This window comes from Cervus elaphus, chromosome 6 (assembly GCF_910594005.1).
Source record: "Cervus elaphus chromosome 6, mCerEla1.1, whole genome shotgun sequence".
Taxonomy (NCBI): Eukaryota; Metazoa; Chordata; class Mammalia; order Artiodactyla; family Cervidae; genus Cervus; species Cervus elaphus.
Window position 1 is genome coordinate 14,239,487 of NC_057820.1, and position 144,179 is coordinate 14,383,665.

At 45.2% G+C, this 144,179-nt stretch overlaps 4 protein-coding genes and 1 pseudogene across 4 annotated transcripts; 2 read left to right on the forward strand and 3 right to left on the reverse strand.

The window, feature by feature from the left end:
• The first annotated feature begins 20,466 nt into the window (after positions 1-20,466).
• Positions 20,467-58,954, forward strand: LOC122696151 (epididymis-specific alpha-mannosidase-like). Its single transcript, XM_043905835.1, has 19 exons — positions 20,467-20,622; positions 22,553-22,699; positions 24,822-24,927; positions 28,818-28,990; positions 30,672-30,760; positions 31,961-32,120; positions 36,941-37,139; positions 41,065-41,252; positions 42,320-42,458; positions 43,777-43,910; positions 45,739-46,013; positions 49,965-50,156; positions 50,500-50,752; positions 51,883-51,993; positions 52,070-52,262; positions 53,745-53,882; positions 55,472-55,584; positions 57,361-57,481; positions 58,857-58,954. Exons 1-19 carry the CDS (start codon positions 20,485-20,487, stop codon positions 58,952-58,954), a joined length of 2,967 nt encoding a protein of 988 aa, XP_043761770.1. The 5' UTR covers positions 20,467-20,484.
• Positions 58,955-65,744: 6,790 nt separating this feature from the next.
• On the reverse strand, positions 65,745-69,208 carry LOC122696152 (annotated as a pseudogene).
• A 13,733-nt stretch (positions 69,209-82,941) lies between these two features.
• Positions 82,942-98,946, reverse strand: DMP1 (dentin matrix acidic phosphoprotein 1). The gene is made up of 6 exons (XM_043906229.1): positions 98,844-98,946; positions 92,049-92,123; positions 91,521-91,568; positions 87,992-88,024; positions 87,493-87,540; positions 82,942-85,665 (listed from the first exon to the last, which is right to left on the reverse strand). Exons 2-6 carry the CDS (start codon positions 92,106-92,108, stop codon positions 84,325-84,327), a joined length of 1,530 nt encoding a protein of 509 aa, XP_043762164.1. The 5' UTR covers positions 92,109-92,123; positions 98,844-98,946; the 3' UTR covers positions 82,942-84,324.
• A 30,426-nt stretch (positions 98,947-129,372) lies between these two features.
• Positions 129,373-135,059, reverse strand: LOC122696214 (dentin sialophosphoprotein). The gene is made up of 4 exons (XM_043905885.1): positions 135,009-135,059; positions 133,579-133,665; positions 132,455-133,447; positions 129,373-131,613 (listed from the first exon to the last, which is right to left on the reverse strand). Exons 1-4 carry the CDS (start codon positions 135,057-135,059, stop codon positions 129,373-129,375), a joined length of 3,372 nt encoding a protein of 1,123 aa, XP_043761820.1.
• Positions 135,060-138,392: 3,333 nt separating this feature from the next.
• On the forward strand, positions 138,393-138,916 carry LOC122696356 (60S ribosomal protein L27a). Its single transcript, XM_043906230.1, has one exon. It carries the CDS (start codon positions 138,414-138,416, stop codon positions 138,858-138,860), a length of 447 nt encoding a protein of 148 aa, XP_043762165.1. The 5' UTR covers positions 138,393-138,413; the 3' UTR covers positions 138,861-138,916.
• The last annotated feature ends 5,263 nt before the right edge of the window (positions 138,917-144,179 follow it).

Here is a 144,179-nt window from a genome sequence, read left to right on the forward strand (position 1 = left end):
CTCATCAGAACAGATTTATCATCAGATAAATAAGTGAGATTTATTTATCTCATAAATACCTTGAGCCCCTGACTTCAGGAAAGTGGATTAGAGATTGACTTTCTATCTCTTCCCTTGGCTTCCTCATGAATAAACCCTCTTTCTGCTCCAAACCTCAATGACTTAAAATTGGCTTCTCTGTGTTGGGCAAACTAACCTATTTCTGTAACACTCCCAATTCTTTCCCCTCATACTGGCCCTCCAGGGGCAGAGAGCAGTGCTGTTGCCACTCTGAAGCAGAGAGAAGCCAATCAACTGATACCAGACAGGAAATTGCTTAGTGCAGGACGTCAAGCAAGGAAAAGAGGCAAGTCATGCCAAGAAGACCCTAAGCCCCTGGCGGCTTTCAGGAAAGAGATTTTAAGGTAGCATTCGGGGGAGGATTGAAGGGTGTGTGATCAGCTCATACATAGTTCTCTGGTTTATGTTATTGGAATCTCAGTCATCAGCCTTCTGGGGTCTACAGGCTAGAGGTCAGCAGTTTTCACCCAGTTGGAGGGTGTCTAGTTTCCATATAAACAACTCAAAGTATGAATCAAGTAATTACCTACAGCCCTTGAGGGGGAACTGAAGGTCTGACATTGTTTTATGGCTAAACTGTTATTATTTTCTCTTCCTCTATTGCTTCTCCTTGTTTCTGCATTTTGTTACTTCTCTGATTAAATTTTCCCTTTGGAACTCAGAGAAGGCCTAGGAGGCTAAAGCTTTTCATGAAATAAGAGGCTGGGGACTCAGGGGAGTGGAGTGTTAGCCCACGGAAAGACTCAGTAGTTTCACGATCACTTTCAATCCCCTTATTTCTTGGACACTCCTTAGTCCTGAGAGGAACAGGAGTGACGACCCCCCTGAATATGTCCTGCAGAAGGTGGGTGAAGTCAATTGTTCAAGATTAAAAGTGAGAAAGCCATTGATTATCACATTAAAGAATTCTGGAGCCCCAGGTTTAGTGTGAATAGTCTGTGTTATGAGAACTTTATCTCTCTTAGATAGCTTTTCCTGGGGCCTGGAAAAGCACTTAAAAATTAGTAGACATATTATAAGAAGAATACTGATAAAATGCACCCTTGTAGTACTCCTTAAAAGAGTCCTTTTATACCAGATACAGTCAGAAGAGTAAGTTCTTTACTCTTTGGGTCCTCTTTAGGTACATTCTTTAGCCAAGCAGCCTTTTTTAATTACACTATTTACTTCAATTTCAACTTCTGTACTAATCTTAATACATACATAACCGGAGCTGTGGGCTTCCCAGGTGGTTCAGTGGTAAAGAATCTGCCTGCCAATGTAGGAGGCGTAAGAGATGCTGGTTCAATCCCTGGGTTGGGAAGATTCCCCCTGGAGGAGGAAATGTCAGCCTACTCCAGTATTCTTGCCTGGAAAATCCCATGACAGAGTAGCAGGGTGGGCTACAGTCCACAGGGTCGTAAAGAATTGTACACAATAGAGCAGGCACACAGGACAGGAGCTATGAATCAGTACACATATGTATCTATTTTTTAGGCAAAAATATCATTTAAAGCAATTGGTTGTCTAGTACTATTCTGGCTAAACAATCTAGTGCCTTTTACTGGGAGGCTATGACTCTAGTTGTCTTATCTGTCGCTACTATTCCTAAAGTGAGAGAAAGTTTGCAAGAGGAGATCTTGGGGCCATAAGTTTAAAGATGGCAGCTTGGAGAAGATGTTTTGAGAGTGGCTGGTGATGTCCTTGAGCCTGATACAGTTCAGAAAATTCACGTTCTCAGTAATACAGGAACATATCTGAATCTGCATGCATAATGGGCGCTGAGCTCCCATTCGGATGCCTGAACCACAGTCACTCCAATTTGATTTTTTAAAATGCATTCTTTTCTTTCATGGTTAATACAGATGTACAATGCATGTTTCCTAGGCCTTCAAGAGACTTTTTTGGTTCATTTAAAATTGAAGTTAAACCATGGATAAAACCCCATGCTTTCCTCAGACCACGATATGCGAACATTTCCTCCATCATTTTCTCCTGCTGTTTGCAAAGCTATCGAGAGTAAGCATTGATGATCAGAGTATTTCTCACTCGATGCTCCGGTGGTTGCCACCTGCCCTGGGTCCTTCGTGTCTCTCAGTGCTAGGCCTCCTTTTTGCTTATATACACAACTTCCTGCTATTCACATTGTGGGGGGAAAAAATCAGACATGGTAATAGAGACTGTTTCTCTTTCACGTGGCCAGGATCACCAGAAACAGACACACAGGCAGAACCAGGAAAATCAGTGCACTGGGCTCTCTCAAGTCCACAGTGCCCTTAGTGTGAAAATGGAAGACTTCCCACATGCTGTTCCAGATGCGAGGACTGATGAGCCTTAATCTAACAGGGGGTCTCCCGATTACTGTTCAGTTGGTGCTGTATGGCAGAGGCATGCCTTGACCCAGAAGCAGCCAGGATTCAGGCCCCGCCCTGCAAAGTGAAAAGGAGGAGATGGCTGGGTAGAAGCAGGAGACCCACTTGGGTGAGGGGCTGCATTTCAGATGGGAGAGTCTGGGGTGATCCAGGGTGGGGGAAAGAGCTGGTAGAGTGGGTGAGGACTCGAGGGGCGGGGGCTGCAGGGAAGGTGGCCTGAGCCAGGGCTGGGATGGCTGCCTGGCCCACTGCTCGGATGGAGACTGATCTGGTGAGAGGTGGACATGAGCCCAGGGTGGTTCCTATCAGAGCAGGCCTTGGGATGAGTTGGGGAACCAGGGCCTGGGACCCTGACTTACCCAGGGCCAGAGGACGTGTGGTGTCTGGAACCAGATGGCATGCTCTTTCACATTCTTTAACACACTGTTGGCACAGAATTTGATGTTTGTCTGGGTAACAGGTGCGTCCATGTTGGAATACATGCCATCACTGGGTAGATCTGGGAAGACGGGCTCTCCATCCCAGTAAAACCCGTCGCTGAGACAGAGAGGAGTGTTAGGGGGCCCCACCCTGGGAAGGGAGGCAGCCTGTGCTCCAGGAGAACAGTGGGGCTCAATGAGCCTGCAGACCTTGCTCGGGGCCTCTGTCTCCCATCAGTTGGAAGGACAAGCTAGTGGTGAGCAACGAGAGCCTTGTGGCCAGAAGGCACCACCTCTCAGCCCTGTGGGATGTCGGGCACGTCACCCTGCAGGGCGCCCAGAGCATGATAGTGAGTCCCCGCCCGGTCTCTTCTCCCAGCTGCCCCTTCATCCTGCTGACAGTCTCCCCTCTTCAAAGAGGGGCTCACCCCTGCCTGTGGCCTCACAGGAATAAAGGGACAGAAGGGGACTGAACCCAAGTCTTCCAACCAGACAGCCTGCGGGAGGGCTGTTCCCTCCTTGGAGGCCTTGGAGCCGCCTCCTGAGCCAAATGTTGCTGCCCCCACGGCTGCTACCGCAGGACCTTGGCTGGGTGTCTAGACCTCAGTTATTCTTTCTGTAAGATGGGTGCTCCTTGAGTCCCCTCAGGGGTGGCCATGAGGGTGGGGGCTGAGGGTGCAGGGACAGGGCTGGAAACAGGGTCTGGTCCAAGGCAAGGGCTCACGAGCAGTAGCCGTTCTCATCTAGGACATGTGTGAAGATTTCCTGCTGCGCCAACAGGGATCTGGATCCTCTCCACATGAACTGCAGGCCCTGCAAACCCAGAGGGAACAGAGTGAGGGCCCAGGGGCAACAGGGCTGCCAGGCTCCCCTCTCTGAATCTCATGGCTGCCTGCACCCCACTCCTGTCTGTGTTTCATGGTCAACATCTCCCTCTGCTTCCTCCTGACCTCCCAAAGCCACAGGGGGTGGAGGAATTTGCCCTTCAGAAGGCACCTGCCTGCATGTTCACCCCACCCCTCCTCAGGGCAAGAGTTGCTACCAGGGCCTTCCAGCCATATTCTAACTCTGCTTGAATGCCCCAAGACATGGAGAGCTCATCACCTCTCACTACGGGTACAGTCCATTTTGAAGTTTTAATAGTTAGAAAGTGCTCAGGGCTACAAAGCAGAAATAAAATCCTAGCTCTGGCTCCAGACAGTGTTCCTGACTCCTCTGTGATTTAGTTTCTGCACATGAATCTCTGGGAGTCACACCCAGCTCCCAGACTCACCTGCAGGAGAATCGAGCTACCATAGGAAGCGTGTGCAGTGCTCAGTGAGGTACTTAGCGGGGTCATTATAAAGCTTACTTCTCTTGCCCACCAAGAACCCAAAATCTTTCTTATAAATCCTGCTGGCCATGTTACCACTGCTCTCCAGAACTTAATCAGAGTCATCCTGCACAGAATCGTTACATTTGTGGCTTTATTACATCTGTAAAAGTGGGTAATTTTAGTACTACTTGTTATGGGTTGAATGGCTTCCCCCAGAAAATATATGCTGAATTCCTAACATCATTAGCTCATGAGGCCTTATTTGGAAATAAAGCCTTTACAGAAGTGATTGAAGAAAAAAGAGATCTTGAGGGTGGGTCCTGATCCCAATATGACTAGGGTCTTAAAAGGGGGGGGCAACTGGATACAGACATGCTCAGAGGGAAATGACGTGAAGACACAGGGGCAAGTCAGCCGTCTCCAGGCCAAGGATGCCTGAGGCCACCAGAAGCAGAGAGAGGCCTGGAACTGACCCACCCGAGCACGCTCAGAAGGCACATGGCTGTGTCCAAGGTTGACATCAGCTTGCTGACCTCCAGGCCTGTTAACAACACATTTGTTGTTAGAAGTTCCCCGGTTTTCAGTACTTTTTCAGACAGCCCCAGGAAATACAGAAACTACATCATAAGGCTGTTGTTTTAAAGGAAACCAAGAGGGTTGTGGCTCCCACCAGGCCTGGCACTTTGTAGATGGCAAAGGCAGTGTCTGTGTGGTTGTTGAGTGTTACATTCATTCATGCTCGCTGCCCACCCATCAGAAGAGTTATTACGTCCCAGGTACCCTGAACCCCCCACCACCTCCCCTCTGCATTGATCACTGTTTACTGAGTGCAGGTCTGTGCCAATCCCTTTGGAGATTCAAAGAAGAAGGCAGCGCCAGCCCAGCTGAAGGGGGTGGGGGGGCGGACTCAGAGTCGCAGGCATCCGAGCTGGGCCTGAATCTCAGCCAGGAGCTAGACCTGCGGGAGGAGAGAACCCCTCATGCCAGAGGGCACAGCAGGGCAAAGATGGGCCTGGGACATCCCATGGCCTATGTAGCTGCCAGCATCCCAAATGCTTGGGACAATAGCAGGGTCTCTGAGATGCAGGAAGGAAGAGAGGAAGAGGAAGCCCTGGTGAGTTGGCAGCCGCGGATGTGGTTCACGGCTCACCTGGTCCTTCTGCATGGCCTCTTTCAGGTCATAGTCTATCCAGGAGGTGATGTGGGCGTTGAAGCCCGCCAGGGCAAACAGGGTGGAAGTCATGGCGGATGCACCAAATGAGTCCACCTGCCAGGAGAACTGCGACCGGATCCCAAACGTTTCATAGAGAAACCCGTGTCCTTCTGCAAAGAGATCAGCCTCCTCAGTGACTGAAGGGTGGCCGCTCACCCCCTAACTCCTTCAGGGTCCCCTGCCCTTCTCCAGGACTGGAGTGTCATCTACCAGGCCAGGCAGGGTCTTGCTGCTGTAGACACTAGTACAAAGGGCTCCATCCCAGAATCATCTAAATAGTCTTGCCTTTATTCATGATTTACAAGCTGCCACAATGACCTGAGGTCAGGGTGACTGAAGAAATCTCCAGATTTGATAAACAATTCACTTAAACGCCCTGAGGGCTTCCATCAAATATAGTCTTCTGAACACCAAGAGAGCTGGAGGCTAATGTCTGCATTTTAAGATGAGAGAACTAAGACTCAGAGAACTCCAATCATTGGTGTTAAGTCAAACCATCCCTTCATTGATGAGTTGCCCAGGCTGGGACACTGCCTGTGGCCCAGAGGATTCCAGGGTTATGGGACAGAGCTGTGATCAGACCCTTATACAAGCCCGTCCAGGAGGAAGGTGACCACTGGGAGGCTAGGGTGGACCAGAGGAAGATTCGGGGTCTGGTACACAAAAGAGGTGATGCGGGTCAGCCAGGATGTTGGACTTGGGGTGGGGCTCTGAGCCTTCAGGGACCACTGGGATCAGCAGAGGGGGAACAGGAAACAGAGGAGATCAAGAAGGGGGCTGCTGGAGAGGAAGGGGAAGACTGGGGGACGGTAGGTCCTGGTTCAGGGAGGGTGGGTCAATATCACCACACTGGGGGGGCAGTAAGCTGTGGAGGGCACACCCTCTCCCCAGAGAGGCAGCCTGAGGAGGGCAGGCTTGATGACTGCTGACTCTGTGGCCCAGAATTCATCACTCACAAAATTCTCTCTTTGCTCACTGGACACCAACTCAGTCCCAAGGGGTGACTTTTCACTGGTCTAATCAGTCATGACAAGATCATTCTGCTCTGCCAGATAATGTTTTCCCAGCCTGTGTAGAAGCTAGAGGTGGGCTTGTACTATGTACTATAGTTTCAAAGATATGTGGGTTAAGCCTGTTTGGGTTTCAGAGTAAGGTTTCTCACTTTTTCTTAAAAATGAGAGCTAAGAAGTTAACACCCCTTGCACATCTTTCCTTCCTTGAATGTCGATGTATGGCAACAAGATGACTGGAGCTGTAGCAGCCGTTCTGTGATCATGTGGGAGAGGATGTGAGAATACGAGAAACCTTAATGGGCTGCAGAATCCGACCCTAAATCATCCCCCTTCTTTGTAAGTAAATAGTAGATATCCTAAAGATTCGAGTCAGTGTTATTCAGTTTCTCTGGACTCAAGGAGAAAGAATTCCTGAGACCTAAATGAACAGGTGATTCATGAATAAAATAGCTAATCGTCCCCCATGACACATTCTTCCCCTTCCTTTTAGTAACAAAACCACAGAGTCCCTGTTAGGACAGGATAATAGACTCTTGGCTGGAGACTGTGTTTCCAAGCCTCATGTAGAAAATAGACCATGTGACTTAAGTGATGGCCAATGAGACATGAATATATATATATATATATATATATATATATATATATATATATATATATGAATAACGCATCCCCCAGCCTCCCATGGAAGATAGACCACGTGACTAGGCTCTGAACAGTGGATATGAGCAGAAATGATGAAAGTTCTGGGTCACCTGAACAAAGTTGCACCTGCCCTGTCCCCACCATTTTCTTTCCCTCTTCCCTGCTGAGATGACGTTTCAGTGGGGTGAGCCGCCCGCAGCCATATAAGGCAGGCAGAGACACCCTGGGGATGCAGAGCAAAAGAGACAGTTTATGCTTGGATTATCTATGATGCTGTGTTGTGTGCTGTGCTTAGCCGTTCAGTCATGTCCGACTCTTTGTGACCCCGTGGACTACAGCCCACCAGGCTCCTCTGTCCATGGAGATTCTCCAGATGAGAATACTGGAGTGGGTTGCCACACCCTCCACCAGGGGATCTTCCCGACCCAGGAATCAAACCGGGGTCTCCTGCTTTGCAGGAGGGTTCTTTACCAGCTGAGCCACCAGGGAAGCCGGTGATACAGCGCCCTGCAGTGGCCCGGAGCAGCCTGCCGTTGTAGACTTCTCCCCACCAGAGACGTGACCTTCCCTCTTGCTTGAGCCACTGTCACTCAGTCATGTTATGCAGCTGAACATGCGTCCTACATGAGCACAGTGACCAGGCCAAGACCTACCTGGCCAGTGCATGGTGGACGGATCCAGAGCGTGGGGACCAAGGTGACAGAGAGGACAAGCAGAAATAGGAAATGAGACTGCTGCCTCAGCTGGAGAGCTGCTTCCTTCCTTTCCAGGAGGCGGTTAAACATGCTTTAGTCCTGCTGTGGAGGAGTCAGAGAGAAGGAGGGAGGTGGAACAGAGGAAGAAATCCAGGAGACAGGGGATTACTGGTATTGGGAGAGGGAGGGTGGTTGGGGGCAGGCCCAGAGCTGGGGTTGGGGAGCCCAGGACAGCAGGGCCCTCGCAGGGCTGTCCGAGGACTGTTCCAAGAGTGTCTTTCCTTCTCCAGGACCTTTCACTTCTGTCGCTGCAGCTAGAGGAGCCCCAGCACCTCTGAGGCCTGATGGGGTGGGTGGGGAGCCCTTTCTCTGTGTCTGGCTGCTCTCCCAGGCCTCCACTGAGAATTCCAGCTTGGGGAGCTGTCACTTCCAGGAGGGGATGAGCCTGCATTCCCAGGGGCTGCTGTCCACACTCAGCTTTTCCTATTCACTGAGTTGCTGGGAAAAACCATGTTCCAGGGCTTTTCTAGTAGCTGAGTAGTAAAGAATCTGCCTACAAATGCAGAAGACATGGGTTTGATCCCTGATCCTGGAATTATTCCATGTGCCAATGAGCTACTAAGCTTGTGCGCTGCAACAATTGAGCCCGTGCTTTAGAGTCCAGGAGCCACGACTACTGAGACCATGTACTGCAGCTACCGAAGCTTGCATGTGCTAGAGCCTATGCTCCACAACAAGAGAGACCACAGCAACGAGAAGCTCTTGCACCATAACTAGAGGGTAGGCCCCACTTGCCGCAGCTAGAGAAAAGCCAGCATAGCAGCAAAGACCTAGCACAACCAGAAATTAGTTAATTAAAAAAAGAAAGACCATGTTCCCCCATAGAAGTGTCTTATCTACCACTAAGGTGAGTGGATGTTGGCCTGATGCAAAGAGAAGGACATGGAGGATGGAGAGGTGAGAAAGCAAGCTCCCTGGCAGGCAGCCAGAGTGGTCTTGGCTAACGAGATGCCTCAGAAGCCCAGCTATAGCAGCAGAAGGTCAGAGGCCTTGACATGGTTGGCCCATAAGAACTCATCCATCCTGAGGTCTACCTGGGAAAACATTTTGACCTGAGTCCTGAGCCCACAGGGACCTTCCAGCTTCTTGCTTCCTATCCAGGGCCTGACTCTCAGCAGGGGTCTACAAAGGTGAGGAGGACAGGGATCTGGGAGCAAGGAGGGTTGGTCCAGCACGTCCCACCCAACACATCTGAGGAATACCACCACAGTGGGCACAACTCACAGTCCCCAGGACTTTCAGGGACGAGTGGTCTGAAGAGGGAGCCCTGAGAGTCTGATGCACACCTTACCTCCCCTTACATACCCTCCTGCACCTGGGCTGCAAGTTAGATGCAGAACAGGGCCATGATGGACCTGGGTGGAGTCCAACTCGGCTACTGGCTGCAGGCAAATCCTTGAGCTCTCTGTGCCTCAGTTTCCTCATCTGGAAAATGAGACTGTGAACAATACCACCTGCCACCAAGCTGTCCTGAGGCCACCAGGAGAGGACAGATGGGAAAGCACTTGGTTCAGGCACTAGGGAGAGGGGCTGAGCTAATAAGCCCCTCATTGACTGGGCCGGGCTCGGGTCAGATCTGTGACCCTCACCTGCTGGCAGTGTGACTTGGGTAAGTTTCAGCAGCATTTGTGTCTCAAATTCAAGCTCAGTGAGTGATATTTTGTAAGACTCCCCGTCTCCTAGACTATCCCCAGATCTGAAGGAAATAAGTTGTACATCTTGTTCTTAGAACCGGGAGGTTATTATGGGAGTGTCCTTACTCTGGCTGTCCTGGGAGCTTGGCTGGCCTTGAAAATGGAGCCTCATGGAGTCCCCTGTGGAGGAATCACACTGTAGGGTTCCACAGCCCTTCCTGGCACAGCGGTGAGAACCCACCTTTGCCAAGATTCTGGATGCTGTGCCCTAGGGCAGTCCTACAGGGTCAGCTCTGGGGCGTTCAGCATGGTGGGCAAGGTGAGACCAGAAGTGAGGGATGTCCCCATGTGGTCACCCCCAAGGAGGGCAGGCCAGCACCCACCCCTCCCTCTGGGCCCACCAGTGCTTGTCAGACCAGACCCTGGACTGAGCCCTGGGGACCCAGAGGAAAATCAGATTGTCGGGGGAATGTGTAATTTCCTCGGTTCTGTCTCGTTGCCACAAAAATTTGAAGTGACGGACAGACCAGCATTATAGCCCTCAGATGGACCAGTGAGCGTTACAGCTCTTGGATGGCCCAGTGTTGCAGCTCCGTGTTACAGCTCAGTTTTATTTAGAAAGTGAAGGAAAATACATCCTCGAGGTGTGAAGGAATGAAGACCCAAAAGACGTGAAGAGAAGAGAGGCCCCCCAGCCCAATTTTGGCTCCTCTTTTTGTATGTTTTTCTCCTCCCCCTGGGCCTGCTCCATGTAAATCAGGCTAGCCAGGAGTGCTGTTTGTTCTACCTGAGGTCTTCACTCCGGTTCTTGGACCTTCCTCTGTTCTATTTTCATGGGATTTTTCCCTTCCTTATCTTTTAGCCACCACCATTCTGGACTCCTTTTTCCTATCCTAACTACCTAACAAGATGACAGTCCCTGCCAGAAGCCACTTGTAGTCTCAGGATGAAGAGGGGAGGTGATAAGGTGCTGTGGCCCCAGTGGAGACTCCTGGACCATGAGACCCTTCAGTTGAGTCTGAGATGAGCTATTCCAATGGAAACAACAGGAAACCTTGGGCTGAAAGCACAGGAGGCCCTATGGTGGGAATAGGTCGAGGACAGCAGGAAGTAGAGAGAAGAGGATGAGGCCAGGAGGTGAGGCCTGAGGCTGCATTAAGGAGACTCAGAAGTTTGTACGAAGGTAACTATGAGATGGCCACCACATTCCCACTTCCTTGCTATGGCTTCAAAGTGAAAGGCCTCGCTCAAATTTTAACAGGAGAAATGAAAAATTTTCAGGTTTTTGGAGTCAGGGAACCAGGTTCAATAATGGCCCTGCAGACCTGCCTGGTGGGAGAGGCTCACTGTCTCAGCTTCAGCACCTTCACAGGCACAGGGGGTGTCAGCCCTCCTCCTAGGTGTGAGCATGCACGGGGGCACAGGAGCAGCTCCTGGCACGCAGGAGGACTCTGTGGCAGGCATCGTGATCAAACATAAAGACAGTAGCATGCAGATATACACTATCATATGTAAAATAGATAGCTAGTGGGAATTTGTTACATGAAAGGGAGGTTCAAGAGGGAGGGGAGGTATGTATGCCTGTGACTGATTCATGTTGATGTGCGGCAGAAACCAACACAATATTGTAATTATCCTTCAATTAGATATAAATAAATTTTTTTTAAAAAAGAAAGAGATGTGAGGGTCTAATAAAAAAGGGTTCTTTCAGCAGTACCACCTTCTGAATGGAAGTGGCAAATCTCAGAACTGAATCAGGTCTAGAAATCAGGACAGTAGTAATAAGAAATTAATAAGTACAGTAGAAACTCAGATGAGGGAGGGATGCCAGATTAACAAGACCTAATTAATCTCAAAAACTTTTGCCCAACAAAATAAACCATAAGCAAAATGAAGAGACAGCCCACAGAATAAGAGAAAATATTTATAAATTATGCGGCCAACAAGGAATTACCTCCAAAATGTACAAACAGCTCATGCAACTCAATATCAAATAACAAAAACCAAATCAAAAAGTGGGTAGAAGATCTAAATAGACATTTCTCCAAAGAAGACATACAAATGGCAAAGAGGGCTCATGAAAAGAAGTTCAGTGTCACTAATATTAGAGAAATGCAAATCAAAACTACAATGAGCAATCACTTTACAGTGGCCAAAATCATCATCAAAATATCTACACACAGTAAATGCTGGAGAGAGTGTGGAGAAAAGGGTATTCTCCTACACTGTTGATGGACTGCATTGTTGATGTATGTATTTGTACAACTGATTCACTTTGCTGCATAGTAGAAACCAATACAACATTGTAAATCAACTACATTCCAATAAAATTTTTTTAAAAGATCAACAAGAATCAATTACAGGATACTAAATAAACTAGCAATACCTACCACTTTTATGACTTTTTATGCTGGTTCTCTAATGTTTTCTTTTCTGATGGAAGTAAACTTTTCCTACTAAGCTAATTGTGACTTAAAGCAATTTGATAACTTACAAGTTTGCAGGCAGAATTGAAAGATGCATCTGATTTTCCCTACTTCATTCCTCCAGAATTTGGAAGTTCTTAGTAAATACTCTCATTTTCATTGCAGTATAGGTATTTGTATAAGTTCAATAAGATTCTGTTCTCTTTATAACAGAACACAATTTGAAACATTGGTTGCTGTTCCAAGACTTTGGCTGGAATACCAAATTTGAGAATGTTTATAGACTCAGATATGACCAGACAGCTTGAAGGAAGTAAGACTGACATTATGGTGCTATAAATCCCCTTGAAAAAACAGACTGGTACTTTGCTTAAAGTTTCTTCAGTGGCTTTATTGGGTGAGTAAGGAAGTTCATTTACTGGTGTATTCAGGAACCTCAGCACATTTAGGTGAGCTGAAGAAGAAAGGAATTCACACAAATCTATAGTTAGTGGAGGTGAGTCTGATGGTAAACTTTAACTTGGCCACTGGGCCTTAAGAGGCTTTTAAAAGTTCAATCTGAGACTCCTGATAGAAGAGTTTCAGCAAAGTGGATTTAAAAGAGCCTATGTGATCTTTCACTATTCTTACTGCACTTACATAAACAATGAGGACAAGTTTATTGAATCTACACTTATTTTGCCAACAAATCAGTCTTAATTTGGCTGTCTTTGGTTAAAAGGGAATGATTTTAGAGAGAAAATTTATCTTTCAGTAATCAGTCTTTGTAGATATTATGTTCTGGTCTTGTCCATGGTCCTTTAAGGTTTTGTTTTCCTCCCCTAAATTCAACTGAATCCTGAATTCTAGTTAACCTCCATATTTGGTTACAACTCTCCAAACTAACATTTTGAATTTTTCTCCCACCTTTCTGACTTGCAATCATTGGGACGTAAATCTTCTTGTTCGCAAGAGCTATGCAAGCTGAAGTTGGACAAAGTGATATAAACTTCATAGAAATCACAGCAGCTTATGTGTGAACAGTCTTTGTACCTGTTGCCACATGGCCAATCAGAAATATCATCAGAGACATTCAAACTGCAAATAAGCAAAACCTATTGAAAGGTTGCTGCCGTGAGCGGTGAGCTATGCCAGGATTTGTGACCTCCGGAGGAGAGGATTTCAATCTGGGGCCATAGTAGAGGCTTGATCACTCAGAGCTTTTGTGTAGCAAAGTTTTATTAAAGAATAAAAGAGATAGTGAAAGCTTCTAACATAGACTTCGGAAGTGGGCAGAATGTTATCCCTTTGCTAGTTTTTAGCAAGGAGTTATATATCTGTTTGCTAATCAGATGAAGGATCACCTCAAAACCGAGAGAGTTGCACCAGGCCCTTCTAACAAAATATGCATTTTGAGACAGCACTGGCACAAGCTGAGTCATCCCCGGCCATAAAACAAGGGACGTGAATCTTGAAGAAAGGCAGATTTCCAAGCAAATACATAGCTTCATTAACATAGCTTAAGAAAAACATTTCCATAAGAAAAACTCATTGGTTAGCTCAAGGTTTGAGAAATGTTAAGTTCAGGCCAGGCGGAACCAGGTGTTGTCATGGCAACACAGAATTTAAAAGAAGCCTCCTTGAATTTTGTATAGGGAAGGAAAAAAAAAAAAGTCTGCCACTTGCAGTTTATTTCCTCCTGCCACCTGGGACCCCTAGCCTTCCTACCTGTTACCCTCTCACCATCAATATGTCCCTGCCTGCCTCATTCCATCTGAAGATGCTTTGAACTGGACATCTAGAAATCTCTACTGTCTGCCTTCGGAACTCAGAAACTGAGACTACAAGTAGCTCCAATCATTATTGTTTTCCTTTTTTTCCACTGAAATGCCTCTTGTTAAATACCTGATTGCTTGCACCATAGTCCTAATTTGGGGAACCCACCTGCATCACCACCTCTTGAAATGAGACACAACTGTTTGACTAAACTGAACTATTCTCAAGACTAAGAGACTCATTCAATGAGATGGAGAAATCTCCCTCAACTTCTGGACTGTGGACTTCTTGGAGAATTTTCAAAGACAGAACTGAAGGTGTTCGGAACAAGCCTCCTCAAGGTGTGCTACTTAGGCCTGCGGACTATTTTGAGCCAAAGGCAATCAAGACTCTGCACACTAGACTTATGTACATGGTGTGCGACATGGAAAGAGTGGGGCAAATGGAAAGAGTAGCATGGGAACATACACACTACCATATGTAAAATAGATATCCAGTGGGAATTTACCGTGTGACTCAGGGAATGCAAACCAGGGCTCTGTCACAGTGTAGAGGGGTGGGATGGGGTGGGAGGGAGGGGACGTATGTATACCTATGGCTGACTCATGCTGATGTATGGCAAAAACCAACACAATATTTAAAGCAATTATCCTTCAATTAAAAATAAATAAATTAAAAAAAGAAGAAAAACACCCTGCAGACTCAAGAGATATTTCTGGCCCTCCCTCAACTACCTAGAGGGAGAAGGCAATGACACCCCACTCCAGTACTCTCGTCTGGAAAATCTCATGGACGGAGGAGCCTGGTAGGCTGCAGTCCATGGGGTGGCTAAGAGTCGGACACAACTGAGTGACTTCACTTTCACTTTTCACTATCATGGATTGGAGAAGGAAATGGCAACCCACTCCAGTGTTCTTGCCTGGAGAATCCCAGGGACGGGGGAGCCTGGTGGGCTGCCGTCTATGGGGTCACACAGAGTCGGACACGACTGAAGCGACTTAGCAGCTTAGCAACTACCTAGAAGAATTGAAATTTGGGAGTCTTTTCTCAGAGTGAGAATCACTACCAGAGTGAACTTTTATCTAAGTGACCCATCTGTATGGCACTCAACTCATCAAACTACCAAACACTTGCTCTTCTTCCAATTGTCCTGAAAAGTCCCCTCCTCCTCTTTGAAGTCCCAGGCCTCTTCCCAATCCCCTAGCTCAGGATGGCATATATGCCTTACTTTATCTATTGCCATTGAACTTCTTAAGTATGTGGGGTTCCTGTGTGCTTAAAATTATTTTTCTCCTGTTAATCTGTTTTATGTCTTTGATGTTAGACCTGCCCAAAGAAACTTTGAAGGACTGAGAAAGCTCTTTCTTGCCAACATATTCCTCCATCTCCTCCCCAAACCTCATGCCAAGCCCTCTCCCACTGCCTCCTTCTCCAACTCCTCTCTGTAACTCTCCTCCAGAGAAGGATCAGGGACCAAGGGGCATGCCTCGGAGGGCCTTCCAGGGCTTGGTCCAAGGCGATGGACAGGAGGATGAGGTGTGAAGGATAGAGCCTTGGGTCCCAGAAACCACCTGCTGTGCCAAGCAGTCACCATGGTCACCTTGCCAACACTCAGTTGCTGGACCACCTGCCTATTTATGATGTCCATTTCCTGGAGGAGAGACTGAGGCTGGGAGAGAGAAAGGCAGAGTAGCTGGCCAAGGTAGGACTCAAAGTCCGACTCTTCTGACCCCAGTCCAAGACACTTCCCAACCTGAACCCAGCTGGGGGCAGGGGTTGCAGCTTTCTCACGCCCCAAAGTTGGCACTTCTTATAAACTGGGCCAGGACTTGTGAGGGCAACTAAAAAGAGGGAAAATAGAGGGACCCCAAGACATGATCCTAAAGGACAGGGGATCAACTGAAGCCCTCCTAGTCCCAGTTACCTTACCCAATCCAACAACAGAAACCTCTCACTCGGGACACTAATATTCCCACAGTGCAGGGGTGGATGGACGTGAATTCCCTGCCTGCCACACCCCTTAGCCCCAGGATGCAGCAGAGGAAAGATGGACAGGGAGAGGGGCCAACGTGAGCTTTGAAAGGAAGAGAAGGAGGAGCAGAGACACAGAAAGAGCCTGCAGGCTCCCAGCCTCCCCGTGGCTCTCCATCACAACATAGCCCCAAACTAGAGGCCGACAGCCAACTCCCTAGTACCCTGTCACCACCCCCACCCCTCTTCCAGGAAGGCCTCCTGGATCCTCCAGGAGCCCCCAAACCACCACGGCAGCTTCTCCTGCGGGCACAGCCCGCCATGGCCAAGGCCTTTCTCCCCAGCAAGGACATCCTGAAAGCAGCAGATTTCCTGCTGCCTCACCTCCCAGCACAGAGCCTGGGACAGAGCGGGGTTGAGGGGTTGTATATTGATGAAAATGTGGGAAGATGACCCAGGGCAGCCTTGCAGCCTGCAGGGTGAGTGTGTGTGTGGGGGGGGCAGACCTGCTGTGTATAAGCAGTTGTTCTCTGTGGCCAGGCATTGGCTGATCACTTTACATCCCCAACAGCTTAACGTCCAAATCACCCTAAGGGCAGACCTACATATCCCCAATGTACAGGTCAGAAGCCTGAGGCTCTGAGTTAGGCTGCCAGGAGTTGTGTGTCACCCTGCTCCAGGCTTAAGCAATCTGCCCACGAATCAGGATGAAGTAGAATTGGAGTGAGTGGCTGAGTTGAGCTTTATACACCGCACACTGGGAATCACCCATGTCAACCCGGGTAGAAGCAAACAGGAATGTTCATAACGATTACATCCATGTGTCCACATAAAAGATAAAGTGCTTCTGCTTTGTCCCAGGTGCTGATACCGCAGAGAAGAGAATGAAGCCTCATGAAGCCTGTCTAGTGAGTGAGGAGGGTGTTTCTGAAACACACAGATTAATGTAGAGTTATATTCATCAGTAAATGCTATGGAGGAGCAGGTGGGAGGTCCATGGAAGATCTCTCAGAGAGGGAAAACATGTACAGGAGAAATAACAACCTGCCCAACGAAAGTGGAGGTAGATGCTTCCCAGTGGAGGCAACAGCACCTGCAAAGAGCCTGAGGTCACAAAGGGCTCAACCTTGTAGAGAGGATTTGGTCATGCAGAGGTGGTGCTGGGAGGAAGTGAATCCTTGCAGGTGGAAGGAAAAGAGGCCAGGAAAGAGCAGAGGAAAGGGGTTGTGGGGATGGTGGGCAGTGGGCCTTTCAGCTGCTTCTGGAATGGAGCAGAAGGAGGTGTGGGAGGTGAGGCCAGAGAGGCAGGTAGGACAAGTCCTAAGGGTCTGAGATGCAGGCTGAGGGCCAACCGACTAGAGGGCAGACACTGGGAACGATGGAGGGTTGGAAGCAAGAAGATGCTGGATCCACACTGCTCTGGGGACCTTCCTGGTACACATGCAGCCCAAGGCACTCTGCCCATCAAGGCAAGCCTGAGCCCAGAGGCCACGCCACTCGCCCTAGAGTACGGAGAGCACCGCTGTTACAAAGAACAAACGGAAATGGTACCAGTGTGTCCATCCTACAAACTCCCACGCACCATAACGTAGGGTCGGGCTGTCCTTTCTCTAGATCACCCAGAACAAGTCACGCTTCACACTCTCGTGTGCAGCTATGACCTGGATCAAGAAGAGATCACAGGCCGCACGCCCACATGTGACGATGGGAACAAGTTGGCATTGTTGCAGGGAAGCTGGCAGCACCCTGCGTTCTTCTCACGGTGCCTGGATCCCATGTGGTGCATCTCATGGAAGTGGTCCAAACATGTGGCACTGGCCCTTTTGCTTGACAACAATTTGCTGTTGGTCACAGAACCCAAGACCTCCAATAGCCTCTTCAGGCTGGACATGGCAGAACCTGTCCTAGAAACACTGCTCCTGTGCTGTAGCCTGTCCCCGTAGGGACGTGCCAACCCCCTGGAGAAAGACAGTGAGCCCTTGAGGCTGTCACAGAAACCTCGCCCACTGCCACCTTCCCAGGGGTCTTGCAGCCTCCAGAACTGTGAGAAAATACATGTCTGCTATTTAAGCCCCTTCTGTGTTACCTGTTCTGACAGCCAAAGTAGAATAAATGCCGCCAGAAAGGACTTCACAGCAGGAGGCAGACTGACAGGCTGCAGAGATGCTCTGAAACTGGTCAGTGTTGGTCCACATGCATGAAGAGTTGCCAGCTCTACAAGGCAGATGGAGAAGGAAGGGATTAAAGATGCAGAGATGTAGGAAGGGGCTGCAGTGAAGGTGGCGGGTGAGCTCAGCCAGTGTTTTTCCAGGAGGCCCGGAGGACTCTTGGTTTGCCAAGCACAGGCATCACCAAGCTCAGAGTTGGGGCTGCCCCTGTAGGCTGTGGAGGATGAGAGTTATGCCATTACAGAAGGGGCTCCCTGGCGGCACTGGGAGAAATATGATGAGGAAAGGAGAGGCCCCATACCTGCGTGTGGCGGGCAAGTTAATGCTGGCTGTGGGGAGGACGCCTCAGCGGATCCGTAAGTGGCTTCTTCACAGGCTACTTCAATGTCCCATGATATTGTTGCTGGTTCCTCCAGAGTGAATCTCAAAGAGAGGACATAGTGACATCAGGCAACGTGCACATTTTAGTGAGGAGCTGTGACGGGGACACGTGACCATGGGGTCTTCTGCTCCCACTGTCAGCCCATTTTCCAGAAGCTGCAGGCTTGAGTGAGGAATGGAGTGGCCAGTTGAGGGTTCAGGTGAGCCAGAGCCTGGAGACGGCACCTGGGACACAGGGGCGCCGTCCTCTAGGAGGCAGGTACACCCCAAATCCGTGGCCAGCGCACGGGGTCCCCAGTGGGTAGAGTATGTGCGATGGAAACAGGAGGGGCCTCATGGATCATCACTCCCAGCGACCTACTTGGGAATTGGAGTCTCACACGCACGACTCTGGACTCTTCAGGGTCAGAGGTTTGGCATCCAAGGAAGGATGCGTCCACCAGGTGATACCCTACGGTGCCCTGGTCCCTCTGGACTGCTTGTGCCAAGAGGCCGGCAGACAAGGGGAAGGCCAGCAGCCTCGCAGGGATCACTGACGGAGCCCACAGGAGGAGGTAGGTCAGGGGGGCTGAGCACAGGGAGGCGGAGAAGGCTCCGATGGTAGAGATGTGTGCATCTCTGGCCTTCTTCTCCTGATGGGGAAGGTGAATGGACAGGTGAGCACTGTGACTCAGGAAGGCATGCTGACCAAGGGTCAGGCCCCTTGGGAACAAGGCTCTGGGTGGACCCCGCCAGGTCAGCCATCATTTCCAGCCCAGGTGCTCGCTGAAGGTGAAAGGCCTGGGTGGGTGGTAGGTGGGGATATGAGTATCAGATACAACCCTGAGCGAGCTGCAGCAAGAACAGCTAATGCACAGGCCTGGAGGAAAGGACAAGAATGCACACGTGTGTGACACGTGTGGTCCCGTGGGGCTGGAGCAGTGGGGCTGGCCTGCCGCTCCCTCTCGCAGGGCTCTCAGGGCTTCTCCACGTCTCCTTCCCACGTGGCCTGGTTGGGCTTCCTCACAGCATGGCAGCCCCGGCTCCACACGTGAGTGCCCCGGGGACCAAGGCAAAGTCCGCCTTGCTGCTTCTGACAGCCTCAAGTCACACAGGGCATCTTATCCACATTCTCTTGGTTACTAGTGAGTCACACGCCCACCAGCTACAAAGGGAGAAGAAACTAGGCCCTGTTCCCAACAGGAGGAAAGTCAAGGTCATATTGGGTCAGGTGTGGGCCAAGGAAGGGAGATGGGACGGAGAGGATGAAGACTTGCTTGGAGACCATATTCTCCAGTTGTACTTGCTGAATGGGTGGATAAGGTGGCCAGAAGGGAGAATGAGTCCCAGCTCTGGTCATGATAGAAAATGCCAGTCGGGCATTTGGATCTCAGACAGAAGAGCCCACCCCGTGGATCCCCTGCTCCTCGGTCAGGGGGCACAGAGACAATGCCAGGCAATACTCAGCTACACCACGTGACCAGCCTGCCCCCAGGAAGGAGACACTGAGATTGTTATCCCTTGTGCGTTCTGTCACTGATCCCCAGCTCCTCTATGGCCATCCCATTTTACAGATGGGGGGCTGAGGCCCAGAGAGATTAGGCATCTTGTCAAGGTCACTATCAATTACCCAGATCTAATTTAGAAAGTTTCAGGTAGTCTTGCTTCTCTACTAGCTATGTGATCTAGGATAAGTCAGGTATTATTAGTGAAAGCCTGTTTTCCTCCTTAAGATGGAGATTACAGTTCTTATGGAGAAGGGAATGGCAACCCTCTCCAGTACTCTTGCCTGGAGAATCCCACAGACAGAGGAGCCTGGTGGGCTACAGTCCACGGGGTCTCAAAGAGTCGGACATGACTGAGTGACTAACACTGTACTATACACTACCATCCTTATTGCCAGGCCCCGACTGGGGGCTCCACGTGACAGAGAGTTTATCAAGGCAGGCTTCCAGGGGATGGCACACCCCGGATGGAGTGTTGAGTTTTGTAGAGCAGCTTCTGAGTCAATCAGCCAGTCAGAGGGCTGCAAGTAGAGATGGGCAGGGAAGCCCAGCAGGAGAAGCTTGGAGAGGCACAAAGGAGGGTCACGGGCATTGGAGTGAGGAGTAGCATTCCTGGCAGGAGTGAAGTCTGGCAGGCTTCCCTGGGGAGGTGGCATTCAGCATTTGGCCTGAAAGTAGACAAAGATTGTCAGGAAACTGCAGCTGGGAGTGGACATCTGAAGAGCAGTGAGCAAGTGTCTCCAGCCTGCACTGCTCAGGTGACGGCATCTATGTGGGCGTCTCTCCTGTTTTTCTTCCTTTCTCCTCCTCTGAGGGGTGGCAGCCCAATCAGCTCCAGAGAAGCCGGGCCCCGTAGGCAGAGTGAAGTCCTCCAGCCCCTGCCTGCAGGCCAGTGGGATGGAGTCGCTCAGCTGGCTGCCCATGTTCATGCAACTGGTGCTGCTGGGGCCCCAGGAGGCCCTGGTCCCATCACAAATCAGGGTCTACGTGGTGCCCCACCACCACGTGGACATGGGCTGGCTCCACACAGTCCAGGTGGGTGTCTTCAATGATCCCTGCTTACCTCTTGGAGCTGCAGTTCCTTTTTATCCCCCGACTGGAATCCAGTGTGGGTTTGTGTCCTGGGTCTGCACCACAGGGAGGGTCAGCCTGGGCTCTGGTTCTGCCTCGGTTATGGACGATCTGTGTGGCAGAACTTGGGCTGATCACTTCCTGTCTCTGTGGTTTAGTTTTCCCACCTGTACTGGGGAATATTACAGGCAGCAGAGATCAGATGACGTGCGCATGGGTCTGAGGAAGGCCATGGTCACAGGCCCAGTCTGGGGACCTGCTCTGCACCCTGAGGTTCACTTCTGTAGGGAGCAGGGGCCTCAGGACTTTCGCACTGGCTGTTCCCTCTGCCCCGAAGTCTTTCTTCCCAGATGCCTCAGGGGTTCAGTCCCTCTCTATCTCCTGGTTGTTCCTGAAAAGGGCTTTCATGGTGAGGTCTTCCTGGCAGCCTTGCCTACTCTCCTATAGGTGCGTGCTCAGTCACTTCAGTCGGGTCTGACTCTTTGTGATCCTGTGGACTGTAGCCTGCCGGGCTCCTCTGTCCATGGGATTCTCCAGGCAAGAATACTGGGGTGGGTTGCCATTTCCTTCTCCAGGGGATCTTCCCGACCCAGGGACCCTGCATCTCCTGCATTGCAGACAGATTCTTTACCACTGAGCCACCAGGAAAGCCCTTACTCCCCTGTATATGTTCCCCCTACTCCCTTCCTTATATTTTACTTACCAGCTTGTAAACCTCTGGTTTCCAAACTAGAACATCAGCTGCCTGGGTAGGGGCTTCATCCACCGTGTCTACGAACATATTCTCAACCCGTCTGATGGATGGAGTAGAGGCTCCATGAGTATTGAGTGAATGAATGAATGATGCCAGAAAGGAGAGGGGGGAAAGACTCTGATGTCTTTAGGTTTCCGGGCAGCTGACTTTAAATTGTTAGACATGTCTCCTTGAGCTCTTTCCTGGAAGAAGGAAGGAAATAAATAAACACACAACCACCCTCTGTGATGATGGATATAATTCATTATATGAGATGTTAACAAGTGAGTAGCTCATTTTAAAGAGAAAGGGGCAGCAAGAGCCTTGAGGCTAGGTGTTAAGTCTGGTCCTGAGCCCACTGGGTAGCTTCTGTAGGGGGCCACCCACCTGTGTGTGGAGCTGCTGACCTGTCACCCCCAGTTTACAGAGAGGGAAACTGAGGCTCAGAGAAGGTTGGTGCTGCTCAAGGTCACCAGAAGTAGCCGCCATGCCTGCTGACTCCCCGCCCGGTGCTCTTTGCATTCCTTTAACCAGCATCGCCGGGCTCCATGGTGAGCCAGGCTGACCCAGATGGGAAGCAGCTGCGGCTCCATCCTGGGGGCTCCCTGCCTGGGGGGAGGCAGGTAGATCCACAGGGACAACCCAGGGGGTCAGCTCCTCTCAGCTTCATCTCCCAGCACCCACACCCCCATCATTTCAGCCCAAGGAAGCCCTTCCAGGTCCCTGGACCTCACCCCTGGGGCCCCTGGGTCTGACTGGTCTGTCCCCCCATGGCAGCCTCGGGGCCACCCAGCATGTCCTTCTGGGAGGTTGGCCCTGACCCTGGGCCTGGCCGGCACATCCCTCTGCAGCATATAGTGCCATGATCTGTTTCCACATGTATCTCCCCAGGAGAGCACCTTCCCATCAAGGAGTGTCTGCCTGTGTCCTTCTCCCAGGGCACCGTTTATCATGCATCCGGCACAGAGTGGGCACAGAGGCTCCCTTGCTGAAAGAGGGCTGGGAGCAGAGGGCAGGGCCCTGGGCAGATGGTGTGAGTGCCAGGGGCCCCCCGACACTGTGGGTCCCTGGATTTTACTCCTTGGTCCCTGGGGCTAAACCCTCCGGGATTCCTGATGGAGCTGGTGTGATGGTGTCCCCCTTCCCCTCCCCCTGGTCTAGGAGAGCATGCAGGCTTATGTCACCGATGTCTACGCCTCGGTGGTGGAGGACCTGACTCGTAATGAGCAGCACAGGTTCATCATCGTGGACCAGGAGTTCTTCCGGCTGTGGTGGGATGGCGTCGCGTCAGCCAAGCAGAAACTCCAGGTAACGCTGCCCTCCAGGGTGGTCCCCACAAGGCAACGGAGAGAGGATGGCCTGGGGGTCCCAGTGATGACCCTTCAGGAAGCTCCCAGGACAGTGCTCTCTGTGGCCAGAGCTGTGCTGGGTAAACCAGGAGGCCCCAAACCCTCCTGGGCTGTTCTCAGAGTTTAGCTCAGAGTTGTGGTCAGCCCCATGCCCAGGAGATAGGTTTGTGTTTAATCCCGACTTTCTGGCTATTCATTGTAGCTGTGGCAGCCCCGCTGGCACTCAGCTGGCTTGAATGGGGTCCCCTCTGTCACTGGATTCTGGGGGAGGGGACCCTGTGTCCACACTCTCTTCCTTCACTTACACATCTGTGTGGGCCCCGTGGGGACGGTAGCTGGTGACCCAGCCAGGGGGTGCCACAGTCCCTGTGGCTTCAAGGCTGGCGGCAGATTGGCTTCACTCATCACAGGGAGTGAGAGGCCCCGCTCCACGGAGGGCAGCCCGGGACCAGATCTGCTGCCCCAGCTCCCTGGGTGATCACAGGCGGCCAGTGGCCTCTGTCAGCCACATCCACAGCGGGAGTGACCTCCCTGCTCAGAGAGGCTGTACTTGGAGTAACCACGTGATGGAAGCACCCGGGATGCCTCTCTGGAGCTTGGCCCCTCCAGGCTTCACTTTCCCTCAGAACAGTCCCTGGTGCTGAGACTCAGAGGCCCAGCAACCTGCTCAAGGTAGCAAAGCTCAGATGGCGAAGCAGGGTATCCATGAGGTCCCCCCAGAGGGGATGTGAACCTGCAACCTTAGAGCTGAGAGGACCAGCCTCCCTTTTGATGGGCTCTGCGGCATTCCAGGTGCTGGCCTACAACTTTCTACACATTATTTCATTGACTCCTCCCAAGAGCCTCACTGTACAGAGAAGGTTCAGGATCAGAGCGGACAGGTAACTGGCTCGTGGCCACACAGCTTATACCAGACAGGTGGGATTCTGGGTCAGATATCCTGACTCGAAGTATAACTCTCCAAGGTCTTCAGTAGAAAGTCCCCATTTCTTTACATGGATGCCCCCAAACACAACTATCTGTCTCCTCCCCCAGAGAGAGGTGTGGCCTGGCTAAGGTAACTCAAAGGCATAGCCCATAAAGAGAGAGTTCTTTTGAAACAGTACATGTATATGTCATTCAGTATATTTTCAGTGAATGAGCTTCAAATAGTATACCTTCAGAAATCAAATCAAAACTACAGTCTATCAAGTGCATGGCGGCTTTACTGCCATAGCCTTTGCCCTCATAAGTCCAGGGGCATCCCCAGGGGTCAGCTCCTCTCAGTTTCATCTCCCATCTTCCATCCTCCCTTCCTTTCATGTATATTAAAATTTGTCATCCAATCATGTGACAAACCCAATTGGAAGGACAGTCTACAAAATAACTAGCCTGTAATCTTTGAAATTATCAATCACATGGAAGAAAAAGAAAGGCTCATAAAGTGTTGTGAATTAAAGGATAATAAAGAGAAATGACATTGAAACCAACTCATGATCCTAGATTGAATCTTGTACCAGAGGAAGGACATTAGTGGAACAAGTGGCAAAGTTTGACTAAAGTTCCTTAATTCCACAGTAGCATTTTTAACATTAAATTTCTTGATTTTGATAAGTACACAAAAGTTACAATAATCTTGTTCTTGCCAAACCTATACTGAAGGCTATTCTATTCTAAAGGCTAACTTGTGCTTTCAAATGGTTTTGAAGAAAGAAAGTATGTGTGTAAGGATACGGGAGAGTATTCAAGGAAACAGGCAAAAACAATAACGAGATAATCTGGGGAAAGTACCTACAGGAGCTCTTGATACAATTCTAGCAAGTGTTCTTTAAGTTTGAAATTACTCCAAAAGCAAAATTTCAAAATATATACTTAGATATTATGTATGTGTCTGATAAAGCTGCAGTCATGGGCCAGGTGCTGTTCTGAATGCTGGACACAGTGCTGACCAGGACAGACTGGGTCCTGCTTTTGCAGAATAAATGAAGGTGAGGAGTTTGAAGGAAGGACCATGAGACTCTGTAGGCATGTCCCCAACAAACACAACCAGGCTCAGCTCAGGGGCTGTAACCAGGCTTTTTCTCTCTGCCCACAATGCCAAGGTCCATGAGCTTGTGGCCCAGAGACGCCTGGAGTTTGTCCTCGGAGGCCAGGTCATGCACGATGAGGCCGTGACCCACGTTGATGACCAGATCCTCCAGCTCACAGGTTTGATTACCCCTCCCCAGATCCAGGGTCCCTTGGGTCTCCTGTTAGGCTGGGACTGGGTATCTGAGCCCTGGTCTGGCCTCCATGTTCACCTCTCAGCAGGAGACTGTGATCAACAAAAGCTGTGATTGGCTGATGCCACATCCTTGTCTGTGCCCTTGAGTGCAGGGCTTGAGTGTGGATTTAGACCAGATGGGCTGGCTATACCCTGGCTCTCAACCCTCTGAACAGGGGGCAAGTGATGGAACCCCATTAAGTCTCAGCTTCCTCCTCTATAAAAAAAGTTTGATAATGAGGTACCTCAAAGCATTGTTATTGAGATTAAATATGTTATTAAATAACATATTAAACATGTTATTCAGATTAAATATTGAGACACCTCAGCCACCTCAAAGACCACCACTACTTCATTGCCACCACCATTTCATCAAACACCACCTGTACAACTACAGAGCACATTGAGTGTAGTGTGTGGATCTCCAGTAAATGGTCAGTAAAGGTTAGATCCCATCCCTGTTATCACCCCACCCACCACATACTCCACCACTGTTCACACCATTACCACCACCGTCACCATCTGCATCACCCCCAACACCCCCACCACCTCCAATAACAGCACATACTCCACCATCACCACCACCACCATAATCACTAACACCACCACTATCTTGATCATTACATCTACACCATCACCACCACCACCATAATTACTAACACCACCATCTTGATCATTACGTCTACACTATCACCACCATCACCATAATCACTAACACCACCACTATCTTGATCATTACATCTACACCATCACCACCATCACCACAATTACTAACACCACCACTATCTTGATCATTACATCTACACCATCACCACCACCACCATAAGTACTACCACCACCACCACCACCATAATCACTAACGCCACCACCACCTCTATCATTACATCTACACCATCACCACCACAACCATAATTACTAACACCACCATCTTGATCATTACATCTACACCATCACCACCATCACCATAATTACTACCACCACCACCACCTCGATCATTATTACATCTACACCATCACCAACCACCACCATAATTACTGACAACACCACCTCAATCATTATGTCTACACCATCACCACGACCACCACCATCAATAGCCGCCACATTTCCATCATTATCATCATCAGTTCTACCACTATCATCACCTACACTACCTTGAGGACCACCAGAAGCACCACTGGTATCACATCCACCATCCGCTCAGACACCTCGGCCACCTCAAAGACCACCACTACTTCATTGCCACCACCATTTCATCAAACTCCACCTGTACAACTACCGAAACCACATCACCTCATGAACACCTCTACTACCACCAGTTTCTGCATCATCTTCACCACCAACAAAACCTCTACCACCATCATCACCAACTCCACTACCATTATCACAACTTCCACTACAAACAGAGGGGCCACCTCCACCACCACATCACCTCCCCATTCCAACAGCCTCTGACACCTTGACCACCATTACCACAAACTACAAAAACAACTTCTCCAACGTCAACTCTACCACCACCACCATAACCACCACCATTAACGCTAACACCATCATGAACAGTTTAAAAACTTCATCACCACATCTACCATCCTCACCACCAGCACCACCACCATCATCATTATCTCTACCATGGCCATTACTACCACAACCACTGCTTCACCCACCATCACCTCCACCACCATAACCACCACCATCCCCTCTATCACCACTATGTTTTCCATCACCTTGCACAGTTTGCACCAAACACCCATTCCTAGCTATGTAACAAAATTTTTTTTTTTACAATAGTTTCATCCATCCCTAAAGGCAGGGTGACATTACTTTGTCAACAAAGGTCCATTTAGTCAAGGCTGTGGTTTTTCCAGTAGTCATGTATGGATGTGAGAGTTGGACTATAAAGAAAGCTGAGCACAGAAGAATTGATGCTTTTGAACTGTGATGTTGGAGAAGACTCTTAAGAGTCCCTTGGACTGCAAGGAGATCCAACCAGTCCATCCTAAAGGAGATCAGTCCTGGATGTTCATTGCTAGGACTGATATTGAAGCTGAAACTCCAATATTTTGGCCACCTGATGTGAAGAGTTGACTCATTTGAAAAGACCCTAATACTGGGAAAGATTGAGGGCAGGAGCACAAGGGGACGACAGAGGATGAGATGGTTGGATGGCATCACCGACTCAATGGACATGAGTTTGGGTGGACTCCGGGAGTTGGCGATGGACAGGGAGGCCTGGTGTGCTGTGGTTCATGGGATTTCAAAGAGTTGGACACGACTGAGCGACTGAACTGAAAGGCAGGGTACTGAGGGAACATCATTGTTCTAAGTTTCATTTTGTAGAACAGAAATGAAGACTGAGGTCAAAGAAAGGTCAAAGAGGCAGTGGATGAGCCAGAATTGACTAAAGCTCCAGCCCATTGTCAGCCCCCTAAGAGTGATCCCAGTTACACCAAGTGTCGAACATCAAGGTGGCATTGGACTTTTTCTGAGAATTTTCTTTACACTGTCTCTCCTTTCACCCCTTTAATATATGGTTCCTTCCTTCTGAGTTTCTACTGACTTGTTTCTAGGTATAAGCAGGAATGTGATGGGAATCTTTAAGTTTTGTTAAATAAACTCCCAGTCTATAAAATGCAGTCTAGACCTCACCTCCTGGCCTCCACCTCATCCTTCTGCCTCCTGATGCTCTTAACCTGCTCCCACAACTGGGCCTCCTGTGCTTTTAATCACAAACTTTCCTGATGTTTCCACCTGAACAGCTCATCTCAGACTCAGCTGAGGGGTCTCATGGTCCAGGAACCTCCATTAAACCCACAGGACCTTATCATCTCCCCTCTCCACCCTGAAACTACAGGTTGTCTCTTCTCTGGGTCCCCAGAGCTCAGCCCAGGATCTGGTCAGACAAGTGCGGTTGAGCTTGGAAGGAGGGGATAGGTGCTGACCCTCCCCTCCTCAGGGGTGACCACAGTGGGGGCAGCCCTCACCTATGGTCTCAGCCCACCATGCCCACTGTCCTGAATACCCCAGGGATGACCCTACAGGCCTGACCTAGACCATGGCAACCAGAATCCCAGCATACTTGTGTTCCCATCACCTTGGGGTAGGAAAGGACATGGACCTCGGGACAGTGGTTCCTCCCCAGGGGATTCCATGGGGCTCCATTTCCAAGACCAGCCAAGCTCCCCAGAGGACGGACATTGATCTCCTCTCACATAAACTTCATGTTCTAAGTACAAGAGATACACTTAGTCCCTTCAGTCCTTGAGGCAGTCCTGGAGATGGGGAGTCTTACTAGACTCCACTCATAGGGGTAAAGGTTGAGGCTCAAATGCTACTACAACTTACCTGAGTCACGCTGCCACCAGGTAAGAGTCATGGATCTGACCCGAGTCCGGCCCAGTCAGTGAGGGGCTTGTTAGCTCAGCCCCTCTCCCTGGAGGCTGGACCAAGTGCTTTTCCATCTCTTCTCTCTGATGGCCTCAGAACAGCCTGGCTCAATATCAGTTCAGTTCCGTTGAGTCACTTAGTCGTGTCCGACGCTTTGCAACCCCGTGGACTGCAGCACGCCTGTCCATCACCAACTCCTGGAGCTTGCTCAAACCCATGTCCATCAAATCAGTGATGCCGATACGGCTTGATATAGCAGCTTGTAAATCGGAATTCAGTAAGTGAGTGGTTGGATGATTCTGGGATGGAGCCCTCTGTATCAGTGCCTACAGCAGCAAGACCCTGCTTGGCCTGGTAGCTGGCATTCCAGTCCTGGAGAAGGGCAGGGGCCCTTGAGGGAGTTAGGGGGTGAGGGGACACCCTTCAGTCACTGAGGAGGTTGATCTCTTTGCAGAAGGACACGGGTTTCTCTACGAAACGTTTGGGATCCGGCCGCAGTTCTCCTGGCAGGTGGACTCATTTGGCGCCTCTGCCACGACCCCCACCCTGTTTGCCCTGGCGGGCTTCAATGGCCATGTCATCTCCCGGATAGACTATGACCTGAAGGTGGCCATGCAGCAGAAACAGGTGAGCCGTGAACCACATCCGCGGCTGCCAACGCGCCTGGGCTTCCTCTCCCTCTCTTCCTTCCTGCATCTCAGAGACCCTACTATTGTCCCGAGCATTTGGGATGCTGGCGGCTACACAGTCCATGGGACGTCCCAGGCCCATCTTTACCCTGCTGTGCCCTCTGGCATGAGTGGTTCTCTCCTCCCGCAGGTCTAGCTCCTGGCTGAGCTGCAGGCCCAGCTTGGATCCTGCGGCTCTGAGTCCCCTTCCCCCTTCAGCTGGGCTGGCACTGCCTTCTTCTTTGAGTCTCCAAAGGGACTGGCACAGACTTGCACTCAGTAAACCGTGATCAATGCAGAGGGGAGGTGGTGGGGGGTTCAGGGTACCTGGGACGTAATAACTCTTCTGATGCGTGGGCAGCGAGCATGAATGAATGTAACACTCAACAACCACACAGACACTGCCTTTGCCATCTATGAAATGCCAGGCCTGGTGGGAGCCACTGCCCTCTGGGTTTCCTTTAATCCTCGCAGTAGCCCTGTGATGTAGTTTCTGTATTTCCTGGGACTGTCTGAAGAAAGTACCAAAAACCAGGAACTTCCAACAATAGAAATGTGTTGTTAACAGGCCTGGAGGTCAGAAGACTGAGGTCAACCCTGGCAGGGTATTGCGTCTCCTGAGAGTGTTCTGGTGGGTCGGCTCTGGGCCTCTCTCTACGTCTGGTGGCCTCAGGCATCCTTAGCCTACAGACTGCTGACTTCTCCTTATGTTTGCCCATCATCCTCCTTTGCTCATGTTTGGGTCCAACTCCTCCTTTTATGAGGGCTCTAGTCACATGGGATCAAGGCCTGCCCTTGTTACTCAGGTACCAGTATAGAGAACCAACATTTGAGGCAATGGGGTTAAGATTTCAGTATATATTTTCTAGGACGTTATTCACACAGTTACAGATAAGAGTCATATAATTTACTCCATTTCATAGATGGGAGAATTGGGCCAAAATGTAAGGATTCTGTGCAAGATCACTCAGGTAATAAAGTTTTGGAAAGCAGTGATAGCATGGCCAGCAGGAGTTATCAAAGAGGATTTGGGCTCTCGGTGGGCAAGAGAAATAAGCTTTATAATGACCCCACTGAGCACCGCAGTTAGCACTGCACATGCTTCCTATAGCAGCTCGATTCTCCTGCAGGTAAGTCTGTGAGCTGGGTGTGATTCCCAGACATTCATGTTCAGAGACCAAATCCCAGAGGAGTTTGTGAACTGTGTATGAATCGGACGTAGTACTCACAGAAGCAGGATTTTATCCTTGCTTTGTAGCTCTCAACTCTTTCTAGGCATCTGACCTTGAAAAATGAACTGCACCCTCAGTGAGAGATGATGAGCCCCCCCGTGTCTGGGGGCATTCAAGCAGAGTTAGTGAGAATATGGCTGGCAGGTTCTGACAGCATGTCCTGCCCTGAGGATGGGTGGGATGAACATGCAGGAAGGCACCTTCTGAAGGGCAAATTCTTCCATTCCCTGTGGCTTTGGGAGGTCAGAAGGAATCTTGAGGAGAAGGCAGCAGAGGGAGATATTGACCATGAACCACTGAGAGAGGAGCGGGGTGCAGGGAGCCATGAGACTCAGGCGGGGTCTGGGGAGGGGAGCCTGGCAATCCTGTTGCCCCTGGACACTCACTCTATTCCCTCTGGGTTTGCAGGAGATGCAGTTCGTGTGGAGAGGATCCAGGTCCCTGTTGGAGCAGCAGGAAATCTTCACACACGTTCTAGATGGGAACGGCTACTGCTCGTGAGCTCTTGCCTTGGGCCAGGCCCTGTTCCCAGCCCTCTCCCTGAAGCACGTCAGCCCCCACCCTCACGGCCACCCCTGAGGGGACTCACCAAGCACCCATCTTACAGAAAGAACAACTGAGGTCTAGACACCCAGCCAAGGTCCTGCGGTAGCAACATTGGGCTCAGGAGGCTGCTCCAAGACCTCCAGGTCATGGGAACAGCCCTCTTGTGGGCTGTCTGGTTGGAGACCTTGGTTCAGCCCCCTTCTGTCCCTTTGAGCCTGTGAGGCTGCAGGCAGGGGGTTGAGCCCCTCTTTGAAGAGGGGAGATTGTCAGCAGGATGAAGTGGCAGCTGGGAGAAGAAGCCTGGTGGGGGGAGGGGGACTCACTACCAGGTTAGTGATGTCAGGCCCCATGCTGTGCCTGGCATTGTTTCTTGCTGCTTTCCATCAACTATTGTTATTTAATTATCGTAACAATCTTTAGTATACCTTAGTGATCGGCAAACGGAGATTCGCAGAGATTCAGAGTGGTCATTCCTGAGGCCTGGTTGAGATGTCACCTCTATGCTGCCTGGCAAAGACCCTTGCTGTGGGCTATCCAGACCCCAGAAGTTCACTTTTGGTGCCTCCCAAACCATATTAGTGCCTGTGGATTCCAGCATGCTGGCCTGTCTTTATACACCATTTTGAGATTCTGCTCATTAATAAGTTTTTCAGATTCATTTTTACTTTAAAAATATTGTTAAAATACCATAATTTAGGTATCAAGATTTTTATACCCCCGAAGTCTGGTGCCCACGGTCCCTGCGTTCCTTGCTTACCCTTGGCCCCAGCCCTCTTTGCTTCCTTGGAAGTGGAGCTGATGAGCATGGAGCTGACACAAGGAAGGAGGAATCAAGATGATCCTCACTTAATCCGTATGGTGGAAGTGGGGCCCAGAGGTTGTGGGCTTCACTTGGCGGCAGAAGGAATACAGGACCTGTAAGGAGATGTGCTTGAGGTCCCCCACAGGGCTGAAATGTGGCACCTCTGTCCACATAGCTCTCATCTGCCCACCACTGACCTGCCTGTCTGACTGATGGATGACGGAGGCCTTCAGCAGGGTCCGCTGGCCCAGATGCACTCTGGCCTCACGGAGCTCTTCCAGTCCACCTGGACCCCAGGCTGCCTTCCTTCCCAGGGTGCAGCCCCCTAACACTCCTCTCTGTCTCTCAGTGAAGTGTTTGTCTTCCAAGATCAACGCATGGATGAGATGTTCACCCCCAGTGACATGACTGTCAGTAAGGACAACATTCAAATGTATACCGAGAAACTGTTGAACAACGCATGGGAACGGTTCATCCACTTCCAGACAGAACATGTTCTCTGGCCATGGGTAAGGGGGGACATCCCAGGCCCTGATTCCTCAGCTACATCCAGAGATTGCCATGATGGGTCTGGCCTCTGTACCTGCTACGACCCTCGACCTGTTTCCAGCTCTAACCAGGCTGGTTTTCATCCAAGCAGTTTTACTGCCTTGGGAGTTCAGAATGTGATATTTGCCAAAGGGAAATAGAAACACCTGCCTAAAGTAACTTGGGTCAGGGTCACAGAAGTTTATAAGAATCTATCTGTAACCTCCTATTTCTTACTCGTTATGATGACTGTCAAAGTGGGGTGCTGAAGGATTTATAAATCTAGGCTTGCTTCATTAACATATTGTTATTCTGGCGTTTCTTTCCGGAGATGGTTCTGAACACACTTGGAGGCCCCCGTGAGATCCAGTCATGACCTTCTGTGCCCTCTGATCAAAGACCTTCACCCTGGGGCCACTTCAGCCCCATCCAGGGGTCTGTCTACCTGTGTCGGGGAAGTTAAGCTGTTTATTGTGCTATACACTCTCATGAGTTTTTGTGGTGAGCTCATCACAGAATTCATGAGATAGAGAAGATAAGAATAGATTTTATGAATGTATCTCTTTGGCCAGCCTGAGAGCAATAAATTCTGAAGGTTTCATCACTCTGGCCACTCACAGGACTAATTTTGCCTGGACTCACCTGTCAAAACCTAAAGAGAGCTTTCTTTGTTCTTACTTTGTTGTGCCCACAAGAGTCTTCCCGGTGGCTGTGGTAAAGAATGTGCCTCCCAACGCCATGAGACTTAGGAGATGTGGGTTCAATCCCTGGGTCAGGAAGGTCCCCTGAAGGAGGGAATGGCAATCCACTCCTGTATTCTTGCCTGAAAAATCCCATGAACAGAGGAGCCTGGCGGGCTGCAGTCCCAAGGGGTAGCAAAAGAGTCGGACATGACCGAGCAACGGAGCACGCACACACTCACAAGAGTCAGATAATCTCCTCTGCAAGATTTCTGTGAGCCAGGAATTGCAGATTTTAATAAAGATGCATTCAGAGGTGGCTGGACATTCAATTGAGTCCAACATTTGAGATACACATGAAATGCCTCTGAACAACTTTATCCACTACATGATTTCGTCTCAGACAAAGGATGACTTATCACTCCTGTGAGCCCTATCTCTTACATATATTCTCACTATAATTCTATTTTATGTACTTTTCCCAAAGCCAAATTTCATCAAGGAAAACAGAATACTGTGACTATTGAGGGGGGCTGCTTTTTTTTAGAACTGTAGCTCTCTCCTTCTTTATTTCATATGACATTATATTAGTCACATGAATACAACATAATGATCCCATATATGAATATGTTGCAAAATGATCACAATAGATCTAGTTAATATCTGTCACCGCAGAGAGTTACAAAATTTTTTCTTGTGATGTGAGCTTTTAAGATCTACTCTTTTAGCAACTTTCAAATAAATGATAGAGTATCATTAACCATAGTTACCATGATGTACTCTGCATCCCCAAGACTTATGTATTTTGTCGAAGGAAATGTGTACCTTTTGACTTCCATCAGTCATTTAAGCAACCACCAATCTGTTCTCTCCAGGCATAAGCATATTTTTTATATTACCTCCACTAAAAAAATTCACATGTGAGATCATATGGCATCCGTGTTTCCCTGTCTGACTTACTTCACTTAGCATAATGACTTCAAGTCCGTCCCATTCATGTTGCTGCAAATGGCAAGATTTCCTCTTTTTTATTGATCATGTTACTGGTGAATAACTATATATATTTATATATATACACACACATTTATAAATATTTATATAACATTTTCTTTATCTGTTCATCCACTGATGGACACATAGGCTGACTCCATATATTGTTTTAAATAATGCAACAATGAATCTGGGGGTGCAGACATCATTTCAAGTTAATGTTTTTATTTTCTTTGGATAAATACACAGAAGTGGGATTGCTGGATCATATGGTGGCTCTATCTTTAATTTCTTGAGGAATCTCCAAACTGTTTTCTATGGTTGCTACAACAATTTTCATTCAAACTAACTGTGAGTGAAAGTTTTCTTTTCTCCTCATCTTGAGCAACCCTCATGGTTTCTTGTCTCTTGGACAATAGCCATTCTAATAGGTTTGAGGTGGTATCTCTCTGTGATTTTGATATATTCAGTATCTTTTCCTGTATCTGTTGGCATCTCTATATCTTCCTTGGACAAATGTCTGTTCAGGTCCTTTGCCCATTTTTTACCTAAATTGCTTGTATTTTACTATTCAGTTGAATGTATTATTTATATGTTTTCAATATCAACCATTTTCATATTTATGATTTGCAAATTTTTTTCCCATTTAGTAGGTTGTCTTATTTTGTTGCAGATACTTTGCTGGGCAGAAGCTTTTGTTTGATGTAGTCCAAATTGTTTATTATTCCTTAGGTTGCCTTTGTGTTTGATATCAAATCCAAAAATATAATTAAGATAGATGATAAGGAGTTTATTGCTTATGTTCTCTTTTATTTTATAGTTTCAGGTCTTATCATCAAGTCTTCAACTAATTTGAGTTAATATGTGAGTACAGTGTCAGATGGTCATCCAAATTCATTCCTTGAATGAGGATATCCAGTTTTCCAACATTATTTATTGTAGAAAATGTCCTTTCCCCGTTTTATAATATTGGCTCCTTTGATGTAAAATAATTACCTTGTATGTGTGGCTTATTTCTGAGCTTTCTATCCTTTCCCATTGATCTATGTGTCTCTTTTTATGTCAATACTGGTCTATTTTGATTAGTATAGCTTTGTAGCATATGATGAAATCAGAGTCATGATGCTTCCTGTACAGTTCTTCTTCTTCAAGGGTGATTTGACTACTCAGGGTCTTCCGTGGTTCCAAAAAATTTTAAGATTGGTTGTTCTATTTCTAGGGGAAATGTCATTGGAATTGTAATAGGCTTTGCATTGAATCTGTAGATAGATTTGGGAAATGTGGACATTTCATCAATTCTTTCAATCATGAGCACAAAATATTTGCCCATTTATTTGCGTCTTCTGCAATTTCTATAATCACCGTCTTACAGGTTTCAGTGTGGAGGTCTGTCCCCTACTCAGTTAAAAGTATTCCTAGGTATTTCACCTTTTTGATGCAACTATCACTGGATTGTTTTCTTCATTTCTCTTTATGACAGTTTGTTGTTAGTGTAGAGAAATCCTTATCAACATATGATTGTGTATGTTGACTTTTTATCTTACAACGCAGCATAGTGAATTTATTAATTCTTACAGTTTATATCTCTAGGGTGTTTTATAAATAACATCATTATAGCTGCCAGTAGTGACAGTTTCTAGTTGCTTTTATTCTAATTCCTGTGCCTTTTCTTTTCTTTCCTAATTGCTGCAGCTATTATTTGTAACTCCATATTAGATAAAAGCGGTACATGTGATCATCTGTGTCTTTTCTGATCTTACAGGAAAAGCTTTCAGTTTTTCATCATTGAATGCGTTGCCAGGGGTGGGTTTGTCATACATGACCTTCATCAGGTTGAGGTATATTCCCTCCATACCCACTATGATGAGACTTTTGGTCATAAATGAATGCTGAATTCTGTCACATGCTTTTTCTGCATTGATTAAGATGATCATATGATTTTTATCTGCATTTTCTTAATGTGGTATTGCACATTGATTTATTTGTGGCTGTTGAAACACCCTTACATTCCTGGAATAAATCCTGCTTGATCATGGTGTAATACTGTTTCCGTGTATTGTTGAATTTGTTCCATGAATGTATTGTTGAACACTTTCGTATCTATATTCATCAGGGACATTGGGCTAGAATTTTCTTTTCTCGAGGCTTCCTTGTCTGGTTTGATGTAAGGGGAATGTTGGTCTTTAAAAATCATACTTATTTATGCATATTTAAAGTGTTCTATCCTCTTCTAATTTTTGGAAGAGACTTAAAAAAATTGGTATTAATTCCTCTTCAATATTTGGTAGAAATCTTCTTGAAAGCTGATCTTTTGTTTCTTGGGAGGTATTTGAAAACTAGTTTAATTTTGTTACTAGCATTCTATCTGTTCATACTTCCTGTGTGTGTATTAGTCACTCAGTCGTGTCCAACTGTATGTGACCCTATGGACTGTAGCCCGCCAGGCTCCTCTGCCCGTAGAATTCTCCAGGCAAGAATACTGGAGTGAATTGCCATACTTTTCTCCAGTTCATACTTCCTATTTATTCGTTGTCGCTTCAGCAGCACATATACTAAAATTGGAACCATACTTCCTATTTATTCATAATTAAGTCTTGGTAGATTACCTATTTCCAGAAATTTATTAATTTTTTGACGACCATCTTAGGATAATATTAAGGTAAGTGTATTAGAGCAAGCTATTCTAATTTTTATTCATCATAATTATCTTATTATAATTAATGTGATTGATAATTAGTAATAGTGCTGATTTAAGAAAGTGGAATCAATCAGGCACAGAAAAACAGCCACCTGATCTCACTTAAATGTGGAATCTTTAAAAACCAAAGTCAGAGAAGAAGATATGAAAGTTTGTGGTTGCACAGGGAGGATTGAGAAGGTTGGAGAAATGGGGAAATGTGGTGAAAAGGTATAATCCTGGAGCTAGAGGATAAACAAGCATGGGGGATATAATGTAAAAAAGGAGAGAGAAACAGAGAGAGGCAGAGAGAAACATCTGGAGCACAGGGCTTGGGAGCTGGTTTGGGAACTTGTGGCCCACCAAGGAGAATGGGAGAGAGCTGAAGAGGAACTCATCCTGTTTAGTTTGGGCTCTGCTTCCAGAAGTGCAGAATGTTGCTTCTGGCCCACAGGGATGCGACAGTCAGTTCTTCAATGCCTCAGTGCAATTTGCCAACATGGACCATCTGATGAACCACATCAACAGCCTCACACCCAATACTGGTGTCTTCTTGGAGTACGCCACGCTGAGCGACTACTTCCAAGCCATACACTCTAAACGTATGTCATGGAAAGTCCGAAACCAACACGACTTCCTGCCCTATTCCTCAGGTATGTGACTCTGGGGACTGAGGTGGTGATTTGGTGCCAGGCAGGTACGAGACTCCCCCAACTCTGCGTCTGTGCAGCCCTGTACTTGGAACCTGCTAGAGGTACTGGGGCAGAGGTGGCCCCTACCCCACCTACCTGACTCATAGAGACACACAGCCTGCTTCCCACCACATTGAGCCTCTCACCATTGTCCACACACAGCGGGTTCCTGCCTCTATGCCTTTAACTACAGTGCTACCTGAAAGAGTCCCCTATTGGCACTTTCCCTTCCTGCAAATCCTAATAATCTTGCAGTGTCACCTCCTCCAGGAAGCCTTTCCTGACTTTAAGGCTAGATCACTTGGCCCCTCCTTGCCCCAGGGCCCCAGTTTTCTTCTATTACCACCTAGTCATTATTGGAGAACCTTGTCTCCCTCCAGCCTGTGTCCCAGAGGCCAGGACTGGTCTGGCTGCAGACAGCACAGTCTAAGTTATTTCAAGGTTGTGGGGTGAGCCTTCTGCCTGGGTACATGCATGACATGGCACTGTCCCATGTCAGTAAAACAGGGGAAGCATTAATCTTGCTTAGTCCATCACGTGTCAGAACAAAGTGGAACAAAAAGAGGTTTTAGCCTAGTAAGTGGTCCAGAAGAAACACTCAGCAGATGTAGCTTCTGGGGTCAACTCTGTCTTGTGTTGGATCAAAACCTAGACGTGATCCAGGCAGTGCCTGCTGAGGAAGCCAGTTTAGGGCCTTAGGTGCCCCAAAGGAAGCCCAGCATTAACACCTGTCTCAGGACAAGCCACACTCACACCGCTTGCTGACCGCTCCCCTGCTGACCCAGCTCCCCTGCTGACCCAGCTCCCCTGTCTGCAAGCCAGGCAGGAATGATCCACACACAGAGTCACACTGAGCAGGGGAGGCAGAAATACCCTCCACACCCCGGTTCAGGCCCTGCTCAGGGCATCAGTAGGGAATGGGGCTGTCCAAATTGTTGAACCGTCTAATACCTTCACTGCATAAAATATGAGAGCCCTTGAAGGATCCTTGTTGCCTTGCTCCCCATTTGCCCAGAAGGAGAAGCCGAGGTCTGGGGAGTGAGAGAGGAAAGGGCCCCGGTCAGCTTTAGCCATGACATCCCAGGGACAAATCAGGCCCTGCCTCCAGCCAGCTTTGCCCAGCCCCGGGTCCATGCTGGGATCACTCAGTTGGAGAGGTCCTTGTGGAAGGGAGAGAGGAGATGTGAGGCTATCCACACGGGACAGGCAGGTAAGCCAGGCTCACAGGGGCATCCTCTGGCTGAACATTCACCATGGGGCAGGGTCCCTGGAGCTAGGTCTATCTGGGCCTGTCCGCTGCCCGCCCTCACCATTCGGCAGGCACAGTGCCTCAGGAGGGCTGGCCCCACACGGTGACTCGGATGCTCACCTGGGTTTAGATCACAGCTTCTCACCTCACGGGCTGGGTTGCTTCCAGTAAGTGATGTCACTGCTCTGAGCCCCCGTTTGGTTATCAGTGAAGTGGGGCCCAGGAGGACTGGAGGGACACCGACACAGCAGTTCAACCATAAATACTTCTCATCTCCTTCCCTTGCAAAGAGACACCAGGATGGGTCCCCACCAGGAGGGGTTGGTTCCGGGCTGGGCGCTGCCCTGACTCCCCCAGACCTGGGTTGGTCGTGCCTCTCGGGCCTTGGCCTCTCATCTGAGTGGTGAGAAGGGGAAGCTGTTTAGCTCTCAGGACACTTCCCGGGAACCTCAGATTAGGAGAGGACTGGCTTCTGGTGTGTCTTCCCTGGTAGCTCAGCTGGTAAAGAATTCACACACAGCAATGTGTGACTTGAACACACACACACACCTGCAATGCAGGAGACCCTGGTTCAGTTCCTGGGATGCGCAGATCCCCTGGAGAAGGGATAGGCTACCGACTCCAGTGTTCCTGGGCTTCCCTGCTGGCTTAGACAGTAAAGAATGAGGCTGCAGTGCGGGAGACCTGGGTTGGATCCCTGGGTTGGGAAGATCCCCTGGAGAAGGAAATGGCTCCATTCTGGCCTGGAGAATTCCATGGACAGAGGAGCCTGGTGGGCTGGTGTAGGTGGGAGGAGCTACAAGGAAGTGGGCGGGGCTCCACCCCTGGTGGAAGTGGATGCTCTATGAGGGTCTGGTTACACTTGAGGTGGGAGGGGATACAAGGATGTAGGCGGGGTTATGTTGAGGTTGGAGGGGGAAGTCTGTGGGGAAGTGGCTTCATCCAGGTGGAGGGGATGCAGAGAAGTCCAATGGGTGTGGAGGTGGATGGGGGTGGCTACGTAACTTCCTCCTGGAGGTGTGTTGGTCACTCAGTCCTGTTTGCGACTCTATAGACTGTAGCCCGCCAGGCTCCTCTGTGCATGGAATTCTCCAGGCAAGAGTCCTGGGGTGGGTTGCCATTTCCCTCTCTGCCTCCTGGAGGAAGCACCATTTAATCAGAGACAGGATGTCACAGAGGACGTTTGGGCCCTGATCTGAGGGCTGTGGGATCTTGTCAGCTTTGGTCAGTTAGTGCCGAGCTTAGAGCTGAGGCTGTGGAGAGGGTGTGCCTGACCTGTACACACTCATCGCGGGGTGGAGGACCCTTGCATCTGTGACCCTTCCGCAGGCCAGGCGGCTACCCCTCCTGGTCTGAGCCAGGTCCTTTGAGGGAAGAATAGGGAATAGGGACACAGCCCAGCCTGGGAGGCTTCCCTTGTAGCTCAGATGGTAAAGAACCTGCCTGCAATGCAGGAGACCTGGGTTCGATTCCTGGGTCAGGAAGATCTCCTGGAGAAGGAAATGGCAACCCACTCCAGTATTCTTGCCTGGAGAATTCCATGGACAGAGGAGCCTGGTAGGCCACAGTCCATGGGGTTGCAAGAGTCGGACACGACTCAGCAACTAAACCACCAAGCTACCACCAGCCTGGGGAGGAGGCAGGAAGCAGAAATAGCAGGGACCACTGAGCCGCCTGCTGAGACACAGCCTGTCCCCAAGGTGCTCAGCCTCCGTCCTCCCACCCCCCACCTTGTCCTCTCAGTCAGGGTCAGGACAGTGTCTACCGGGCTCTCTCAGCTGCCAGCACCTCTCCTGCCCCTCCCCGCAGGCAGCCAGAGGGACCCCGCTGAAATGCAGGCCTGTCCAGGCTCCTAGTCACCCTAGAAGTGGCACACACAGGAGCTTCCAGCACTCCAGGCACTTCTGTGGGTCCTGTCCTCTTGGCCCTCGTCCCACTCCCTCCTCCCCTCAAGTCCTCCACGCCCTTCGCTCACAGGCTTTCCCAGGGTCCCAGGCTCACACTGAGGAGGTCAGGACAACCCACTCCAGTATCCTTGCCTGGAGAATCCCATGGAGAGAGGAGCCTGGCGGGCTGCAGTCCATAGGGTCGCATAGGGTTGGACACGACTGAAATGGCTTAGCACCCGCAGGCTCACACTAAGATTCATGTCTCCATCATTCCTGTGACCTCAGTATCCAGGCCTCTCCAGGCCTGGCCCAGACCAGCCAGACCTTCCCATCTACCCAGGCCTTTCAGGGGTCTTGGGCTTTTGCTGGCCTAGTTGGTGTAGGAGCCCTGAAAGTGAAAGTGAAGTCGCTCAGTCATGTCCAACTTTTTGCGACCCTGTGGACTATAGCCTACCAGGTTCCTCCATCCATGGGATTCTCCAGGCAAGGATGCTGGAATGGGTCTCCATTTCCTTCTCCTGGGATCTTCCCAACCCAGGGATCGAACCCGAGTCTCCAGCATTGCAGGCAGACGCTTTACTGTCTGAGCTACCAGGGAAGCCCTAAGATCAGTGCCTATCCTGGGTTGTCTCCCAGGTTATCCATGCCGACCTTTCACTGGCCAAATCATCCTCAGCCCTTCCCAGACTAGGGCACAGGGGCCTCTGTGGGCAGGACCTCACACCCACTACTGGCCTTATTCTCCTAGATGTGCTTCATTCCTGGACCGGGTTCTACACCTCCCGAAGTGGGCTCAAGGGGCTGGCGCGGCGAGCCAGCGCTCTGCTCTACGCCGGGGAGTCCATGTTCACACGCTTCCTGTTGGCTCCCCACGGGTTCCTGGACCCGGCCTGGGCCCTGCAGCAGCTCCAGCAGCTCCGCTGGGCAGTCTCTGAGGTAACGCCACACCTCTCCATGGCAGGAACAGGATCGGACCCTCCTGGGTGTGTGCATCCCCCTCCCTAGGCCACCAGAGCCTCCCGGTCCCCGGTCACTACAGGTCCACTTGACAGATGAGAACAGTGAGGTCACCCCAGGTCCCGGGACCCATGTATGATGAAGCTGCATTAAGGCTAAGGTCCCCAGACTTCCCCCTGGCGGCTTCAGTGAACTTTAGAACCAGACCCACCCGGAGGGTGGAGTGGGGCACTGTTGGTGCCCAGCCATCCTCTGCAGGTTCACATCTCAGCTGAGCTGTGTGGCCTCAGGCAAGTGACTTTGCCTCTCTGAGCCCAGTTCACTCCCTGGACAATGTCTGCCTAGGAAGGTGGCAGCCCATTGAATGGGATAATATACCTAGCACATAACCCTGTGGGCTTTGTGGCTGCTACAAAGGAAGTGGTTCACTAATTTCCATCTCACTTGTCCACCACTGTACAGATGGGGAAACTGAGATCTAAGAAGTTCTATAACTTGTGTCCTCACCCAGTCAGAAATGGGCTGTACTGACCATGACTTTCATCGTCACCCAAAGGGAATTAACGGCTGGCAGGACTAGTCACTGTGTGTAGTGGGGGGTGAAGCAGATTGACTTATGCATCCACTGGAGTGGCCAGAAATGTCACTTCACCCCATGGTGGCTCAGGTTCTCTTCTGCGAAGAAGAGGTAATCCTACCCCTACTCAGTGCAGACAAGTTCAAGGTCATGTATGGAGCGTGTCTGAAGCAGGTTAGCAGCACTTGTGGGATGACTAGGCCTGGGAGGTGAAGCTGGGGGTGGTAATGGCGGAGGGGGGGTTGCTTCCAGAAGTCTGTTCTTTGTCCCAGGTCAGGGATTCAGATCAAGGTAAACAAAAGTTGGGCAAGTCCATCAGCCTCTCTGACCTCAGTTTCCTCTTCTGTAAAAAACCCCCACCTTCTCCATTAGCACCTGCTGCAAAGGTGCCCAGTGGGTGCCAGGAGAGCAGGTGCTGAGCAGGGGCAGGTCCTGACCCCACTCCTTCCGGCTCTGGGGGGGTGCCCAGGTCCAGGACCATTACGCCATCACAGGGACTCACACCCCCAACGTGAGAGACATGTATGAGGAGCACCTGAGCACTGGGATGAAGGGGGTACTCAAGCTGATGGCCTCCATCATCCAGGACACGTCCCCAGTCCTCTCCGGTAAGCATGCCCCTGGTGGTGGATCCTGAGGCCTGGCAGGGTCCATCTTTTTCTAAGAAGAGAACCTCAAGGTCTGTGCGGACACCTGTTCCACTGGGCTTCAAATGCCTAGTCCCAATCCCAGATGTGGTTCTTACTTTCATCAGGAAGTTGGCAAGGGGCAGTCACTTCTCTGAGCCTCTGTTTCTTCTCTGTGAACAAAGAAGGGGTGATGTGACAAATAGAGGGAGGAATAAATGCTAACATGGTCCCTCCCGAGCTCAGCTTGGGGCCACATCATGTCAAAGCCACCATTTGACCAGCCTGTGTGACTATGACTGTGTCACACGGGAAAAGTGACTGATCAGGCCGTTTGCCTGAAACTGATGGGCTTCATCCCTGCAAATCCTGGGCAAAGACAAGTTGGTCTCCCTGGGCAGGCACCAGGCCTGCCGCACCTTCTGCAGGGGTCCACACTCAGCCTGCTCTCTGTCACCATGCCCTTCCCCCTCTGGCCTTGCTGCTCCGCCCTCCCCTCTGTGTCTGCGTACAATCCCATCCTACCTTCACACCTGGGGACCCGTGCACCAAGGGTGCAGCAGACAGGCCCCTGCCCACAGAGACTGCGATTGGGAGAGGAAGACAATTTCAGAAAGAGAGCTAGAACTGGGGTCCGATTCAGTGCTGGTGAGACCTTCCGTTGCCATGAGCTCAGGAGGGCAGCTCCCCGGGCAAGGGGTAGGTGGGGACCCCAGAAAGGCATTCTGCCGTAGGAGCTGCCCGGGCAGAGGCCAGGGGCTGGAAAGTGTGGGTGTTCAGGGATCAGGGAGTCATCGGAAAGGACAGAACCTACAACACATGCTGAGGGGTGGGGGTGGCGAATGGAGTGGAAGGGGTATCCAGGTCCGTATCACAGGGGCCTCCAGTGCTGAACTAGGTGATTGAACATGACCCTCCAAGCTCCAGAGAATTCTCCACCCCTCCTTCGCCAAGTGCTTTGGAGCCAGGCCTTAGGAGATGGGTCACCTTGTGCAGATAATTCACCTTTCAGGGCCTCACCGTCCTCACCAGGAAAGTGGGCTGACAGGGAGAGATGGGTGAGGATTTCATGGACCCTCAGCTTCTGGAGGGTCACCCCCAACCCCCGCGCTTGGGGATCAGGATGATAGTATGAACAGTGTAGAGGGGGCTGCATGCCTGATCCCAAGTTTCGGCCTGTCCCTCTCACCTAGGATCTGCAGGGCCGGTCTCACCGGCCTCAGTTTCCCTTGTTCTGAGGGGCATCCAGATGTATGGAGTATGTCAGGTGGCGGCAGTAAAACCTCTTGTCTGTATGCAGGCCCAGAGCCTGGGGGACATCTTGCCGTGGTCTACAATCCCCTGGCATGGACAGTCACCACCATCGTCACCCTGACTGTGGACTTCCCCGAGGTCAACCTCACAGATGAGACAGGCAACCCCGTGCCTGCACAGGTATGGGTGGGAATCCTGCCTCAGCTGCACTTGTGGTTGCTGTCTCTGATCCAGGCAGGGACCCCTAAAAGTGGGAAACTTTGACGTGATCATGAAATAACTCTGCTATCACCATAATGGGGCACTTGTCCATTAGGGTCAGTGAGATCCACCCAGGGGACTGACCCTGGGCTTTGGGCATCTGACATGACCAGAAGTCCCTTCTTCTGTCACCTCCTTGGAACGTCTTCAGGTGATCTAAGCTGCATGGGAAGCTTCACCTCCTGCCTCTCCTTGGGAATATATATTCTCATATAAATTTCTGGGCTTTCCCGGTGGCTCAGCAGTAAATAATCTGCCTGCAATGCAGGAGCCTCAGAAGACGCAGGTTCGATCCCTGGGTTGGGAAGATCCCCTGGAGGAGGGCATGACAACCCATTCCAGTATTCTTGCCTAAGGAGTCCTATGGACAGTGGAGCCTGGCTGGCTACAGTCCACAGGGTTGCAAAGAGATGGACACGATGGAAATGAATTAGCACACACGCTCGTAAATTTCCACCTTGTGTGGAAGGGCATAAAGGATCTTAAAGGTGGATCGTTATGGATGTGCCATCGTTAGGGGCTGAGCCCAAGCTGCCTCTTTCTGCAACACCCACATCCAGTGTGAGTGTGCGGTCCCTCCTCACCTCCATCCACAACCAGGACTGAAAGTGGTTTCAGAGGGTGCCCTACGTATCCCCAGCCAATCCTTCCTTGCGGAGATGATAGAGGTACTGCCATCACTTGGCCATTCAGTAAACACTTCCAAACGCCTATCTGGGATGTGGCCTCAAGCTGAGTATGGGACGTTGGAGTCACTTGGGGTTCAAGGAGCAGACACAGAAATGGACAATTAAGATACAGAGTGAGACCACCAACCAGCACTTAGCTGAGACACAGGAGGAAGATCCTCTCACTTTGATGGAGGAGGGAAGGATATTGTTTGAGAAGACCCAACACCCAACATCCCCTCTCCCCACCTGAAGGCAATACCCACTAAGAATAAATGCATTTAATATTATTGAACACTTACTGCATGTCAGGGTTATGCTAGGTGCTGGAGAGACTTTAATAAGCAAGCAGACAAAAGTCCCTGCCCTCAGGGGTCTAGTATTCTAGCAGGGGGATCCAAGTAGGAAACAAAATTAGAACGCAGAGAATGTGACAGATGATAACTGTAGTGGAGGTAAGCCTTCAGGACAGTTTGAGGGGTATGCGTGGGAACATCATGTCTGCTTTAGTTCATAGAACAACCAGGCTGGAGGTGGTGAGAAGCAACATGAGCTTGTTAATTGGCCCCCTCCACAAAACCCTCAGCAGCCCAGAGATGGGACCTGTTCCCTGGAGAATGAGGAGGCTCCCTACATGGATCCAGAGTCCTCATCCCATCCCTAAATCAGATAACTTGGAGATGGGAAAAATCCTGAAAACCTCCCTCCTCCAGAAAATTGGAGGATGAAGAGACAAGAAAGCTCCCTCCAAAGAGGAGGCCCTCCAGGTCAAGGGAACAGCATAAGCAAAGGCTCAGAGGCAGGAACCAGCAGGGAGAGTTGCGAAGGAGGGATGTTGATTTTTCAGCCCCCAAAGAAAAAGGAAAGGAGGAGGGAGAAGGGGCTGGGCTAGGACCCTGTTGAGCAGAGAGGATGCAGGAGAGGAGCCCAGCTCAGCCCATTGATGAATGACCCTGCTGTCCCCGTGGGGAGTGAACACTCCATCCAGGAGGTGTATCTGCCCAGGGTTGCTAAGGAAACTGAGATGTCTTCCCCCCATGTGACATCCATCATGTGATCCTGTCCCTCTGGACTTGCAGGTACAGAACTCAAAGGAGATGCCATCTGCCTATGACCTGCTTGTGCTGACCACCATCCCAGGACTCAGCTACCGGTATTACATCATCAGGCCCATGAGGAGGGCCCAGAAGGACACTCAAGAGACTGGGGCCTCTGTGGGCAGCACCAAACAGTTTGACCGCAGACCCAGGAAAAATCATAAGCAAGTGGCGAGGCGCCTGGTGCACGTGGAGAATGACTGCTACACCGTGTTCCTGGACAAGGACACCAACCTGATGGACAGCATCTGGGAGAGGTGAGGTGCAGCCCTTGCTGCCTCTGAGGCCAGGAGTGTCCTAGGACCTGGGCAAGTAGTGCCTCACCTGGTTCTCCATTTCCTCAGCTGTATGTCAAGGATTTGATGGTGGTGAAGCCCCTTGCTGTGTAACAAGGTTTATTTCTAGGTGTGTGAGTCTGTTGTTGCTGTTTAATTGCTCAGTCATGTCCAGTGCTTTATGACCCCATGGACTGCAGAAGACCAGGCTTCCCTGTCCTTCACTCTCTCCCGGAGTTTGCTCAAATTCATGTCCACTGAGTCAGTGATGCCATCCAACCATCTCATCCCCTGTCATCCCCTTCTCCTCCTGCCTTCAATCTTCCCCAGCATCTGGTCTTTTCCAATGACTCAGCTCTTTGCATGAGGTGGCCAAAGTATCAGACCTTCAAACTACAGCATCAGTCCTCCCAATGAATATTCAGGGATGATTTCCTTTAGGATTGACTGGTCTGATGGCTGACAAACCTAGACAGCATATTAAAAAGCAGAGACATCACTTGGCCAACAAAGGTCTGTAGAGTCAAAGCTATGGTTTTTCCAGTAACCATGTATGGATGTATGAGTTGGACTATAAAGAAGGCTGAGTGCTGAAGAATCGATGCTTTTGAACTGTGGTGCTGGAGAAGTGTGTGAGACTGGGCCAGGTCAAGAAAACCTTTTGTGAACTTGTACATTCCAAAGATGTTGGTCCACCGGAAAAAAAAAAAAAGAGGGGGAGAGGGTTTGAAAAGTTCACCATGGAGAAAGTGTAGCCATTGTAAAATTTTCTAAAATTGAGAGACACAGAAAACCCATCCATCCACCAACCCTCCCATCCATCCATCCCCCAACCCTCCCATCCATCCATCCACTCACCACACATTCATCCTTGCACCCACCCCTCCACATCTCTATCCACCCTTCCATCTATCTATCCATTCACTCATGTAGTCATTTATCAGGGGTCATTTGTTTACAGTGGAGAGGGCAGATAAGCCCCAGGAAAGTTGGCTCCCAGAGTCTGGAGCCACCTTTGTCCACCCTCAGTTCCCATCCCAGGCAGTTTTCATTCCTCCTCAGCCACCTCTTCCAACACACCCACTTCTGCTTCCTCCTGTGACCTCCTCACAGGAAGAAGACTCAGGGGAACAGGAAGCGTGGGAGGAGCACCGGCTAGAAAGTGAGGTGAAGGAAAGAGAGGCAAGGGGCCAGACTGCAGGGGAGGGAGATGGGGTGTTGACGTGAGAAAGGCGTGCGTCACCTGGAGCTCATCCCCGTCAGCTGTCAGCAGCTCTGTAAGCTCAGACCACGACTGGCCTCCAGTGGGGCTCATGGGAAGTTCTGTCCTTCAGTCAGTCCACAGGGACGTCTTGGGAGGGCATGAGGCAGGCAGGGAGGGCAGACCGCAGCCAGAATGGGAGGTCAGCAGAGGGTGTGGGGGCAGCAGAAACGGGGTACAACCCCAGCACATGTGAGCCTCCCTGGTCAGGCAGGGAAAGGGGAAGCCTGCAGGCCGGCTTTGGGCTCTGTCATCACTCAGGCTGCACACCCCTTCTGGAACGCCCCTGAAGGGCCGGCTCCAGCTCCCCATCCCTTTCTGCCCACCCACGTGTGCCCCACACCCAAGCCACATCCCCACACAGCCCTTCCCAAGAGCGCCCTGCTGTCCATCTGCCTGACCCTGGTGTGTCTTCAGGTGATTTGGGCTCAGGTGAGGAAAGGTGTGCTTCTTACTGGGCTCCCTCACCCCCCAGGAAGGGTACAGCCAGCAGCTGCCACACAGCCAGAGAGGGCAGCCAGTTGGAATAGACAGAGGGCAGCTCAGAGGAGGCTTGGCAGGGACGAGACCCCCAGAGCCAGGCCTGAGGCCTTGAAGTCTGGAGGGAATCCGTGGGTCAGATGAGCGGACAGTGGTTCCTTAGAAGGACCTGCCTGTGCAAAGGCCTGAGGGGGGCAGTCACTATGTGAACAGACCACCCCAGCCCAGTTTGCTGGAGGAGGGCCTTTATTCTTTCATATATGACAAGCGTGTTGATATATTTCACATACAACACAAGTCACCACGTTACACTGTACACGTATATGCTATTTTGTGTGCCCACAGAGTTGTGCCATAAGGGTGGTGTCATCTGCATATCTGAGGTTATTGATATTTCTCCCGGCAGTCTTGATTCCAGTTTGTGCTTCCTCCAGCCCAGCATTTCTCATGATGTACTCTGCATATAAGTTAAATAAGCAGGGTGACAATATACAGCCTTGATGTACTCCTTTTCCTATTTGGAACCAGTCTGTTGTTCCATGTCCAGTTCTAACTATTGCTTCCTGACCTGCATACAGGTTTCTCAAGAGGCAGGTTAGGTGGTCTGGTATTCCCATCTCTTTCAGAATTTTCCACAGTTTTCTGTGATCCACACAGTCAAAGGCTTTGGCATAGTCAATAAAGCAGAAATAGATGTTTTTCTGGAACTCTCTTGCTTCTTTGATGATCCAGCGGATGTTGGAAATTTGATCTCTGGTTCCTCTGCCTTTTCTAAAACCAGCTTGAACATCTGGAAGTTCATGGTTCACATATTGCTGAAGCCTGGCTTGGAGAATTTTGAGCATTACTTTAGTAGCATGTGAGATGAGTACAATTGTGTGGTAGTTTGAGCATTCTTTGGCATTGCCTTTCTTTGAGATTGGAATGAAAACTGACCTTTTCCAGTCCTGTGGCCACTGCTGAGTTTTCCAAATTTGCTGGCATATTGAGTGCAGCACTTTCACAGCATCATCTTTCAGGATTTGAAATAGCTCAACTGGAATTCCATCACCCCCACTAGCTTTGTTGGTAGTGATGCTTCCTAAGGCCCACTTGACTTCACATTCCAGGATATCTGGCTCTAGGTGAGTGATCACACCATCATGATTATCTGGGTCATGAAGATCTTTTTTGTACAGTTCTGTGTATTCTTGCCACCTCTTCTTAATATCTTCTGCTTCTGTTAGATCCTTACCATTTCTGTCCTTTATTGTGCCCAAATTTGCATGAAATGCTCCCTTGGTATCTCTAGAACTGGACATGGAACAACAGACTGGTTCCAAATAGGAAAAGGAGTACATCAAGGCTGTATATTGTCACCCTTCTTATTTAACTTATATGCAGAGTACATCATGAGAAATGCTGGGTTGGATGAAGCACAAGCTGGAATCAAGATTGCCGGGAGAAATATCAATAACCTCAGATATGCAGATGACACCACCCTTATGGCAGAAAGTGAAGAACTAAAGAGCCTCTTCATGAAAGTGAAAGAGGAGAGTGAAAAAGTTGGCTTAAAGCTCAACATTCAGAAAACTAACATCATGGCATCCAGCCCCATCACTTCATGGCGACTAGATGGGGAAACAGTGGAAACAGTGGCTGACTTCATTTTTCTGGGCTCCAAAATCACTGTGGATGGTGATCACAGCCATGAAATTAAAAGACGCTTACTCCTTGGAAGGAAAGTTATGACCAACCTAGACAGCATATTGAAAAGCAGAGACATTACTTTGCCAACAAAGGTCCATCTAGTCAATAAAGCAGAAATAGATAATAAATATTTAACTCAATAAAGCAGTGAAGTTAGAGTCTCTGAAACCATGTTACGCCCTCTGCTTATGCCCTCGGAAGCGTGTTTTGCAGCCTCTCTCCCCTCCTCCAGTAGGATTCTTTCCTGAATAGGGAGAAAATCTGTACCTCCTGGGCTCTTGGAGAGTCCACGGAGCTGTTGTCCAAGCTGAGGGCATGAGCTTCATTGAGGGTCCTCATGAGTCACATAGGCTCTGAGGAAGTTATTTTTGTTCACTCCCAGTTCCATGTTGGTGTCTTAATATTAAAGGGAGACCTTCTGAGCCTGGATCCCATCACAGGGAGAATGCCTGGAAGAAACTGTCCACAACAATCCTACCGTTTTCTCTTTTCCACCTCTGCAGACAGAGTAACCAAACCATCCGAGTGACCCAGGAGTTCATGGAATACTACAATCACCATGGTTGGGGTCAGGAATCCATTTCCGATAACTCCGTGTTTACTCCTAATGGTACAGCGAAGCCAGCGTGGGCGGCTGTGGAGATGGAGATCCTGGAGGGGCAGCTCGTGACCGAGATCCGGCAAGACTTCTACAGGTGAGGTCGGCCCCTCTGCTTTGTGCGTGGCACACAGTAGGTGGTCACGGGCGGGTGGGGGATCTTACCACTGAGCCACCTGGGAAACCCGGCGATGATATACACATGAGAGCATTCCTGTGTTTTCATTAATGCAGAGAAACAAGCCACCCAGAACGGGCCAGGTGCTCAGGGCCTCTGGTGAAGTGGGTCCTCCTGTTCTTTTGCCCAAGAAGCCCCTCTGCCTGCCCTGCCTGCCAGGAAAGAGGCAGGGAGGGAAAGAGGAAGAGAGGAAAGAAAGGGGGAGGGACTGGCATCCGGAAGTCTCCCCCAGCTTGACGTATCTCTTCTGCTCCTCCTCCAGAACGGGGAATGACAGTGACCCCACGTACACCATCTACTCCCGGCTGGCCCGCGGGCCCCCGGGCGCTGACGGGGAGCTGCTGTGTCATCGCCTAGAGCAGGAGTACAGGGTGGGCCCCTTGGAGCTGAACTGCGAGGCCATCTTGAGGACCAGCACCAATCTCAACACCGGCCGGGTCCTCTACTCCGACAACAATGGGTACCAGATGCAGCGCAGAGCCTACAAGGAGTACGAGGCGAACACCATCGCTCGGGTATGTCCTGTGGTGCCTCATGGGAGCAGTGACCACAGACCTGAGAGGCAGCCTCTCTCCAGAGGCTGGAGACACCCTTTTAGCTCCAGCAGCAGAGGCTTCCAGAGCATCTCCCAGAACCTCTGTCGCCCACGTGTGCCGTTAGGGGCTGAGACCCAGGCTTGTTCAGACCTGGGGTCAGAGCTCTGGGGCCCCCACATATGAGGAAAGTCCCTGAGGTCCACTGTGGGCATGGCGTGTCCTCCTCTGTCAGATGACTGACCCACTGGGATTGCTCTGAGGATGAAGCAGATGGTGCCTGTCCAGGCCTGGGCGGCTGTGACCCTCCTTTGCTGCTCTTAGGCGGGCTACTGCCTGGTTGCCTGGGAAACGTGAGCACAGGCTGATTTCTGCAATCAGTCCAGCTCTGAGATGCTCTGCCCCCAGCAGCGTGACCTGGGACAAGTCCCTCGGCCTCCCTGGGCCTCGGTGCTCTCCTGGGGAAGGGGGTAACCTCCCCCCAGCGCTGTGCAATCAGCTGGGATGATCCAGGAGCAGTGCCAGGCTGGGCACCTCGTGAGCCTCAATCCACGTTAGTTCTTCCTCCTTCCAGTGGAGAATGTGGCCCCTCCCTGCTCCATCTTCCTTGAGCTTCTGGTCCCTCTCATCCCTGTTGGCTGGTTCTCACCCCCTGTGGCCTGGGCTCCAGAGAGTCCAAGGCCCTCAGCCCAGGACATCTTGCTCCACCAGAGCAAAGGGTGTGGACTGTGTGACCGCTTTCTAGCCTAGGCTTGAGCTCTTTACTATCGGGCAACCATTAGCCTATCTCAGACTGGACTGACACACATGTCTTCATTGAGTTCCTGCCACAGTTTCTCAGGGGTGGTTTGGGAGCTCCTTTTACAGGTGGAGAAACTGAGGCTTGGGCAGCCTGAGTCCCCCAGCTCATAAGGTCAAGAAGCAGTGGAGCTGGATTTGAATCCCAGGGCGTCCATCTCACAAGTCAGAGCCCCTCCCCGCCACTACCAGGGCTGCCCTGAGCTGCCGCTGTGCCTGTGGGGAGGCTGGTGGGGGCCCGAGGGAGATGCCTGATCAGGTGGCCCACCCGGCCATGACCATGACCACCCGTCTGGCAATATTTCTGTCCACAGAATTACTACCCCATGACTCAGTCGGCCTTCATCCAGGACAGGCAGAGCAGGCTGGTGCTGCTGTCGGAGCAGGCGCACGGCGTCTCCAGTCAAGGGAGCGGGCAGATGGAGGTAGGAGGAGGCCCCTCTGGTCACCACGGGCCCGCCAGGGGCCAGGCGGGGCCTGTCAGATGACGCTTCCCTGCAGGTCATGCTCCATCGGCGGCTGTGGAACAACAAACAAGGGACCTCATCAGACGACCTCACGCTGAACGACACCTCGGTTGTCCACTCGGTGCTCTGGCTCCTGCTGGGACCCCGGACCCTCACCAGGGACCTCGGCCCGAGGAGCGGGGTGGCGCTGCAGCACAGGCCCGTCGTGCTGATTCCAGACCTGAGCGGTAAGAGGGCCTCCTTTCAGTGCAGCTCTCATCCCTGCCCCAGGGTGAGCCGACCTGCATGGGGGAGATGAGCTCAGGCAGAAACCGATTCAGTGGGAGAGGGATTGATGCCAAAGAGAGGTCCTGGTGCCCTGTAGGTCTGCTGAACCAGGGGGAGTTCAGCGATCAACTTCAAAGGCTATCAGTTGATGTTCTCTTGTTTGGAAGAAAAGAATCCCAAGGGACAGCCAGGCCCAGAGATGCTTGTGGAACAGAAGGAGGAGCTGGAGAAGAGGCCAGGGCAGGAGAGAGACACAGCAGCTCAGGGCCTCTCGGGAGCGGGTGTTCATGTCCATCTCTCCCAGGACTGCCAAGAACTGCCTTCCCGGCCACCTCCAGGTCCAGGGGCAGATTCCCAGGAGAGGAGATGTGATGGACCAACAGGGTGGGGTCTGCTCCTGGGTCAGTCAGTGGTTCCTTTCTAGCACTTGGGAGCCCTTCCTGCAGAACGGATGTTGCCATGGTGAGCAAGTTCCAAAGCTGTGGTCAGCTCCATCCATGGGTCCCACCCTGGGCTCCTCTGATGGCACATGAGAGAAACTGGAGCTGATCCATCTGAGCCACAGGGAGACTTTATTCAGAGGCCAATGCACCCCACAGAGGGGCTGGGGTGTAATTGTACCTTTGGCGCTGGAAGCTTCATGAGGCCACTTCTTTCCTTCTTTCTGTCACCTGAGGTTTGCTCTGTCTGCAGACCTTCTTCCTCCTCCTTTCTGAGACGTAGCTGTGAACAGCTCTAGGACTGTGTGTCTCCCCCACCCAAAAGGAACTGAGACTCAGACTCAGGTCTCAAGAGCCGAGATCCCAGGAAAGAATCTGATTGGTCTGATTGAATCACATGACCCGAGCCTGACCAATCACTGTCAGTTCAGTTCAGTTCAGTCACTCAGTTGTGTCTGACTCTTTGCGACCCCATGGATTGCAGCATGCTAAGCCTCCCTGTCCATCACCACCTCCTGGAGCTTACTCAAACTCATGTCCATTGAGTCGGTGATGCCATCCAGCCATCTCATCCTCTGTTGTCCCCTTCTCCTCCCGCCTTCAATCTTTCTCAGCATCAGGGTCTTTCCAAATGAGTCAATTCTTTGCATCAGGTGGCCAAAGTATTGGCATTTCAGCTTCAGCATCAGTCCTTCCAATGAACATTCAGGACTGATTTCCTTTAGGATGGACTGGTTGGATCTCCCTGCTGTCTAAGGGACTCTCAAGAGTCTTCTCTAACACCACAATTCAAAAGCGTCAATTACTGTAGCCCAAGGTATTGTGAAGAGATGGCATTTGCACCAGCAGATGCTTCAGGCTGCCTGTGGTGTGGGCCAAGTTTGGAGGGGTGTGAGATTGGATGAAATGAGTGTGGAAAGCTCCACTTAACGTGGAGAGCTCTGAATGCCAGGAGGAGTAGCTTGGCCCAGACTCTCTCCTTGTTGGCCATCTGCCTTGCAGAGACTACACAGGTTCGCCCAGACTTCCAGCAGCAAGAGGCTGTGACACTGCCTCCAAGTCTCCACCTTCAGATCCTCAGCATCCCAGGCTGGACGTACAACTTGAACCACACGAAGCACCTGCAGAATCTTCAGAAAGGTGAGGCAGGTGTTCAGGTGTCCAGACTCACTCTTGCCTCTTCGTTGTCAGGTCCCCGAACCCATCACCAGGCAAAGGTGCTCTCCCCAGAGTCATCCAGGCTCTGTGAGGTCACCCAGTTTCCTTATCTGCCAAAAGAGAAGACAGAGGCCCACTGAGAGGCAGGTCGCTCAGCAAGCCAGGGACAGGTGGGGCCCAGGTTCCATCTAGACCACAATGACCATGTACAGAGGGGAGCCCCCAGCAGGGCATCCGGGAGGACCTCCTGGTGGAGGAAACAACTGCCAGGAAGCAGCTCATCATATTGCCAAAGCCCCTGGTACACATTATGTGTCCCTTTACACTCAGAGCATCTCAAACGCGGAGCTGACCATGCCTCAGCCACCCCCCTGTTCCCAGAGACCCTCCAAGGGCTGGCACACTCCAGTGTAAGGTCTGCAGGATGAGCGTCAAGAGAGAAAGGAAGAGGCAGAGGCCAAATACCACCTTTGTGGCTAATAAAGTGGGTGTTGGAGGCTGTGGCTCAATCCTGTAGCCACATAGCTTCTTCACGCTGACCTCTTGCACCTCACTCCACGTGTCACAGAAGAGGAGGTGGGGATCATCTCTTGCAGCAGCAGTCGTGCTTACCTGTGCTGGAGGCAAAGCTCACTGAGAACCCACCTCCTGGAGACAGCCTGTACCAAAGATGAGGAGAGATGAGCCTGGGCTAAGCAAGCAAGTCCCTCCTCCTAGAGAAAAGTAAGCGACCAAGCAAGGGGAGCAGCAGCAGATGGCTAGAGGGCCTCCTGCTCTCCCAGACTCTTACAACCCCCGTGGCATCATCACCACCATCATCGCCATGGTCCTCATTATCACCAACATCACCATCATCACTGTCTCCACCATCACCATCACCATCATCATTGTCATGTTCTGGACCCAGAGGTCTTCACCTGTTTCTGTTGCTCCTGTCCTTAACCACGGCCCTAGGAAGGGGAAAGGAGATTCTATAAACTCTTCTGCCTCAATAACAAAGAGCCCAAACTCTCAGGGTCCTAACACAGTGTAAGGTTGTTTCACCCCTATGCCATGCGTCTAGTATGGTCCAGAAGGAAGGCCCTACTCCTTTGTTCACCAGGGACCAGCAGATGGAGACTGTTTTCTAACACAGGCTTCCTCAATTAGAGGGACAGGATAAAGCATCTGTGGGACATGACACACCACTTTTGTGTTGGCTTCAGAGTCAAGAAGCCACACCACTGTTCACTGGGGCAGAGGCAGAAAGACTGTACCAGAGAACTGGCAGGTTGGAGGACAGGCCCAGCACGAACCACAACTGTGAATGAGGCCAAGACTTTCTAGGCATCGGCATTGGCCCCTGTGTGCATGGGGGGAAGTGTTAACATTGGCTGGACCTGGTTGGAATCCTCGCTCCTTCTCTGTTGCAGACCAAGCACCTACCCTTCTCTGAGCCTTGGTTTTCTTGTCTCTGAAGTGGGGGCTGTGTTAGATGCCTCTGAGGGAGGTTGAAGATGCAAAAGGGAGGCGTGTGTAAAGTACCAGGCCCAGACAGGGGTCATCATTGTCACCTTCCTTCTGTCTCTAAGGCCATCAAGGACAGGTCAAAGTGGACTTCCGCCGAGTCCTGCTGCGGCTCCGCCACCTGTATGAGAAGGGACAGCACCCTGTCCGGTCTCAGCCTGTGACGGTGAATCTGCAGGTAACGTGCCCCCACCCCACGTCCCACTCCTGGATCACTGAGTCAGGATACACAAGCAGATGTTCACGAGGGAGGCAAACCCCAAGTGTGACCATCCTGACTCAGATGCCACCTTGGCTAAAAGATGCCTTATGGTCGTCTTGAAAAAAAAAACAATGAGATTTGATCTCTGGGGTACATGAGGGCACCCCACCCCCTCCTTCTGGTGTTCTTCTAGACTTTTCGCTTCTTTACCACATGCCTGTATTTTGTGTGTTTCTCGTTTCATTCTTGTAGTAAATCTTTTTACACCACACAGATGTTATTTGTGGGATGAGAAAGCAAAACAGATTCTCACATGGTTTATCGAGTAGGTGATCAGAGGCACTCAGTCCAGGGTGTGAGGCTGGGCATCTCTGCCTGGTATCCTGCTCCCCACTCCCCTACCCCGGGCTCTGGACCTCAGAGTCCTCACCTGTAAATGGAGAGATAAGGGTCTTTCCCCACAAGGATGCTGATGCTCAGCTGATAAGGTGCACATGGGCTCCTGACACCCTGATGGATGTCAGTGCCCTCAGACCCCTGCCTGTGTCCTCCCTCCCCTCCTGACCCCTGGATCACCCTCTGACCCGCACTACAAGTGAGGCTGCTGCATCAACCCCAACTGCACCAACCACATCCTTGCCACCACCCCCCGTGATGTATGGAGATCCCTCCTTTATCCCCAGTCTGCCCTCTTCATGGGGGATCTGAGCTCTTTACCCATCTCCTGCTCAGGAGAAGTTCTCTAAATCTCTCTCTTATTGCTTTGACTTCAGGGATACTTGCAATCTGAGAGAATCTGAACCACCCAACCCGGAGCCCTCCCTGAGGTGTCTTCCCGATGCCCTCCTTTCACAGCCATGAATATAAGGGTGGGGAGTGGTCTCTTTCCTCACTGACTCCTAGTCCACTGTCATCAGAGACACTGTCAGCTTCGTCTTCCCGCCTGGCTTCAGCAGCGCGCTGGCTTCATTTCTTCCTCCTTGTCACCTCTTGCTCACAAGCTGACACCGGTCTCAGGAGCAGATGGACATGCAGAAGAGGGCGTGGTGGCAGCACACAGCGCCTTGCCCTCCGCACCTCCTCCTTCCACCCTCTCAGGGAAGCTCCTGCAGAAGAGCCCCCAGCCTACCAGTCAGCACTGTCCTTCCTCCTCAGGGATGGGACTACCCCCTGCCTCCCCTCTTCGCACAGTCTGAGCATTATGGGAAAAGGGGGTGGATAACATGACCAACGCCACCTTGGAGCAAGGCAGGGCTCCACCTGAGCAGCGCGGGGAGGAGGGCACTCACGGCTGGGAGCAGCTCCATGTGCCTGCCCTCTCCTGGTGTGCATCTCCAGCTCGGCACCTGGGGAGACCAGCTCCTCCTTGGCCTCAGTTCCCTCATCTGTAAAATGGGGCTGCCCATTCTGTCTATCCTGTCCATCCCTAGTGACTCAGCTGGTAAAGAATCCGCCTGCAATGTGGGAGACCTGGGTTTGATCCCTGGGTTGGGAAGATCCCCTGGAGAAGGGAAAAGCTGCCCATTCCAGTGTTCTGGCCTGGAGAATTCCATGGACTACAGTCCATGGGGTCGCAAAGAGTCGGACAAGACTGAGCAACTTTCACTCTCATCCTGTCCATGGGGATTTGCCCTGAGAATGAAATGCAACAGGATGCTGTCCCCTGGGCCGTGGTTTTGCTGCTGCCCCCACTGCTGTTTTGTCCTCTGATCTGGGGCCGGGTGCTCACCTCCCTGTGCCCCTGTCCTGCAGTCCGTGCTGCGGGGTCTGGGTTCCGTGGTGTCTGTGGAGGAGCGCTCGCTCACAGGGACCTGGGACGTGAGCACACTGCACCGCTGGAGCTGGAAGATACGGGATGGTCACCAACACGGAGGTCTGTGTGCCCCTGGTTCAGGCCTTTGCCCAGGATTTCCAGCCTGATCCTCAGCCAGGGTCGGGAGCTCGACAGACCTGGCTCAGATCCCAACTCTGCCCCCTAAGGCCCCTGTGACCTTGGACAGGCTGCCCTCCTTCTCCAGGTCTCAGCCTCCCTGAATCTACTGCAGGAGGTTAAGGAAAGCTTCAGGTCAGTCTTCTTGCCAGGGTTCAACAGAGGCTGCGTGTGTGTGTGTGTGTGTGTGTGTGTGTTTCCAAGGCCATATGCCCACGCTGTAGATTGGATGAGCTCCAAACTTGCAAGCACACACCAGGACGCTCTGATGTCTGCCATGCTGTGCATTGCACTCCACACTCCACACTTAGCTCTTAGAAATCACTGACTGCTTCTGGCCTCCCAGTCTCTGCCCGTAATGATCACACTGTCTGACATATCCTTGCCCCCTTTATCCCAGACTGCTCCTAATCAAGCATCCCCAGGTCCAAGGCTACTAGTTGTCTCCCCTGCTCTCCCTTCCTCCTTATTCTGCTCTGACCCATTTATTTCCTCTTTGTCTACCACACAGAGGATAGTCTGGATACATGAGTAGACATCTGGTTGATGTGTGATACACTGATAGATGGAAGGACAGTTGGTCAGAAAAAAAGATGTAAGGAAGGAAGGGAAGTAGATGGATGCTGGACAGGTAGATGATTGGATGATGGGTGGATGGAAAGATGCAAGGAAGAAAGGAAGATGGATGATTGATGGATGGGCAGAAGGCAGGATGAAAAGAGGATAGAAGATAAATTGATGAATAGATGGAGGTTAGATGGATGGGCAGAAGGGTGGGTGATGGATGGAAAGATGGCTAGAAGGTGGATGGATGAATGGAAGAATGGAAGGAAGGAAGATGGCTGCATGATGGATGGATGAATAGATGGAGGTTTGATGGATAGACAAGAATGGATGGATGGATGATTGGATGGATGGGTGGATTAATGAATGGATAGAAAAATAGATGAATAGGTTCCATCCCAAGAGTGAAGCCAGAACCCCAGGAGCCCAGTGAGATAAAAGGCAGGGCCCCTTCATGGTCTCAGTGAAAAAGCTCTTAGGCATTGAGGCTACATCCCAGGGGATACAAGGCCAGGTGGGGCCAGGACCACCAGTACATGCCTTCACTGTGGCTGAGCTGTCAGGGGATGCCATAAATGAAACAGGCCCATGGGCAGTGGCATCAGTCAGAAAGGGAGCAACTGAAGACCATTACCATAGAGGGAGCCACAAGAATGCAGACAGAAGGAACGTTCTGAGGGGGTTGCAGGGACGTGGTGACCTGGGGAAGCAGGCGGCTCCAGAGGGGAGTGATAGACCACCTCTGCTCCCCCAGGTAGCTCCCACCGTCCCTTGCCACCCCACAGAGGCCCCAACATCACCATCCACCCAAAGGAGATCCGGACGTTCTTCATTCATTTTGAAGAGCAGTGAACCCTTGGCAGATTCTGTGGGCCTCGGACAGAGAAAAGCAGCCTGGATGGATGAGGGGAACAGCTGCCTATCTGGTGGGCTAAGGGCAGGAAATGGATGGAATTGAGGTGTTCTGATTTCTTAAATAAAAATTGCATAAGGACCTGTTTCTTGCCCTGCCCACGAGAACCAGCCCTCTTTCTCCTCTCTTCCCAAGGATGGTAGCTTCACATAAGCTCATACTTCCTCCTTCATTTGCAAAAGACAGAAGATTCTCTTAAAGACAGAGGGGATACCCACACTGATACCAAAATGCATCTGCCTGCAGGTCCTGCTGGATCTCACCAGGCTCTGGGGTTAATAGTGGCCCTTCTGTGCGCTGGGCGCCTTCACAGGCTCATCTCAGACTGGTGACGGCCCTGCACCAGGGAGACTGTACACACCATTCAGGGCAGGGAGCTGCAGCCCTGAACCTGGTGTTTGAAGCCAAACTGTGAGTCTAACTCTAGATTCCCCCTGTGCCTCAGGGGCACACCTGCTGAGCAGGAGGGCCTCCCAGCTCAAGTCACTAGGTAATGAGAGGAAAAACTGACAGCAGGTGAAACAGGGGACGTCCAATATAAGAATTATTAACAAGAAAAGCCTAACTTCTACTCCCAGGCGTGCCCAAAGGATTGAAACCTTCACCCACCAGGAACTATTTCATGCATATTCACAGTGACCAAAAGTGGACACAACCCAAGTGTGCATCCACACTACCTGGATACACAAAGCATGCCGTATCCTCAGAATGGATTATTACTCTGCCATACAAAAGGATGTAGAACATCCCAAAGATTATACTTAGTCAAGGAAGGCAGCGCTTCCCCGGTGGTCAGTGGTAAAGAATCTACCTGCCAATGCAGGAGATGCAGGTTCAATCCCTGGGTCAGGAAGATCCCCTGCAGAAGGGAATGGCAACCCACTCCAGTATTTTTGCCTGGAGAATCCCATGGATAGTGTTGCAAAGAGTTGGACATGACTTCACAACTAAACAACAACCAACAAAGGCGGATACAGATGCCACCTACTGTACTTTCCCATTTACATAAAAGGTCTAGAATAGGCAAATCCACAGAGGTTGAAGATAGATTTGTGATTGCCAGGGGCTGTGGGAAGAGAGAATGGGTGTGACTGCCTACTGTCCTGTCACCGGTCCATGTACCCCAGCCTGAGACACGCGTCTGCTGCACAGGTGGGCACTGGGGTTTTGAGGAGAAGGAGAGGGCTGGGGTGGGCTGTGTGGAAACAGCCTCAAGGGGCTGGAGCGTGTTATTGTCACAGTTAGGGTTGTACATGGGAAAGGCCTAAGCCTGCCCTAGTAGATACGCACCACTATTAAATGCTGCATAAAAGGAGGAGGGGGCCCACCATGGCAGCCTCTTTCTCCCCACACTCACAGATACTCTCAGCCAACAGGGCACCACTTCAGTTCAGTGTGAACGCCAGAGTGTGAACACCTAGGAAGGCTCCGGGAACAGGCGTCAGTGGGTTGTCCACATGCAGAAGCAGGGTTGAAACCATAGCTGAGCCCCAGGGGTCCCAGTTCTTAAGAAACTGGGTTGAAATCTCTCCCTATGGCTAGGGATGTACACCACCGCTGCTGGCTTTGTAAACTCAGGGTCTGCGAGATATCTGCTGTGGCTGGGATGGATCCAGTCTTGGCATCCATGGGCTTTTGGGCGCATGTACTTGAAGGCAAGGCTGGGCTGCCTCCATAGCCCCCATGGCTGGTCCAGGTGCACAACAACTGTGGACCTGGGACCCGAATTCTGTGGATCTGCACTGGTGGTTTTGTGAAAGCAATGCTTGAGGGACACCAGGGCTGACAGCCGACATTCCCATGGCTGAGGCGGGGCCAAGGGCGAGGCCAACAGCAGAGCATTTTGCGATCCTGCACACCGGGTGACAGGTGACATCACAGAGTGTGTTCCCCAGTGGACAGCTCTGAATATTCAGTGGCTCTCCTCCTAAGTTGTGTCCAACTCTGCAACCCCATGGACTGCAGCACACCAGGCCTCCCTGTCCATCACCATCTCCCCGAGCTTGCTCAAACTCATGTCCATTGTGCTGATGATGCCATCCAACCACCCCATCCTCTGGTGTCCCCTTCTCCTCCTGCCCTCAATCTTTCCCAGCATCAGGGTCTTTTCCAATGAGTCAGCTCTTTGCATCAGGTGGCCCAAGTTTTGGAGCTTCAGCATCAGTCCTTCCAACAAATACTCAGGGTTGATTTCCTTTAGGGTTGACTAGTTTGATCTCCTTGCAGTCCAAGGGACTCTTAAAAAGTCTTTTCCAGCACCACAATTAGAAAGCATCAGTTCTTTGGTGGTTCTCAGCTCAGTCTTCTTTATGGTACAACTATCACATCCAGGAGCACTCCAATTCTGCCAACCTCATGCCACAACCCAGAAATGGATCTGGGAACCTCTACTCCATCAGCTAGGAAGCAGATCCTGCCCTTGACAGGACTGTGACAACCACAGAGCAAAGAAGAGCCCCCACTCAACATCCAGGGCAGACTCCGGTCATCACAACACCAGTCCCACCTTCTGTCAAGGGGATAATGGCTAGGACACACTGAGGAAAGCAGCAGACATCCACAGTAGAAACAGCCCTTCACCAAAGGCATTAAACCCACACAGGCTACACAGGGGCACTCCTACACAAAAACAACCTTTCAAGACCACAGGAGACAATTGTTTCTCTTAAATTCACAGAGTAAGAGAAACACAAGTAAAATGAAGAAGCAGAGGAACTATTTCCAGTTAAAAGATCAAGAGAACCTCCCCTCACCAAAAGAATCAACAATAAAACAGACCATTTCTGTTTTGACAGACACCAAGTTCAAAAAGGAGATAATGAAAATACTGAAGGAATTCAGACAGGCTATCAGTAGAAATGCAGATTACTATAAAAAAAGAATTAGAAACTTTAAAGAGGAGCCAAGAAAACTTGGAAAACTCATTTGCCAAGATGAAAGCTGTGCTCAAGGCAATGATTAGCAGACTGAATAATGCCGAAGAGCAAATAAGTGATCTACAAGATAAAACAATGGAAATCACCCAATCAGAACAGTAGACAGAAAGTAAAAAAAAAAAAAAATGAAAGCAATATAAGAGACCTATGGGATACTACAAAGCATGCCAATCTACACATAATAGGGATGCCAGAGAGAGAGAAGAAAAAGTGGGTCAAAAATATATTTGAAGAAATTATGGCTGAAAGCTTCCAAAACCTAAAGAAGAAAACCTAAAGAAGAAAATCCAGGCACAGGAAACACCCGTGTATGTACCCAGTTTCTCAGCAGTGTCCGACTCTCTGTGACCCTGTGGACTGTGGCCCACCAGGCTCCTCTTGCCAAGGAATTTTCTAGGCAAGAATGCTGGAATGGGTTGCCATTCCCTAATCCAGGGGGTCTTCCCAACCCAGGGATCGAACCTCTGTGCCCTGCACTGCAGGCAGGCTCTTTACCACTGTGCCCCCTGAGAAGCCTCCATACTACATTTGATCCTAGCCGAAAGGCCAAGAAGTGATACACTTGTCAACACATGTGCACCCAGTACGGGAGCACCCAAATACATCAAACAAACACTAACAGACATAAAGGGAGAAATTGATGGGAATGCAATAATAGTAGGAGACTTTTATACCCCACCCACATCAATGGACGGATCTTCTAGACAGAAAATCAGTAAGGCAACAGAGATCCTAAATGATACAACAGAACAGTTAGACCTAAATATTTTCCAGACATTACATTTAAAAATCCCCGGAATACACTTTCTTTTGAAGTGCACATGCTCTAAGGATCGCCCATGATAGCCAGTAAGATAACTGTATTTTTATTTAGTTTAGCCCTGTCTTGTTACTATAAAAAGAATTTGCAAAAAGTTACAAAAATACACAAGTGAGAAAAAGCTAAATAGATATGCAAATCTGAGTGAAGGGGAAATAAGGATAGGAAAATAAAACAAAGCTAACTGAAAGGTTAGTACATAAAAAATATCCAACTCATAAATTTTGCATTTTTGAAAGTCGAACCACAGGTATGTCTCTAAACTTTCTGGTAGCTGAAAAAGAGGAAAAGCATTATTGGTTACAGGATCCACAGAGAGGATGAGTTTAAAATAAATCAGCTGCCCAAGAGATACTGTATTTCCTAGTAATAACAACTTAGAGAAATTTCTTTATGGATCAACATAAGGGAGACCACAGGAGATTATGTCCTTCACAACATTATCTATTAATACAATTAATATAATAGTGAATGTCACCTCTGATAACTATTCTGTGTAGCTTAAATGTATTCAGTAAAAGTTATTCTATGAAGGTTAAATGGTCCAGTTAAAGTTCGTAAGATATATATGGTCTTATTTGGAAGGAGAGTAAAAGTAGAACACTTGGGGGGTGGGAAATGAGCTATTTACCCACTGTTAAGACTTAGCAGAGAATTCAAGTTGATATCCTTAAGATCAAATCTAACAACTTGAAGAGATTCGGTGTTACTGATGACAGATCCGTATGCCTTGATCATCAATTAAATAGTAGAAGATAGGTTTACCCCCATTGTAGAAAGTTAAGAGCCCAACTAAGTCCCATAACTGATCATCTGACCACCCTACCTTTATAAGAGGTAGACTGAGGGTTTACAAGGAAAAAAATGATTTAACATAAGAAATCTTGTAATTGAATAATTGGCTTCCCTGATGGCTCATCGGTAAAGACTCTGCCTACCAATGCAGATGTGGTTCCAATCCCTGGGTCAGGAAGATCCCTTAGAGAAGGAAATGGCAACCCACTCCAGTATTCTTGCCTAGGAAATTGCATGGACAGAGGAGCCTAGTCCATGGTGTTGAAAAAGAATAGAACGTGACTTAGCAACTAAACAATAAATATTCTGTTGCTCTTTTCCATTTATTTCCAGTTTGTACTCTTTAAGAAGCCTTTTGATTAGAGGCTGAACTGAAACAATACGTTTCCCAAGTATGAGGTATTTCCTTTCTTCTTTCTTTACTCTGACGTTGATTGCTCTACTGTTATAGGTCAAGCACTTGTAGTGGGAACACAGTGATGAAGAAGTCATTATTACTGCACTAAAAGCCCAGAGGACAGACATATGTAAACGGCAGTTCCAATAGGGTTTGCCATACTATAGGAGTAAACCAAAAGAACACTTAGCTTTCCTTGAAAATGAAATTCAGGGAATACTTCACAGAGGAAGAGATGACTAAGATGAATTTTGAAACTCACAGATGAGAGTTTGTTGAGAGGAGAAGGAAATGTGCTTCAAATACAGAGAACAGCCCATGAAAAGGCAAAAGTGAGATTACGGTGCTTTAAGCACAGAACAGAGCTTATAGAAAGGCACAAACTTATACACATATGGACACAAAAATAGAAATATACAGATTTCTTTCTTAATACAATTTCTCAAACGTCCCATTAGAATCCTAATCTCCTTTTTTTACTATAAAAGTCAGTTTATTTTTCCCTTCTGTGTTTCATATTTTCCCTTTTTGTCAGTAATGAGCAGTTAACTGATTGGAAACCTGCTTGATCAAATAATATTAACAAGTTTATAAACACATATTTGAGAATATTAAAGCAAAAGGTTGAAAATTTTTCCCTAACTCCATGTAAATTAGGCAGCCATCAGAATTGCACATTTTCACCTGTTCACTTCCATATTTAAAATATATATACAGGATGACCTTAAAATATTGATAATTAGTATAGAATTCACAGCCTTGAAAACGTATATTCTACAGACTTCTAAAGAAGAGATACCTAGATACCTCTCAGGCCCTAGTAATCCACTGTGATTCAACGTCACATACTTAAAGCATAGAAGGCCAAAAGGTCTTTCCTTTTTCTCTGATTTTAGTCTTCTGCTTGAGGTAACACAAGGAACTCGGTTATGACAGAGCTTGAGCCTCTGAAAATAGGGCTAAGCTGACTGGCTTCCTAGTGGATCCTAAAAAGTTCCCAGAGAACAAGCCTGGGGTTGAGTACTTTGGTTATAAATTACATACTGGAATGTCCACAACTGAGGTACCTCATGGTCCTTAAAAGGAAGACAAAAGACTTGCAGGATTTGAAGGTAATTCTGAATGAAGATGGAGAAGAGTTGATGATCACTGGAAGATATTTCTGCTTCCAGAGCTGAAAGACTTCAGAACAGACACAGAGTAACCAAACTACTTAGCACGTAGTGTGATTTTTCCCACCACAGCTTAACTAAGGATTTCTCTGTCCAAGACAGGCTTACGCCAGACCCAGCTGGAGCACTGAACCAGGATTTGATGCTTCAGAGATGAGCCGCTGTCTGTAAACTCATGACCGAAGCAAAATGCCACAATCCTTTCTATTCATGGAGTGTCTCGTTGCTACAAACCGGGCACAACTGCGTCATGGTCACTCAGCTTTCCAGGCTGGAGAACAAGGGTCCAGGTCCAGTAAAGCATTTACAGTTAAAGGGATGAACCTCCACAGGCCAACAGAGCTGCCGGCAGATTCATAGGCCATTCATTCGGTACATTCATGAAACAACGGAGACGAATAAAAATCATTAACAATAATTCCTGTAGTGGAGAAAAAACAACCCAACCTTCACTCTGGTCAGCATCTCCAGGGGCTGACCCTGCTGAAAGAGGCTGGACAATCTGAGGCTATGTTGGAGTTCTTAAGGCAAACCCAAAATAGGGCGAATTAGAAGAAATAATAGTCCTGATGTGTCTCCTGATTATTCTTGTTCTTTTGTGGACTCTGGTCACTCACTGAAAACACGAGCTTGTCATCTTTGCATAAAAGAACATGTGTCCCTCACTATTAACGGTGAAATAAACAGAATTGTACAACTTGTCATAATAATGAAAAAGTAGAAAACCGACATCCATCCTAGGTTGTCCTGGACCAAAGACACTAAATACTGGCCCACGGCAGATCCAATACTCCCCGTTCCATCAACAATCCCAGTGACTCATCACCAAAGCCTCATTGCTCTCTCAGATCAGTGCCTGATTACCAAGGTTCGCAGAAATAGCAGAGATAATCGCATTAGATGTGAAGTCAAGTGGGCCTTAAGAAGCATCACTACAAACAAAGCTAGTGGAGGTGATGGAATTCCAGTTGTGCTCTTTCAAATCCTAAAAGATAATGCAGTGAAAGTGCTGCACTCAATATGCCAGCAAATTTGGAAAACTCAGCAGTGGCCACAGAACTGGAAAAGGTCAGCTTTCATTCCAATTCCGAAGAAAGGCAATGCTAAAGAATGCTCAAACTACTGCACAATTGCACTCATCTCACGCTAGAGAAGTTAATGCTCAAAATTCTCCAAGCCAGGCTTCAACGGTATGTGAGCTGTAAACCTTCAGATGTTCAAGCTGGATTTAGAAAAGGCAGAAGAACCAGAGATCAAATTTCCAACATCCTTTAGATCATCAAAAAAGCAAGAGAGTTCCAGAAAAACATCTACTTCTGCTTTATTGACTATGCCAACGCCTTTGACTGTGTGGATCACAACAAACTGTGGAAAATTCTGAAAGGGATAGGAATATCAGACCACCTGACCTGCCTTCTGAGGAATCTGTATGCAGGTCAGGAAACAACAGTTATAACTGGACACGGAACAATAGACTGGTTCCAAATCAGGAAAGGAGTACATCAAGGCTGTATATTGTCACCTTGCTTATTTAACTTATAGGCAGAGTACATCATGAGAAATGCCGGGCAGGATGAAGCACAAGTTAGAATCAAGATTTTGGGGAGAATTATCAATAACCTCAGATATGCAGAATGACACCACCCTTATGGCAAAAAGCAAAGAAGAACTAAAGAGCCTCTTGATGAAAGAGGAGAGTGAAAAAGTTGGCTGAAATCTCAACATTCAGAAAACTAAGATCATGGCATCCAGTCCCATCACTTCATGGCAAATAGATGGGGAAACAGTGGAAACAATGACAGACTTTATTTTGGGGGGCTCCAAAATCACTGCAGATAGTGACTGCAGCCATGAAATTAAAAGACGCTTACTCCTTGGAAGAAAAGTTATGACCAACCTAGTCAGCATATTAAAAAGCAGAGACAGCACTGGGAAGACCCAGAGGGATGGGATGGGAAGGAAGGTGGGAGAGGGGATCAGGATGGGGAACACATGTAAATTCATGGCTGATTCATGTCAATGTGTGGCAAAAACCACTACAATATTGTAAAGTAACTAGCCTCCAACTAACAAAAATAAATGAAAAAAATAAAAAAATTAAAAGCAGAGATATTACTTTGCCAACAAAGGTCCATCTAGTCAAAGCTCTGGTTTTTCCAGTAGTCATGTATGGATGTGAAAGTTGGAGTCTAAAGAAAGCTAAGCACCAAAGAATTGATGCTTTTGAACTGTGGTGTTGGAGAAGATGCTTGAGAGTCCCTTGGACTGCAAGGAGATCCAACCAGCTATCCTAAAGGAAATCAGTCCTGAATATTCATTGGAAGGAGTGATGCTGAAGCTGAAACTCCAATACTTTGGCCACCTGATGCAAAGAACTGACTCATTGGAAAAGACCCTGATGCTGGGAAAGATTGAAGGTGGGAAGAGAAGGGGACTGCAGAAGAAGAGATGGTTGGATGGCATCACTGACTCAGTGAACATGAGTTTGAGTAAACTCCGGGAGCTGGTGATGGACAGGGAGGCCTGACATGCTGCAGTCCATGGGGTCGCAAAGAGTCAGACACAACTGAGCAACTGAACTGAACTGAAGTAAATCATATTAGAAGGTCCACCAATAAAAAATCCTGTGACAAGTGCATTGATGGACTTATCATCTGGAGAGCGATTGTATCCAAGGAGGAACCCGAAGAACAAAAGCAGCCTGAGAACTAACACCGGTGCTCTTTTCTGTAACACATGGGAGATGAAGCCTTGCAGCATTCCATCTATAATTCCTCCAACATCTTACCAAATGAACAACTGGTCAGCTTCAGCCTCCTTCCATTTGAAGTTGACACTCAGATAAAAGGGCAGTCAGAAGGAGTAATTCACTAACTTCAAGGGCTTCCCTGGTAGCTCAGCTGGTAAAGAATCTGTCTGCAATGCAGGAAACTCCGGTTCAATTCCTGGGTTGGAAAGATCCCCTGGAGAAGTGATAGACTACCCACTCCAATATTCTTAGGCTTCCCTGGTGGCTCAGCTGGTAAAGAATCTGCCGGCAATGTGGGAGACCTGGGTTCAATCCCTGGGTTGGGAGGATCCCCTGGAGAAGGGAACAGCTACCCACTCCAGTATTCTGACCTGGAGAATTAGTCCATGGGGTCCCAAAGAGTCGGACACAACTGAGTGACTTTTACTTTCAAGCATGCATAGTCCAGGGAATACGCTATAACTCTGGGAAGGCAATGAGCCTGGTAGAAGCTTATTGCCTTGACTTGGGTCACAATATTGCCTTCTTGGATTCAGTAATTAGGCTCAGCTTCACCTTCATTTTCAGCACAATTAATTCATGGCCTGTGTGAGTCTTCTTCAGAATTTTCTTCTGTCTCAATACCTGGGAGACCGATTTCTTCTGGTGACACCAGGAGTCCAAAGAAGATGATGGTCCCACCTGCAAACTGCACAGCCAGCATCACCAGGAAGGCGTACTCATAACCATACTGCGGAACGGAAGAAGCTAGACATGCCCCCAAAATACTGTCCACTGAGGCACTGGCACTCCAGAGACCAAAAACAACGCCTGGTCCAGCTTTCCCAAACCAGTTTCCCGTAACAAAAACCATGCTGGGCCAGCAGGTGGACGGCAGCAGGCCATTCAACGATCCCCAGGCTGAAGTACAGCCCCTTGTTGTAGGAATGCAGCCATTCCCTGAGAGCACCAAAGATGAACACCGCTAATGCAGAAAAGCACATGTCACAAGATAGAACCCATCGCAAATTCAGCTGATCGGCAAGATACCGCTGATGAGAAGGCCCACAGCATACGAGGACAATGGTATCCAGCATTCTGAGTGCTTTCCTCTGCGCTGGGAAACACACAGTTGCTGCTCCAGATCGCCACAGGCAGTTCAACGGACTTGTTAAAAGCACTTGGGGCCCACTGCTTAGAGATACTGACTTTGACCTTGCTAAATGTTTTTCTTGATGCATGGAGCAACGGAGTAACTGAAGAAGGTGAGCAGGGACACGACCTCGTGGTGATGGCTGAACCGGGAGAGCAGAGTTCGTCTCTGAAAAATATTTGGCCAGGCCATGTGCCTTCTGACCTTCCTTCTCACTGTGACTTTATTTATTTATTTTTTTTTTTTGATGCTGAAAATTTTCTTTATTTTTTTTCTTTTCTTTTTTTATTAGTTGGATGCTAATTACTTCACAACATTTCAGTGGGTTTTGTCATACATTGATATGAATCAGCCATAGATTTACACATATTCCCCATCCCGATCCCCCCTCCCACCTCCCTCTCCACCCGATTCCTCTGGGTCTTCCCAGTGCACCAGGCCCGAGCACTTGTCTCATGCATCCCACCTGGGCTGGTGATCTGTTTCACCATAGATAATATACATGCTGTTCTTTTGAAATATCCCACCCTCACATTCTCCCACAGAGTTCAAAAGTCTGTTCTGTATTTCTGTGTCTCTTTTTCTGTTTTGCATATAGGGTTATCGTTACCATCTTTCTAAATTCCATATATATGTGTTAGTATGCTGTAATGTTCTTTATCTTTCTGGCTTACTTCACTCTGTATAATGGGCTCCAGTTTCATCCATCTCATTAGGACTGGTTCAAATGAATTCTTTTTAACGGCTGAGTAATATTCCATGGTGTATATGTACCAGAGCTTCCTTATCCATTCATCTGCTGATGGGCATCTAGGTTGCTTCCATGTCCTGGCTATTATAAACAGTGCTGTGATGAACATTGGGGTGCACGTGTCTCTTTCAGATCTGGTTTCCTCAGTGTGTATGCCCAGAAGTGGGATTGCTGGGTCACATGGCAGGTCTATTTCCAGTTTTTTAAGAAATCTCCACACTGTTTTCCATAGCGGCTGTACTAGTTTGCATGCCCACCAACAGTGTAAGAGGGTTCCCTTTTCTCCACACCCTCTCCAGCATTTATTGCTTGTAGTCTTTTGGATAGCAGCCATCCTGACTGGTGTGTAATGGTACCTCATTGTGGTTTTGATTTGCATTTCTCTGATAGTGAGTGATGTTGAGCATCTTTTCATGTGTTTGTTAGCCATCTGTATGTCTTCTTTGGAGAAATGTCTGTTTAGTTCTTTGGCCCATTTTTTGATTGGGTCATTTATTTTTCTGGAATTGAGCTGCAGGAGTTGCTTGTATATTTTTGAGATTAATCCTTTGTCTGTTTCTTCTTTGCTATTATTTTCTCCCAATCTGAGGGCTGTCTCTTCACCTTACTGATAGTTTCCTTTGTAGTGCAAAAGCTTTTAAGTTTCACTAGGTCCCATTTGTTTAGTTTTGCTTTTATTTCCAATATTCTGGGAGGTGGGTCATAGAGGATCTTGCTGTGATTTATGTCAGAGAGTGTTTTGCCTATGTTCTCCTCTAGGAGTTTTATAGTTTCTGGTCTTACATTTAGATCTTTAATCCATTTTGAGTTTATTTTTGTGTATGGTGTTAGAAAGTGTTCTAGTTTCATTCTTTTACAAGTGGTTGACCAGTTTTCCCAGCACCACTTGTTAAAGAGGTTGTCTTTTTTCCATTGTATATCCTTGCCTCCTTTGTCAAAGATAAGGTGTCCATAGGTTCGTGGATTTATCTCTGGGCTTTCTATTCTGTTCCATTGATCTATATTTCTGTCTTTGTGCCAGTACCATACTGTCTTGATGACTGTGGCTTTGTAGTAGAGTCTGAAGTCAGGCAGGTTGATTCCTCCAGTTCCATTCTTCTTTCTCAAGATTACTTTGGTTATTCGAGGTTTTTTGTATTTCCATACAAATTGTGAAATTCTTTGGTCTAGTTCTGTGAAAAATACCATTGGTAGCTTGATAGGGATTGCATTGAATCTATAGATTGCTTTGGGTAGAATAGCCATTTTGACAATATTGATTCTTCCAATCCATGAACACGGTATGTTTCTCCATCTGTTTGTGTCCTCTTTGATCTCTTTCATCAGTGTTTTATAGTTTTCTATGTATAGGTCTTTTGTTTCTTTAGGTAGATATACTCCTAAGTATTTTATTCTTTTTGTTGCAATGGTGAATGGTATTGTTTCCTTAATTTCTCTTTCTGTTTTTTCATTGTTAGTATATAGGAATGCAAGGGATTTCTGTGTGTTAATTTTATATCCTGCAACTTTACTATATTCATTGATTAGCTCTAGTAATTTTCTGGTTGAGTCTTTAGGGTTTTCTATGTAGAGGATCATGTCATCTGCAAACAGTGAGAGTTTCACTTCTTCTTTTCCTATCTGGATTCCTTTTACTTCTTTTTCTGCTCTGATTGCTGTGGCCAAAACTTCCAACACTATGTTGAATAGTAGTGGTGAGAGTGGGCACCCTTGTCGTGTTCCTGATTTCAGGGGAAATGCTTTCAATTTTTCACCATTGAGGGTGATGCTTGCTGTGGGTTTGTCATATATAGCTTTTATTATGTTGAGGTATGTTCCTTCTATTCCTGCTTTCTGGAGAGTTTTAATCATAAATGAGTGTTGAATTTTGTCAAAGGCTTTCTCTGCATCTATTGAGATAATCATATGGTTTTTATCTTTCAATTTGTTAATGTGGTGTATTACATTGATTGATTTGCGGATATTAAAGAATCCTTGCATTCCTGGGATAAAGCCCACTTGGTCATGGTGTATGATTTTTTTAATATGTTGTTGGATTCTGTTTGCTAGAATTTTGTTAAGGATTTTTGCATCTATGTTCATCAGTGATATTGGCCTGTAGTTTTCCTTTTTTGTGGCATCTTTGTCTGGTTTTGGAATTAGGGTGATGGTGGCCTCATAGAATGAGTTTGGAAGTTTACCTTCTTCTGCAATTTTCTGGAAGAGTTTGAGTAAGGTAGGTGTTAGCTCTTCTCTAAATTTTTGGTAGAATTCAGCTGTGAAGCCATCTGGTCCTGGGCTTTTTTTTGCTGGAAGATTTTTGATGACAGTTTCGATTTCCTTGCTTGTGATGGGTCTGTTAAGATCTTCTATTTCTTCCTGGTTCAGTTTTGGAAAGTTATACTTTTCTAAGAATTTGTCCATTTCATCCAAGTTGTCCATTTTATTGGCATAGAGCTGCTGGTAGTAGTCTCTGATGATCCTTTGTATTTCAGTGTTGTCTGTTGTGATCTCTCCATTTTCACTGTGACTTTAAAGTCTGGATAATAGATGGTTTATATCATTTCTTCTTTTGCCGCTTTTGCACCAGAGATCCTCAATAGTGGTCAAGCTCCAGCCAGCTGCTCTGCTTGCTCTGCTGGGTCAGCCTTGCCTGCAACCCGTCTGCTCCCACCTGCCACCTTACCCGGGCCGCCACGGCCAGGGTTTCCCCTAATTTCCTTTATTCTTAGTCATCGTATAGCATGTGCTAGGCACCAGGAAGAATTCTAAGATGGCCCCAGTGAGCTTTACCTTCAGATACCCGATGGACTGTGGTCTACCAGGCTTCTCTGTCTATGAGGATTCTCCAGGCAAGAATACTAAAGTGGGTTGCCATGCCCTCCTCCAGGGGATCTTTCCGACCCAAGGATCGAACCCAGGTCTCCCGCATTGCAGGCAGATTCTTAACTATCTGAGCCACCAGGGAAGCCCAAGAATACTGGAGTGGGTAGCCTATCCCTTCACCAGGGGATCTTCTGGACCCAGGAATCAAACCAGGGTCTCCTGCATTGCAGGCAGATTCTTTACCAGCTGAGCTACCAAGGAAGCCCAGAAATATACAAATTTTTCTCTTAAGACAATTTCTCAAACATCCCATCAGAATCCTAATCTCCTTTGTTCTTAGTCATTATATAGCATGAATTCTAAGATGGCCCCGGTGAAGCTTACCTTTGGATACTCACAGCTTTGTGCAATCCTCTCCCCTTGACCGTGAACCAGATCCAGTGGCCTGCTTTCAACATACAGCCGACAGCAAAAGTGAGGGGTAGGGACATCCCTGGTGGTCCAGTGGTAAGGCTCTGAGCTCCCCATGCAGGGGGCCTGGGTACAATCCCTGATTGTGGAACTAGATCTCACAAGCCACAACAAAAATTTGTATTTAAGAACCATGCAAGTAAAACACTGGCCTAAGATTTGGTAAAGAGCAAAGTTTTATTCCACTGTAATAGGTTACAGTAGGAAAAAACCCAGACAGCTCTGGGTCCTCCATAATCAGGTTTTTTCCAAATAAGTCATCTGATTGTGGTGACTGGGGGCCTCTGCCCATGACAGTTCCCAGCCTGGCCTCTCCATCACCCTCCTGCAGTGACTTAGACTTAGCAGGGCGGTCGCCGTGCAAGTAACCCAACCTTCCCTCTGTAGGGCTCCACCCAGAGCTACAGTGTTACATGTGTAAACGTGTAACGTGTGTTACATGTGTACATGTAACACACACATGATACATGTGTGTCACTAACCTTTCTCTTTGTGCCACTGGGGGAAAAAGTGCTATAAGCTTCAGAAGTGGTCACTGTATGTTGTACAAACATCTTTGAAAAAGTGGAAGCCACTCAGTGTGTCTGACTCTTTGTGACTCCATGGACTGAAGCCTGCCAGGCTCTGTCCATGGAATTCTCTAGGCCAGAATACTGGAGTGGGTTGCCACACCCTCCTCCAGGAGATCTTCCCAACCCAGGGATTGAACCCAGGTCTCCCAAATTGCAGGTAGATTCTTTACCATCTGAGCCACCAGGCATTGGTCCACAAACATCTGTGGATATATGTGAAATAAAAGTAATATAATGCTCCTACTTAAAAATGCCAAAGAGAAAATTGAAGATCCCACATGCCACAAGTAAGACCCAGGATGGTCAAATAAATAAATAAAAATAAACATTATTGGGAAAAAAAAAGAACTAAAACAAAAAAGTGATGGGTATATCACTTCTGAGATGAGCTTTTAAGAGACTGTGTCTTCCATCTTGCTCACTCTTCCTCGCTTGTGCTCTGAATGGAAACCAACTGCTGATGTATGAACCGCCCTCTAGAGAGGCCTGCATGGCAAGGACCTGAGGGTGATCTCCAGCCAACAACCTGCGTGGAGCTGAGGCCTTCACACCATGAGCTGTGATGGACTGAGAACTACCAACCCCCGCATGAGTGAGCCTGAAGCAGACCCTCCCCTGGTGGAGACTGGAGATAACTGAATATGTTAATTGCAATGGTGAGAACCCCCAAAAGAGAGGGCCCAGCTAAGCCAAAGCGAGGTTCATGACCCAGAGAAATTGTTAGATGATAGCTACTCTGTTGTAAATCACCCTATTTTGGGGTGATGTGTCACTCAGCAATAGATAACTAGTACACTCAGAGGTTTAAATTTTCTGCTTCCAAAGCCCATCCCTTCAAATAATTAAAAATTACATCTGTCCTTAAGTATTTACTGTGGCAACAACAAAATCAGTACACTGCGTAGGATGGGAAAGGTCAAGGAAGAAAGTAGAAGAGAAGTTTAAGGGAAAATGGGGGACTATACTGAGGTGGAGGGCTTCCCAGGTTGCCCTAGTGGTAAAGAATCCGCCTGCAATGCAGGAGACATGAAGAGATGTGGGTTTGATCCCTGGGTCAGGAAGATCCCCTGGAGGAGGGTATGGCAACCCACTCCAGTACTCTTCCCTGAAAAATGCCATGGACAGAGAAACCTGGTGGACTACAGTCCATGGGGTCACAAAGAGTCAAACACAACCGAAGTGACTTAGTGGATGCGCCCACACACACGCACGCACCCCCACAGACACACATATTGAAGTAGAAGTCAGTAATCTCACCTCCAAGGGAGTCAACATAAGATATAAGATAACCCAAAGAAGCCAAAAAGGGAAGAAGAAAACTAGAGAGTTTTGAACCAAAGGAAAGTAGACATATTAAGAACAAACTCTCCCCAGCTTGTGAGGGGCTTAATGTTTATTGAAGGAAGGGCTGAATGAGTAATCCTTGCCAGATATCAGTCACAATTTCACAAGGCATAAACTTCAATTTTACAGACTGGGGAATAGGAAATTATGACGCAGAGACAAATTGATGGCTCAAGGTAACTCAGTGCTTTTTTAGTGGAGCAGAACATTGGATCAAGTTCCTTAAAATTTAGTGCCTTGGCTCTGCCAACCCACAAGATCTTTTAGTGCAACAGACAATGTCATTTATTTCTTGAGCTTTTGGAGACCATACAGAGCATGTAGTATGTCTACACAGTCCATCTAGTTGTGATCCTTTTCTATTTCTTATTAGTTGTCTTATCAGTAATGTAGGTAATGTTTCTTAAATAAATTAAAATAAATACAGAGGTTAAGAGAAGTGACGAGTTCAATAGAGCCAAGTCAGATTCAAATCAAGAATTCAGTTTAGTCCTGCACTCTCTGTATTTGGGGCTTCCAAGGTGGACAGAAATGTGTGTTCTTTTTGGTTATTGAAAAAAAAAAAAAAAGAATCTTAATTCCTTAATTTGAAAATTTCTGTCCAAGTTTAATCCATCCTCCTGTGCTCTGAATTCGAGTCTTCTGGCATCTCTGGGACGATAACAGCATGCAATACTGCCACCTGCTGGGGATTAGAGAAATTACAGAGCTGGACTACCCAGCTATTCTTCAACTTCAGAATTTGAAAATTCTTGTTCTTAAAGAAATGTCAATAAATCCCAGTTGCATTTAATGATAATTCTTATATTTCAGGTAATAAAGCTACTAAATTACAACTCTTAGCCTTGAACTCTGGAAAGCCTGCAGTTTAGGAATTTCTCTTTGGGTAATTTACATCTTTACTCTGCAGTGCCTGCTAAGTCGCTTCAGTCATGTCCATCTCTTTGCGACCTAATGGACTGTAATCCACCAGGCTCCTCTGTCCTTGAGATTCTCCAGACAAGAATACTGGAGTGGGTAGCCATTTCCTTCTCCAGGGGATCTTCCCGACCCAGGGATCGAACTTGGGTCTCCTGAATTGGTAGGCAGGTTCTTTACCACTAGCGCCACCTGGGAAGTCCTTTGTGCCATTAAATTACCAACATTAAATCAAGCAATTATAGCCCAGTTGAACGTCTATTGCAATAGAGGGAGATTAAAAAGATACATATGATTCTCCATTCAGACTGGTTGGAAGAATACATGTAGTTAAATTAGAAGGCATCTTCCCACAGGGGAAAATTTTTCATTGCTGTTCTGGATAATGGATGAATTTAGAGTGGAAAATCAATCTAACTTGATAAGTAGCAAATGATATTTGTATAAAGTTGTTCATTGCTTCATTTCAAATAGTGAAAGGAAAGAAGAAGAAAGATATAATAAGTTGAAACTGTAAAACATAAAAAAAAATATGCTAAGTGAGAAAATTAAAAATCACTGTTATTGTAACTGTGCATGCAAGTGATGGCCAGGAGGTTAAGCTATATATTCACTGATGGAACTCTTCATATTTAAATCATGTTAGGGTGAATTTCTAGATCATGGTAAATATTTACATCTTCTCTATGGTTGCCCTGCTCTGTGTCAGATTCTGAACTGCAAGCACCTAGTTTTGGCCAAGGTCCAGAACATCCTGTCTCACTCTCTTGTATAGGACCTTTGTTTGGCTTCTGACCTTATGTGGACCAGATTTCAAATTGTCATAATCCCTCAGACTTGCTGGGTGCCCCCTTACCCTTCTCCTTAATATTTGAGAAGTCAGGAAGGTATGATCCACTCCCAGAAAAAAAGAATTTACATTATCCCTTCAAGCATACATACAATTTCTAAAGGACAGGGAGAATAGTTCTTTACTTTGCCTTTCAAGACATTTATCAACCCATATGGAATCTAATTCCCATTGGCATAAGGGAGTCTCTTCTTTCTGGTCTCTCTTCTCTGTCTTCCACTTTCCTCTCTCCTATCTCCTCCATTATTTAGTCCTTTTTCATTCCTTGCAGTCATTTGACTTCTTCAAGATGCCCCCTTAGTGAAGCTAAAACAGAGAAAAGTGGGCAGAGTAATTTGCATCCTTAAAGTCCTGAATAAGGCAGGATAAAAGACAGTGTGCTCTTAGGTGCATCCTCAGAGTGGAACTTCTAAAGGACAAACAAAACTTTCTGTTACTAATACCATCACCATTTTTTTTTTTCCTTTATTTATTTATTTTTTTTCAGTGGGTTTTGTCATACATTGATAAAAAGCACAGTGAAGTCTATCCTTTTTCTACCTATGTAAACTCCCAATTTATTACCATAGCTTGGTATTGACTGTGAGGGGAAAGGCCGGATGGAGGCAGGGAAACACCCACCCCAGGAAGGAGATGAGACAGCTTTGAAGTTTTCTTTGGGTTGGGGGTAGATGTGGTTCCAACAACAATGTCCCAGACAGACCTCCTGCACCCTCCCTTCTGCTATTTCCCCTTTTCCCCCATGGGGGACTTCCAGACAATCTGCTAGACGTGCAACTCGGAAAGAATGACTTATGTGACATAAAAGAATGGTAAAGGTCTCTTTCATGTCAGTTACACAATAAGGTCTCAAACCAAACTCTATGTTTATATTCACTTGCTTAAAATAATAGTTATGATCTGTGCCAAAAAGGGAAAGCCAGGTTGTTTTGTGTGTCTGATCACAAGACCTACAGTCTGTAGAGGTTTCTCCTGCTGTAATCTCTCCCATCTGTTGTATTGTGGTGCAAGGACAGAGGAAACCATTCATGGGCTTAAGTCAGGTTTATTTTGATGACAATTCAGAAGCTGATAGAAAGCCAACTAGCGCAAAACTCAGAGATACTGTATTCTGACTGACCTTGGGGTAGGCAGTTTACCAAAAAGCCAAAATACTCTTACAATTTTTCTGATGACTGATTATGTCTTAACTAGTCACCATCCGGGAGCTGACGAGAGCTAAATGCTCCAGCAACTCAAACGTTGGGCCCATTTATTTGTTAGCAGAGGAAGCAGACAAGTCTGTGTGATTGACATAAGAATTCAACTCATCACATCAAATAGGGTTGGAATTCGGTTAGTGTTTTACTTCTAAAATAAGAGCTGTGCCTAGAACCCAAGAGTGGCCAAAAGTTTTCAGAATTAACTATTAAAATATAGCAGTAGTTCTCAGTGCTGGCTACACTTTGAAATTACCTGTGTGTGCTATATTTAGTCACTCAGCCCTGTCCGACTCTTTGTGATCCCATGGACTGTAGCCTGCCAGGCTCCTCCATCCATGGGATTCTCTAAGCAAGAATACTGGAGTGGGTTGCCATTTCCTTCTCCAGGGGATCTTCCTAACCCCGGGATCGATCCTGGGTCTTCTGCTTTGCAGGCAGGCTTTTTACCATCTGAGCCACCAGGGAAGCCCTTTGGGATTATCTAGGACTTTTTGAAATACCATTGCTGAAGTCTAATCCCAGACCAATTAAACCAGATTCTCTGGGCTGGACCATGTGGGCAAAAACTTAAAAAAAAAAATTCCTCAGGTGATGTGTGCCAAGGCTGAGAACCAGTTCTATTAGTTTACAATGGAATAGAAGCAAGTTTGCAGCCTCACCTCATTTTCATTATATTCATTTTTAAGAGCCAGATTTGCAAATTGCACTTGAATAATCAATATTTCAACTTAAAATTATGACCAATAATTTTAGTCTTTGATGTAGAAATTTGCCAAATGGTAACTAGTTGTTTCATGAACCAGTGATATAACTTCTATTTATCCTCAAAAAATAGTTTATAGACTGGGGCATTGTCTTCATTACCCATATTTGCAAAGGCTAAATACTCCATTCACGTTAACAGTAAATTCAGTCTAAAAGTTAACTTAATCTAAATAATATTAAAGCCTACTGAGTATGCATAATAATATTCTGAGAGCACAGTTGGAGAACAGTTTTTCTTCAATTATTAAATAAAGGAAGGATAATTCAGTGTTTCTGGTGAGAACTCCATATAGTTTCTGAATATACACTATAATACATATATTCATGAAGATGTAGATTAAGCTTCTTAATGTGCTTAGTCGCTCAGTCATGTCTGACTCTTTGGGAGCCCATCAGGCTCCTCTGTCCATGGGGATTCTCCAGGCAAGAATACTAGGGTGGGTTGCCATATCCTCCTGCAGAGGATCTTCCCAATCCAGGGATCAAAGCCATGTCTCCCACTTTACAGGCCTCCGGATTCTTTACCGTCTGAGCCACCAGGGAAGCCCAGGCTTCTTATAAGGAAACTCAAAAAATAAACTAGATTAAAGAAGAATTGAAGTTTATATCTCTCTCATGAAACAACCAAGAGTACCTTTGGGTACAAGGAAATTATCATGCTTTCCTGGTAGCTCAGCTGGTAAAGAATCCACCTGCAATACAGGAGACCCTGGTTCGATTCCTGGGTCGGGAAGATCCCCTGGAGAAGGGATAGGTTACCCACTCCAGTATTCTTGGGATTCCCTTGTGGCTCAACTGGTAAAGAATCTCCCTGCAATGTGGGAGACCTGGGTTTGATCCCTGAGTTGGGAAGATCCCCTGGAGAAGGGAACAGCCACCCACTCCAGTATTCTGGCCTGGAGAACTCCATGGACTGTATAGTCCATGAGGTCACAGACTCCAGGACTCAGCTACTTTTACTTTAAACTATTTCAAAAGTTGCCAGTTTGTAGCCAATAGGAAAGAGAAGTGAGAAGTAAAGAGGCCAGGCGCATCACTTCTGCTCATATTCCATTGGCCAGAACTTAGTCACGTGGGCGTGCCTTGCTGCAAGGAAGCCTGGGAAATGGAGTCCCTCTCTGCGCAGCCATGTGCTCCACTAAAATCCAAAGATTTTACTCCCTAATACAAAGAAGAGGAGAATGAATACAATTCTCAATCTGTACATCTACGTGCAACCCAGAATCTAAATATACTTGGAATGCAAAAGAACTCTATGGTTTAAAATTTTACTTTGAGAATATTCATTTTCATTGTATTACCATAGAATATTAATATATTTCTATATTAACATTGAAGAAGTTTAAATTTTGCATTCATTTTATCAGAAGGATATTTTATGTTATGCTATCTTTCCTTATCCAAACTTTATGATATGCAAGTGATGGATGATAAGCAATGCGTATAATATGAATCATGTTGTATTCTCAATTCTCCTTCTCAGCACTGATGGGTTTTTCCAGAATGCAATAGTTCCTCACAACAATATTCAGTCAGATCTGATGATTGTTGGTGTTATTTTCTTTATTTAGTTGAATAGATTCCAGCTTCTTAGTTGTACACACCAGTGAGAACATGATGAAAATTGTGGATCCTGCTGTCCGTCTCTTTGCCACCCCATGGATTGTAGCCTACCAGGCTCCTCTGGCCATGGGATTCTCCAGGCAAGAATACTGGAGTGGGTTGCCACGCCCTTCTCCAGGGGATCGTCCCAACCCAGGGATCAAACCCAGGTCTCCTGAATTGCACACAGATTCTTTATCATCTGAGTCATTGGGAAGCCCCTCTACTTAAACATACCAACAATTTGGCAGATAATTTTAGGGCGAATAGAAACACCTTCCCCCACGAAGCTCAGTTTCAGAATCTTGATTTTCCCCGTCTTCCATAGAAACCTGGGAAATGAATCTGCCACAAATGTTGAATTGAGAGCTAGTGATGCACTGAAGCAGGGCTGGTGGAGAATGATCTCTGGCAACAAGACAGCTGGGATCAGCGGCACCAGTGTTATTGTAGCACCAGTGTTACTGGCCGCATCCAGAGTCATTCTGAGCAGGATCAGCAGAACAAGCCAGTGTCTAGCGCTTTGTGGTGCAATCAGTGGCTTCTGGGCTGAATGAGTTCTTCTGCACATTAAGCCATGTTTTCTAAACATTTCATATAAGCTTCCTTTTTTCGGAATATGGTTAGCTTCTCCAGCTAACACTAAAATTTTCCATTTAAAGGGGCTCTTTCAAAGTTACAGGTCTAGGAAAACAAACCATTAGAAAATGATTGAGAGGCTCTTGGTTTCTTTATATGCCAAGAAGGTCACGGAGATCCAAGAAAGCCTGATAGACAACAGGAGAGTCAGGACCCAAGCAAGAGAGTAAGAAGATTATGATTTTGTCCCTCAGTGTCAGGAGCTAGATCATTTTCAATTTTGTGCCCCATCATTAATAGACTTGAACTTTCTCCCTATTTCTGCCTGTCTGTATTTTCCCATCTGTTTTTGTTTGGACCACTTTCTGACCTCTCTTTCCCTAACAGCCAGATCTCCAAAAGAGGGGAACTCAGATTAGACCTCAAGCCACCATCAGGCAGGCCTTTATAACAGGCCTGTTCTGAGGCTGTTGGCCCATCCGTCTTGGGTGGGGTGCTCATCCCACCTGATCACCTGCTGTGAGGAAGGGCACTTGTTTGGCTGGAACCTGGTCAGCTACATCTCAGGCAACCAGGAGATCTGTGCATAGACAGTTTTCCTCTGAAGAAACTGTGGGTTGGTGGGAACCTGCAGGTTAATAAAGCCAGATAACTAATCTGTAGAGTCAGAGAATGGAAATGTAGGTATTCCCATGGGCTTCTTCAGAATCTCCTAGGACCCTTTTTGAAATATTTAACTTGGGGTTTCACTCCAGATCTACTGGGTTAAAATCTCAAGGAAGAAGATTAGAAATATATTTTGTCTACCATAGGCTTGATGTTGTGAGGGACCAGAGAGGTGTGAAGGATGGGAAGCGTCAGACTGAAGACTGGGAAGTCTTGATTCTCTGAATGAATTTGTAGGGAGTGCTAGTGGTAAAGAACCTGCCTGCCAATGCAGGAGACATAAGAGACCAGAGTTCAATCCCTGGGTCAGGAAGATCCCCTGGAAGAGGGCATGGCAATCCACTCCAGTATTCTTGCCTAGAGAATCCCATGGACAGAGAAGCCTGGCAGGCTATAGTCCACAGGATCACAGTCAGACATAACTGAAGCAACTTAGCATGCACGTAATGTGCTCTAGTGGCCCTGTGGGTGAAAACACATTTGACAAAGTGGAAATATTTGGGACTTCCCTGGCGGTCCAGTGGTTAAGACTTCGCCTTCCAAGGCAGGGGGTGTAAGATTGCTAAGATTGCACAGGCTTCATGGCCAAAAAACCAAAATGTAAAACAGAAGCAATATTGTAAAAAAAAAAAAAAAAAAAAAAAATGCAGTAAAGACTTTAAAAGTGATCCATATTAGAAAAAAAAAAAAAACCTTAAAAAAAAATAGAAGTGCTGAGGTGAGGTTGTTTCCTTCAGGGAAATACAAGGTAAAGAATGTGTGTCCCTGTAGTTCCAAAAGTTTACACTTGGGACAATCTGCGAGACCAGCAAGAGCTAACATTAAACCCAAACACCATGAACTTTTGGTGCGGCATCTGTCCTGGGCGTTCATTGGAAGGACTGATGTTGAAGCTGAAACTCCAAAACTTTGGCCACCTGATGTGAGGAATTGACTCATTTGAAAAGACCCTGATGCTGGGAAAGATTGAGGGCAGGAGGAAAAGGGGATGACAGAGGATGAGATGGTTGGATGGCATCACTGACTTGATGGACATGGGTTTGGGTGGACTCCAGGAGTTGGTGATGGACAAGGACACCCGGCGTGCTGCTATTCATGGGGTCGCAAAGAGTCGGACATGACTGAGCGACTAAACCGAACTGAACTGAATACAAAAAGCTGAGAGTTGGCTTCCCTTTTTTCCCTTATCCATAACAGATACATTTAGTGAAATATCATAAGCAACATGAAAAACAATTGTATCAAATGCTACCTGAATTATCAATAAAATTAAATGTTCAGAAAATAAAGAAATCTTTTGTTTTAATGGGAGAAAGCTGATAAACTATTTTACAATGTCTGAAAGGATAAGTTGTTTCGTATCCTAAAAATTGGCATCACTATAAGAAATAAGCACATACTTCTGGATATTATTATATTTATTACAAAACAAATATTTTAGTTGAGGTAACATTTCAAAGGGTATTAGGCAATATCAATTGAATTCTGTACACACAATTTTGCTATGTGCAACACAAATAGAGGACTCCAAGAACAGTTTTTCTAGCTTTGCACATAGATTGATCTTAGAAGAAAATTAAGCTGATAGTTGTCTATTTAAAGAGGAACTTCACTTTTCCACCCTCTCCTACCCAGTCCTCCATATCATCGCCAGTGGTCAGGGAGGTGACGCTCATGGGAGTTTCGCATACACACACACACACACACACACACACACACACACACACACAGAATCAAAAAGGGTTAATTGAAAAAAATTTTTGCTTCTACAAAACACACTACTGTGCCATAATTTGAAAACACTTTCACAAACTAAATGTTTATTCATAAAGGATTTTCTGTTGCTGATACCAAGGATAAATAGAATTGTCTAGCCTTAAATGGAGAAATCCCATGCAATGTTCTGATTTCAGTGTCTTTCCTGCTGTGAAGCCTGCTCTAATTCTCAAGGCAAAGTGCGCCCTCTTCTGTGAATCCTTGTGTTTTGTTCATATCTGTGCTAATAGCGCTCACCACACTGGACAGTAACAATTCTTGCTTTTGTCATATTTATCCCTTTTCAGCTTTATTTATCCCTCTATAAGCTCCTCAGAGATCAAACTAGTCAATTCTAAAGGAAATCAACCCTGAATATTCATTGGAAGGATGGATGCTGAAGCTGAAACTCCAATACTTTGGCCACCTGATGAGGAGAGCCAACTCATTGGAAAAGACCCTAATGTTGGGAAAGATGGAAGGCACAAGGAGAAGGGGGCACAGAGGCTGAGACGGTTAGATGGCATCACTGACTCAGTGGACATGAATTTGAGCAAACTTCGTGAGTTAGTAGCGGACAGAGGAGCCTGGCGTGCTGCAGTCCATGGGTCACAAAGAGATGGACACGACTTAGAGACTGAACAACAAGAAAACGTTCTCCTCAGGAGCAAGATACAAGTCTTTAAGCTTCTTGACCTCCTCCCCACCCAGCGCAGTGCCTGGTACATAGCACAACCTGTGTAACTGTGCCTTAGGTTGATGAGTTAGGAACTATTTCAGCTGTGAAGCAACAATGCGCATCTTTCCTTGCTTCGGGTCTCTCATTGAGGGTGTTCTAGTGACATTTCTCATTATTGAAACCTCTATGGTTTGATGACATCCTAGACACAAACATCAAGCATTTCCTTTCAGAGAGAAATGGCCTCGGGCTATTCTTCTGATACAAACGTCAATAAATTAGTTATGATTTTCCCTGGTCTCCAGCCTCCAAGACGCCTGTCTGTGAGAGGCGCGCAGGCACGCCCATGCTAGTAGCCATCTTGGCAATCATTGTCATCCTGATCTCCGATGGGTTTGTTGTGGTAAGCGTCGACCGTTAATTTTCTGCTTTCTACCTCAGTGTTTTTGGCTCGGGCCTCTTCCTCGCTGCTTGACACGCTCTCGGTCGAGTTGCTCTCTTCTTTCGATCTGCTGCTGTCCTGGGAATCGCTACCATCGTCTTCCTCAGACGGGCTCTCCTGGCTCCGGCTCTGGGTCCCGGCGCCCTCCTGGCTAGAGCTGTTCTGCTCTTCGGTGGACTCCGGGCTCTCCTCCGAGGACCTGAGGCTCTCATGGGATTCGCTGTCAGCCTGCTCCTCTGTGGATGTGCTCTCTGAATCGGAGGGCTTATCCAATATGTCCTCCTCACTGGACTCGCTGTCTGCCTGAGGGTCTCTGGAGTGACTGGTGGCGTTCTCGGGGTTGTCACCCCTGGACTCATGTAGCACCTCTTCCTGAGATTCGCTGCTGTTTTCTTGAGAAGGCAGGTCGACCTCTTGGCTAGACTCGCTGCTGGGGTCTTGGACATCCTGACTGTCCTCCGGGGAATGGTTCTCCTCACTCTCTTGTCGAGATTCACTGTTGCTGTGTTCCCTGGATTGGCCGAGGCCGGCTTCTGGGGAGTCGGGGTTTTCGGTGGAGTCACTCATGACTTCCATCGTGCGGCTATCGTCAAGCTCCCCTCGGCCATCTTCCTCAGGAAGGCGAGACTTCCTGAAGAATTTCCTGCGGGGATACCCCGCTGCTGGGCTCTCATGGGAATCCTGCCTGCTTGCCTGCTCCTCATCGTCCCCTTTCGATTCTCTTGACTTGAGGCTGGCACGGCTTATTCGGGAGTTGCCCCTCTCGCTCCTGTAGGCGCCCGGGTCATCGCTCTGCATCCCTTCATCGTCGAACTCAGAGCCATCCCCATGGCTGCTATCCCCCTCACTGCCGCCTCCCACCCACTGCTCCTCACTCTCGCTGTCTGGAGTGGAGTCACCGCCCTCGGGCCTGCTGTTCCCCTCATCCTCACGGTCAAGGTCCCTGCTCTCTCTGGTGGTATCCTGGGCCCCCTCATCCCCTTGAGGGGCGCTGTCTTCCCTGGATCGTGTGGTGTCAGCCGAGTCTTCGTCGCTTCTAAGCCTGGAGTCCCCTCGTGATCGTCTCTCTTCGGGCCCTGGGCCACCGTCATCATCACCAAAGGTGTCATCTCCGCTCTCGTCTTCATCGTCATCTTTATTATCGCCTTCGCTTCCTCCCCATCGAGACAGACCGCCAGCTGGTCTACGCTGATCATCAAGGCCCAGGACCTCCTCGGATTCTGTGCTGTCACTGGGGTCTTCATTTGCCTGGAGTTTGGGGTTAACAGACACGGTCAGTACCCCCAGGAGCTGCTCTAGAGGGTTGTACCTAATGCCCATCTAGGCTCTTTCTGTTTTCTTCTTCCTGGGTCCCTCATCTAAGCCATGTTCAGTTGTACAGCTCAATAATGTCTCAAACGGGGGTTAAAAAGGAAGGAAGGGAAGTTGAAAGTCAAGTCATCCCATTTTCCATAGGCACCATTCACTCAGTGCTGCACAAGTCTTTTCAAAATGTTCTCTAGAAATCACATTTATGAAACTCAAATTATATTGTAAGTATGAGCCCTTAAAGGATACTTTCAGAAATTTTTTTGTAAATTAAAGAATTGGGTTATAATATTCCTCAAATTATTTGGTGTAGAACAGTGAAAGTGAACTTGTTAGTCACTCAGTCGTGTCTGACTCTTTAAGATCCCATGGACTGTAGCCCACCAGGTTCCTCTGTCCACGGGATTCTCCAGGCAAGAATTCTGGAGTGGGTTGCCATTCCCTTCTCCAGAATATCTTCCAGACCCAAGAATGGAACCCAGGTCTCCTGCATTGCAATAGATTCTTTACCGTCTGAGCCACTAGGGAAGATAGAATACTCATCAAATTATTTGGTTTAAGATAGAGTTTTTTTTTTAAATACTGGGTGATTTTGAAATGACTCAGGTATTTTTTTCAAATCAACTCTGGGGCTGGGGTGGGAAATGTATTACAGCTGGTGAATGAAACCTTTGGCTGAAATGAAAGTATAATATTGCAGTAAGGTATAGATCTTACCAAAACCACATTTATACTGGCTTGCACAGGCAGAGAGTTGCCTATAGAAGGCTCAGCTGAAGGAGTGCAACTCGGATGATCTCTGAGTTCTAAGTGTAACTTAGATCCCCAAAAATTAAACAATTGGATGCTCTACTCAGATAAGGAAGGTCAGTGAGCCTTCATTCATCACACCCTGGAAAAATCTACTCTGTCTCTCTCTACTGCTGCTGTTTAATCACTTAGTTGTGTCCGACTCTTTGTGACTCCATGAGCTGTAGCCTGCCAGGTTACATGGGATTTCCCAGGCAAGAATATTGGACTGGGTTGCCGTCTCCTTCTCCAGTGGCTCCTCCTGACCTGGGTTCGATCGCTGGCTTGGAAAGATCCCCTGGAAAAGGGAAAGACTACCTGCTCTAGTATTCTGGCCTGGAAAATTCCATGGGCTGTATAGTCCGTGGGGTCGCAAAGAGTTGGACATGACTGAGCGACTTTCACTTTCAAGCTAAGTCAGCTTTTCTATCTCCCAGGGCCACAGATGAGAAACTATTTTTTTTTAAAAAGAAGTCATTACTGAAGCAGCTGTCCTCTTAAAGTTTCCTCAGGGCAAAAGCTAGTCTCTCCTTTAGCAGTCTAGCAGGATTCTGGGTACAGAGGTAGTCTTCAGGCCCCGAATGTATCACACCTGAACCAGAATGTTTTTCTCTGCCTGGTCTGAACTGCTCCAATTGTAAAAGCAATATCTGAGATTTATGAGCAAGCTGTTAATTGTCTAACAGAGTTTATGACTTTCTCTGTGTATGTGTGTGTGAGTGTGTCCTCTTTAACTAGAGGAACATTTAGGGCCACAGCTTCTATCATCTGGCCCCAGTGATAAATATGGAATGAAGAGCATGTCTACCTCTGAATTCTCCCACTCTTTTTTCCTTCCTATTTTATAGGACTTTTTAGACAGCATAACCAAAGTTTAGAACATCTTATATTTAGAACAGTCACCAGGTAATTTAATCTAACATCATTTCCTTCAACTCCTAAGTAGCCTGGAAAGTTAAGAAAGGTCTGTTTAATTACCTGTTCCTCTGAGCTAAGTTTACTTTCTTCTGATGACTCACTGCTCTCCTAAAAAGAAAAAAAAAAATTTGTTGTTTATTTTTCATGTTAGTAATTCCTGAGGAAAGAAAAGAAAACATGGCACACATCAATCTCTTGTGGTTTGGATTTGCGACTTTCCAAATGTCCTGAGATGATGAGAAGAGTGTCAAAGTGATTTTATGAGATATTTATGACAAAAAATAAATTAGAGTGCTGGGGAGTTTTGGATGATCATGTACACATTGCTATATTCAAAATGGATAACCAATAAGGACCTACGGCATAGCACATGGAACTCTACTCAACATTGTATGCCAGTCTGGATGGAAGGGGGTGGTAGTTGGGGGAGAATGGATACATATATATGTATGGCTGAGACCCTTTGTTGTTCACCTGAAACTGCCACAACATTGTTGATCAGCTATACCCAATACAAAATAAAAAGTTTAAAGTTTGAAAAAATAAATGAGATAGTTACCAAAGGTGGTGTTGGTGTCTGAGCCAAATGACCCTGTAACAAAGGAAGGAAAACAAGTTACTCCTTCACAGATGGATAATATCATTGCAAATATTCGTAATAATTTTAGGGTTTTAGCTTATTGATAGATATTTTATATTACATGAGTATTAATGATATTTTATAATGAAATAGCTTAAAAAAGTGAATGACTATGACATGACCAATGGCCTAAAAAGGTCTTGTATATAAAAAACTTAGAAGATTTTTATATTTCCCATAGTTAGAGAAAAATAAAATTTCTTTGAAGAAAAATACACAACCCAGAAAAAATGTAAGATAGAAAAAATAACATTGGAACTCATAAACCCAGCTTTAAGTGTCAATTCGCTCCTTGAATTGTGTTTTAGCCCTGAAAACTGTCTTGAGGGTAGTACTGAAATTCATGTATTCCAGGAAACACTTAGATCTTACATAAACTTTGATGGTTGGACAATTCACTTCACCTCTGTGATGTCAGTCTCTTATTTCTAAATTTAGAATATTAGCAACCTCTCTGCTTATTGCCCCTGGTTGCTGTGAGGATGAATTTGGCTGATGAAAGCCTCTTGAGAACCATTCAGTTTGATATAACCAGAAGAAATGATCCATTTTGAGAACATTCAAAAGGATTATAAATATCCTTTGTAAAATCAAGTAGTGGACAAAACTGAATAGAAAAAAGCCACCTGTCTTGAGTCATGTCAGTTTAGTTCAGTTCAGTTCAGTTCAGCCGCTCAGTCATGACCGACTCTTTGCAACCCATGAATCACAGCACGCCAGGCCTCCCTGTCCATCACCAACTCCCTGAGCTTACTCAAACTCATGCCCATCGAGTCGGTGATGCCATCCAACCATCTTATCCTCTGTCACCCCCTTCTCCTCCTGCCTCCAATCCCTCCCAGCATCAGGGTCTTTTCCAATGAGTCAACTCTTCACATGAGGTGGCCAAAGTACTGGAGTTTCAACTTCAGCATCAGCCCTTCCAGTGAACACCCAGGACTGATCTCCTTTAGGATGGACTGGTTGGATCTCCTTGCAGTCCAAGGGACTCTCAAGAGTCTTCTCCAACACCACAGTTCAAAAGCATCAATTTTTCAGCGCTCAGCTTTCTTCACAGTCCAACTCTCACATCCATACATGACCACTGGAAAAACCATAGCCTTGACTAGATGGACCTTTGTTGGCAAAGTAATGTCTCTGCTTTTTAATATGCTATCTAGGTTGGTCATAACTTTCCTTCCAAGGAGTAAGCGTCTTTTAATTTCATGGCTGCAATCACCATCTGCAGTGATTTTGGAGCCCCCCAAAAATGAAGTCTGACACTGTTTCCACTGTCTCCCCATCTATTTCCTATGAGGTGATAGGACCAGATGCCATGTAAGATCACCAAAATTGCAAAATGCTAAGTCTGAAACTTAATTAGTCATAGTTCTGATTTATTTTACTTTCTTCAATTTTATAGGAGCTCTAAGAATGCCCGCACCACCTCTGGTGCCCTCTCCCCACCTCCTCTCCCCCTTCCCCTTGAGCAGGACAAAAGCCCCTAATGCCATGTGAGTCAAAGCGGCTGAGCAATGGTTGTGCAGACCCAAGGTGCCAAGGAGAGCAGAAAGGAGCTGCTGGAAGCACATCTTCAGCAAGCCTTTCGGCAGTCCTGGGCTGGGGCTCTCTCCTAGACGGAAAAGCCATGGTCACTCTAAGTCTCTGTCCTCTGACACTGCTGCAGGCACCATGGCAGACTCTACTCCAGCCACTTAAAGGGTAGAAGGGAGCCAGACATTGCTATTATTCTCATGCTGAGGCTAGACCTGGGACTACCGCATGTTTGTGGTACTCTGGCTAAACGAAAGGATCCACAGCAGCTGCTTTTAAACTAACCAGCCCAAGGACACCCCTGGTGAAAGTTCATGTAAGACATTTTGCAATGCCCATTCCAGCCTCAAGCGGGGGCAGGACGCTGTCTCAGGCCTTTGGCATTATCTGGCCAGCACTAATAGCACTAATAGCACTAATGGCATTATGCCCTGTGCTTTGTCGCTCAGTCACGTCCAACTCTCTGCGAGTCGGACCATAGCCAGGCTGTAGCCTGGACTGTATAGACTATAGTAGCCTGCCAGGCTCCTTGAGAATACTGGAGCGGGTTGCCACGCCCTCCCCCAGGGGATCTTCCCAGTCCATGGATTGAACCCAGGTCTCCTGCATGGCCGGCAGATTCTTTACTGTCTGAGTCAGCAGGAAAGCTCCAGCATTATGCCCTAGCTGTGTCAAACCTGGCAGGCTACAGTCCATGGGGTCACAAAGAGTCAGACACAACTTAGTAACTAAACAACTAGCTGTAGCATATGTAAAAGCCAGCAGGACATAGGCAATGAAAAACATCCTGATTTAGGTTAAGATTTTCACCCTTACGTGTACAATCAGCCCTTCATATGCATGAGTTTCACACCCACACATTCAACCAGCCTCAGATCAAAATAGTAGGGAAAAAAAGAAAGGTGGGAGGGAAGGAAGGGAAGAAAGAGAGAAAGAGAAACTTCCAGAAAGTTCCCAAAGGCAAAACGTACTTGCTGCACTCCAGCAACTATTTGCATGGCATTTTATTAGGTATTATAGGTAATCTAAAGATGATTTAAAGTATACACGAAGATGTGCACAGGTTATATGAAAATACTATGCAATTTTATATAAGCATTGAGCATCCATGGATCTTGGTATCCACAGAGGTCCCGGAACTAAATCCCTTATGGATACGGAGTGACGACTGTAGCTCCAATCTTGAAAAGCTACTGACTTCCTAGACCTGGTTCCTTTCCAAGAAGGGTATAACACTCAGTAAAAATGCAGATTCTGGGGCCAGAATGACCTGGGTTCAAAGTCTGGCGTGAACACTAATTAACCATATTACCTAGACAGACTGGCTTATTTTCTATGTCTCAGAGTTCTCATTTGTAAAATAAGAATAAAATACAACACCTAATTCATTGGGGATACTGTGAAGATTCAAAAAGTTAACACAAGCAAAACAAAGAACTGTGTCTGGCAATGGCTCTTGAATTACTGAGCATTAAGAACTATTGGATTAGCTGTCATTCCAAAGACTCTAGTATTCACTCATTCTTCTTTCTTTTCCCACCTTCCAGGACTTGACCTCCTAAACTCCTGCCTACCAGACATCTGATAAAACAGATCTCTAGTCCTAATTTTTCAAGGACAAACTTGGTTCATTGTCAACTATCCCCTTTCACTACCATACAGTCCTATCATGAAAATAAAGCCAGAGGAAAAAATGCTTCCTCACCAAATTACACTATTAAGTTGAAGTCAAAGCATTATATGAACTACATTTTCTTATAAGAACTAGAAATCATAGCCCTGACCGTCTATATCTCAGGTTACTAATGTGTTCATTAAAATCATTAGGAGTTTGAACATTTGCAGTGAAGCGAACTTGGTTATACTAATAACATACTAAAATAAAAATATTTCCAAAAATCTTATTTCTACTCACCTTCCATTCTTCAGAGCTCTTGGATTCAGTATTTTGATACCTGGCTACCTAGAAGATTTAGTACACATGGTCAGTTCCCAGAAATTTCCAAGGCAGCAGGTGTTAACATATCACATAGTTAGAAGGAGTAGTCGTCAAATTTTAGCATGCATCAGAATCACCTGGAGGCCTTGCTAAAACACAAATTGCCATGTCCCATCCCCAGAGAGTCTGGTTCTGTAGGTCTGAGTTAGGACCTGAGAATTTACATTTCTAACAAGGTCCTAGTTGATCCTGACACAGCTGGTCTGGGGATAACACTTCGAAAACCATGGCTTATGAGGAAGAGAATGAGCATCTAGTTATATGAATGCCAAATGAGCAGAATAAGGGGTAATTTGGATGATATTTTAAAGAAAGGAGCTTTCTAGGAATTTACTATTCTCATCTGACTGGAACAGGCACAACGTCTTTTAGCTTATAGTAAATGACAGGTGCAGTTTTAGATATAACGTTTTCTTTTTCATGCATCCCTATCCTGATACTTACTGGCAGAGCACAGGAAAGTCCCCACAGGAACATAAGAAGGATGGTGGTCTTCATAGTCATGTGTGTCACCCCTACCTGTGATAAAAGACAGAAGATGATTTTCTCTACGCCAAAGAAATATAAGAGCTTCAACTTTTAACACTTTCAATGGACATTTAGTTGAGTTTATTTTTAACTGAGGAATAGATAAATGAAATGCACTATATCCATGCAGTGGAATATTATTCAGCCATAAAAAGGAATGAAGTATTGATGCATGCTTCAAAGTAGAGGAATCTTGCAAACATCATATTGAGTGAAAGAAGCCAGGCACCAAAGATCATATACTGTATGATTCCATTCATAGGAAAGGTCCGCTGAAGGCAAATCTATAGAGACAGAAAGTGAGTAAGTGTTTGCCCAGGGCTAGAGCAGCTACACACAGCACAGCACAGGGAGATCAGGGCTTCCCTGATGGGTCAGCAGGTAAAGAATCTTCCTGCAATGCAGGAGACAAAGGAGGTGTGGGTTCAGTCTCTGGCTGTGGAAGATCCCCTGGAGAAGGAAAATGACAATCCACTTCAGTATTCTTGCCTGAAAATCCCATGGACAGAGGAGCCTGGCCAGCTACAGTCCAAACAGTTGCAAAGAGTCGGACATGACTGAGCAACTGAGCTCTAAAGAGAAGATGAGGGGTTGGAGTGACAGCTAACGGGTGAATTTTGGACATAATGAAATGTTCTAAAATTGATTTTGGTGAAGGTTGTTAAACTCTGTGAGTATACAAAAAAATAATTAATGGTTTACATCAATGGATGAAGTATACATGCGTGAATTGTTAGGTTTATTAGCGGTTTTTTAAAAACCTCACTCCCAAGAGATAAATCGAAAACTTTTCAATGAGAAGCTCTATAAATAGTTCTTAACTAACACATAAGCTATGATAAATGAAGGAAAATAAAGAGCAATAGAGAAATTTCTGATCTTTCAATTTGATACTGAATACGCAGCCCAGTATGTCAGAACAGACTGTCAAATATCATCCCACCAGAAAACTACATTATTGATACCACTGACAGATGTGGGCATTTGTCTTCACACACACACACACACACACACACACACACACACACACACACACACGCACACGCAGGGATCCTCAATCATGTTTATAACCTCATAATAACATCTAAACAAATGCAATTGGTTTTGCTTTTTTTTCTTCATCTGCAAGAAATCCATTATGGTAGGCTTAATATTATGGCTCCAGAAAGCATTTCATATCCACTGTGCTCCTTTTAGTCATACATTATACATGATTATGCTAAATTTTTTCAGCGTCATTCACAGTACTGAAAGATCCAGGGAAGATTAGAGGTTTGGGATACACTTGTGAATCACACTGAGAGAAACCTGCCAAATCAAACTGTATTTTCCTGGAGGGTGGCTTCATTTCACACCTCAGGAGCTGGTGGTTTGGAAAACAATTTGTTCTATACCTAAAAATAAATGTCCTCAATGCTAATGTAAAAAGTTATTGAAGTGATTCAAAAGGAAAATAATTTGCCTGGTACTCATGAGCCCTGGGGCTGCCCTAACAGATGGACATCCAAACACTGTATGGAAAGTCCTACAGGCTGATTTCAGACTTCACTCCTCCTGATTTGTGTCTTTAAATGTTAAATATATACTATGCTGGTGACAAAAGATCTATGCCAGGGACTTCCCTTGCAGCCCAGTGGTTAAGACCTTGTACTTCCAATGCAAGGGGTGCAGGTTCAAACCCTAGTCAGGGAACTAAGATCCCACATGCTACACAGCCAAGAACAAAAACAAAAAATCATCTAAGACAAAGATCCCCAGGCTTGGCTGTATATAAGTATCACCTGGGGAGATTTAAAGCAATCAGTCAGTCACTCAGTCATGTCCAACCCTGGCAGGCCCCAGTCGATGGAATTTTTCAAATAAGAGAGTGGGTTACCTTTTCCTCCTTCAGGAGATCTTCCCAACCCAGAGATCAAACCCGCATCTCCTGCATTGGCAAGCGGATTCTTTACCACTAGCAATACCAGTGCACAAATCACACCACAGGGTAATAAATCTGTTGGCTGAGGGTGGAAACAAGCATGGGTTTCTTTTTTAAGGTGCTCCAAGTGACTTCAACCTCTGATCCCAGAAATAATTGTACCTTGCTCAATAATGACTGAATACACTGAATAATGTCTGAAACATTAGGCTCAAGAAATCACCTAGTCTAATTTGTTTAAATTTATTCAGGAAAACAATGGAGATCCTAAGATAAGGAGACTGAGAAGGTGCCTACCTCATTTCTACAATTCTACACCCAAATGGTCCAACAGAGCCACTCATCCCTCATCTTGAGCATATTCCTCATCAGCATCACTATGCTTTGTGTTATTTTCTTCATCCTAATTCACCATACTTTATATCAGTCCATGTGCTTTAATATTATTTTGATTCCTTTTTCAAATCCTTCACCTAATATCAAAAATGTGAAAATGTTCAACTGCCCCTAAAACAAGCCTCATTCAACTTTTGAAGGAAACCAGAATATCTCATCCCAAAATATGCTTCTGACACAAAAATTCTGTGGAGCTGAAGGCAGTTAAGAAAGAGCAGATGCCAGAAGGGTGCTCTGATTCTTCTTTTCCTACCTGGAAGCAGGAGATAAATCCCATGTGAAAGCTGCCCCCTGTCCCAGCAGGAGGGAAGACAGTCTCTTTATTAGAGATGGAGGCAAGGCTGAGGGATTCTGCAGAAACAGACCTTGTTAAACTAACCAGGTCTTCCTGGGGACTTCTCCACAAGCTACTAGTCCTAGTTCAGATCCCCTGTATCTTGTCAGTTCTTCACAAATGTGTTGTTTCTTTGCCTAAATGTCGTAAAAGCTTCTGTTCCAGTCACTTCGGGTCCTCATTCTCTTGGGAAGGCACCCGTGTACATGTGGAAATTTTAGTAAAACTTGTAGGCTCTTCTCCTGCTCTTCTGTCTTCTGCCAGTTTAATTTTTAGGCCCAGTCAGAGACCCTAAGAAAGTAGAGGAAAATTTTTCCTCCCCTACACTTTAGTTTCCACAATCAAAACATCTTTTAAGTTCTTAGGTTCATTTCTTTTAAAAAAAAAAAAAAAGTCTTTATTGAATTTGTTACAATACTGCTCCTGTTTTTTTAATGTTTGGTGTTTTTGACCCCAAGGCATGTGGGATCTTAACTCCCCAACCAGGGATCGAATCCTCACCTGATGCACTGGAAGGCAAAGTCTTAACCACTGGACCACCAGGGAAGTCCCTTAGGTTCATTTCATAAGGAAAGTTTCTGCTGGATACAATACTATCAAAATAACTCTATGCCAATGGTGTTGGCTTCATAGGTCTAATGGCTCACCATTTTAATTTTCAAAGTGAAATCTGAATATAGTAACAACTTCATGGTACTCTGAAAACTGGTAAATATTCCAGTCTTGATAAAAGGCCAACAAATATTGAGTTCTCCTTATATTTTCTTTTGCTTCTCTCTAACTAACAAAACAATGAAGCAGTGCTCTAACACTAGTAAATGTTGTGTGTTTTACGAAGGAAGGGCATGCTTCTGGTGTTCAGTTTTGCAGGGATGGAATATTATGAACTGCAAGAAAGATGCAGCAACTTCCTCATGCCTCTAGAAATACCATTTAGCACCCTGACTCAAAGTCTTAATTTTCCAAGTGGAAGTCTGGTAAACTAAAATAAAATACACCCTGGGGTCCTGAGAGAGTTGATGCTGCCTCCCATAGAATATAGTCTGCCATGAAGCATTAAAGTCAGAGCTTAAACCCTATGCTAGGTTTTCAATGAGTGTTTTTGATAAAAAATAATTATACTTGTGTGAAGTATATTCCAGATGAGAGCTCCAAACTCTTACAAACTTTTTTACCAACCACCCCAAAAGTGTAGAAGCAGATATGCAGTAGCCCTATTCTGGGTAATAAATGAGCAAAAGAGCTACAAGCATGAAAGATGAATCCAGAACCCCAAGTTCTTCTTCAGTGATCGGTAAGTGTCACCTCTACATTGCATGTGCTGTCATTCTACAATGAGAACACATAACAAAAGGAAATATGCAAGCTCAAGATTGCCAGGAGAAATATCAATAACCTCAGATATGCAGATGACACCACCCTTATGGCAGAAAGTGAAGAAGGACTAAAGAGCCTCTTGATGAAAGTGAAAGAGGAGAGTGAAAAAGTTGGCTTAAAACTCAACATTCAGAAAACTAAGATCATGGCATCTGGTTCCATCACTTCATGGCAAATAGATGGGGAAACAATGGAAACAGTGACAGACTTTATTTTTGGGGGCTTCAAAATCACTGCAGATGGTGACTGCAGCCATGAAATTAAAAGACCCTTGCTCCTTGGAAGAAAAACTATGACCAACTAGACAGCATATTAAAAAGCAGAGATATTACTTTACCAACAAATGTCCATCTAGTCAAAGGTATGGTTTTTCCAGTGGTTGCGTATGGATGTGAGAGTTAGACTATAAAGGAAGCTGAGCGCCAAAGAATTGATGCTTTTGAACTGTGGTATTGGAGAAGACTCTTAAGAGTCCCTTGGACAGTAAGGAGATCCAACCAGTCCATCCTAAAGGAAATCAGTCCTGAATATTCATTGGAAGGACTGATGCTGAAACTGAAACTCCAATTCTTTGGCCACCTGATGCAAAGAACTGACTCATTGGGAAAGACCCTGATGCTGGGAAAGATTGAAGGCAGGAGGAGAAGAGGATGACAGAGGATGAGATAGTTGAATGATATCACCAATTCTAGGGACATGAGTTTGAGTAAGCTCTGGGAGTTGGTGATAGACAGGGAGGCCTGGCATGCTGCAGTCCATAGGGTGGCAAAGAGTCGGACACGACTGAGCGACTGAACTGATGGACAACCTCAATTTGAGTTCCACCTGTTTGGAAGTGTGTGTTTTAGATGCTTTTAACCTTTACCGGTTGTTTCCCCAGAGGCAAGAAGATCCAAAATGTTCAGGATCTGGAGAAGGTATTTCAGTCTCTTTCTTCTCCAGCCACCCTCAAGTAGTGCAGAATTTCTAGAATTTCCTCAAAGTTAATATTCATGTGTATATATTTTCTTTTATGTAAACTAAAAATGAAAGAGATAGGCTGAAGGAAGGAAATCAAAACTTGAAAAACTATAGGCTCAATATATCATGATTACTTTCCTTATGTTTTTCTTAATGTTGTCATCCTTAATAAGACTAATGCACAATATATCCACTTATTAGCACTCAATAAATACCTATTGAGAACATCCTATGAGCTAGGCACTGTTCTAGGTGCTTGAGTATACAGCAATGTGTACAGCTGGTTTTACAAAAGCAAAATTACCCAGAACCCAACTAACCAGAACCCCCATTAGCTAGAATTTGTTTTTGTTACTACTCTTCAAAAATAAAGTGCATTTTGACCAAGACATAAATTCTATTAGAAATTCAGAAAACCAACCAAGTAAATCAATAAACATTCCAGTCATTCCAACTGTAATTGTATTGAGGTCAGTTATAAGCATCCCTTGGTTAGATGCTTTCAACCACAGTACAATAACTCCTAGGTGTTGCCAAAATAAATATAGATGTGAAAGACCTCTTAGCATCTGAGACACATTGGTCCACATCACCATTCAGGATGGTGGAGTGGGGGTTCTAATAGATTAATGTCCGTTAGAAAATTGCTTGCTTGTTTACTTATTTTAACCAACAAGAACAAATATTGGGTTGGCCAAAAAGTTCATTCCAGTTTTTCATAACAACCCACGGGAAAACCTGAATGAAAATTTTGGCCAACCCAATAGCATAGTCTACTTGGCCCTCAGTTAAACAGAAAGTCTGGGTCACCTGACACTATCACTCCTAAAGAAGACAAGTACTTGATGTGTTGCTACATGGAATCTTCAAGACATCATGCAGAAAAGCATTGCCTGACCACAGCTCCCACTGTCTGTTATCGAAGACAGACATTTCTGATACAGGTGAAAAAGAGGAATAAATGCAAAAAATATAAGTACAGATGGACAGGGGTATACTCCTGTCCTCTACACTAAGAGGTTTTTTAAAAGACTGTTATATTCAACATTTATTGAACTCTGACTGTGTGTAAGACTTCATCTTAACATGAATACCCACCTAAAGAACAGAAGAAAATTTATGGAACTCAGATAGTGTGTAAGACATCACTCTTACATGATTATCCAGATAAACAACAGAAGAGCAATGTAAGTAACACACCCTTGGTTTATTTCTGTGGTCTTAGCATCTCCTTTCAGCTACTCAATTCACAACAAATATTATTGGATGAATACCATCATATGACTTTCAATTTAAAAGACCATATTTTGAAAGTTTTCCCAGTCTAGTTTAGATTCTTTAATGCCTTGTGGGCCATGAACATAACTATACCCATAAAACCTAAATGTAAAAGCTTTATTTGTTTTACTAATTAAAGCCAAACTTCAAAATGACCTTCCATCTGCCTCTTGATAAATAAACTTTCCCTTTCAGAAGTACCATGCAGAGATCTAATTAAAGTATTACTGAGAAAAACACCTGTCTCTATTGACAACATGTCATTTTAATACCGCTGTTTACTGGCATAAACAAAGGTACAAATGGAATCATTTTTACCCAAGGCACAGTTCTCCCCATCTTTCTCTGTATGGCATAACACTTCTCAACGTGTACCTATACTTAATATTTTCCAAACAACACAGCAGAAGTCATTTTTTAAAATTTAGCAATGAAAATATCTTACCCTCTTCAATTTACAGACTTTTCCCCCAAAGGCTCAACAATCAGGCTGAAGTTCTCGAAGAGGAAATCTGTGACAATGAGGCCTCTCTTGAGTTGAGGTTCTGAACACTTCTCTGATGGTGCAGGAATTTAAACACTGCTTCAGCTCTTCACAGCCAATCAACTTCGGGCTGGGGGTGACCGACATCACAAGGTGTGACCGGGACTTCAGTACACCCACACTTCCTCCAGCTTGCAGAAGCAGATTTGCCCTAAAAAACTCTTGTGGTTCCCAAATGACTAGACTAGTTTCCATTAAATTGAAGATCTTCCTAAAGCTTTATTTTGCTTTCTAAATATATGTCATTCACATCCATGCAGGCTTATACGAGCATTATAAACAATGACAATATCTTCCACCCACTGGCAGATCCCAGCAGACCCAAGGATGGGAAAAGGAGAGTCAAGAAGTGGTTAGAATGTTTCCTGTTAATGCTGGTGACTCTATACATCTTGGCTTGTACATGAAGAATCTACTAAAATACTAGACTTGCCTAAATTGTTGGTGTTGAGAAGATGGGCTTTTTTTTCTCACTGTTTTCATCTTTTAACAATCTCCACCAATCATCCCCTTTTCCATTCATCTCCCTACCCCCAAATACGCGTGAATGCATGCTTGATCGCTCACTCATGTCTAACTCTTTGCGACTGTAAGAACTGCAGCCCACCAGGCTCCTCTGTCCATGGATTTCCCAGGCAAGAATACTAGAGTGGGTTGGCATTTCCTCCACCAGGGTATCTTCCCGACCCAGGGATCAAACTCACGTCTCCTGTGTCTCCTGCGTTGGCAAAGAGATTTTCTACCACCAAGTCACCTGGAAAGCCCTCTCTTATATACACAAAGATCCAAAATTCTTACTAATATAGCACAGTATCCCCTTACAGAATACTGTGGTGACTGGAAATGTTAAAGTACCACCCTAAGGATCTTGCATTTTTAATTGAAAATAACTTAAATTCAGTACTTCATTACTCCTCCCAACTGCCTGCCACATTTTTATTTTAATGCTGGTGACTCTGAAATCAGAATTGGATTAAAAGAAAGACTAGTTGTATAGCATCCAGAGAAGCCAATTTCCAAGGAACTCTCTACCGTCCCTGAATACATAATGAAGTGAATATAATGGTACTTAGCAGGACTCTTCAGGGAATGTGCTGAAGGTTGTTTAGGCAGCTGAAAGTGAGGTGGGCACCTCCCAAGGAGCGTGCTCAGGGAACAGTAGAAAGACCACTGAACAAATATCTAAAGAATGTAAGTTTTCAGGACTCCCTGGTGGTCCAGTGGCTAAGACTTGGTGCTCCCAATGCAGGGAACCCAGGTTCAGTCCCTGATCAGGGAACTAGAGCCCCCAAATCATATCAAATTCATGGATTTTTTACTGTTAACTGCCAAGAGGTTGGGGGCATAAAATGAGGATCAGTTCAGTTCAGTTGCTCAGTCTTGTCCGACTCTTTGCGATCCCATGAATCGCAGCACGCCAGGCCTCCCTGTCCATCACAAACTCCCGGAATTTACTCAAACTCATGCCCATCGAGTCGGTGATGCCATCCAGCCATCTCATCCTCTGCCGTCCCCTTTGGGAGAGTCTATTTTCACACAGGGCTGATTAAAAGACTAAAGTTCATAGGCGGAAGCTATAAATTCTCTATGTTCTGTTCCGGTTCTGAATTATACTCCCTGGTGGTTTCATAGGTCTTGACTGAGGTCTGTCCTAGTAGAACCTTATAATCTTATGTCAGAGTGGATTCTGGGAAAATTTTGGCAAAGGGTGTTACTGGCCGTTGTCTTGGGATCTCCAAATTCCCGCATAAAAGCAGACAGAGCAACTAGATAACCAAACTGAAAACCGTAGACGACATGTACAATAAAAGTAATTTTTTTAGTTCTATTGTTGCAAAAGGGGCCACCAAAATGAGAAGCCTGCGCATGGCAACTAGAAAGTAGCCCCTACCGGCTGTAACTAAGGAGAAAACCCACACTCACCAATGAAGACCCAGCACCACCAAAAATAAAAATAAATAAGTTTAAAAAATTAAAAAACCCACTTCATATTGTATTTTAATGCATATATATGGAATCTAGAAAGATGGTACTGATGAACCGATTTGCAGGCAGCAGTGGAGATGCAGACAAAGAGAACAGACTTACGGACAAGGGGTGGTGGGGAGTTGGGGGAGAGGATGGGATGAATGGAGAGAGTAGCATAGAAACATAAACACTGCCATATGTGAAATAGAAAGCCAGTGGGAGTTTGCTGTATGGCTCAGGGGACTCAAATCAGGGCTCTGCGACAACCTAGAGGGGTGGGATGGGGTAGGAGGTGGGAGGAAGGTTCAAGAGGGAGGGGATATATGTATGATTCATGGGGGACCTATGGCTGATTCATGTTGATGTATGGCAGAAACCAACACAATATTGTAAAGCAATTATCCTGCAATTAAAAATAAATAAATGTTTAAAAAATTGAAATAAATCTTTAAAAAATTGAAAATGCTTTGTATCTTAAAACAACTCTGGTAGCAGGGGGGCTGCAGTCATCTGGGGACTCCACTAAAGCAGAATATTCAAGGTTGCTCTCATATTGTTGTTGCCTGGGAGCTGGAACTGCTATTCTGGGCACTTCAGTTCCCCTTTGTCCATGGCCTCTCCTTGTGGCTTGGCCTTTTCACCCAGTGGCCAGGGTCCAAGAGTTGCCCCACGTGTCACCTTCTCCACGTTCTATTGGTCAAATCAATCACCGGCCCATCCCATACTCTGAAGGAGGAATAATATCATCTCCCTTCTGATGTGAGGAGCACAATGAACGTACAAGGACCAGAGGAAATGTTGAGGCTGTTTTGGAGGCTGGTTACCGCATGACATGACAGGTTGTAGCCACAAACAGCAAAGTGGCTGAGGACAAACCACCAGCTGCCACAGCTCCTACATCATCTGCACAGGCCTAAGCAGAGGGGAGCAGGAGGGCATCTGATGAACTTCAGAACAGGAAACTCCAACAGAGTCAATAATTATCACTGGTAGGGCCTGGTGGAGGGCTTCCCAGGTGGTGCTAGTGGTAAAGAACCTGCCTGCCAAGGCAGGAGACTAAGAGATGCGGGTTCAGTCCCTGGGTCGGGGAGATCCCCTGGAGGAGGACATGGCGACCCACTCCAGGATTCTTGCCTGGAGAATCCCATGGACAGAAGAGCCTGGAGTCCACGGGGTCACTCAGAGTCAGACACAACTGAATTGACATAGCACACACACACAGCACACGAAGGGGCTGCTGGAACATATTAAAATCGGAAGGATCTGGAGCAGTTTAGCCTCTAGTCTAGAATTCTCAAAACAGGCACCATAGTTGTCTTTCAGGGCAGACCCGTGTAGAGGAGAAACTAATGGCGGTAGAATAAAAATTGCCCAGAATACATAAAGTAGGGAAGGCACAAATAAGTGTGCAAGAGGGGAATGGATACAGGAAGTCTATTTTTCTGGACTCCAAAATCACTGTGGATGGTGATTGCAGTGAAATTAAAAGACGCTTACTCCTTGGAAGGAAAGTTATGACCAACCTAGACAGCATATTAAAAAGCAGAGACATTACTTTGCCAACAAAGGTCCATCTAGTCAAGGCTATGGTTTTTCCAGTGGTCAGGTATGGATGTGAGAGTTGGACTATAAAGAAAGCTGAGCACCGAAGAATTGATGCTTTGGAACTGTGGTGTTGGAGAAGACTCTTGAGAGTCCCTTGGGCTGCAAGGAGATCCAACCAGTCCATCCTAAAGGAGATCAGTCTTGGGTGTTCATTGGAAGGACTGATGTTGAGGCTGAAACTCCAGTACTTTGGCCAACTGATGTGAAGAGCTGACTCATTGGAAAAGACCCTGATGCTGGGAAAGATTGAGGGCAGGAGGAGAAGGGGATGACAGAGGATGAGATGGTTGGATGGCATCACCAACTTGATGGACGGGTTTGGGTAGACTCCGGGAGTTGGTGATGGACAGGGAGGCCTGGCGTGCTGCAATTCATGGGGTTGCAACGAGTTGGACATGACTGAGCGACTGAACTAGAAAGCAAATTGCTGTATATTTTTTTAAATTTTTATTTCTTTACTTATTTTTGGGTGTGCTGGTTCTTCATTGCCATGCTCAGGCTTTCTCCAGTTGCAGTGAGCAGAAGCTACTCTCTAGCTGTGGTTTGAGGGCTTCTCATTGTAGTGAGTTCTCTTGTTGCAGAGCATGGGCTCTAGGTGCACAGGCTTCAGTAGTTGCGGCTCGCAGGCTTTGCTGCTCCATGGCGTGTGGGATCTTCCCAGCTCAGGGATAGAACCCATGTCCCCTGCATTGGCAGGCAGATTCTTAACCAATGGACCACCAGGGAAATCCAAGTTGCTATATTTTTTAACACAACATGAAAATAAGAGACAACTGAAAGCTACCCTGATCTATGCCTCCTTCCAAAAAATCAGGAAAACCAACTTCATATAAAAACACGAAAAAGCTGTGAAGTTTAGATAAGAGAAGAAATCAAACAATCTAATAGACAATGACAGCATCTGAGAATATATCAAAACCCTAATATTCTACTTTAAAAATAGCAAAAAGACATCAAGAAACTGGCACAATAGATGAAAACACAGCATAAATAGAAATTAGAATTTAGAAATGACGTATTAGGAGTCATGAAAAAAGTTTACATAAAAGAAAATTTTGAAAATGAAGACTAAACTATGGGACTTCCCTGGTGGCCCAGTGGTTGAAAATCTGCCTTCCAATGCCGGGAACACAGGATGTGTTGTTTGGGGTTGGCCAAAAATTTCATTTGTGGTTCTCCTTGTCACCTTAGGGAAAAATTCAAATGAACTTCTTGGCCAACCCCCATGATAAATGTTTCATAGTCTCCAGGTCCACCTCGCATAGATGATCTACCCCCTCACATCTTCAGGATGTTAGGGAACTATTATCTCTGCCCTCTATTATGTTAGTTCTCAGCCTTTGCAACCTCATTTAGCATTCTGTTGTATTTTCTCTTTTCACCACTAGACTATAAACCTCCTTACGTGTGAATGCTTAGTCGTGTCTGACTCTTATTGACCTCATGGACTGTAGCCCACCAGGCTCCCCTGTCCATGGAATTTTCCAGGCAAAAATATTGGAGTAGGTTGCCATTTCCTTCTCCAGGGGATCTTCCCAACCCAGAGATCAAACCCACATCTCCTGCATTGGCAAGTGGATTCTTGACCACTGCACCACCCAGGAAGCCCCTAAATCTCCTTAGTGGCAGTCTAGTGCCTGTAGTGTCGGGCACCATAATGGGCATGGAGAGATAGGATGAACAAGTCATGGCCTGAGCCTGGAGGAGCTAGCATTCCAGAATGACATGTCCAGCAGAACTTTCTGGAATCATGGAAATGTTCTGTAATTGGATGGTTCAGTGGGGTGGCCAGGAGACATTTGTCTTTGAGTCTTAAAATGTGGCCAGGGAATTGTGGAACTGAGCATTTAATTCTGTTGCATTTTAATTAATTAAAATTCAAGTGTCTACAAAGCAGAAATGGAGACACAGACATAGAGAATGAACATATGGACACGAAGCAGGGAACAAGGGGTAGGATGAATTGGGCGATCGGGATTAATATATGCACACTATTGATAGTATGTATAAAATAGATAACTAATGAGAACCTACTGTAGAGCATAGGGAGTTCTACTCAGTGCTCTGTGGTGACCTAGATGGAAAGGAAATCCAAAATACGTATGACTGATTCACTTCACTGTACAGTAGAAACTAACACAACACTAATATAAAAATTTTAATAAAATAAACTTAAGTGGCTTAAGACACACATGGCTACTGGCTACCATATGGGGCAGTACAGATTCAGAGTGAAAGTTGGCAATTATTTTTTTCTCTGTGATAAAAACATTATAAATCCAGGTATATGCAGGATGCCACGGGAGCATAGAAGAGAGGCATCTAACTCAGCCTGGCACAGAAATAAAACAGAACCAAAGAAGCCAGTGGTCGGACAGGATGCTAAATGCACGCAAATGTGTAACCCAGTAATTCTATGCCTAAGTATACACCCATGAGAAATTCCTAAGTATACACCAATTAGTAATTCTATTCCTAAGTATACACATATGAGAAATGTATGCTTCTGTGAACCACAAGACATGGACAAAAATGTTCACAGTAGCATTTTTCACAATAGCCAAAACACAGCAACAGTCAGAATGTCCATCAACAGCAGAATGGCTAAATAAATTGTCACGTATTTTGTGTAACAGAAAGTGTACATTGATAAGAATTTTTTTAAAAAAAATATGACATTGTGTACTATTCTCAGTCATTCAGTCATGTCCAACTCTTTGCAACCGCATGGACGGTATCCCACCAGTCTCCTCTGTCCAGGGGATTTCCCAGGCAAGAATACTGGAGTGGGTTGCCATTCCCTTATCCAAATATATAGCAGTGTGCATGATGAAAAACATAATGTTGAGTTAAATAATATAAAACCCAAAGAAACCATATTGTATTAATATGATGCATATATAAAGTTCAAAAAGTGGCAGAACTAAAAGGCTAGTATTTTACTATGTATGTTTAAGGGGTAAAAGAAAAGCAAGGAAGTGATTACAGAATCAGGCTGAGAGCTGCCTTGTAGCAGAAAGGGCATGGAGGTGGGGAGGGGGTCGTGGGAGTGGCTTCTAGGGAGTTCACAGTGCTGCTTGTTAATTTGGATGGTGGCCTCACACTCATTTGCTTTGTAAGGCTTATTAAAGTTGTATGTTTGTTGTATGTTTATTTTATCTAGGAAAGTAGATTACATTTCATAGTAAAAAGTCTTCAAGATCTACACTCTGTTTTCAGAAAATGAAGAGTGAATATGATCATTAAGAACAATTTTTCTGTGAACTCATGATGTAATTTCATCACTCTAATCTTAAGTAACCAAGTGCTTATAACTTTTTTATATCAGAACTTTTTGAGTTTTAAAAAACATTCCTATCTCCTCCCCATAATGGTAATTAAGTCAATGTTTTGTTTTCAGACTTGAAAGTGGATTAAATTTTCTTTTACTTTTCTTGTTTGTGAGATTGTTTGAAAATTGCATCTGGCTATTTGGAAACAGTTTAAAAATTTACAATATCATAACTTAGTTACTTGAAAAGGGTTGATATCAGCCTGCCACAGAAATTGACTTTTCTCAAATCTGGAGAGCTCAGGATGTTCTGATCTTGGAGAAAATTGCTAGTAGAAAAAAATGAACAACACTCAGTAAATCATGTCCCTTATTTTTCTTTGCAAACCTTAAATAATGCTTATGATAGATTACAGACATCAGTTCTCCAAGTTTTCCTGCTTGAGACTTCCTTTCTACACCCCTCCATGTGCCAACAACAGGATTCCAAAAGAGTCAACTCTTAATTTGTGGAAGGAAAAAGATCAGTTTGGAAACAAGTAGCTCAGTCTGAAAGTTAAAGTCTTTTTAGGATGTATCTTATTGTCAGTGACAGACGATTGGCAATCCTGACAGAGATGTGTGAAAACCTTCATTGACATGTCTAATAAGATCAAGAATGTTGGAGTCAAAACACTGCAGATTCCATGAAATGCCAGACAGATCTTGTTGGTTCTGGATTCCAACATACATGGTGGAACATGTTTTCTCCCAAATTCTTCAAGTTTTTAAAGGAATAAATAGCTTTTCCAACATCTTATTTACTACTACTTAGATGGAACCATTTCCAATTGCTGGTTTTCCAAGTTGAAAAAAAAAAAAAAGAACAGCTGAGGGGGGAGGAGCCAAGATGGCGGAGGAGTAGGACGGGGAGACCACTTTCTCTCCTACAAATTCATCAAAAGAATAACTGAACGCAGAGCAAACTTCACAAAACAACTTCTGATCGCTAGCTGAGGTCATCAGGCGCCCAGAAAAGCAGCCCATTGTCTTCGAAAGGAGGTAGGACAAAATATAAAAGATAAAAAGTGAGACAAAAGAGCTAAGGACGGAGATCCGTCCTGGGAAGGGAGTCTTAGGCGGCATTGCTTGGGGTAGGGTCCGGGCCTGAGTGCCCTGAGGACAATCGGAGGGAGCTTCTGTGAGTTGCCAACTTGAACTGTGGGAGAGCAAAAGAGAGAGAGAAAATTAACCGGCCCGAACACACTGCCGGCCGTTCGCAGAACAAAGGGACCGAAAAAGTCCAGAGAAGAGCTCGCAGACTGCGGACCGGCCCAGCCCCGCCAGAGGCAGGAGGCAGGGGGGAGGGGAAGGTCGCGGCGAGACACAGGGCGCAGGCACCCGACCAGCGTGGGCGGGGACTGGGGCTGGAGACGCAGAGGGCAGAAGGTGCACGCACCCGACTGGCACCAGAGGAAACTGAAACTGGGTCCGCGGAAGGGAGGGGGCGCGCCACACCTGGGGAGAGTGCGCCCACCAAGCCCCTGGCTGCCTGGACCGCTCTGACGGGGAAGGCACAGAGAGCAGGCGCAGCTTTTTGCTCCGCGCTTTTGTGGAACACCCGAGGGCTGGAACCTCGCGCAGCGCGGGGCGCGCTCCATATAGAACAGCCGGGAGCCTGAGCAGCGCAGACGGAGAAAGCAGCGTCAGCCCCTCCCCGCAGAGCGACGGAACTAGCTACCTGAATAAGAGTCCACCTCCGCCCGCCTGTGTCAGGGCGGAAATGAGGCTCTGAAGAGACCGGCAAACAGAAGCCAAATAAACAAAGGGAACCGCTTCAGAAGGGACCGGTGCAACAGATTAAAATCCCTGTAGAAAACACCGACTACACCGGAAGGGGCCTGTAGATATCGAGAAGTGTAAGCTGGATCGAGGAGCTATCTGAAACTGAGCCGAACCCACACTGGCCGCAACAGCTCCAGAGAAATTCCTAGATATATTTTTACTTTTTTTTTTTTTTTAAGTAAGAAAAAAAAAAACTTTTTTATTTTTTTTCTTTTTTATTTTTTCTCTTTTATTTTCCTTTAAAATTCCCTATTACTCCCCCATTACTCCTTAACTTTCATTTTCATAGATTTTTACAATTTTTTTAATTAGGGAAAAAAATTTTTTTTTCTTTCTTTTTTTTCTTTCCTTTTTCTCTTCTATTTTCTATTTTTCTTTTTCTCTTATTTCTTTTAAAGTCCTCTAGTACTCCTCTACTACTCCTTAATTTTCATTTTCAATACACTATAACCTTACAAAAAAAAAAAGAAGAGAAGCCCTATTTTTAAACCGAAATTCAGTTCCCATTTTTATTCAGGAGTGTGTTGATTATTCTCTCCCAATCTTGACTCTCTGTTTTCTACCTCAGAACACCTCTATTTCCTCCTTTCCCCTTCTATTCCCAATCCAATTCTGTGAATCTCTGTAGGTGTCTGGGCTACGGAGAACACTCTGGGAACAGACAGCTGCGTAGATCTGTCTCTCTCCTCTTGAGTCCCCCTTTTTCTCCTCCTGCTCATCTCTATCTCCCTCCTCACTCTCCTCTTCTTCATGTAACTCTGTGAACCTCTCTGGGTGTCCCTAACGGGGGAGAATCTTTTCGCCATTAACCTAGAAGTTTTATTATCAGTGCTGTATAGTTGGAGAAGTCCTGAGACTACAGGAAGAATAAAACTGAAATCCAGAGGCAGGAGACTTAAGCCCAAAACCTGAGAACACCAGAAAACTCCTGACTACATGTAACTTTAAGTAATAAGTGACCGTCCAAAAGCCTCCATACCTACACTGAAACCAACCACCACCCAAGAGCCAATAAGTTTTAGAGCAAGACATACCACGCAAATTCTCCAGCAACGCAGGAACATAGCCCTGAACGTCAACATACAGGCTGCCCAAGGTCACACCTAACACATAGACCCATCTCAAAACTCATTACTGGGCACTCCATTGCTCCCCAAAGAGAAGAAATCAAGTTCCACGCACCAGAACACTGACGCAAGCTTCCCTAACCAGGAAACCTTGACAAGCCAATCGTCTAACCCCACCCACTGGGTAAATCCTCCACAATAAAAAGGAACCACAGACCTCCAGAATACAGAAAGGCCACTCCAGACACAGCAATCTAAACAAGATGAAAAGGCAGAGAAATACCCAACAGGTAAAGGAACATGAAAAATGCCCACCAAGTCAAACAAAAGAGGAGGAGATAGGGAATCTACCTGAAAAAGAATTTAGAATAATGATAATAAAAATGATCCAAAATCTTGAAAACAAAATGGAGTTACAGATAAATAGCCTGGAGACAAAGATTGAAAAGATGCAAGAAATGTTTAATAAAGACCTAGAAGAAATAAAAGAGTCAATTAAAAATGAATAATGCAATGAATGAGATCAAAAACACTTTGGAGGGAACCAAGAGTAGAATAACAGAGACAGAAGATAGGATAAGTGAGGTAGAAGATAAAATGGTGGAAATAAATGAAGCAGAGAGGAAAAAAGAAAAAAGGATCAAAAGAAATGAGGACAACCTCAGGGACCTCTGGGACAATGTGAAATGCCTCAACATTCGAATCATAGGAGTCCCAGAAGAAGAAGACAAAAAGAAAGGCCATGAGAAAATACTCAAGGAGATAATAGCTGAAAACTTCTCTAAAATTGGGAAGGAAATAGTCACACAGGTCCAAGAAACCCAGAGAGTCCCAAACAGGATAAACCCAAGGCGAAACACCCCAAGACACATATTAATCAAATTAACAAAGATCAAACACAAAGAACAAATATTAAAAGCAGCAAGGGAGAAACAACAAATAACACACAAAGGGATTCCCATAAGGATAACAGCTGATCTATCAATAGAAACCCTCCAGGCCAGAAGGGAATGGCAGGACGTACTGAAAGTAATGAAAGAGAATAACCTACAACCTAGATTACTGTATCCAGCAAGGATCTCATTCAGATATGAAGGAGAATTCAAAAGCTTTACAGATAAGCAAAAGCTGAGAGAATTCAGCACCACCAAACCAGCTCTTCAACAAATGCTAAAGGATCTTCTCTAGACAGGAAACGCAGAAAGGTTGTATAAACGTGAACCCAAAACAACAAAGTAAATGGCAACGGGACCACACCTATCAATAATTACCTTAAATGTAAATGGGTTGAATGCCCCAACCAAAAGACAAAGACTGGCTGAATGGATACAAAAACAAGACCCCTATATATGCTGTCTACAAGAGACCCACCTCAAAACAAGAGACACATACAGACTAAAAGTGAAGAGCTGGAAAAAAATATTTCACGCAAACAGAGACCAAAAGAAAGCAGGAGTTGCAATACTCATATCAGATAAAATAGACTTTCAAATAAAGGATGTGAAAAGAGACAAAGAAGGACACTACATAATGATCAAAGGATCAATCCAAGAAGAAGATATAACAATTATAAATATATATGCACCCAACATAGGAGCACCGCAATATGTACGGCAAACACTAACGATTATGAAAGAGGAAATTAATAGTAACACAATAATAGTGGGAGACTTTAATACCCCACTCACAACTATGGATAGATCAACTAAACAGAAAATTAACAAGGAAACACAAACCTTAAATGACACAATGGACCAGCTAGACCTAATTGATATCTATAGGACATTTCACCCCAAAACAATCAACTTCACCTTTTTCTCAAGTGCACACGGAACCTTCTGCAGAATAGATCACATCCTGGGCCGTAAATCTGGTCTTGGAAAATTCAAAAAAATTGAAATCATTCCAGGCATCTTTTCTGACCACAGTGCAGTAAGATTAGATCTCAATTACAGGAAAAAAATTGTTAAAAATTCAAGCATATGGAGGCTAAATAACACGCTTCTGAATAATCAACAAATCATAGAAGAAATCAAAATATGTATAGAAATGAATGAAAATGAAAACACAACAACCTAAAACCTATGGGACACTGTAAAAGCAGTGCTAAGGGGAAGGTTCATAGCATTACAGGCTTACATCAAGAAACAAGAAAAAAACCAAATAAATAACCTAACTCTACACCTAAAGCAATTAAAGAAGGAAGAAATGAAGAACCCCAGGGTTAGCAGAAGGAAAGAAATCTTAAAATTCAGGGCAGAAATAAATGCAATAGAAACTAAAGAGACCATAGCAAAAATCAACAAAGCTAAAAGCTGGTTTTTTGAAAAAATAAACAAAATTGACAAACCATTAGCAAGACTCATTAAGAAACAGAAAGAAGAACCAAATTAACAAAATTAGAAATGAAAATGGAGAGATCACAACAGACAACGCTGAAATACAAAGGATCATAAGAGACTACTACCAGCAGCTCTATGCCAATAAAATGGACAACTTGGATGAAATGGACAAATTCTTAGAAAAGTATAACTTTCCAAAACTGAACCAGGAAGAAATAGAAGATCTTAACAGACCCATCACAAGCAAGGAAATCGAAACTGTCATCAAAAATCTTCCAGCAAAAAAAAGCCCAGGACCAGATGGCTTCACAGCTGAATTCTACCAAAAATTTAGAGAAGAGCTAACACCTATCTTACTCAAACTCTTCCAGAAAATTGCAGATGAAGGTAAGCTTCCAAACTCATTCTATGAGGCCACCATCACCCTAATTCCAAAACCAGACAAAGATGCCACAAAAAAAAGAAAACTACAGGCCAATATCACTGATGAACATAGATGCAAAAATCCTTAACAAAATTCTAGCAAACAGAATCCAACAACATATTAAAAAAATCATACACCATGACCAAGTGGGCTTTATCCCAGGAATGCAAGGATTCTTTAATATCCGCAAATCAATCAATGTAATACACCACATTAACAAATTGAAAGATAAAAACCATATGATTATCTCAATAGATGCAGAGAAAGCCTTTGACAAAATTCAACACTCATTTATGATTAAAACTCTCCAGAAAGCAGGAATAGAAGGAACATACCTCAACATAATAAAAGCTATATATGACAAACCCACAGCAAGCATCACCCTCAATGGTGAAAAATTGAAAGCATTTCCCCTGAAATCAGGAACACGACAAGGGTGCCCACTCTCACCACTACTATTCAACATAGTGTTGGAAGTTTTGGCCACAGCAATCAGAGCAGAAAAAGAAGTAAAAGGAATCCAGATAGGAAAAGAAGAAGTGAAACTCTCACTGTTTGCAGATGACATGATCCTCTACATAGAAAACCCTAAAGACTCAACCAGAAAATTACTAGAGCTAATCAATGAATATAGTAAAGTTGCAGGATATAAAATTAACACACAGAAATCCCTTGCATTCCTATATACTAACAATGAAAAAACAGAAAGAGAAATTAAGGAAACAATACCATTCACCATTGCAACAAAAAGAATAAAATACTTAGGAGTATATCTACCTAAAGAAACAAAAGACCTATACATAGAAAACTATAAAACACTGATGAAAGAAATCAAAGAGGACACAAACAGATGGAGAAACATACCGTGTTCATGGATTGGAAGAATCAATATTGTCAAAATGGCTATTCTACCCAAAGCAATCTATAGATTCAATGCAATCCCTATCAAGCTACCAACAGTATTTTTCACAGAACTAGACCAAAGAATTTCACAATTTGTATGGAAATACAAAAAACCTCGAATAGCCAAAGTAATCTTGAGAAAGAAGAGTGGAACTGGAGGAATCAACCTGCCTGACTTCAGACTCTACTACAAAGCCACAGTCATCAAGACAGTATGGTACTGGCACAAAGACAGAAATATAGATCAATGGAACAGAATAGAAAGCCCAGAGATAAATCCACGAACCTATGGACACCTTATCTTTGACAAAGGAGGCAAGGATATACAATGGAAAAAAGACAACCTCTTTAACAAGTGGTGCTGGGAAAACTGGTCAACCACTTGTAAAAGAATGAAACTAGAACACTTTCTAACACCATACACAAAAATAAACTCAAAATGGATTAAAGATCTAAATGTAAGACCAGAAACTATAAAACTCCTAGAGGAGAACATAGGCAAAACACTCTCTGACATAAATCACAGCAAGATCCTCTATGACCCACCTCCCAGAATATTGGAAATAAAAGCAAAACTAAACAAATGGGACCTAGTGAAACTTAAAAGCTTTTGCACTACAAAGGAAACTATAAGTAAGGTGAAAAGACAGCCCTCAGATTGGGAGAAAATAATAGCAAATGAAGAAAAAGACAAAGGATTAATCTCAAAAATATACAAGCAACTCCTGCAGCTCAATTCCAGAAAAATAAATGACCCAATCAAAAAATGGGCCAAAGAACTAAACAGACATTTCTCCAAAGAAGACATACAGATGGCTAACAAACACATGAAAAGATGCTCAACATCACTCATTATTAGAGAAATGCAAATCAAAACCACAGTGAGGTACCATTACACACCAGTCAGGATGGCTGCTATCCAAAAGACTACAAGCAATAAATGCTGGAGAGGGTGTGGAGAAAAGGGAACCCTCTTACACTGTTGGTGGGAATGCAAACTAGTACAGCCACTATGGAAAACAGTGTGGAGATTTCTTAAAAAACTGGAAATAGAACTGCCATATGACCCAGCATTACCACTCCTGGGCATACACACTGAGGAAACCAGATCTGAAAGAGACACGTGCACCCCAATGTTCATCGCAGCACTGTTTATAATAGCCAGGACATGGAAGCAACCTAGATGCCCATCAGCAGATGAATGGATAAGGAAGCTGTGGTACATATACACCATGGAACATTACTCAGCCGTTAAAAAGAATTCATTTGAATCAGTCCTAATGAGATGGATGAAACTGGAGCCCATTATACAGAGTGAAATAAGCCAGAAAGATAAAGATCATTACAGCATACTAACACATATATATGGAATTTAGAAAGATGGTAACGATAACCCTATATGCAAAACAGAAAAAGAGACACAGAAGTACAGAACAGACTTTTGAACTCTGTGGGAGAAGGTGAGGGTGGGATGTTTCAAAAGAACAGCATGTATACTATCTATGGTGAAACAGATCACCAGCCCAGGTGGGAAGCATGAGACAAGTGCTCGGGCCTGGTGCACTGGGAAGACCCAGAGGAATCGGGTGGAGAGGGAGGTGGGAGGGGGGATCGGGATGGGGAATACACGTAACTCTATGGCTGATTCATGTCAATGTATGACAAAACCCACTGAAATGTTGTGAAGTAATTAGCCTCCAACTAATAAAAAAAATAAAAAAGAAAAAAAAAGAAAAAAGAAAAACTACACAAGAAAAAAAAAAAGAACAGCTGAAATGGAGTAACCAGCACCACCCTACATTAGAGTTGAACTATGGGCAACATGAGGTTAGAGGTGCCAACCCCAGCTTAGTCAAAAATCCACCTACAACTTAGAGTCTGCCAACCATATCCTTGGTTTCCCTGTATCTTGGGTTTTGCATCTGCGGACTCAACCAGCTGGGGATAATGTAGTACTGTAGCACATATTCATTGAAGAAATCTGTATATACGTGGACCCAAGCCATTTAAACCCATGTTATTCAAGGGTAAACTATACTTCTTTCCTATCTCTCCATTTCATCCTCTTGTAATTTCTCTGCAAATCTGATACTTCAGGCATCTTCACCTATTCCTTCCACCCCTCAACACATTCTCCTTCTAATCAGTGGCTCAACTTACTCAGAATTCCCTCTTCACCACCTATTGTAACAATCAGTTTTCACCAGAGAAACAGAACCGATAGGATATAGGAGATATATAAGAGATATAGATACATGACTAGGCACATGATTATGGAGGCTAAGTCCCATAAAAGTTCAGTTCAGTTCAGTCACTCAGTCATGTCTGACTCTTTCTGACCCCATAGACTGCAGCACGGCCTACCTGTCCATCACCAACTCCCAGAGTTTACTCAAACTCGTCCATTGAGTTGGTGATGCCATCCAACCATCTCATCCTCTGCTGTCCCCTTCTCCTCCTGCCTTCAGTCTTTCCCAGTATCGGGGTCTTTCCCAATGAGTCAGTTCTTCACATCAGTTGGCCAAAGTATTGGAGTTTCAGCTTCAGCATCAGTCCTTTCAATGAACATTCAGGACTGATTTCCTTCAGGATGGACTGGTTGGATCTCCTTGCAGTCCAAGGGACTCTCAGGAGTCTTCTCCAACACCACAGTTCAAAAAATATACAAGCAACTCCTGCAGCTCAATTCCAGAAAAATAAATGACCCAATCAAAAAAATGGGCCAAAGAACTAAACAGACATTTCTCCAAAGAAGACATACAGATGGCTAACAAACACATGAAAAGATGCTCAACATCACTCATTATTAGAGAAATGCAAATCAAAACTACAATGAGGTACCATTACACGCCAGTCAGGATGGCTGCTATCCAAAAGTCTACAAGCAATAAATGCTGGAGAGGGTGTGGAGAAAAGGGAACCCTCTTACACTGTTGGTGGGAATGCAAACTAGTACAGCCGCTATGGAAAACAGTGTGGAGATTTCTTAAAAAACTGGAAATAGAACTGCCATATGACCCAGCATTACCACTCCTGGGCATACACACTGAGGAAACCAGATCTGAAAGAGACACGTGCACCCCAATGTTCATCGCAGCACTGTTTATAATAGCCAGGACATGGAAGCAACCTAGATGCCCATCAGCAGATGAATGGATAAGGAAGCTGTGGTACATATACACCATGGAATATTACTCAGCCGTTAAAAAGAATTCATTTGAATCAGTCCTAATGAGATGGATGAAACTGGAGCCCATTATACAGAGTGAAATAAGCCAGAAAGATAAAGATCATTACAGCATACTAACACATATATATGGAATTTAGAAAGATGGTAACGATAACCCTATATGCAAAACAGAAAAAGAGACACAGATGTACAGAACAGACTTTTGGACTCTGTGGGAGAAGACGAGGGTGGGATGTTTCGAGAGAACAGCATGTATATTATCTATGGTGAAACAGATCACCAGCCCAGGTGGGATGCATGAGACAAGTGCTCGGGCCTGGTGCACTGGGAAGACCCAGAGGAATCGGGTGGAGAGGGAGGTGGGAGGGGGGATCGGGATGGGGAATACAAGTAACTCTATGGCTGATTCATGTCAATGTATGACAAAACCCACTGAAATGTTGTGAAGTAATTAGCCTCCAACTAATAAAAATAATTGAAAAAAAAAAAGCATCAATTCTTTGGTACAGCTTTCTTTATAGTCAATCTCTCACATCCATACGTGACCACTGGAAAAAACATAGCTTTGACTAGACGGAGCTTTGTTGGCAAAGTAATGTCTCTGCTTTTTAATATTCTGTCTAGGCTGGTCATAAATTTTCTTCCAAGGAGCAAGGGTCTTTTAATTTCATGGCTGCAGTCACCATCTGCAGTGATTTTGGAGCCCCCCCAAAAATAAAGTCTGTCACTGTTTCCACTGTTTCCCCATCTATTTGCCATGAAGTGACTGGACCAGATGCCATGATCTTAGTTTTCTGAATGTTGAGTTAAAATTCAACTCAAGTTAAAAGCCAACTTTTCCACTCTCCTCTTTCACTTTCATCAAGAGGTTCTTTAGTTCTTCACTTTCTGCCATAAGGGTGGTGTCATCTGCATATCTGAGGATATTGATATTTCTCCTGGCAATCTTGATTCCAGCTTGTGCTTCATCCAGTCCAGCAATTCTCATGATGTACTCTGCATATAAGTTAAATAAGCAGAGTGACAATATACAGCCTTGACGTATTCCTTTCCCAATTTGGAACCAGTCTGTGTTCCATGTCCAGTTCTAACTGTTACTTCTTGACCTGCATACAGATTTCTCAAGAGGCAGATCAGGTGTTCTGGTATTCCCATCTCTTTAAGAATTTTCCACAGTTTGTTGTCCACACAATCAAAGGATTTGGCATAGTCAATGAAGCAGAAGTAGATATTTTTCTGGAACTCTCTTGCTTTTTCAATGATCCAGTGGATGTTGGCAATTTGATCTCTGGCTCCTCTGCCTTTTCTAAACCCAGCTTGAACATCTGAAAGATCACGATTCACATACTGTTGAAGCCTGGCTTGGAGAATTTTGAGCATTACTTTGCTAGCATGTGAGAAGAGTGCAATTGTGCAGTAGTTTGAACATTCATTGGCATTGCCTTTCTTTGGGATTGGAATGAAAACTGACGTTTTCCAGTCCTGTGACCACAGCTGAGTTTTCCAAATTTGCTGGCATATTGAGTGCAGCACTTTCACAGCATCATCTTTCAGGATTTGAAATAGCTCAACTGGAATTCCATCACCTCCACTAGCTTTGTTCATAGTCGATGCTTCCTAAGGCCCACTTAACTTTACATTCCAGGATATCTGGCTGTAGGTTGGTGATCACACCATCGTGATTATCTGGGCCCTGAAGATCTTTTTTGTATAGTTCTTCTGTGTATTCTTGCCACCTCTTCTTAATATCTTCTTCTTCTGTTAGGTCCACACCATTTCTGTCCTTTATTGAGCCCATCTTTGCATGAAATGTCCCCTTGGTATCTCTAATTTTCTTGAAGCAACCTCTAGTCTTTACCATTCTATTGTTTTCCTCTATTTCTTTGCACTGATCGCTGAGGAAGGCTTTCTCATCTCTCCTTGTTATTCTTTGGAACTCTGCATTCAAATGGGTATATCTTTCCTTTTCTCCTTTGCCTTTTGCTTCTCTTCTATTCACAGCTATTTGTAAGCCCTCCTCGGACAACCATTTTGCCTTTTTGCATTTATTTCCCATAAAAGTTAACATTGCTTAAATGCTGATAGAGCATCAGTACATTTTTTATGGTACATGGTAAGGAAACAGAGAGGAAAAAACCACAAAGATATCTTGAAAAAAAGTGGAAGTATTAATTGTTCTGTTTTGTCTGACTCTTTTTGACCCCATGGGCTATAGCTGGCTAGGCTTCTGTGTTCATGGAATTCTCCAGGCAAGAATAATGGAGAGGGTACCCATTCCCTCCTCCAGGGGATCTTCTTGAGCCAGGGGTCAAACCTGGGTCTTCTGCATTTTGCAAGCAAATTTTTTACCATCTGAGCTGTCAGGGAAGCCTATACATATAATATTCACATACATCTGTATTCATAATAAAATAAGAGAGAAATACTCATGACAGTTACAGTCCTTATTTCTGTAGCTGGTCATATGGTCATAGTTGATAATTGTAACATCTTCTCCTATTACTTATTCTAGGGCTTCCCAGGTGGTACTAGTGGTGAAGAATCCACCTGTAATGCAGAAGACATAAGGAATGCAGGTTCTATCCCTGGGTTGGGAAGATCCCCTGAAGGAGGAAATGGCAACCCACTCCAGTATTCTTTCCTGGAGAATCCCATGGACAGAGGAGCCTGGCAGGATACAGTCCATGAAGACTCAGAGAGTTGGACATGACTGAAGTGACTTAGCACGCATGCACTACCCATTTGATGACTCCTTTGCCTTCAGCAAGCACCCAAACTGGTCATGTTTCTTACCAAGTGAAGTCACCCAAACCTCCATTCTTGAAGGGTCTGGACCATCTGTAGTCTTGTCTGGATTGGGTGGTTGTAGTTTTCCATTTACCTTAATCAGAAGACATGATAATACTAACAGACATCCTAACAGATCTACTGTATTCTGGACATACATTTCCTTACCTCTGTGGTGGAATAATAGTTGAGTCTTTCCCTGGTAATTAAGATCAGTCACTCCAGCCAACATAATAATTCTCTTCTTTATGTGTCATGAGGGGCTCCAAGTAGCCAGGTGGCAGTATTAACCTCCGATTCAATAGAATCATTGTTGAGTCATCTGGTGGAAGCATTTCCTTCTCTGGAATGAAGACATAAAAGTCAGCAAAGCAAAAAGTCACAGATATAAGATGCAAAAATTAACAGTGAGTGGCGCCACTACAGTTTCTACCCCTTGATCACTAGACTCATGAATCTAGGCTATCATATAAGTATGATATTGCACCATATAAATATGATATTGCATCATATATTGTATACTGATTTAGAGCATATGCAGCTTTCTGTAGAACCTTACCCCAGACCAGAAAAGTATTGCCACCTAACTGGCTTAGTAACTGAGTCTTCAAATCCTTTGTAACTGAGGATTCTGCCATCCTATCAAGCCAGATACTTCAGTATGGTGGGGGACATAGTAAGACAAGTGAGTCCCATAAGCATGAGTCCCTTGTAGCACTTCTTTTGCTATGATTTGAGTTCCTTGATCAGAAGTAAGTCTGTGTGGAATATCATGGCAGTGGACAAGGTACTCTGTAAGTCCACGTTTGGTGGTTTTGGCATAAGCATTGCATGTAGAGAAGTCAAATCAATACCTAGAGTGTCTATTCCATTAAGAACACAATACGGCCTGTTCCATGACATATACCATCCAATTAATCAGCCTGCACCAGGTAGTTGGCTGATTGCCTTGGGGTATGACGCCATATGGGGCTCAGCGTTAGTATCTGTCGCTGGCAGAACAGACACTCAGTGGTGGCCATGGGCAGGTTGGTCTTAGTGAGGAACAGTCCATGTTGCTCAGCCTGTGCATAGCTTCCATCCCTGACATCATGCCACTTTGCTCATGACCCCATGAGGGGCAATGACAGGGGTCTAGGGAAAGAAGCAGACTGGTGTTCACAGAACATGTCATCTGATCCTACCGATTATTATAATCCCCCTCTGCTGGCATCACCCTTCAGAGAGCATTTACCTAGGACACAGATATCCTCATGGTTTTGCACACTCAGAGAGATCCATCAACATACTTCCTCCTGAAATTTCTTCATCATCCACTTTCCAATCATGCTTCTTCCAAGTCCCTGATCACCCAACCAAACTGTGGCCACAACCCATGAATCAGGATAAAGGTGCATGCCTGCCCTTTTCTCCTTCAGAGCGAAGTGAACAAACAGGTGCACTGCCCAAAGTTCTGTCCACTGAGAGGGTTTGTTTTCACCACTATCCTCATGGGCTATTCCAGAAAGAAGCTGTAGGGCTGCAACTGTCCACTTGGAGGTGGTGCTTGCATATTCTGAAGAACCATCTATAAAGCAGGTCTCGGTCGTCTTCTCCTCTGTCAACAGGTCATACATAAAGCACCATGAGGTCATAGGTACAGGCCAGGAAAGAGAAGGCAGTGTAGCAGGAGTGGGCATCATGGATATTTGGGTCACTTCTTCATGTAACTTACTTGTGCCTTCAGGGCTCAGACCCAGTCATGTACACATCACTTCTATTTGATGATGGAGTTTTGCTGCAAATGCCTATCTCTGTAACTTCACAAGTCAGGTAATGCTTAGTTCATAATGGGGTGTTCAGGTCACTGGTAAATTGTTCAGTCTCTACAAAGGCCCCATAGCTGGCCGAGAGCTTTTTCGAAAGGAAGGTAATTATTTGCAAGTGATAGCAGAAACTTGCTCCATTATCCTAAAGGATTATCCTGCAATTCACCTGTAGGGACCTGCCAAAAGGCTCCAACAGCATCCTCTGTGCCGCCGACACTTCAAGGACCACTGGATCTTCTGGACCTTCTGGCCCTCTTGGCAGACCAGCCCACACAGCACAACTTTCTTCAGGGTGCAGAGAGTAAGCAGCAAAAAAGAAACAAATAAGACAAGTTATACGAAGTCCAACAGGTGGTGATCTGGAATGGGTGGTATTTAAAGAACAGGCAGGCGTCCAGGAATTCTGCCATAACTTAGGAAAAGGACTAGCAAGATAAGCAGATTTTTTATTTCAGCAGAAATATACCTCCTAAGAAAGCAAAAATTAGCTGGGACTGAGAAAGTAAAAATTTCCCACCATTTGTAAGACTGGAAAATCAGACAGAAATGAAGCCAGCTGCGAACGTAACAGAAAATAGCATCTCTCTCAAGGACACTGAATTTATAAAGGGTCCTAACAACCTCCTACTCTGAATGTTGTTTTTGTTGCTGTTCAGCCAAAGTGGCTTTGTGACCCCATGGACTGCAGCATGCCAGGCTTCCCTGTCCTTCTTCATCTCCAGCAGTTCGCTCAAGCTCATGTCCACTGAGTTGGTAATTCTATCCAACTATCTCATCCTCTGTTGCTCCCTTCTTCTCTTGCCCTCAGTCTTTCCCAGCATCACGGTTTTTCCCAATGAGCAGACTTTTCACATCAGGTGGGCAGAGTATTGCAGCTTTAGCATTGGTCCTTTCAGTGAATATTCAGGGTTGATTTCCTTTAGGACTGACTGGATTTATCTCCTTGCAGTCCAAGGGACTCTCAAGAGTCTTCTCCAGAGACTCCTGCTTTATTAATCACTGAGAAATTTTATTCTCTAAAACCATAGTTTAAGAGGCACTTTGCTTTTTAAAATTATATTAGTGGGACTTCCCTGGTGGCCCAGTAGCTAAGAATTCATCTTGCATTGCAGGGGATGTGGGTTCAATCCTGGGTTGAGGAACTAAGGTCCCATGTGCCACGACTCCTGAGACAAAAGATCCTACAATTCACAAGGAAGAGCCCATGTGCTGCAGCTAAGACCCAACACGCCAAAATGAATAAATAAATACCAAGTCCCTGTGTCTTCAAAAAACAAAATTTTAAAAATTATATCATTAAAAATAAAATACCCAACTCTTACCTGGAAGGTCTCAGCCACTTTGACACAAAGACTGAGTCTCAATTTATAACTCAGGTACAGATATTTGGACACAACGGAATACATTCATCTTTACTTGGCTCTTCCCAAGGATACAGGAACCTGGGTCTACTTTACAGTCCAAACCTGATGCTGACCCCTTTGGCCATGGCCTGCTTTGCTTTGCTCCTCTCAAACACAGCTTCCTTCACTTCCTTTAAAGTGAAAAGTGAAAGTGTTAGTCCCTCAGTCACGTACAACCCTTTGCGACCCCATGGACTGTAGCTCATCAGGCTCCTCTGTCCATGGAATTCTCCAGGCCAGAATACTGGAGTGGGTTGCCATTCCCTTCTTCAGGGGATCTTCCCAACCCAGAGATTGAATCAGGGTCTCCGGCTCTGCAGGCAGATTCTTTACCATCTGCTTCATTTAAATATCACCTCAATTCCACCCTTTCCTCCAAATCCTACAAGAGTTCTATATTTTCCTTTGCTAAGATTCCAAAGCTGTTCTGCTGGGCAGTCTCCTTCCTTGCATTGGGTCTGGAAGCCTGACTGTGTCAGACGATTTGTTTCTGGTTGTCCTAAACTGAAGGGCCTGTGTGCTCAGCCTCTTAGTTACTTAGTCTCGTCGGATTCTTTGGGACCCCATGGACTGAGGGCCCACCAGGCTTCTCGGTCCATGGAACTTCCCAGGCAAGAATACTGGAATGGGTTGCCATTTCCTTCTCCAGGGGATCTTTCCTTAAGTTGACAGGGCTGGGTACAACTCTAATCAGTGTACATGCTAGAATGAGATAAGGAAGCTATGAGGAAGCCCTTTTAGAAAGGAGAAAGGAGATTGTTGCTCAAGGACAAGGTAAGAATCCATTGAAGGGGATCAGGATATTAGGATGAGACAAAAAGTATTGAATGTGCTTTGGTGCTAAGCACAAGTGTTGGTCTGTTAGAGACTCAGTATCTCCTGCCTTCAGTTCAGATCAAGTGAGGATAGCAAGGAAGATTCCATGGTTTCAACTGGGGAAAGTAGTCATGCTAAAGAGGTAGGAGCCAGGATCAGCTGGTTGTGACTGAACTCTTGGGAGCAGGCAAACGAGCCAGTGATATAAGCTCAGGCAGAGTAGCCACCGACCATGGGGTTCAACTGGGGCCTCATCACAGGGTGATGTGTGGGAATTAAATTCTGCAACGGACAAAGCGTTTTTCTCCCCATAGACACTTCTTCATCTGTTTGAAAAGAAGATGCAGGGGGGAAATGCTAGGGAGGAAAAGAAGGAAAGAGTAAAGGAGGGGGCCTTCCCTGGCGGTACAGTGGATAAGAATCCACCTGTCAATGCAGGAGACACAGGTTTGATCCCTGATGCAGGAAAATCCCACATGCCGTGGAGCAACTAAGCCCATGCTCCACAACTACTGAGCCTGGGCTCTAGAGTCTGGGAGCCACGAACACTGCACCCTCGTGCCTCAACGACTGCAGCCCGAGCTCCCTGGGGCCTGTGCTCCTCGGCAAGAGAAGCCCCGACAGTGAGAAGACCGCGCACTGCAACTAGAGAGTGTTCCTGTGAGCAACGAAGACCCAGGGCAACCAAAAATAAACAAAAACCAAAGCAAACAAAAAGAGCAAAGGAGGGAGAACTTTAGCTAGAGGCAAAGCCCCAAATAATGGACTTGGGTGTGAAGGAAGCACTTTCTGATACAGCTTTCTGTAAATAGTGTTTCATGCTAGGGTTTGGGGCGGTGCAAAGTGATGCAAAACACATCAAGTCTCCTGTATGGGTGACCTTTAGGCTTTATACCATTTTCTGAGCTACATGAGTGCCCTGTAGGAATTAATGTTTGTATTCCTTTTTCTTTCTTTCTTTCTTTCTTTCTTTTTTTTTTTTTTTTTTTTTGGTTTGAACCCAAGATCCCTGTTCAGAGGGGAGGGGTTGGGAACATTGAGTTGTTGGCTTGTTTCACTCTCCAGAGGATTTGCTTACAAGCAGCGGGGAAAGGATCACTGTGAGAACACAATGATATTTTCATCTGTGCCTGAGCTTTTCTGTTCTGTTTCTGCTCCTTTTAGGGAGAAGAAAATCGTTCTTGGTTATTTTGGGCTACAGTTTCTTCAGAACTTCCATTACAAATCAAAAGGCAAATTTGGCTTCTGGGAAATTCCTTTCCAATTGATAATTTAAAATGTATTTCTATGGTGAGGTGAGGACTCTCTAAAGGTTATCTTTTCATAATCTATTTTAGAAAATAGATTTTATAGCAAAAAAAAAAAAAACAAACCCAAAAACCCTTACTACATTTTTTTGATTTGTGGTATGAGTAGGTGCAGAAGAAATTTCTGGGTCAGGTGAAGGGTAAGACAACCTCTGAGAGCCAGTGTTAAAATCATGCATCTAAGTCATAGGCTTCCCAAGTAGCTCAGGGGTAAAGAATCCACCTGCTATGCAGGAATTGTGGGTTTGATTCCTGGGTGGGGAAGATCCCCTGGAGGAGGGCTTGGCAACCTACTCCAGTATTCTTGCCTAGAGAATCCCATGGACAGAGGAGCCTGGTGGGCTACGATCCATGGGGTCGGACATGACTGAGTGACTAAGCATGCATGCATCTCAGTCATACGTGGCGTAATTCATGCAACAAACATGAAACCTTAAAATCCCAATAAACCCACCATCAGCATCATGATTGCCTCTTCTTCAAAAGATGGCACTGTTACCCTGGCTCTTTTACTGTGGCACAGAAATCCGTCCCCCAACACCACCCTTCCCTCACTTCTCCACACACATATCAATCTTTCTTGTTCTATTTTTTTTTTTTTAAACCACCACTTCAAAAGTAGGAAAGAGACTTAGAGGTTTGTAAGGAGAAAAGTGAATATGAAAAGTAAACCCATAATGATTACCAGTAGTGATAATATTTTATAACACTTTTCTAAACCAATGACTTTTGCATCTTTTTTTTACTGCAATCAACAGCATATGCATACTTAAACATATTCGTGTATGTAAGTATACAGAAATAAGTAACATCGTTTCACAGAACATTATACATTGTGCACCAAAGGTTTTTCTTTCTTATTCTTTCATTTTGCAAAGTGTTGCTCATGAGTCATGATATCATGATCGACTAAATGAGTGGCAACCAGCAGTCAAAAAAAAATAAGACTCTGATGGGCAATAACTAGCAGATAGTTCATTAATCCTTAACCCAGAGAGTAACCTAAAAGCAACTTTATTTTCTAATATCAGACTTCTTGTGTTCAAAGGATCTACTCTTGAGACGTTCTCTGGGAGTGTCTCCATTTTTACCTGGGACACAAATGGAGGTCAAAGCAGACATGATTACAGAGGAAAATCAGGACCATAGTCTTATTTCCTGATTTCTGACATCGGCCGTAGATTCAGAACAACGTCTGCCCCCAACACCCAGACCAGAAACACCTTTTAAAGTAAAGTCTTTATAAGGATTGGCTGGAAATTTATCCAACTTGACTCAGGTGACACCTGCAAAGTTTCTCAACTAGAAATAAAGGGTAACAGAAAAATAGGGACAGGTGAAATACCTACAGCATTTCATAAAATGAAATACAAAACAGCTGTGAAAAGAATGTCAGTCTGTGTATAATGAACCCACATTCAAAAAAGAGTAAGTTAAACACATCATGTGTGGTAGAATTCCACATGTTTTAAAAGGGCGATATACCTGTTTATATGTGCATAGAATATTTATGAAAAGCTCCACGAGATATTAATTGTAGTAATGGGAATTGTCTCTAGTGAAGAAAAATAGAAGGCAGAGAGTCTGGAATGATAGTCAGTTCAGTCGCTCAGTCATGTCCAACTCTGTGACCCCCATGGACTACAGCACACCAGGCTTCCCTGTCCATCACCAATCCCTGGAGCTTACTCAAACTCATGTCCATTCAGTCGGTGATGCCATCCAGCCATCTCATCCTCTGTCGTCCCCTTCTCCTCCTGCCTTCAATCTTTCCCAGCATCAGGGTCTTTTCTAGTGAGTCAGTTCTTTGCATCAGATGGCCAAAGTATTGGAGTTTTAGCTTCAGCATCAATCCTTCCAATGAATATTCAGGACTGATTTCCTTTAGGATAGGCTGGTTGGATCTCCTTGCAGTCCAAGGGACTCTCAAGAGTCTTCTCCAGCACCACAGTTCAAAAACATCAAATCTTTGGTGCATCATAGAGATTGAATATTTTTGTATACCTTTTCATTGTGTTTGAAATTTTTATTTTGTGTGTGTGTATATATGTGTTTGTGTGTGTGTGTGTGTGTATAAAATTTTCAATTAATTTTAGGGAATTCCCTGGCTGTTCAATTGTTAGGACTTGTTGCTTTCACTGCTTGGGCCCACATTTAGTCCCTGGATGGGGAATTGAAATCCTACAAGCCTCGAGGCGGACTGAAAAAAAAAACTAACTAATTTTTTAGAATATGATAGAGGAAGTAAGTACTCACAACCTCATTAAGATGAAGGGAGTTTTCTTGTCGATAGTCATATAAATAGATGTTTATTATAGCACCAAAATTCATTTTCTCATTTGTATATAATATAATTTACAAAGAGTTTCATATCTATTGCCTAACTTAATGCCCATGACAACATTTTGAAATAGGTAGGACAGTTACTAGAAGCCACAATTTACAAATTGGGAAAAACAAAAAATCCTGAAGCCTAAAGAAGTTAAAAATCTAGCGCATATTTTAAGGGAAGAAATTCGGAGTCATTTCCATGATTGTAATATAGTAGAAATCTGAAATTTTACAGTATTATGAGTTACCAAGTAGTCTATTAATAGCTAAATTTTTTAAGCCTTCAGCATTATTACTTGCAATATTGATCTCTTAACTAAGAAAATCTTGCATAAAGGAGGGAGGAAAAAAAACCCTACTGAAAATCTTCGTGTAAAATATGCCTAATAGCAGAAAATAAACTGTCAACTAATGACTGGTTGAAAATTAACATTAAAGAAGCTGCATTCAAAACTTTGCCATATAGAATTTTACCTTTGAATTAGAACAAATGCAAAATAATTACCGAAGTGGAAAAAGAGGGAACTTACAAATCATCACTACTAAATCTTGAATAATACACTTAGGTTTATGGTTATGGTCATTATATCTTCCAGAGTCCCAGACAAGCCAATTTTATACCTCCTTTCCCCAGGTAATTATTCATAGCAGCCCTTTCACTCTCAAGGCTGTCCTAGTTCATGTGATAAACATCACAGTCTAGTCTCATACATCTTTAAGATCCTCTTGTTCTAGGGTTAGGACTTCATCTCAAAACTAAGAAGTACCCTCATTCATGCAAAATTATGCTCAGATTTTAGTTGAATGTACCAAAGAGTGTTCAGACTACTGCACAATTGCACTCATTTCACATGCTAGCAAAGTAATGCTCAACATCCTTCAAGCTAGGCTTCAACAGTGTATGAACAGAGAACTTCCAAATGTACAAGCTGGATTCAGAAAAGCAGAGGAACCAGAGATCAAATTGCCAACAGCTGTTGGATCATAGAAAAAGCTAGAGAATTCCAGAAAAACATCTACTTCTGCTTCATTGACTACACTAAAGCCTTTGACTGTGTGGATCACAACAAACTGTGGAAAATTCTTAAAGAGATGGGAATACCAGACCACTTTTCCTGCCTCCTAAGAAACCTGTATGCAGGTCAAGAAGCAACAGTTAGAACTGGACATGGAACAACAGACTGGTTCCAAATCAGGAAAGGAGTACTTCAAGGCTGTATATTGTCACCCTGCTTATTTAACTTATATGCAGAATACATCATGCAAAAGGCCAGGCTAGATGAAGCACAAGCTGGAATCAAGATTGCCACAAGAAATATCAGTAACCTCAGATATGCACCACCCTTATGGCAGAAAGTGAGGAGGAATTAAAGAGCCTTTTGATGAAAGTGAATGAGCAAAGTGAAAAAGCTGGCTTAAAACTCAACATTCAAAAAACAAAGATCATGGCATCCGGTCCCATCACTTCATGGCAAATAGATGGGGAAATAATGGAAACAATGACAGACTTTATTTTCTTGGACTCCAAAAATCACTGCAGATGGTGGCTGCAGCCATGAAATCAAAAGATGCTTGTTCCTTGGAAGAAAAGCAATGACAAACCTAGACAACCAATTAAAAAGCAGAGACATTACTTTGCCTACAAAGGTCCATACAGTCAAAGCTATGGTTTTTCCAGTAGTCACATATGGATGTGAGAGCTGGACAATAAAAAAGGCTGAGCACTGAACAATTGATGCTTTCGAACTGTGGTGCTGGAGAAGACTCTTGAGAGTCCCTTGGACAGCTAGGAGATCTAACGAATCAAACTTAAAGGAAATCAATCCTTAATATTCCATTGAAAGGATGGATGCTGAAGCTGAAACTCCAATACTTTGGCCACAGATGCAAAGAACTGACTCATTGGAAAAGGCCCTGATGCTGGGAGATATTAAAGGCAGGAAGAGAAGGGGTCGGCAGAGGACAAGATGATTGAGTGGCATCACCCACTCAATGGACATGAGTTTGAATAAACTCTGGGAGATGATGAAGGACAAGGAAGCCTGGTGAGCTGCAGTCCATGGGGTTGCAAAGAGTTGGACATGACTGAGCAGGTGAACAACAAAAAATGACTCTCAGATTTTAAAAAAGTGAGTAGTTTCCAGACCAACTGTTGGTTTTATTAAAGAGATTAACAGGGAGTCTCAGGGTCTGATTTGGGATTTCTTGTCTATGGGGATTTAAAAGCAAATATGAACCAGGTTTGACTTGGTGAGATTGAGGAAAGTAAAAGTGAAAGTCGCTCAGTCGTGTCCGACTCTTTGCAACCCCATGTACTGTATCAGTCCATGGAATTCTCCAGGCCAGAATACTGGAGTGGGTAGCCATTCCCTTCTCCAGCGGATCTTCCCAATCCAGGGATCAAACCCCAGGTCTCCTGCATTGCAGGCAGATTCTTTACCAGCTGAGCCACCAGACAAGCCCGGGATTGAGGAAGACAACTAAATCCTCTTAGCAGGGTTCTGAACAGAGAGTTCAAAAAGTGCACGCCCTCCGAGAGCCCTTCATGCATGAATTTGTTTATTTATTAATAGTTGGAGAGTGGCAACTTGAGGCACAGCATGTTCTAAGTACTGCCTCAGTTTCGTCAATAGTTTTATGAACTTTATGCTACATTTCCAGCAGTGCTTTGCAGGAATGTGATCTTATATGTAAGATATTGCGGTTTAAATGAGCCTCTAAATTCTTTTCTCTCTAGCACTCTTTAAAATTTCCATAATTTTTAATTACTCTATTCACGAATTACAAAGATTATTCCCATGGTTTGGGTTCATTAAATGATTGCTGTGATTTTTTTTATGTTGCAATATATTTCTTCCTTAGAACAAGCAAATGAATTGTAGCCAAGCTGGAGATCATGATGAGAGCATCTTTTACTCAGCTATAAGCAGAGCTTATATAGAGCAGAGCAGAATATAGACATAATTACTGCTAGATTAGGCCAATGCCGCTGGTTATTTGTAAGATGTGTTTGTGTGCTAATACATTTTCTAAAGCACTTGGCATTTAGATTGAAGTTATTAGTATGTGATTACTTGAGGTTTCTGTGTAAAGTACTAAAGAACATTTTAATTGTTCTTCTATGTTTGCATTTACACTTTTAACAAAATCTTTTCAGAATATATTTAACACGCATGTACACAGTCAGATTCTCTCTCTGAGGGTGTTGGGACCTGGTCCTGAATCTGACAATTTGACTCTTTCCTTGTGTCTGTAGATGTGTGGATCTTTACATAGGTCTTCTCTTTATTCCTCCCCCTTCTTTACTTTCCTGGAAATCTTTATTTCCTATCAATTACTCACCAGACTTTTCACAAAAGGAATCTTGTGGGGTTTTCTTTAGTTCTAATCATCACTTGTTGAGTGATTACTATCACTGCCTTCACTGTCACTGTCACTACTACTTCCATTGTTGTTGCCGTTACCAGACTTGCTCTTGCTGTCACTGCTGTCGCTGCTGTCACTATCGCTGCTGTCACTACTGTCTGATTTACTGTCACTATCGCTGCTGTCACTGCTGTCACTACTGTCACTGCTGTCACTGCTGTCACTATCGCTGCTGTCACTACTGTCTGATTTACTGTCACTGCTGTCACTGCCATCACTGCTGTCACTACTATTGCTGCTGTCACTGCTGTCACTGCTGTCACTACTGTCTGACTTGCTGTCACTGTCACTGCTGTCACTGCTGTCACTGTCACTGCTGTCACTGCTGTCACTGTCACTGCTGTCACTACTGTCTGACTTGCTGTCACTGTCACTGCTGTCACTGCTGTCACTGCTGTCACTACTGTCACTGCTGTCACTGCTGTCACTACTGTCACTGTCGGATTTACTGTCACTATCGCTGCTGTCACTACTGTCACTGTCGGATTTACTGTCACTATCGCTGCTGTCACTGCTGTCGCTGCTGTCACTGCTGTCACTGTCACTACTGTCACTGCTGTCGCTGCTGTCACTACTGTCACTGTCGGATTTGCTGTCACTATTGCTGCTGTCACTACTATCGCTGCTGTCACTGTCACTGCTGTCGCTGCTGTCACTGTCGGATTTACTGTCACTATCGCTGCTGTCGCTGCTGTCACTGCTGTCACTGCTGTCACTGCTGTCACTGTCGGATTTGCTGTCACTATCGCTGCTGTCACTGTCACTGCTGTCGCTGCTGTCACTGTCGGATTTAGTGTTGCTATCACTGCTGTCACTACTATTGCTGCTGTCACTGCTGTCACTACTGTCTGACTTGCTGTCACTGTCACTGCTGTCACTACTGTCACTGTCTGATTTACTGTCACTTTCACTACTGTCACTACTGTCTGATTTGCTGTCACTATCGCTGCTGTCACTGCTGTCACTGCTGTCACTGCTGTCACTGTCACTGCTGTCACTGTCTGATTTACTGTCACTGCTGTCACTGTCACTGCTGTCACTACTGTCACTGTCTGATTTACTGTCACTGCTGTCACTGCTGTCACTGTCTGATTTGCTGTCACTGCTGTCACTGCTGTCACTGTCACTGCTGTCACTACTGTCACTGTCTGATTTACTGTCACTGCTGTCACTGCTGTCACTGTCTGATTTGCTGTCACTGCTGTCACTGTCACTACTGTCACTGTCTGATTTACTGTCACTGCTGTCACTGCTGTCACTGTCACTGCTGTCACTGTCACTGCTGTCACTGCTGTCACTACTGTCTGATTTACTGTCACTGCTGTCACTGCTGTCACTGTCACTGCTGTCACTGTCACTGCTGTCACTGCTGTCACTACTGTCTGATTTACTGTCACTGCTGTCACTGCTGTCACTGTCACTGCTGTCACTGTCGCTGCTGTCACTGCTGTCGCTGCTGTCACTGTCACTGCTGTCACTGTCGCTGCTGTCACTGCTGTCACTGCTGTCACTACTGTCTGATTTACTGTCACTATCACTGCTGTCACTACTGTCACTGTCTGATTTACTGTCACTTTCACTACTGTCACTGCTGTCACTATCTGATTTACTGTCACTGCTGTCACTGCTGTCACTGTCACTGCTGTCACTACTGTCACTGCTGTCACTGCTGTCACTGCTGTCTGATTTATCTTTGCTGTTGCCTGATTTGCCATTGTCATCACCTCCATTGTTACCATTGCCATCACTATCACTGTCATTAGCATCTGATGTGTTATCACTACCATCATCATCTCCTTTTGAGCCACTGTCATTGCCATGATCATTTGATTCATCAGAGTTATAAGAAGTATCTCCTTGGCTACTGTGATTATTATCACCTTCAGAATTGGCATCATCACTGCCATTAGACTCATCACTGCTGTTGGGGTCATCTCCTTGCATGGATTCATCATCAAACTCGTAACTGTCATATCCATCACTGTTACTGTCACTGTGTGTTTTGCTGGGTCCAAGCTTATTTCCAGGTTCCAGTTTCTGGCCAGCTCCTTGTATAATGTCAGTCTCTCGTGTCTTGACATTTCCTTTGCCCACAATCATCCCATGCTGGCCTTTACTCTCTTTATCTTCATTAACTTTCCCAGCTTCTTTGGTAATATTGTTTCTGTGCCCACTGCTAGGACTTTCCATTTCCATTCCCTATGGAAAGATGGAGAAAAGAATGATTAATTAGTGAATGTTATGCTGCAAAATTGCATTGGTCTGAGGAAGACTGGGGAAATTGGCCAGAGAACAGGAGTTTGGATTCCAGTACTTCAGAAACACCTGTCTGTGAAAATGTGCTTTATTCTACTTGAAAGCGGAGAAGGCAATGGCAACCCACTCCAGCACACTTGCCTGGAAAATCCCATGGATGGAGGAGCCTGGTAGGCTGCAGTCCATGGGGTCGCTATGAGTTGGACACGACTGAGCAACTTCACTTTCACTTTTCACTTTCACACGTTGGAGAAGGAAATGGCAACCCACTCCAGTGTTCTTGCCTGGAGAATCCCAGGGACGGGGGAGCCTGGTGGGCTGCCATCTATGGGGTCGCACAGAGTTGGACATGACTGAAGCGACTTAGCAGCAGCAGCAGCTACTTGAAAGTACTCTAGTGTTTAGATTATAGACCATACCATTCATGTTTTTATCCAGTAAGAACTTCTGTAAACAGTTACATGATGCATTAATTATTTAGCATAAGACTTTTGAAGAACTCTAACCAAATCTTCAGAAATTTCAACTTTTTTAAATTGTTCCATAGAAATGTCTAGTAAGGACTCTAGCTTCCCCACTGAATACTCAAGTGATTTAGGTGCAAAAATACATGACTGTTCATCATGATTTATTTTTGTGCTACCATCATGGGCAGAGGAGTCTGACAGGCTACAGTCCATGCAAAGAGTTGAACATGGTTGAGTGACTGAGCACACACACACCATCATGAGAGGAAGGGGAGGAGTTAAACTGCCATTGAAAGAAACCAACTTCCCAAACTAACCTTATCTTGGCCCTTCCCAATAGCAGGTGGCTCTGACTTTTCGGTGATTCTATTTTCCATAGCTTTGTTCTCTCCGTGACTGGGTTTCTGAATGTCCTCTGTTTTCTGGCTATCATTGTCTTCTGGAATACCGGCAGAATCTTCCTCACTCTTGGAGATGTTGTCTCCACCAATGACATGGGCGTCTTCATTGTCCCCAGGGCCATCATCTTCACTACTAACTGAATTTTTACCTAAGCTATTGTCCTCATCATCCTCTTCTCCATGAGACTGACCCTCCTGGCCCTTGCTGGGATCACTACCCTTTTCTCCATTCCCTGTTTCTTCACCTCCATCATCACCAGAGCCCTTGTCTTCACCTTCATCTGCTCCATTCCCACTAGGACTTCCTTCAAAATTATCCAAACCAACATCTTCTCCGTTGCCAGCTCCACTTCCCACTGGCAATACCCCTGCCTCCTCATTCCCATTTCTCTCGCCTTCTCTCTGAGGTGTTGTTTCACTTGTGTCAGCCCCGTTTCTACAGATATTCCCGTTGATTTCATCCTCCTGACCTGTACTGTTACTGCTTCCAGCTACTTGATGTCCATCTTCCTGGACAACAGTGACGTCCTCACTTTGACTTGTATTTCCAACACCCGCATTTTGGGAATTGTTCTCAGTAATCCCATCAATATGGCTCCCATTTGCTGCTCCAGCATCTTGGATGATGCTTACTTGTCCCCTGAGACCGTTTGCACTGGTGCTATCTTCTTGGATCCCATCATGATCATATGTTTCTGGTTTTCCTGTGCCCCCCTTTAGATCCTCTGTATTCCCCTTTTCATTTACTAATGTGGAACCTGTAGAAGAACTTTTCCCTCCCAGCTGTGCCCACTCAGAACCATTCCTCTCTCCTTTGTAACCATCCTTGGTATCCTGTTGCCTTCCTCGTTCATTTTCATGCATGAGGCCAGCACTTTCTTTGGTGGTATCATTGGCATTTAATGCATCCTGAAAAAGAGAAACAGTTCAAATTAAGTTGTGGATATCATCTTAAAGTAAAGCAAACTGAAAAGATGAGCATCAATTTTCTGGAAGTTAATGGAATCTAAAAGTTTAGAAATACATTTTACATCTCATACCTGTATTGGCACTTTTGATTTTGCTAGAAGATTTAAATTCACAGTTTTGTCAACAGCATGTCTGTCCAACGGCTTGATTTGAGGAACCTACCAAAGTGAAAATACTGGAAATTGAAAATATTCTTATTCTTATTTTGTGTACATGTGTGCACATGCGTACTCACACACATGTGCACAGACACACACACATACATATTATCCCTAAATGAAGGAAAAAAGATATAACACAAAGGCCAGAGTATGATCTAATTGGATAGAAAAGAGAAGTGACTTGTTACATGGATTCCATAAAATTTAAACTTGGCATATAGATATTTTTCATAACAATATTACCAATTTTACCAAGGTTTTAACCAGATCACTTATCTCATCACTAGAAAGGAAAAGTCTTTTTATTAAAAATGAGGAGACAGCTTATAAACGTGTTATCACACTTACATAATTTAAAAAATAAAAAAGAAAGAAGATGCCCTAAAAAAATAAATGAGCAACAAGGATATATTGTGTAGCACAGGGAACTATAGCCATTATCTTGTAATAACTTTTAATAAGTTATAATCTGTAAAAATACTGAATCACTATGCTGTATACCTGAAACTAATATAATACTGTAAGTAAACAATACATAAATAAATTTAAATAAAAATAACATTGAAGAAAAAATGAGGAGACAGACCTTTGGTGTTTCTGTATGACAAGTTTCTTGCAGCAGCACCAGATCCGCCCTAAGAATAATCCTGGCCAAAACCCCTAAGAGAATAGTAGGTCTGACCAAAACCAGGGCAGAAACAAAGGCAAGTCTATGCTACCTCTGTGCCCTTCAGGAGCACAACAGAAACAGTTAAGAAAATTCTCAACTACAGAAATACCATGAGGCATATCAAAATGGCAACTGTAGCATCTGGCTAATAAAATTACAAGTGACTTAATTTTCCTAATTTATCTTTGCTGGTGTTTATCTTTCAAATTTAACTTTCTGAGTGAAACATTAGTTTTCCCTTTGCAGAAAAAAATGTGATTTTCTCCTATTTTTCTTTCTTGAAACCTTCTTAAACAAGGCTTCATTGATAATCAGAATGAAATTCATAGGGCATGAGCAAAGATGGACAGTCCTTACAACTTCTAAGCATTAAATGTAAATTAATCTGAATGAATTTTAAAAGTAACAATCTTTCCAACAAGACAGGTGTTTCAGTTAGAAGACTGGGAGCATGAATTGGAGTGCATATTTAGTTTTGTTGAGACCCCAAACAGATCCTGTAAAGTCTTTCATACAAATCTAAAAGTTTAGGCTCAGCTGATCTGCAAGATCTCAAGAAAAAAATACACACATATATGTGTGTGTGTGTGTGTGTGTGTATACACATATATGTGTGTGTATTAAGAGAGGTAGTAAAGTAAGAAGGTTTTTTTGAGGAAAGCATACTTACTGGAATGGCCCATGCTACTGCCCAAATGCAAAAATATACAATGATCTTCATTTTTTATAGGAATATTAGTCAGTGGCTGTTATTGAAGAAAAAAAGAACAGTAAAAAATTACTTATAAGGCAAAAGATGATAACCATATAATGTATTATTTTGGTCTCTAACCATGTACCTCTTTCCTAGGTAACGACTATGAACACAACATGAGAAGAAGCTGCCAAGACTCGGCGTTCCAGTACACACTTGAGCACACACACATTGTCTGTGATCAGCACACACCAGGAGTTGGGTCACAGACACGCAAGGGCATTATCCAGCTCAGCGTGATGATGAGCTGCCTAAACTCTGTGATTTTCCAGTGAAGGGGTACAGCCAGACAGTTACAAAAGCCATAATAACTCTCCTTCTGCTGTTCCTGCTGGCAATAACAAATCTTCTGAATAGTTTTCATCAAGGATCAACTAATTCTGCTAAAAATATGCTTAATAGATGAAGGATTTATGATTCCCACCCCAAATCCACATGCATTTGGGCTATGTTAGACTGTACAGAAAGGAAATTACCAACACAAAGATGAAAGGATATGGAGTTTGGATTCAGAGACCTAGGTTCCAATTTTATCTTTGTTACTTGACGTGCAAGCTTGAAGAATATAACTAGGTTTCTTAAGCATTTGATTCCTTGGTCTAGGGTAATAATAGCTGCACTGCAGGATTATCCCAATTATCTTAGCAGAAGATTTTTCTCTGAGAAGCTTTCTCTGGCTCCATGTCAAAGGGCATTTGGTGGGATTTCCCTGATGGTCCAGAGTTTGAGACTCTCCTTTCCAATGAGGAGGCACAGGTTCAATACCTGATTGGGGAACTAGGATCCTGAACGCCATGGGGTATAGCCAAAAAAAAATTTTTTAAAGGGTATTTGGTGTCTCTCTCCTCTTTACACCCAGCAGAAGCTGATAACACTGCACTGATAGCACTGCACCATTTTCACTGTTTTCGAGTAGGCTGGGAGCTACTTATATGTTCCTCTGCCATAATGAGACCTCCTCAGGTCCAGGAGACTGTCTTGGTGATCACATTATTCTAAAACATAGCATAGCAAAAGCCATTTTGTGAAAACTGTGGATAAATAAACACATATTACTGTTAGCAGTGTGTAGCATTGTTCTGGCTATTTAATCATCGCTTAATAAATGATATCATTTATTATGTGGGACTTCTGAAGACATGATCCTTCACTCCTGTTAGAATTCACCTTCAGAATCAGTCTAGTATACATTTTGTGTACATTGGGATAGATACTGAGTGCATGAGAATCAAAATTTTAAACAGCTATTTACTACAAACTGTATCTCTTGACATAATGATGCTAGTCCTATAGAAAGGAAGGAGGAATTTTACTTCTATTTCATGCACTCCCACTGGGTTTTGAGATTATAATACTATAGATCATAAGATAGCCTTGATTCAATTTAATGTTGATAGGGGAAGCATAATAAAATGTCGATGAATATCAACTATCTTAGAAGAACTGGCACTTTTCACAGAGGAGAAAATCCAGTTTCAGAGTGACTGAGGAGGTGGGGGAAATGTGCTTACTCTTAGAGTTGCTCAGCAGAAAGCCAAAAGTAGCTAAACTTCCTTAAAAAATGCTAGAGATTAAAAGTGAGGCTGATGGGACCTCAGGACAGCATAATGCAGAGCTCTGGGGCATGGCTGCGAAGGGCAGCTGTTTAGTAAGCAGATGCTATAAGGTCCTCTGCAGTCCCAAATATAGTTATTACATAGACCCTACAGAAGACCAGTCTACACCTTGGTTTGGAGGACACATGATCTCCTGGAAAGGAACTTATACTGAAGGCAAGAGTTACGTGCATCCCATTTCTAAACTGCAGTCCACCAACCTGACCACTTTAGTTCTCTTGCAGATCTACTCTAGAACAATTGCTCCATGCACACTGCACCTTGCCACTATGTCCACAGGTAAGTAAACGGCACAGCAGACACTATAGAAATGGCCTCAGTCTTATCAGCCTGAAAGCAGAGGCTTTGGGATTGTGTGAACTCCCTTCAGATGATTTCATGTATTATCACCAATAAAATGAGATTTTACTTAGTTAACTTGAACAAGTTAATAAAACCTTGAAAAACAAGCTTAACTAAAGCCCTGTTTCAAAGTCCAAGTGTTAGTGGCTTGGTCGTGTCCGACTCTGCAACTGTAGCCCACCAGGCTCCTCTGTTCATGGAATTCTCTAGGCAAGAATCCCTTCTCCAAGGGATCTTCTTGACCAGGGTTCGAACCCAGGTCTCCTGCATCGCAGGCAGATTCTTTACCGCTGAGTCATCTGGGTTGTCTAATGTTTATCAAAACGAATCAAAGCAGATAATTACCAAGTTTCTACCTCAGTTTGCCATTTTTTTAGTAATGTGTCTTTTATTTCCCAAAACTATCATTATATCATGAAACAGAAAAAGTATGTGCAGAAGTAGACTCTCCAGATATGCTAAGTAGAAGTATTTTAAGCTAATTTTAAAACCCTAATGTCAATTAGCAAAATAATAATAATAATTTTTAAGCCAAAGATTGATTTTTCAGGGACCAAAAAATTAATGTAAATTGAGATTTATTCATTCATTCAAAAAATATTTGAAGGCCTAATGTGGGCCAGATACTGAGCCCTGGGACCAGATATAAACCCTGGTCTCATGGAAATTATCACTGACTGGATTAGCCAAACTTTGGAATAAATGTAATTTAGTGCATTAAATCACTTGCCAATGCAGGAGATCCAGGAAACGTGATTGGGGCGGGAAGATCCCCTGGAGGAGGAAATGGCTACCCACTCCAGTATTCTTGCCTGGAGACTCCCATGGACAGAGGACGCTGGTGGGCTACAGTCCACGGGGTTACAAAGAGTCGGACATGACTGAGCCTGCGCACACACACACACAACACATTAAATCAAATTCCCAAATCCATGTTTATTTCTTATTAGAGTTAACATTTAAATGTTAGTATTTAAAGGAGATTGTTTCTTTTTCCCTTAACTCCCATCACACCTTATATTGCAATGATGAGTTTAAAAAAAGGGCTTTAACTAGATTCAAGGCCCTTAAAGATGTTTTTTTTCTAGATAAAAATAATATTAATGGAGACTTGGTGAATTATGTATAAAATATTCAAATCATTCATTCTGATGTTAATATGTTAAATATAAAATGTGTGCTTCATCTTAATATACTTTTTCTGACTATTTTTAGCAACTGATATTTTAACATAATGGCTATGAAAAAAAAGTCTTATTCTTCAGTGATACAATATTTTGTGAGGTGGAATTAGAAACCCTTATCACATAATGTTCTATTATCTTTTAAAACATAGTCTGGCTCTTTCGTCTAGGCCGCCGACATGCCATCCAGACTAAGGAAGACCCGGAAACTTAGGGGCCACGTGAGCCACGGCCACGGCCGCATCGGCAAACACCGGAAGCACCCGGGAGGCCGAGGTAATGCTGGCGGCATGCATCATCACAGGATCAACTTCGACAAATATCACCCAGGATACTTCGGGAAAGTTGGTATGAGGCATTACCACTTAAAGAGGAACCAGAGTTTCTGCCCGACTGTCAACCTTGATAAATTGTGGACCTTGGTTAGTGAGCAGACACGAGTAAATGCTGCCAAGAACAAGACAGGAGCTGCTCCTATCATTGATGTGGTGCGATCAGGTTACTACAAAGTTCTGGGGAAAGGAAAGCTCCCAAAGCAGCCTGTCATCGTGAAGGCAAAATTCTTCAGCAGAAGAGCTGAGGAGAAGATTAAGGGTGTAGGTGGGGCTTGTGTCCTGGTGGCTTGAAGCCACATGCTGCGAAATTCATTAAATGTTGAGTACTTTTCAAAAAAAAAAAAAAATAAAAAATAAAACATAGTCTGGATTCAACAAGTCAAAGGGAAGCAATAAATCTAATCATAAGGGTTATTCATTTTTTAAAATCAAATTGTCTTCTCTGAAACTGGAATTTCTTTCTAAAGGCATCAGTTGGTTCCGAGTAAAGGGGATGTTCCAGCTTACCTTAAAAGCCTTCAAAGGGACTTTGAAAATCCAGAATTTCTTATCTTTCTCTTTGAGGATTGAGAGTAGCACACTGTCCTGGACTTTTGCATGACAATTTTGTTCCTGCCGAAATTTAAAGTCAGTTTGATAATTATCTCAACCAATCACTGTTTAGGATCCTTGATGCAGGGTTATAAAGTGTCACCATGTCTATGAAGCACATAATAACTTCCCCCACTTCCTTCACTTGCTGATATGTATTTGCTCACAGCACCATTCGATTCCGAAGGAACTAGACTTACTTTCACTTAATTAAATAGCTCCTGGAAGGCCGTCCTGCATCTTAAACATAGACCATCAGTGTAACATATCTGAAAAGAGCCACTTAACTCTGTCACCCTGACATTTCTTGTCTTCCTAAGGTTGGCAATCTAAGAAAACTCTAGGTTTCTTTAGTAAATACACTGCCTATTTAAGACCCCTATCATTCCTGAGGTAGGTATTAACCTATAATTCAAGAAACTGTCCACATGCAACAGCCTTGATGTTGCCTAAGAGGTCTTTGACAATCTATAAATAGTAACTCCCAAGAAATCTTTCTGATCTAAATAAACAGTAATGTGAGGTGTTTTAAAATGCATCAATTTAGTATTCAAACTAAATTTTAAAAATAAATATTCAAAATACTAAAACTCATTGTAAGGTAGCTAGATTGCAAAAGTACATACATACAGTGGATCTAGCTCTCCATTATCTCTCAGTTCTTTGTACTAGTTGTGGAGGACAACATAGAAAGCCAGACCTTAATGCTAGCAGAAGATGTGGCACTTGAACTCACCATTCTCTTGAACCCCAAACGTGTGCTATAAAGAAGGTGAATCCCTAAACCAGTTCTCCAATCTGTGAATTGAAAACCTTGACAGTTCATGTCTCTCTCTGTGCACTTGTTCAAAATATTCCAGTTCTTTCACTGTCATAATACCAAAGGATGGGAACCAAGTAAGTTTTTTACTGTCATAGTACTGAAGGATGTGAACCAAGTAAGTTAATGCTACCCAACGGTGAAAACTCCACAATTTAGATATAGAACTATAATAGGGAAAGTGGTAAAGTTGAAATGGAGTGGAGGGAATGGAAAGGGGATTTGCCTTGAAGCTGTGTTTCATAGCAAGTACTTTCTCCTTATTTAAACAGCATGTCTGCATGAGTGGCTTAAAGGACCTAACCAAATTTTAAAGAGTCTTAAGTCACTCCTGGGAGCAACATGACACCCTCACTCACACACAGATATCAGTTGAGGTTAGGAAACTGAACCTGCCTTCTTTTACTTTTTAATTTGAATTAACGTGAGTATTCTCATCTTTTGTTATTAATAACCTTCCCAGATTTCAGCAAAGGATTGTAATGTCACACCTCAGCCTTTTTTCTAGATCATTCTCTCCTGATAGTGAATCTCTTTTTTTTTTTTTTTTTATGAAGAATGGGTGTGTTTCAGTGCATTATTTGAAATATATTTGAGTTGTTCTGTTATTTACATTTTATTTAAAAGAGTCTCAAACTTAGTGGCATAAAACAATGATTGCCTTATTATGTTTATTGATTTCTTGAGTCATGAATTTGGGTGTAAGCACAGTGGAGCTTGCTTGTTCCTGCTCCATATCTAAGACTCTGCCTGGGAAGACCTAAATAATTATGGAAACTGAAAAGGCTAGCAGCTAGAAAGACCTGGAGACTTGTTCTCATCTGCAATGTCTGGCTTCATATGACTCAAAGAATGAGCTCGGCTGGAATACTGGCTGGAGTGTCTACATGAAATGCCATGTGTCCCTATGCTTCTCAAAGGATAGTGAATCTCTTAATCTTAACATCTTTGCCGTTTGGATAGCCAGACACCTTTCAATACCATCAGGTCCTGGTTCTTTTCCCTTTAACAGATCTTCTCTCAACGTACTTCTCTCACATATTATAAGCAGCAAAAAGAAGCCAGGTAGTATCTTCAAAACTTGGCTCAAAATATCTTGTATGTCCAAATTCATTTTTTACAAGTTCTGCTTTCCACACAACAGAAGGACACAATTCTGCTAAGTATTCTGCCTCAAGGATGATAAGAATCCTCTTCCTCCAAATTCCAGTAATGTCGTTCTCACTTCATCCTGAGATCTTACCAGCAGCATCTTTAACATCTACTTCTACTACCATTTCTCCAGCTTCTACCCACATCCTGATTCCAATTCCACTCCCATATTTTAAGAATTTCTTATGGCGGCACCCCACTTTCATGTACCAAAATCTGTATTCATTTTCTCTTGCTGCCTAACAAGGTGCCAAGTATACCTTTGCTTTTAGAAGGCTCATTTGGCTCACTCAGTCTCATCAAAATAACCTCTTTATCTCAAAATCGACTGACTAGTAAACTTGATTACATCTGCCAAATCGTTTTTGGCATATAACAAGACATAATCATGGAAATGATAATTCATCATATTTATAAGTTCTCCCCACAAAGAAGAGAGGATTATACAAAGGTGAGGATCATTGCATGTCACCTTAAATTTTTGCCTATCACACATTTTAAGCTACAGTGAAATAAAATACATCAATAGCTTCACCTGGGGTGGGGTGGGGGGATGCAGAGAGAAGGGATTTTATTTTTTTTTTTTTTTTTTTTTTTTTTTTTTTTTTTTTTAATTTTTTTATTAGTTGGAGGCTAATTACTTCACAACATTTCAGTGGGTTTTGTCATACATTGATATGAATCAGCCATAGATTTACACTTATTCCCCATCCCGATCCCCCCTCCCACCTCTCTCTTCACCCGACTGAGAGAAGGGATTTTAAAAGGCAAAAGATTAAAAAAAATGAAAGGCAAAAGATTTACATGATCTGAAGAGAAACCAGAGTATCAGAGAAGAGATTTTAAAGGGGTCATGAGGGAATTTTGATGGATACTTTTGATTGTCTTAATTGTGGTAACTGTTTCATGGGTGTGTACATATGTCAAAACATCAAATTATACACTTGAAATACATACATTTTATTGTGTGTTAATTATACCTCAGTGAAGCTGTTAGGGGGAAAAAGTAATTAACCCATTTCAAATTCTGTGAGTTGAGAAGTTAAAGCCATGGTTTTAATAAGGCCTCCCCAAAGGGGAACATAAGCTTTAATTTATTGTGAAAACCAAATAACTAAAATTTAAGATCTGGGCTTAGAAATCTACATCAAATTAGTAACTAAAAAAGCTATCTATAAAGCCTCAGTCAGGATTGTCATTTTGTTCTTAAAGAGTTTGGGCTAGAACTCTTAATCTAGAGGTGACTCTATTACCATGACTTTGAACTATCTGTCTTCCTGTTTTCTTAAATTTGGATAAACAGGAGCTGAGCCAAATGTCAAAACTAAGGCAAGAATAGCAATAGCAGTATAGACACAGAGAGAAATGTTCCAACTCAAATTATTTTAAGTTGGCTCAAACTAGTTCACAAACCAGCAGAAGCCACTTGAGTAGGTTTTTCCTGTGTGAGCAGATGTACAACATCCCTATGGGGCATCTGTGATTGGTGGAAGTTTAAATGGCAAAAACCTTCAATTCAGCTGCCCAATATTGAATTACTGTCAGTGCTATTTAAAAAACAGATATAGTATTAATTTTTTTAAACAAACATAGCCTTTTAAAAAGTGGTAACCATTTCTTCCAGATTCCATATTCTATTTCCACCAAGGCTCTAGTTGGCATGATGTACTCTGAAATAGATTAATTAAAGAAGACATTATAATTGAACCACAAGTAATAGACTGTTGTCCAGTCTTGGCTTCCACTGTCTTATTATGACTGAGACAGAAACTGCTAGACCACATCATTTTTTCTTCTTATGAAAAGAAAAAATAACTTCAATTTTGAAATACATGGACATGTATTTTATTTTCTCTAGACCTGTGACTCAGATATTGAGAACTAGTGGAGAGTAATGATATAGATTTGAAAATTTGAAGTCAGATATACCTTGTTCAAACCCCTGCCTTTTCCTATGTGACCTTGGAAAAGTAACCTAAATTTACTAAGATTCAGTTTCTTCATTTGTAATATTATGTTATAATAACAGCTAGCACATTGAGCACTTATAACAGGCAATACCCTACACAGAGGAACCAAAGCCCATTACCTCATGTAGTCCTTCAATAATCAAACAAGGTAACACTATTTTATCTCCATCATAGGGATGAAGAAAGTGAATCCTAAGGTGGCAGAATCAATGAGTGACAGAACCCAGACTTGAACCCAGAATTCTGACCTTAGAACCTGGCTCTTCGCCACTGAACTAAATTAAGGATCACTAAATTATGATTCTTCATAATGACACCATGAAGGTAATGTATGGAAAACCACTCAGGGTCCCACACAACACATGACTCTGCATAAGGAAGCTATTATGAATTTCATGGTTCTTTGCCAAGTCTGAGTTTTCACTTTGTCATTGCCCAAACTTTCCTAGGATTATTGGCGAAGTGATGTCTTTTAAATTAAATATAAATAAAATAAAAATTTAAACGTTGGCAGTTATTTTATGTAATACAAAAATAAACTACTAATTTTTCTTGTCCTGATTGCTAAATCTAACAGGCATGCCTGGTTCTAATCTCTGAGCCCTAGTCCTGCATCTCTCACTCTGATGCCTGAGTGACCTTTCTAAAATGCAAATCCAATCACGTCACTACTCCATCTGAATTTCTCAGTGCCTCTTTTTGAGACTTTTCAAACTATCCAGCTTTACCTTGAGCCAGTCCTCTTTGAAAACCTTTGAGACTCTGGAAGATATGAGACAGAGAAGCAGGGCCAGAGATGTGGCTGGAGTTGAGTTGCCTAAAGTCCTAAATACACAGGACATGTGCTGTATTTAAATGACTTTTCCTGCTTCTGATATGGACTCTATCAGGTCTACCTAAATGTCCTATATTCAGCTTTTCTCAATAATTACAGAAAGCTATTTTTCCACCACAGTAATTGGTGCTCAAATCTCTTAAATGGCCGCAGTAGCCCAAAATCATTCCTCTGAGTCCCCAAAGGAGGGGCTTAGAACTAAAATACATATTTTTTAGGACTTGTCTGGCAATCCAATGGTT

Excerpts from the sequence above, each read along its gene's own strand:
- LOC122696151 (XM_043905835.1), top strand. The coding sequence starts at position 20,485 with ATGGAGTCGCTCAGCTGGCTGCCCATGTTCATGCAACTGGTGCTGCTG. Across the intron at positions 32,121-36,940 it reads AACATGTTCTCTGGCCATGG|GGATGCGACAGTCAGTTCTT; the intron begins GTAAGGGGGGAC and ends TCTGGCCCACAG. Across the intron at positions 43,911-45,738 it reads GCAACCCCGTGCCTGCACAG|GTACAGAACTCAAAGGAGAT; the intron begins GTATGGGTGGGA and ends CTGGACTTGCAG.
- DMP1 (XM_043906229.1), bottom strand. The coding sequence starts at position 92,108 with ATGACTATGAAGACCACCATCCTTCTTATGTTCCTGTGGGGACTTTCC. Across the intron at positions 88,025-91,520 it reads AGAGCTCTGAAGAATGGAAG|GGTCATTTGGCTCAGACACC; the intron begins GTGAGTAGAAAT and ends CCTTTGTTACAG. Across the intron at positions 87,541-87,991 it reads AGACACCAACACCACCTTTG|GAGAGCAGTGAGTCATCAGA; the intron begins GTAACTATCTCA and ends TTTTCTTTTTAG.
- LOC122696214 (XM_043905885.1), bottom strand. The coding sequence starts at position 135,059 with ATGAAGATCATTGTATATTTTTGCATTTGGGCAGTAGCATGGGCCATT. Across the intron at positions 133,448-133,578 it reads AATCAAAAGTGCCAATACAG|GATGCATTAAATGCCAATGA; the intron begins GTATGAGATGTA and ends TCTCTTTTTCAG. Across the intron at positions 131,614-132,454 it reads TTGGGAAGGGCCAAGATAAG|GGAATGGAAATGGAAAGTCC; the intron begins GTTAGTTTGGGA and ends ATCTTTCCATAG.
- LOC122696356 (XM_043906230.1), top strand. The coding sequence starts at position 138,414 with ATGCCATCCAGACTAAGGAAGACCCGGAAACTTAGGGGCCACGTGAGC.